The sequence below is a fragment of the Chelmon rostratus genome, chromosome 18 (genome assembly GCF_017976325.1).
Source record: "Chelmon rostratus isolate fCheRos1 chromosome 18, fCheRos1.pri, whole genome shotgun sequence".
Classification (NCBI taxonomy): Eukaryota; Metazoa; Chordata; class Actinopteri; order Chaetodontiformes; family Chaetodontidae; genus Chelmon; species Chelmon rostratus.
The window spans coordinates 21,937,441-22,078,382 of NC_055675.1; the positions used below are offsets into that span (position 1 = coordinate 21,937,441).

Consider the following 140,942-nt stretch of genomic DNA (forward strand, 5'->3'; position numbering starts at 1 on the left):
TTACCACCTACTTCTGACATTTACCTCAACTTAACTGTCTTAACGGCACAGTTAGCTTAAGAGTTAGATTTCCACTTCCTGTGGCTAAATGACCTCATGTGTGAAAACGCTTTCAGAAAGTCTCGGTTGAATAAATAGGACCATCTGTTTTTCGGAGTTTTTAAATTTGGCAGACAAACACAGGAGTTTGGTGGGCGTGACGTGGGTGTGGATAGAGCTCGGTATGAAGCCCTTCAAGTATAAAAATAGAGAATGTGATATTTAACCGGCGGGTTCTGATCATATGGTATTAATAGTCAGCATGGTCAGCAGTGACTTCATGTCGCAGCATCAATCTGGATAACCACACTGACCTCTTAAACTTTTCAACACCCGTCTGCCTGCTGAGTGTGTGTGTGTGTGTGTTTGTGCATTTCAACCTACAGTATTTTCTTGGCCGTCTGTGGCTCCAAAAATAAAAAAACAACTGCACACACACGTCAGCTCTAATTAAGTTGCACAAACACCACCTTTTAAAAGGAGCGTGATGAGCGTCATCACAGGTAGCCATCACCTGAGGAGCTGCTCAATGGAGGCGCTACGATCAGCCGCCTGGAGCTGTCGTGTTGAGTTAAACTTGATTTGATGAATCTGGAAACAAGTGGCGCTGCTGACCGAAACAGACGACATTAACCTTCATTTTATCTGTTCGAGCCACTTGGATGAGTCTGAAAAAGGAATCTGAAGGGATACATCTGGTTTCTCTGGCAGGCTGGCGCAAATCCATGATAACTAACGGTTAATTTTGGCTGTTTTTCCTTTATTTTCAGTCTTATTCTGGTATTGTTTATGTTCTTAGCATTGTGTTATCTGTTGCTGTCTTCGTTGTTTTGTCTGAAACATTTCGCGCCAAGAGATTTCCAGCCAAGTGTTGGAAGGCAGCCTGCAGGCTTCCTCAGGTCTGTTCGTTGGATGGTCGGATAGCGTCAGACTGTGATTGGTCAGCTGTGCGGTGGTGAGAAGGAGCAGTATGTTTGTGAATCACCTGACAGAGGGACTGTTTGAACACACGTTTTGGGTGTAAATTAATTTCAATGGGCCATTTCCTTGTCAGACTGGACGCCAAGTGGGCTCACCTGGTTGACTGATTTACAGTGTTGTGCAAGCTCACGCGTCACAAGAGCTAGCTCAAAGTTCAGTTCACGCAGATTAGAATTAACTAGTTCATGTTCAGCTTGCAATTCAGATTTTAAAACTAAATTCATGGTCCCAAAATAATTAACTATATGTTCATTTCTCATGTTTTGTTGTGAAAGGGCTGCAGAGGCTGCAGATCTCCTCCAGTGCAGTCTGGTGCAACATCAAATTCATGGTACTTGCACTTTTTATGCATCTTTACGCTTTGCACTGCACCACATCTCAGACGGAAATGTACTTTTTACTCCACCACATTTGTCTGACAGCTTTAGTTTAGTTACTCTTCAGATTGTGATTTTTCATACCCTTCCTGTCCAGTGAAAACCATGCATCTTATTATTATTATTGCATATTTTCAGATTGAGGATTCAGCATTTCCCCACCTGAGTTTTATTCCCAGCAGTGTGGAAATCAGAATTTGTCACCACGTTATGTAACTTAAAGCTGCTATTGGTGTCGTCCACAGGACAGTATCACTGTGCATCTGTCTGCACGTTGTTCCTCATCTTCGTCTTACCGTCACTGCTGACACTTGTTCTAAAAAAACCACTGACACAGCGAGGATATACTACATTACAAAATATATTACAAAACACACACGTTTGACAACTCTGGTCACTGCAGTGTGCTTTCACATGACTCAAAACCAAAAGAAACCAGAACTAAAAACATGAACCGGCTCTCCGAACTATGACACACTGCACATATGTAGTCAATGCATTTTGCAAAGTGACACAGAAATTATGGGAAGTTCTGCAGGAAGTGAAGGCCATGAATGTATTTTTATATATGTTCAATACCAACTGCTTTGACTGAGGCTCAGACACACAAAACATGTAAAAAATCCATTCATGGCATCTAGTTTTTAATATATTTGCACACCTAAAATTGTAACTTCATTGCATGAGGCCTACGCCCTCACTGTCCCAGATTTCATCTTATCTCTAAACCTTTGACCTCAAGCTGACTTTGCTCAATCTGCAACAGGCGAACTTGAGTGTTTTCGGCTTCCACTGCACCACCTGTTGTAATTCTCAGCGGGGAAACGCCGTTTGGCTGATTATTAACTGTGGCTTTCCCAAGACACCCCAGTTATACGACCAGCACGCTAACACACTCAGGACATCAAGGATCTCCTGAATGGAAACTCAGCACTGAGGTGTTTTCAGCACCCTGTCAAGGCTTCCCTGGAAACAATGCATGAGCCAGGCTGAATGAAGACACACACACACTTGTCACACACTGACCGGACTGTCAAGGCAGTCATACTGCAAAGTCACATTTCCTGTTGTACGATTCATTCCGGGTAAAGTCATGAACGCTCAGGTACCAACATGCAGTGCTGATTGGCTAAGTTTGACATTTTACTGCGATATTTCTAAACTCCCTGAGCAACCGTCTGTTCTGAGAAAGACTTCATGAAAGTAAAAGTGAAAATTTTTAACCGTGGTCAGAAGAAACTAGAAGTTTCTAGATTACAACACTCGAAGGCTCTGAGCTTGAAATGACAGGAAATGAGTGATGAGGAAGGAAAAGAAAGAAAGAAGAGAGGGTAGAAGAGGAAAGAGCTCTGCTCGAAATTACTGCAGCCAATGAGAAAATACATCTCTAGACTCACAGCTCCTAATAAATGTATTATTACTAACAATACAGCCAGTGGTTTTAAGATCATGTCGACTTTGCTGTATTTGTATTGCATTTATATAGTGCACTGACCAATCTAAGCACTTTACAACACATGCCTCATTCACCTTCTGATTGGTGGACGACCTCCTGAACCACAGGAGCTCCACTAAATGAATTTCTTTTCCCCTGTGTCAGAACACATGGAATTCATTTTGGATGTGGGGATGGAGGAGAAATGGTCTGGCATGGATCAAAACCAGGGATGTTGCGGTTTTATTGAACAAATCTCAAACCGCGAGGCCAAACCAGGTTTCCCCAGACTTTCACATTTTTCAGCCTTTATGGCCACACGTCAACAACGTTTCCAGACGCAGCTGAAGCGCTCAGAGAAAACAAGGAAAACCGGAACAGAAAGGAAGGAAAAACGAAGAAACCTCAGGAGAAGAAATAGTACTACAGTGCTTCTCCCGCTACCATTAAATCTACGACTAGTGAAGGTTATTAAAATATTATTAAAGTGATCATACCTTAAGACGACTGCTAGTGAAGCAACACCTACAACTAGTACTACTAATATTAGCATTAATGCCACGACAAATCTACTGCTAACACTTGTATTACTAACACGAGAAAAACACTACTTCCATTTACACAAGTTGTAAAGGCTACTAGTAGTAGTAGTCCTTGTGTATCTGTGTGTGCCTGGACTGGGCGGGTCCTCCTCAATCATGGCTCACCTACACCTGATTCTGGTACCAATCAGCCGCCACAGCTGCAGCCAATCCAGGAATCAGCAGCCACAAGATAAAAACCGGGTTCTCCTCAGCAGCCTGATAACAGGTCTTGGTCACGCAGCTCTCATAGCGCTTTGTTCTTTGCTCTAGTTTTTGCCTTGCCAGCCGAGCTCCAGTCCACCACCTGGAATCCTGCTGACTCACCTCACCTCACCTGCCCGCCCGCTCCTTCCTGGATCTGATCTCAAAACATCTGAATCTGTGCCCTGCATTTGGACTCCAGATATTTACTCAGCCCCTGAACAAGAATAAGTTCAGTACATTGAAAAGCTGATACCTCTGTAGAAGACTTCTACTAATGCCACTTACTATAGTAAATGTAATACTTGTACTTGTACAGCTGCTAACGGCTTTAGCGTTCCCCTTACAGCTGCTGCGACCACCTTAATCCTGTATTTTTAAGGTCGAAAACTTCTCATTGCTCCTGTGAGGAAATCCCTGTCTGTCTCAGCAGGTGAGCAAACAAGATCAACCGATTAAGACCAATTAAGACACAGAGCAGTAGTAGATCACAGTGAAGCTGCTTGACTGCTCTAAAACTACAGTCACTTTCATTTAGGAAGAAAACATGCAAAAGCAACTTTTCTTTACCTACCAATCAGCTGATCTTCACCTCTTCATTTCATTACCAACAAATCATAAACTCGCCTAATAAATCAAGTTAAAATATGACCAGAAAATAAAAATCAGCTCAATATCAGGTAGAAAAACTAATAGAGCAGATCACAGTTCATCCATGTGTCTGTCTCTGTCCAACCTCACAGTTTTATACCCGGCTGATGAGATGCAACCACGGAATAAATAACCGTGTGTCATTCAGCCTGAACGGCATTATTCACTCGTTAGTGTGGAATGCCTGGAATGGAAATCCATGTCAGTGTCAAAACAGGGAGAGGGGATGGAGAGGAAGGGAGAGAGGGAGAGAGGAAAGACTGGAGAAAAGGAGAAAGAATAGGAGCTATGGGGAAGAACAGAAAAGGAAAGAAGACAGAGGAGAGAAGAAATAGAAGAGTGGTGATAGGAAACAAAAGAGAAAGTGACATGAAGGATGAAAAGTTAAAAGAAAACAATGGAAGGATGAAAAGGGTGTATGGGGAGGAGGAAAGAGACAGGAGAAAAGGAAAGAGGGATAGATGGAAAGGAGGAAGACTTGAAGAAGAAAAAATAGGAAAACAGAGAAAAAGTGGCAAAACAGTGATGAAGGAAAAACGATGGAGAGGAGGAGACGAGTGTGTAAGTAAGAGAAAAGGGGGAGGAAAGAAAAGAAAAGAGGAAAAATAAGGAGGATTGAATGATAGATGGATCTGGATGGAAGAGAGTGGGAAGAACAGGGAAAAGAAGAATAGAAAGAACAATAACAAGGGAAACAGATGAGACAGAAAAAAGAAAGACAAGAGGAAATGAAGAGAGAGAGAAGTAGAAATAAAACAGAAAAAGGGCCAAAATAACGATGGAGGCATTTAAACGGGAGAGAAAAAGAAAAGAAGGTAAAGAATTAAAGGAGTGAGGAAGAGGAAAAGTCTGGGAGTAGATGGAGGAAGGAGCAAAAGGGGAGGAGGGGAGGAGGGGGGAAGCCTGTCCTGTTATGGCAGAGCAGCTCGGGGTTGCATCATCGCAGGATAAGCCTTCTATAAATAGGATGACGTCACCCCCCCGGCTCTTCCTCCACCCTCACCTCCTCCCTCTCTAGTAACATTCCTGGTTGCGTCACGACGCCACGCCTCCGCCAAGTCAGTATAAGAGCCGGTGATGCAACGCAGCGGCCACAAGCGCAACTTTACGCACCAGCGGGAGGAGACGCGGAAGAGTAGTGAAGCGGCTCAGCTGTAAGAGGAAGGTTTAGTTTTCCCCGCGTCCAGTTCGTCTGATCCGGACTCTCAGAGCTTTAACAGGTAGGTCGGACTTTTGTCTCCGGGAATGAGGTTTGTTGAGGCGGTGTTGGGGCGGTGTTGTCCCGGTTAGTGAAGCGCCGGCGCTCCTCCGCGCTCCGCTGTCCCGGGACACTTTCCTGAAACTTCTAAACTGCTTCTAACAGCGAATGAAAACAGGAAAGAGACTGAGAATAAAGAAGAGAAAATGGCTCAAATGAAACAATGACTGAAACAAATCTGTTATTTAACACTTAAACTCAGTAACGGTTAACTGATGACAGTATATCTGGTCGGCTCGCTTTCTGTGTTGCATTTTACTAACTTTAATTCCAAAAAACAGAAACCTGCGAGTTCCCAATTAAGGTTTTTCTTAATTTATAGTTAGTTCAATCACTTTATTTTGTTTTTGTTTTTTAAAACTTTGGAGATCATGACGAAGATTTTGAGTTTCAGCTAAATGCTGGAAAACAGCTGAATTCATTCACACACATTTTAAATTATAAGTAGCAACACCTGAAGGATGTTATGGAAATAAAATGAATTATTAAGTATTTTTTAAAAAATGACTAGAACTAGAAATATTGTATTCAGAATAACTTTTGAGCATCTATTCATTTCTAAAAGTGATTCTGTGTAACTTTACATGCGTGCGTTAAATGAATGTGTTTGTTTTGATCTCACAGAGCTGATGTGAACATCTTATCAAGCTGTCACTCATATGAGTCACTCCTCTGTTTACATAACAAACATCCACACCTGTAATAATTCTCTTTAACTGTTTATGGCATTTTTCCAAAAGGCCAATATTTGTTGAAGTTCAGGTGGTGGCAAAGTAAAGCGTGTTTTTACTCTATAATTACTCCCCCCTGCCTCCTCATGCTGCCTTAGATAACCCTCAACCTCAACACTTAAACACAAAACTCATCCTGCAACTTTTGTTCTGTATGTTATCATTGTTGTGCAATGTTTGAGCTCTGTGTCATTATTACCAAGCAAAAAACTGTAACCCTAATATCTCCAAAAGTCAATTTAAATTAGTTTATAGTGACTTTAAAATGCCTTTAAGTATTTTTAATCTCCCATAACATTACTACAATAACTCTTTATGTGTTTGTGCTACTTAATATCTGGATAAACTGACTGTTTTAATCCTTTGTGTTGTAATAACGTGTTCCCGTATAACATCCTTGTAAGTTGGATTATTTGTAGCTGCAGTTTTTAATGTCTCCCTTGAGCAAACAGACCCTCATTAAGATCTCAGAGACTCTGACTGACATGCTAATAATCAGTGGACTCTTGTGTTTGCAGAATGATGCTGCAGCACTCGGGTCCCTCGCTGGCTGACATCAGCTGCTCCGCCCTGGTGCCCTGCCTCTCTCCGCCGGGCACGCTCACCCTGGACGACTTCACCAATTTCACACCCATCGTGAAAGAGGAGCTGCGGCTGGCCATCCAGTCCAAGCGGCTGTCCAACGGGCTCAGCGCCGACATCAGCTCCGACGGCGCCAGCTCCACCTCGGACCGAGCCTCGGAGCACCTCGCCAGTGGGTCCGGAGTCAAGAGAGAGGTGAGGATGAGGAAAATGTGCCACCTGTGTTTTCTGATACCGACTGTGAAGTTTTTTAGGGACGACGTATTGATGGTTTATGTGTCTCTCTGGTTTTCAGGCGACTCCTCAGGAGCATGATAGGAGGAAGAGGAGGAGGGAGAGGAACAAAATCGCTGCTGCAAAGTGCCGCAACAAGAAGAAGGAGAAGACAGAGTCTCTGCAGAAGGTACTTTTAAACTTCTGTCACGAAAATAAATTACAGATGTCTGTCTCAAGGAAAAAATATGTTTAAAGTCTTAAAATGCATCAAGAAGTTTTGAACGAGTAAATCTACAGATTCAGGAACGTCCTGATGAAGTAAAGGTGTAAATAAAGTTTTATAGCTTAGTTGCTCCTGTTCAGAGAAGCTTCTGTATTTTGTGTATTTTTCCATATGATCTTTGGTGATTTTCAACATTTTTAGATCGACCAAAGTACAACAAAGCTTAAACATGCACATGAACATTCACCCTCTCTGTCCTCTGCAGGAGTCCGAGAAGCTGGAAAGCGTCAACGCCGACCTGAAGGCTCAGATCGAGGAGCTGAAGCAGCAGAAGCAGCAGCTGGTCTACATGCTCAACCTGCACCGGCCGACCTGCATCGTCCGAGCCCAGAACGGCCAGACGCCCGAGGACGAGAGGAACCTCTTCATCCAGCACATCAAAGACAGCACCTTACAACTCCACAACCTCACCTCCTCCTCCACCACCACCACCTCCTCCTTGTCCACATCCATCTCCACAGTAGCAGCTCTAGACGCAGGATTTCTGACCCTCGATCACATTGAGCATCCCAGTCTCCTATAAGCGACCGGGTGTTTTTGCCGCTTTTCTAAGACTTGCGATGCTTCCACCTGCTGCCATCGATGTAGCGCAGAGTGTTCGAGAGGCAGGTGGAGCCGCTACATAGACTTATGACCTGAGAATGACAGTGACGTATAACAAACGCCACCTTGGGATGACCGGTTTCACTCACACAGCTGCTAGAGAGAGAAAGAGTGGCATAAAGAGACCTCAGCACCTCCCCTGAAACCATAGCTGCTGATTGGACAGGAAGTGACACGTCATGGACATCACCTTGACATGTATTATGTTTTTGTTTTGTTTTTTTAACATTAAAAACGGTCAGGGCCAAGGACAGATGCTAATGCACTAAAAGACAAAACAAAGACACCAGTTGCTTTTTTTAATTTACTAGTATTCTGGATAGATGAGAGTCTGATTTAGTGTCTGATTTTTGTACCAAAGCGGGATTTCAAGGTGATCAAGGCACATAATTTAACTGTTCACTGACAATGAACGTAGACGCAGATTGACCGTGTGAGTGTGTACAGGAATTTAAGTGTGTTTGAGCTGCAAGTCACTGACTTTAAAAAAGATGTTGTTTGTGCTTAGTGTATGAAACATGGTATATTTATTAAGTAACTGCTGTATGACATGTCATTGCCGTATCGACCCTGTTTGCTTGTCATTTATCCAACGTGAACGACTAAATTTGCTGCTACTACTAACCACTCAGGACCTACGTTCGCTTTAGAAGTCGATTCAATGTTGTTTTTATTGCCCCATTTAGGAGCTGATCTCTCTAAAAGTGTGAGTACAAGTCAGGTTGTTTGCTGTCAGTCAGGGTAGCAGTAGCAGTCACAAAAGGGAAATGTACTTTGCAGGCAGGGTTTCCAATATCTGCACTTAATGAGAAAAGCATAGTAAAAATTACAGTATAATTATGTATGCAGACGATACCTTACTTCTTCTTAACAATTTGAAATTCAGTGGCAAGCAAAATTGCCCAAAAAAAAGAATACTGTATATAATTTCACGAATCCACTTTATTTATCACTGCGTTCCCTCTTAAACAGAATTAGTGTTGCTTTTTACATCCTCTGTGACGATGAAGCTTCACATGTACGAGTGTTATTTTTCAGACATGTTGTTTTCTACCTAAAATCTTGTATATTGTATTGACTGTGCATTAACTCTGTGCTACTGTATGTAAACACCGGATGCCTCCTTTGGTCTTGACAGAGCAAAACAAAAGAGATTGTTATTTTTTAAAGTGTATTTTATCAATAACAGTTGGTTTGGAAGTTGTATTCACTAGATATCATTAGCTAGGTATCAGAAGTGTTGCATCAGCTTTCGGCTGGTCCTTTAACACGCTTGACTCTGAAGTTATGGAAGATGATGTGATATTACACTGTGTGTTAACTGTGTGAACTCTATCAGTGTCCAGGCTTCAACTCACTGCTACATATTTGTCCCTCCTTCCACTCCTGTTTCCCCTCTGTGGCCTGTTTGCTATATGGTGAAATCAACCCTCAACAGAAATGTGGCTTATTGCGCAAACAGAAACTGAGTAACGACAAAAATTAAGAAACTTTTTTCTTGTCAAATAGTGATCATAGAATCAATCCTTGATTAGTATTTGTCCATCAATAGACACTGAAACCCTCCATCATTCAAATTCACCCTACAGCAAACACATCAAAAGACTCTGGTTGACAGGATTTGAATTATTGCCAGTAAATCACAACCCTTCACCAAGCAGTCTGAATGCTGAACATCACGTTAGCATCATCTTGTCGTCTGTACGCAGCACACGTTTGCATGGTTTATATTGTTCGTCGTACAATGGAAGCAAAAACCTGGAGAGTCGCATGGTTAAAGGGACGCAGGCGTCTGTGTGTTCATAGTGTGTATGTTGTTTTTCGGTGGTTGAAGTTGTTCATTGTCCCTTTGCTAGATAGCTAATAGGCACTCAGTTCGATGTGTATGTAGTCTATCGTGCCTTCTTCTACTGGAGGCTGTTTTCTTTCTGTAGCTGCTCAACTGTTGGAGCATCATAGCCTGAATGGCTGAACTGTAGGCTGTCAGGTACGACTGCACTGCTACTACCAATGTGTACTTCCATCTTTGTGATCTGTCAACTTTTGTTTTTGATACTTTGTTAATTAAAATATGTATTGCAAAAGATATGCCGGCACTGTGACGGTCAGGCTGTAGTGTAATACTGAAGCGTTGCTAATGTTATAGCCACTTCTCATTCACCCACAACACATATTCTTCATCTGATAATATTTTTATTAAACAAAGTACGTTTGGAGTTGAGATAACAGGCGTAAATATTTTATTAGCACCCTCAGCAGCTGTTGGCTTCTGTTTTACTTAAAGAACTACAAATACACCGAATTTTCACTCGGTTACATCAGAAACAACCCTGCTACTGCTTATTAAAAGAAAAAAGGAAAATATATGAACATATATTTATTTAGATTTATGAGGAAAACACTGTTTTCTTGGAATGTGCTGTATATTAATTAGAAAAGGCATGCATTCCCAGGCAAACACAGGGAGGCAGCTATCAGAGGAAGTGCATTTTTAATTTAGTGAGTCATCCCTTCAGGCAATTCCTGCTTTTTCACACATAGAGATCTTCATAACATAAACATGAGTTCACCCACAAACTTCCTAGATCAGCTCAGAGCAGCTGTGTCTGTGCCGAAGAGAGGGACAAGACTGGACATGTCAGCTGCTCAGAGACAGAGACAGAGACGTGTCCTGTACCAGCTCAGCAGACAGGGCTGAATGTTTGTTATCTGTGGAGATGAGCTGTGAAATACTGCTCCAGTAACTGCAAACCCACGCAGACTAATGTTCCCACGGAAATGTGCGCAACACGCCCTGAACGAATGGAAATACTCAACCAAAATGGCGTCGAGCATTTAAAAACATCAACTCTTCGACGACTTGTCCAAACATCATTGACCAAATCTGGTGAAAACTCACTGAAATTCACAAACTGCTGGAAATAAAAAATGGTGGAAAATCTGTTCAAGCAAATTTCCTGTTTATCTTCCGTTTCTCTCAGAAAGACGCTTCATCTGTTCATGTGCGACCGCCGTATGTGCATGTTAGCCATTCATCTGAATTCCACTGCAAAGGGTGGAAAGTCTTTGAAGTGGTTTTGCCACTAGTCAAAAACTGCTTCTGTTTAGAAACGTGAAACTAACAGGTAGTAAAACGTGTCACTTCCTGTGTGAGAACTTTTAAACAGACTCTACTGACAGAGAAATGTGAATAGCAGCACATGAGCGGCGAGGACAACCACAGGCGAGGTTTGAGTCTCGACACCAACCGAAACCAAATCGGATGACAAAAAACCCACAAATTAAATATTTCAGATAGAAGTCACACTGGATGCGAGATGGGTGTGGGCCACCATCGTAGGACAATGCACAAAGCTCCAGACAGTTGAACAACAGACTTCTCTCTGATTTCCAGCAAATTACCTGCCGACATAACAAGCTAATTGCAGTGAACCCCACCCTCCCGGCTCGCCATCGCGCCACATGAAACAAACGCTGAGGATAACGTGATCCAGGTTTGCCGGTTTCTCCTGGAAAGCTGACATCTCATGGCTTGACCCCACCCATCTGGTACCCTAAGGTGACGAAAGCAAACACTAAAAGGCGTCACAGCCGTTCTATATAGTTTGCGTATTGATGTTGTCTAACTGTTGTTGAGTTTCCATGGTAATTCTGATAGATCTGTTGCCGGGTTTGGGAAGATAACCGACCCTGGAGAGCACATCATGTTTACGTTCTCCGTCTTCTGAAGTCATTTTGTTTAATATTGAAATCCAAAATCTCTTTTTGGTAAATTAAAACATGGATAAAAGGACAGGAGAGCTTGAACGAGTTCAGTGGAAATAAGAGCAGATTTCATAAGACTGCACCTCAACCAGGCTGTTCAGCACTGTGAGAAAGTGGGTTGTATTCTGTTCGCTTGAGGGAAATGTTTCAACCTGCTTCAGTATTGTTTGATACACAGCTGGTATGTTAATTACATCTTATAACATATCCAGGAACCACATCCCTCCTCTGCTCTCCTCTGTTTTTTTTTTTTTTCTTCTACCTGCTCTGTCCAGAAGACTGTTGCCTTCACACAGGTGACATTAGTCGCAGGGCTTTCTCATCCATTTAAACATAATTGTGGTTTTCGCTTTAACAACAAAGAAAACATTTCGGGTTTTAGTTCTGTCTTTAGAAAACATATTTTCAAGGCCTTGTCATAGATATTGTTTGTTATAGTGCTACATTTTCACTTGTCAAAGCAGGAAAAACACAGGAAAAAGTGACTAATAACATTAGTGAGAGCAAAGATGTAACCAATAACATGAATTATAACACATGCATAACTACTACAATTAATATTAACACACGTTTATCGAGCGGCTTTGATAATAGTAACGTAATTCTCCACTTACTGCCCCGGTAGGCTGTGTGTTAGTGGGCCAGCATGCACAAAGCTGGGGCTCTGGAAATAGTACAGCTAAATGGAATGCAGCCATTGGTGTTTTCTTCCATTACAATATTTTTACTGTTATTAGCTGCATCTGTGTTTAGCAATTCAAAATGTTTAACTGAACAGAAATGTAGAAAATACAGACAGATGTGCGTTTCCTTTTGTGTTGTAAATGGATGATTTGAATCGGCTCGGCTCACCTTTCTCTGCACCGTAGAAGGAGAGCGTGAAAAAGTATTTATATTTCATGTGGTTATGGCGTGTTTTCAGAGGTGAGCCAAGGTTCAGCTGTCAGGCTTTAATTAAATGGGACTGCAGGGAGCAGAAACATCGGTGGCACGAACAGGACCCGACACGAAGGTGTTTGTAGCGTAAACGAGATCTGCTTTTTGGTTTTTGATTAGAGGAAAATCTGCGGAAACGCCGCTCCGTCTGTCTCTTTCTGGTGTCGTGTATCAGGAATGAAGTTTTTCATCAATGCGTTGCTTCAGGGTCTCAACAGCCTGCAGAACCCAAGCTGTCATCATTGCCAGTAATGTTATTATATTACTTTTTAATTCATATTATAACTATTACTAGTGGTAGAATTATTACACAATTACACACACAAAAACACGCAAATATAAAATATCTGTTTGTAGTTCTCACACTAAAACAACTAAAAATCTCCAAATTCAAGTCATTTGGATATTCTGTCTAAATTGCCACCTTTTACTACTGTTGCACTGCATATTTATATGATAACGTAGTTGTAATTCTTAATAATGTGACTGTATTCTGGGTTTAATCAAATGTACTCATCTCATTTCATACATGCAGTAGTCCCTTATAAAACTGGTTTGAATCCACTGTTTCTCTTTGCTGACGAGTACAGCTGGTTCTCACTTGAACAGGAAGCAGAAGTGGGAAGTTAAAGTTTCAACACACTCTGAGACTCGCTGAAATCAGAGTACAGTACAGCTTATTCTCCGGTCAGCTCGGGGTCGCAACTGAGGTCATCGCGAGTTGAGCTGCTCTCGGATCAGACCTCGCTCCAGGAAGTGATCAAAGTTTTTGCCGCTAACTTTGATCACATTGATCGTACCGGGATGTTTCTAGATCGCTTTGTCTTAGCTGTGGAGTGAAAACTGAAATCTTGTAGCCTGTGCTCCAGAGCAATGGCTGCTTGTCCCACATTGGATATTGGTCAATATGGAGCCAAAGAGCACACACACACACCCACACACACACACACAGAGGGGAGGAGGGTGAAAAGGAAAGGGAAGATGCTTTGTCATTCTCTCGATTTAGGGAGAAACTGATGCAACTCAGTCACAAGCGGACGCAAGGTGACTGATGCAACGGCTGTGTCATCATGTTTGAACAGCGACATCCTGCTGAAGTCAAAGGTCACAGCTAAACACACAAGCACAGAGATTTGGAAATCAAACATGTGAGTGAAACAGCTCTCTGTGATAGTTTACATACATATTTTATTTAGCTATGGGGACCAAAACTTTCCTGTCAGGCAATAAAATCATGGAGAAGTGCTGAGAAGAAACATGAGAAGGAAAGGAAGATGTATTTAATCAAGCAAAGGCAACGACAGTCTGCAAACTGTTGGACAAAAGATAAGTGTAAGCAAGGAGCAAAATAGGAACAACCAAAAAGGTCAAGGAAGCAAACCTGTTGTGTATTAACAATTAACTTAAGTGAGGTTTTCAGAGAGTGTGTTCATCAGAGGGAAAAGGTTCTGTGTGGACTTGTATTTGTACTTCTAAAACTTTGTCCCCATCCACAGTATGATGCAACATTGCTTGTCTTGTATTGCTCCTTCACTTTAAAAGCATGTCTCCGGCAAAGCACTGGCAAACCTTTATTGTGAAGGAACAACAGGAAATACAGCCTGAGGATGACGATTGACGAAGTATTTTTGAATGCACATGCCTGTTTTTGTTGTATGTGGTCTACTTCTGGAGGGACAGTTTCTTCTGGGGTCTTAAAGAGAATGGAAGCTGTATATTACATCTGTTTGGTGCCACTCTGTTGTCTAGTTGTTCCAACAGTATTTAGCTCTGAAACCTGCTGACAAACAAAAATTTCTGACCTTGATAAATGACTGAAAGTTTAGCAAGAAGGGCAGTTTCGGTATACAACAGATGCTTTGATACGAAGCGAGCAGCATGTTTCAACATCGAAATATTTCTGATAAATGTGTGGGCCGACAGCACCGTTGACCTTTTCGAGGAATTCAGTTGTATGTCCAAGGAGGGTGATTTCCCATATGTGTTTGAGAAGGAGGGAAACAATAAACTCAAATGAGCTGCTTTAAGAGGAAGAAAAGTAGATCAAATACGGTGGCGGGAAACGTGACGTCCAGGCTTCTGGATTTCTCAATCAGTGACGTTTGTTATAATGGAATAAAAATGGAATGACATGAATGAATTAAGATTAGAAAATGCGAAAGTTTCATGTCAGAACGTACAATAAATATGTGGTTTATTCTCTCACACCTTAACATGTGAATCAGTCTGAACATTTGCTGACTGTGCAATCCTTTTCAGTTTGTCATTAAATCTGCTAAAATCACTTAGATTTGAACTAAACGCAGAGTTTAGTTTTGACTCACGGGTGAAACAAGAGCTCCATGAAAAGCTGTCGCTCTCTTTGCCTCGTCAGCACATCTAGCTGTTTATTCATTAAGAAGGTGTGACAGGTTGAAAACACGACTTTGCTGCAAAACAGAACTTGTTGTTCATGTGTTAGATCACATGAAGATGGTTTCATGAGAGGAGCAATATGCAGATTATTAGAGGGTGATATTACCAGGGGATCTTAAATTAATGTGATATAAGATCAGCAGCAAACGATGGCCAGAGGATTGGAAGAGGAACTAAGAGGTAAAGGCATAACATACCAAATTAAAGAGCACATCTGCTTCTTTTTCTTTTCCATTAACAATGGAGTAACCTCCATGAGTGTCACAATGGCTGCAAAATTAGAAGATCTTAAGGAAGATATTCCTCCATCAACCAGGGCTGAGCATCACAGCGTCCTCCATGCACCATCTCCTCCTGCTGTCCGCAACAATGAATGCGTTCAAACTACCACAAGTCGCGCTTTGTGCAGGCATGAGTTTCTGTGGCTGTCTGACAGTGTGGAGGAATCTACAGCAAGCATACCGGAGGGCTGCTAATGCAGAAGAAAGGAAAAGCCGAGCGTGACGGGTTCTCTCATGAAAATTTGACTGTGGTTGTTCTCTCCGTTGTGTGTGTGTGTGTGTGTGTGTGTGTGTTTTCATACTTGTGTTTCGGACAGAGGTGGAAGAGGAAGTGGCCGAGTTGAAAAGAAGCAATCATCAGCAAGCTACTGTACGTTCAGTCGGTGCAGCCGCAGACCGTGAAGCGCCGGGTCTGCGTCGCTTCATCGTGCAGGCTACAGTAACGAGGTCAAGCCCAGAGTTATTGTGGAGACAAATTGTCTATATATTGTATTAATCTTGCACAAACCTGCAAAAAAATTTAATTCCACCTAATCTTTTAGATCTGATATTAGTTCATATTCATATTAGTTCATCTCGATATTTGGCATGAAGACGACCTGCTCAGATCCATCAAAAGCACAATAAGGACTTTCTTGGCAACGTTTCGTATAAATGCCTGAGGATTTGAATTTTAGTTGCACATGGAGATAATCTTTGATATTTGGTTATGGTAACATAATTTTTAGTCATTTTGTGAACCCCATCACAAAGCCTTCCACGCCCCATTGAAACTCACCAAGCCATTAACTTTGAATGAAACAGCCCTTTATGAAAAGCTGGGTCCAGTGATGACATACCTTGGCACGGCTCTGTTTACTCTTCCAGGGAAATTACACAATACTTCACTCCGCAATTCAGTAGAAATGCGCGTGTGTGCATGAAGGGTGGGAGGTGTGTATATGCTGGTTTATAGTCTTGCCTGTAATTGTCTGTTCATTGGAGGGTTTCAATAACAACAACGGCCATTAAGTCCATCCGCTTTTTTTTTTTTAGAGCATTCTCTTTTATCCTGAGTGGCCCAACAACCAACCACTGCTTGTTATATCAGTGTGTTGACACAGAGGCTCCACCTCAGCAAATAGAGGTTCGTCTGGGTTTAACCTGGCCAATTAAATCAATGCAAGCCAATCCTGTCCACTGTGAACTACCACAGACGTTCCACAAACAAGACAGCACACTCGAGTCATTTCCTGTGTATGTGTCACATGGGTGTCACCCCTTTAAGAGACGAGCAGCACTCCGGCGCTTCTGACACTTAAACTTTTCTGGAGACCTGGAGCCAGCATTAAGCTGGCAGATGAGAATGAGCAGCAAAATAAGGCGCAAACATTAAATTTGTACCACATCCAGTGCTGAACTGGACACCTGAAATGACAAAATGTGATCGCCCTCTGCCTTGAACATGACCTGAAGAATTGGCCTTGGATAGCAGTAACAAACGCTAAAGCTAAAAATGTAGCCTAGCATTAGCGAAAAGTTCAGGGACCACCCATGCACCCATATGAATAATGTGTGAGTGCACATTCCAGCTACCACTGAGCAAAGTTTCAATTCCCTGATTAAAAACATGGTTGTACAAACTGATTCCTGCATGTTTAAACGTGACTACTTTTAGGCCAAGATAATAATCAATAACTGTATCAGCGTTTCTCCTCCAGAATATGTTTTCTGGCGGTGTAGTGCAGCAGGCTTTGAGACATTGGTTTCAGTGATGGAGGGTGGTGTAGGATGACTCTGGACCATGTTCTCACCTCCTGAAGCAACTCACCCACAGCACAGAGCTCTGTCTGAACACAGCCCCTGAAACATCTGGCTGCACTCGCCGTAAATGATGTCATGTCCTCACTGTATGAGTTTTGATATCATATTTTAATATCCTGCAGGAGAAATTACCAAGAACTGAATCAGGATTTCACCCGAAGTGTGTGTGTGTGTGTGTGTGCAGCAGTAGTAGAGTGCATGTGTTTATGTACACCTTCTATTGTGTTCCTCAGAACTGCTTAAAGTGATGGGTCACTTCCTGGACCAGCGGTAGTTGCTGGGTTGCCAGGTGACCAGTGTTGTCATGACGGTGGTGTTGTATTTTTAAACTGGTCTGAGCTCAGCTTCACAGTGTCTGCACCATCCGTTTCCTGCACGTGTCCGGGGTGCTGGATGGTGCTTCGAGTTCAGCTTGACACCTTGACTTCATTGAGCAATAGTTGTACATTTTTATGTTCATATTGATGCCTGAGCAGTTCGTCGTCCAGCTGTGGTTGTTTTAAATTTCCCATGCAAATAAACTTTGACTTGTCTTGACTTGAAATAAGCGAACAAGTCATGAAACGCAGTTGAAAACGTTTTGTCCAGGAAGATCAAGTGCAAGCAGAAATGTTTAGTCTTTAAATTCAGCAGTTGGTTCTGGCTTTCTGTTTTAGCCTGCACCAGTCACTTCATTTAATAATGTGATATATACAAAATGGCCAAAAGTCTTTGGACAGCTGAACATTTTCACTAATTAACCTAATTAAAATCTGCAGAGCAGTCAGGACTGTTAATTCTCACCAACCCAGCTCTATCAGTAATTAAATTGTTTTTTAATCAACATTTTCTTTGTATTCGGTTTTTGCTTCTGGTTTGCTGTCAGCCCAAAAGATTTATTTAAACTTGTTGCACTAATTTAAGCATAAACTGATCCATTAAACTGCAAAAAAACTGAGCTGTTGTGTGACTGAGCTATTTTAACTTTGTATGCATCATATCAAACAGCTGTTAGGTGTTATTTTTATTTTTTATTAATTGCTGTCATTTATTCATGACCTATTTGATGTTAAAAGACTTTTTTTTTCCATGCAGCAGCCTGTTGTGTCTCCATCCAAACACCAGCTGGTCAGTCTACACTGCAGCATTGAACACATCGCTCTTCCCAGCATCCCTTCTTTAAAATTTCTTCCAAGAATTCAGAAAAAAGCTTTGGATGAATTACCATCAGTCCAATTTCCCAGAAGTCTGCAGCGGTGAAACACTTCAGTTCGCCACAGTGGGTCTGCGTCAACATCCTGTTCATCAAGATTAACTTTTCATTCACCTCAGCGTGGAAGAGGAAGGAGAAATGAAGAAGAAACCCCCGAGCACATTAAGTGTGAAGTGATTGTGGTGAAATCAGGGAACCATTACTTTTAGCGAGTGTCCTCCAGCGTAACCAAACCACAGGTTTCTGCTCTGATGCAGGTGTGACAGAGTTTAATGATCCATGCTGACATGTCTGCGGCTTCAAATGATCAGAGATGTTGGTGAACATGTCCAAATTTCACAGGAAACTCATGACACACTTAAGGGTTTTTGCAGTTTCACACATCAGTTGCCACAATGCTGACCAAGCATCAGAAGAAAGATCCTGTTTGTGCTAGTTTCTCTAACATGTTCAGAATAAACTATGAGATCCTGTTGATTACACATGAGGCTGCATGATCTCGCCCTCGGTTACATTCCTGATCTCCTCATCCTGTATTCCACCTCTGGACCACTCCGATCCTCTAATCTCGGCCTTTCATCCATCCCCCGCTCCAACTGCTGAACAAAAGGCTGTTTTAGCCCCAACCCTCTGGAATCATCTTCCCCATCTATCACATTTGCTGAATCTTTGGACTCTTTCAAGCGGCCTGTAAAAACACATTTTTATTCAGGAGCTTTTTCATAGATCTCCACTCTGGCCCTTGTGTTTTGTTGTTTGTCTCTCATTTTGCTGTGTTTCATATTGTATTTATTCCTTATTCGTTAATTCATTTTTATCTTTTGTGTGTGTGTGTGTGTGTGTGGTTGTGAACCTCTTTACAACTGTGTGTTTTCAAAATTGCTTTTTTACGTACTTTCATATACTAATGTTTGTTCGTAAAATATCTCAATAATATAAACAAGCACATAATTAATACTAAAAATGAGTATAAAGGGATTGAATGATTGCATTATTTTAATTGGGTTTAATTGACCACACTGAAAGATTAACACGTCACACATATTGCATGATTTTCTTTTTGTCTTTTGGAAAATACTGCACACGTTTGGTTTTTTATCACACTGGAGTCATGCAAAAACTTAGAACAAATTGAAGAATAGAAGAATTAATTTTTCAAAGCAAGAATTCCAGAATGGAAGAGGAGTCAAAACATCTGTTTATTAGTGTATTTACATTATGGAAACGAGCTGCTGTTCAAGGGATTAACCAGCAGAGGGAACTCTTCACTGTGATTAGAGGAGTTCAGCGCGCCGGTTGAGTTTGTGTCTGTGATCATGGTCGACACCGCCCTCCAGGGGTTGACTGGTGTATTACACTGCAGGTATCTCCACTGCACACTGTGGTCAGGAACATTATTCCCTGCCTCAGACTGAGCGCGCTGTTCTGCTGTCAGGCTGCAGAGTGGACGAGGCGGAGGAGGCAGCGGCAAAGCAGCAGTGCATGATGGGACAGAAGGGCTCATGGGCCCTGAGAGCCTCCGTCAGCTGACGCAGCTCCTCGGACAGGGAATCCACCTGAAGACAAACCAACAAGCAGAGATTTTAAGGAGGTCAGGATTGTTCACAGATGAAATAAATGTTTGCTTGTGCATATTTACTTTATAAATAAGGTCCACACTTGTGCAGTAGTAATATTAGGAGTAATATTGTATTGAAGGTACTTTACCTCTCTTTTCAGCTTTCTGTTCCTCTGCTCCAATAGCTCACAGGCCTGGAAGAAGGAGAGGAGGAGGGAGGACAAGGAAGGAGCGAAGAAGAGGAGGGAGGAAAAGGAAGGAGCAAAGAGGAGGAGGGAGGAAAAGGAGGGCAGGAAGAGGCAGAACTGATGAATGAATGAATGAAGGAGGAGTTTTACATTTAGTGCAGCTGTACTCGTCATGCTGGCATAGTGCATTTGGAGTACACTTTTACCGTAAACTGATTTTAATTTTTATCCTCAAACAGCCCTTTGAAGCAGTAAAAAAAACCTGGAAAAAAATGTCCTGACTTTTAAGCAGTTGTGGAAGAAGTACTTATATTTTTTACTCAAGTTAAAGTACACTGGAAAAATACTGCAAGATGTAAACATTTAACATTAAGAAAATGTACAAATGTATTCGCAAAATGTAGTTAAAGTATTTAATTTTACTTGTACTTGTTGGGCAGAATGATCCCTTTCGGAGTATTATATTATCATAAACTGTATTATATAATTGGAATATTATAACTGAGCCTTTAACACACAAACATCATTTTAATGCTACAGCAGGTGAAGGTGGAGCACATTTTAAATACTTCATATACTTTAAGATGATTTCATCTACAGCACAGTGTCATACTGTGCTTTATAAAGTGATCGCATGTTTTGTTTGTAAAATCTAAATGTGTAAAGTAACTAAATGTAGTGGAGTAAAAGTATAAAGTAGCATAAAATCAAAGTAATCAAGTAAAGGAGAAATCAGAATTGTACTTCAGTGCGATACCTGAGTAAATGTATCCAGTTACTTTCCGACACTGCTCTTAAGTTTGACAGTTGGTCCTCACACACACACACACACACACACCTCATGAAGAACATCAGCTCTCTGTGTTTGTCTTTTCCGGCTCTTCTGGGCTGCAACTCTGTTCTTCTCCCTCCTCATCAGCTTCCTGCCTCCATTGTCTGAACCCTGAGACAGACAGGCAGACAGACAGACAGGCAGGCAGACAGACAGACAGGCAAACACAAACATTAAAAAACAAACATTTGTTTTTACTGTTAACAAGTGTTCACATCAGACATCGGGAGAGTCTCTGGAGCTGACTTTATGGGGACATCATCATCTGACAGCTTTACGGGGACCCCCACACCCTGAACAGACACAACACAGTACAGTACATATGATTAACTGTTAAATTCTCTATCTTCCGCTCATTTAATTGGAACGCCTCATTTTTGTAGTTGTGCTTTATTCCGATATATTTCTGAATGTTTTGGAAGCTTCATCGCAGATTTCCAGCTCTCAGCAGAAAATCTGAGCTCAGCATCCTCCCCTTTCTCACACATAACACAAGCTTGACACTGAGCACAAGTTTAACTAGAGATTAAACTAGATACTGGTCTGAACCTGGTGTGACCTTGACCTTTGACCTCCCTATGGGATAGGGAGCAGGATGCATCAGATAAAAGCGAAGTTCCCTATCGTGATGATAAAGACATAAAAACAGCGGGCTCGACTGATCTTACCTCACTTCCTTCACAGACGTGCTCATTCTTGCTCTTCTTCTGATGAGTTTGGCAGGAAGAGTCACAGTCTGACATCACAGATTTTTATTAAAATGAGAAAAACAGGAGAGTATCCTGCACACTGGCTCTGTCAGGAAACAGAAGTGTAATTAATGGACTGGGCATCGGGTCCAGGGACACGACAACCAGGCAGAAAACCGGCTGCAGTTTCACTTCAGCTTTCTCTTCATTTTTCAATTTCGCTGCCGTTTTAGAAGAAGCAGCGAGGGCAGTTCACGTAAGTCATATGAGTCAAGGGCCATAGCTGAGCAAATCACTTAGAGGCTGACACAAATACATCAGTTCACTGGGTGACTTCATGTCTCACACACACCAACCTGCTGCTGTAAATGCCCCAAATGTGTGTTAATCCACAGCAGAAAATAGTCCCCAACAAATGCATTATTTCCTCCTCTCCAGCAGCTACAAATGGTCTTCATGCTTCATGCTGAGAGCTGCAGACAGGTCGGAAAGTACTGACAGATAAAACTAACACACTGCTGGTTATTTTATAGCATTTGTTTCCAATCAGTGCCAACTTCCTTTAAAAAGAGTACAGCACAGACAGAGTGCACGTTATAAACAAATAAAAACAAAAAAAAAACCCTTTATATTACCAGCAAATAAAATCAGAAACTTTACAGGTTTGGGAAAGTGACGATAAAATGATAAATATGAAGCAAAAGGTTTTTTAAACGTTTAAAATAGTTCATTTCAAGCTGAGTGAAAGTACAAAGTCTCTGGGAATGTATTTTTATAGAATGTGAGCAGGACAAGCTTCAGTTTAGTCCTTAAAAAAATAACTGAACAAAACTAACAGGGTTTGTGAATGTTAATATGTTAATGACTTTGAGATTAAATGAGATACACTGGTGTACGGGCCAAGATGTCCTCTGATATGTCCTCTGGAGAGCAGAATAATTCAGTCCGGCGGTGGTCAAGCACAGACAATGAAAAGAATCAAACAGTAACAATCAACATGTCTGAGGGATTTTGTTCTTGTGGTTTTGTGTCATAAAACAATTGTTGGAACAGTGGAAGGGAACAACAGCTCTCTTTGGCATTAATGTCTCACCATTAATCTTATTAATATTTGTTTGTCCAAGTGTGAGACCTGGAACCTTTATTTCACATGCTGGAGAAAATCTTTCACTGTGTTTAAAGTGGAAAAAAAAATTAACCACTGCTTTCTATTCTTGAAAAAAAAAAAAAAAAACTGTGCAGAAATAAAAAAACGTATTGGTCGATTACATCACACCGTCTTGATGTTCTGTGGTAAACGGATGCAGGAAGTGTCACTCTGGCTCGCCCTCTCCCACAGGTTTCTTACTGAGAGGCACATAGCAGCCTCTGGCTTCCGCTTCCTCTGCGGCTCTCTTGATTGGCTGCCTGTTCGTAGGCGCTCCATTCACAGGAGGGAGGGCAGCGTCCGATTGGCCGTTGGAACCGAACACTTCTCTGTGGATCTCCAGAGTGGTGTGACTTGATTTCATGTTGAGGATCTCACAGAGGCCTTCAGCTTGTTTCTGCAGAGTGCTGATTGACTGCACAAAAAAAGTGCAAATAAAGCCTCTACTTAATTAATGAAATGGAGCTTGACACAGGTGTGGCGTGTTCAAGTGTGTGCGTTACCTTTATGACCTGGATGGCCTGTTTAAACATCCCAGGAGCTGCTGCTGACAAATCATTCATGATGCATTCTGGTGAAACACACAGGTGAGGAAAAATAACAAAGTCAAAATGATGACATTTTCAACATTGCTTTTACTACCTGAAAATGGGAAATGTCGCAGAATGACACAAACTCCATTAAGAAACTGCAGATTTTTTGGGACAGCTGTGTGGGTTTTTTTCTTCAAACATCAACTGGAGAGTGGTCAAGGACTAACGTGTTTATTGCAGTGAATAAAAAATGTGTGTGTGTGTGTGTGTGTGTGTGAGTGATTAGAAGCAACAACCTTGATCAGGATCTTTGACCACCTCTTGAGGTTTGACTGTTTGCTCATACAGCCCCTGAAAAACAAACAGAAGGTGTCAGAAAAGTGGACACATCAGCTCTGCTTGCTGGTGCCTGTTTCAATTATTTTCTCTTTGTGCATTTTCATGTTTTTCACCTTTGACCAAATGTATTTCCTGTCACGGAAAATTACGATAAACCTTTATTAATCAAATACCTTTAAACATTTATGAACATTAACTTAAACATATTCATAAAGTTGATCTTAACAGACTGAACATCAATCTGTGAAATGATGGATTTACTGTCAGTGAAGTGCTGTTTTCCTCCCACTCAGCTGTGTTTATGCTATGAAACTGAGCTCTCGACACATCCACACACACTTCACTGCACATTTATCAGGCCTGAATACAGACAAAGCGTAAAAAACTGTGACACCCACCATGAGTTTCCGCTCAGCTTTGAGGGAGTGGACCACATGGGGCAGGATCTTTCTTGGGAAGGCACGGCGCCTCCTGGTGGTCTCAACAATGGTGTCATCCAGCAGGCTGTCCAGATCAACATCCTCTGCTGGGTGGAGGAACAGAAACTCTACTTTATTAAATAAACAACATGAATTTATGACAACACGTTTTACTGATTAAGACTTTACTGCAACACATTTTTGAGTGTCACCTTCGACGTCAGCTGCCTCCTCCCAGGGCTGTCCGTTCACCAAGACGTTGTCCTGAACAGCCGCCTCAAAGTTCTGCAGATACAAAACACCCTTCACTTCTGAGCAGTTTCACATCAAAGTGTTCATTTTCAGAGCTTCTAAACACGAGCTGTACTCAGTGTAGGTGCTTTTATTTGCAATGAGTTGAATGAATGTACGGGAAGTTCAGCATCAAACAGGAACAGATAACGTTAAAACTTTAACGCTTATTCGAGCTGCTGTGTGTTAACGAGCTGAGCAGTAAATCGTTTTAGCAGGTTGAGTTTTATTTATACAAAGCGCTGCCTTTAACATCTGCGGGTGTTGTTGAACGTTGACAGCAACAGCAACATTCACGTTAAATCTAAGATTTTTCGAATGGGATTTGGTGAGGAATTCTCTAAGCCCTCGTGGTAACACGTCTTAACAACGCTCAGCGGCCTGCTAATACTTGACAGGAACAGTTTGCTATTGAATTATGACTGAAATATCTACATTTACAGCTAATAACAGTCAGTCCGACCCACCGCCAGCAGCTCCTGCAGTAAAACTCGTTTCGTCTCCTCCGCAACGTCCGACTGTCCGTCGAGAGCCGTCTTCAGAATTTCTTTATATTTATTCATCTGCTCGATTATTTGTTTCTTCGACGTTATTTGCACTCTGTATTCCTGGTTTGTCTCATCCTTAGGTAAGGTTTCACTCTGTATGGACTCCATTTTTACCGCCAACTCTGTTTATATTTTTTTTTTTACACAAACCGGAACTTAATTTGCAACTTCCTGGTCCGATTCGCATGGCTTCCCCCCTGAAACAACACTTCTAGCATCGCAGAAGTGTTCCGGCCAACTGTTATCGCTATGTTTCGAAAGACAATATTGGCATTTTTTCATCGCTGTCCACGCTCTTAGCTCTGATTGTTTTGATTTTTAATGGAGTCTGGCTTCGTTGACTGTCACTGTCATATATCGGCCCGTGAGTTTGAACAGGTAGGAGGGTTAACTGAAGAATCCCAAAACGTAGTGTTACATTTAAAAGTATGCGGCCCTCATAGCTGTTTGCTACATCCGTTTTAAACTTCTTCATAGTAAATATACTGTGTGTTAATATCACAGATATCAATATTTATTAAAAGCAACACTGCATTTTAAATTACACTCACTGTTGTCATTTACAGTCTCATTACAGCTGTTAGCCACAGTTTATAGTAGTTCTCAGTTGGTTCTTGTTTACTTCACTTCTGTGTCTTACCACAGGACCTGGAGGATGTGATCCAGAGAACCACAGAGGTCAGTTATTAGTTCGTCTGTTCAAGACAATGGCCACTAACTTCATTACAGCAGTCTGAAAGGGACAGACACAGGCAGCTGCTGCTAAATCTTATATATTCATACAGACTGCAGAAAGGCTGACCTGACTGATCTCTGAAGGAAAATGGGAAAATAGCAATTCATGGATTTCTCTCTCTCTCTCTCTCTCTCTCTCTCTCTGTGTGTGTGTGTGTGTGTGTGTGTGTGTGTGTGTGTGTGTGTGTAGGCCGGGGTAAAGACTCTGGTTGCCGTTACAGAAGAAGTCAGAGAGTTTGCCAGAGTTCTCCAGCTGCAGGAGCGGTCTGTATGTCTTCAGTGTTGTATAATCAGGACACACATGCTGTCAGTCTCATAAACTTATACGATGTTGTGCGCTGTGTCGAGACTGCAGGAAGGACCGATGCAGTTAATGCATAAAACACAAGAAAAAAACAATGGCAGTAATTTTGTTTCTTTCATGACAGGAAGTTATAAGACTATAAAGAAATAAAATCAGTGGAAAGATTTGTGCAAATTAAAGAATTTAAACACAACACATTATTAAAGTGATGAATGAATAAAAACAAATGCAGTTTTTCTTCTGCAGAATATGTGTTTAATGTTAATTTGAAAAAAATATTCAGGTATAATGCATACAATCCTTTCTTCTCTGTGTGTTGATTTTATTGTAGGAACTAATCATATGTGTTGCATATTGACTGCAGGGTAACTGCACCCGACAGATCAGTGTAGTTAAAATTATTTAGTCTCAATCAAATAAAATGCTGAAGTGAAATGCCAGAACCTCCGTGCTTCACCGACAGTGCGTGCAACACTTGTGTAAATGTACTTTCTCACTGAAGTCAGAGTTACATGATATGAAGAATGAGAACATTAACATTGTCCCGTACAGCTGCTCTCAGCTGGGCAGCTCTGTGTTTATTATTCAGAGTGTTATTTTAAATTCTTTTCTCACAGATATCCAGATCTGGTGGCTCCATGTTTTGGCATCCATCCGCTGCAGGGCGTCGGGGGCCCCGAGAAATGCAGCGTGAAGCCTCAGGTAGTAAAACAGCCTGCACCTCCCCCATCTTTTGATGATTTGACTTTAGTGACTCTGAGAAAATGGGAGAGAAACTGTATCCAGTCTGCTCAGTGGTGTCTCTCACTGAGGGTGTCTTTCTGAGGCCTCTGGACGAGATGAAGGTCTGTTTATTCTTTTCATTAAGCTCTTATTCAGAGTACAAAAATATATACACACACACATATATATAAAGGAACTGTTGCCCGTAAAGACTTTTAAATCTTTCAAAAAATAAACATACATGTTAATTTGAACGACGCCTCACAGGTAACAGACAATGATGGAAATCTGAGGCCAAGTGGAAAGTTGATCAGCTGGTTTGAAGTTAACAATCTGTTCTAAAGAAAGTCAATTCAGTTCAACTTGCCATGATAATAGTACTCAGGTGTACAGTGTAATGAAAAGCTTAAACTCTGCTCTCTCTGTTGTGCTACAACATCAATGACACACACATTCAACAGTGCAACATAACAGTGCAGTGGAGCTGTGATGTATAAATAAATAATGTAATACAGTATAATATAATACAATTAAACAAAAATAGCCATAAAATAACGCAATAATAGTAAGAATGATAACGTAATACAATATGCAACATAATAAATAATGTGCAACTGCAGTGCATAATAAGTAAAGCAATAAAGTAATACAATATAACACAACAATCCAATCCAAAGTATGATAACAACAATAACAATACTGATATGTGCAGTAATGCAGTATAATAAATAACAGTAAGAGTGGAGCTGGATCAGGGAGGACAGGATGCTTCTGCAGAGGCAGGTGGCTCGATGTCCAGTGTTGAGCTCTATGGAGGTCAGCAGTTTGACAGCTCTGGGACAGAAGCTGGATCAGTGTGTCCCTATAGTCTGGACCACAGATCACAGATCAGGTGGTGACTCAGGTGTGTGTGGGCTCCCTGGCGATGCCTCTGGACGTCCGTCATGGCTGGTAGAGAAGCCGATGTCTCGACGGCCCACTGCGTAGCCTCAGATGCTGTGGAGCCAGCAGACCAAGGCGAGATGCAGTCAGTCAGTTTTCTCTCTGCTGTTCAGCAGAAGGTGGCGAGAGTCCGGGAGTGAAGGCTGAGTTCATCCTCTTTGGAGTTTCAAGTCTCATCTTGTCTGTTGAATAATCCTCTGGGCCAAAATGTGGCAGCAGACTCTAATTTAATCATTTCCAGTTGCTTTATACCTTGACCTTGAAACAGGTCGGCTGAGCCGGGATTAACTCTGGTGTTAAAACTTCTGACTGATTGAGCTACCAGCAGAATACTGTTACACAGTCCATAAAAGTTTGTGGGCGTCAGAAGAAAACTGCACTGGATGGCCAGCAGTCAGTCTTCTTATCAATTCTCATCAAAAAGCACTTGCTATCACATGCTGCTGTAATGCCCAGATTTCCCTGGGGATGAATAAAGTTTTATCTTATCTTATCTTATCTTATCTTATCTTATCTTATCTTATCTTATCTTATCTTATCTTATCTTATCTTATCTTATCTTATCTTATCCTCTGATGGTAAAATGCAGAATGAAGTGAAAAAAATCCAAACAAGCAGCTGATTCATCACTTCATTCAACTTTTCACATTAGTTTTCTTTAAGAAAATGACTGAACGTTTTCCACGTACGACGCCCTTCCAGGTGTGAACGGTCAAACAGCTGCCGGTGAATTAAGTCACAACAAAAGGAAAAGTGCTGTTTGAACTAGAGCGAATCTGTCTTGCTGCTTTGAATAAAGAGATCTTTTCCACAGGACCTGGATGCTGCCCTGCCACAGTTCTACCAACACAGAGAACGCCTCGTCGCTGTTGGAGAGGTGGGCTGTTCACACACACACACACACACACACACACACACACACACACACACACACACCAGAAAACACAAAAAACACACTTTTCTATACTCTTTCCATTTCACAACAGGAACATACTGATACACACTCGACATAATACGTCCCTCAGCCCCTTACTGTCACCTTCGTCTAATCTTAACCATAAAACCAAGAGGAGTGAGGACAGGACAACATGTCCTCACTCTAACGGGTCCTCACAAGGCCATGTGCACACACAAATATAACAACACACTGCCTTTCACCCCCCCCCCCTTGTGTTCCACCTTTGTCTCCCTCCATACAGAATCTAAATGACACATACTTCATATGGCTGAAGGATGATCACAGATTTTATAAAACACACACACATACACACACACGCACACACACGTGGCTAACCCCCCAGTTAACAAATCCTAACTTTAATGTGACTTCTGGTAAAGCAGATTAAACGAGTTGAAACTCCCAACTGGCCTCCTAATCTGCCTGGGTCGGAAAAGTTAATGCACTTTCACAATCACACACACACACACACACACACGTACACACCCCCTTCATTCTGTGGTTGTCTGCAATGCTGCAGAGGCTGTTGAGGAATGTGTGTGTTTGTCAGATCAGGTTTCAGGCGTCACAGGACCAAGTCAACAGTCTCACACACTGTTTCCATGGCTGTTGACTTTATGTATCAGGCTGGAAGAACAACTCCGTCTCCCTGTCGCCTCCAGGCCTCTGAACTGACAGTTGACAGTTATCTCCGCTGCCGCCCCTGACAAACGATGTTAACTGCCTACGTTCACAGAAGGGAAGCTGCTATAGATCAACTGATCATTTCACTCAATAACACAACAAACCCCCCAACAAACCAGTCTGCTCTTAGCGCTGTAACGTCTTTTTGTTGTGACTCTCATCAACCTTTTCTTCTTCATCACTTCCTGTTGAAGCCCTTCGCTAAGACTCGTGGTCACTGAGGGGTCACAGAAGGTCTCGGTTACGTCTGTTATCAGGACACGAGCGCTCTCAGCCCTTAACTGCCTCCAGGCCTCTGAACTGACAGTTGACAGTTATCTCCGCTGCCGCCCCTGACAAACGATGTTAACTGCCTACGTTCACAGAAGGGAAGCTGCTATAGATCAACTGATCATTTCACTCAATAACACAACAAACCCCCCAACAAACCAGTCTGCTCTTAGCGCTGTAACGTCTTTTTGTTGTGACTCTCATCAACCTTTTCTTCTTCATCACTTCCTGTTGAAGCCCTTCGCTAAGACTCGTGGTCACTGAGGGGTCACAGAAGGTCTCGGTTACGTCTGTTATCAGGACACGAGCGCTCTCAGCCCTTAACTGCCTCCTGAAATCTAGAAATAAATCAGCTTCTTCTGAACTGCTCCTGCGTCAGAGTGGAGGTGCTTCAGCGACATGATAGAAACGTGAAAGCTCTGCAGCGGCTCCTCGCCGAAACAACAGGTGGAGACTCGGGTCAGGGTGGCCGAGGAGGCCAGATGGATTTTGCGATGCTTGGGGGGTGAGGTAGGGGATCAGATGCGGATCTGGTAGCCGTCGTTGAGGTTTCCTCTCCACCGAGGCCGGCCTGGCAGACAGAGAGCTGGTAAACCGTCAGATCGTCAGCGTCTATTAAAAGACTTTTCTTCCTAAACGTTACACAGGAGAACTAACCCCCCCCCCCCCCCCCCCCCCGCTGCACTGAACTCACTTGCGCGTCTACGAGCACTTTCCTCCAGGGCATTTTACCTGTGCATGATTTCACATTTAGATTCTCTGCACCAGCAGGTGGGAGGAGGAAAAATAAAGATTTATGTTGAAATGTCACCCACCTGGGTTTTACTTATTCATTTATTCACCTGTAATCTATTCAGAGTTTTGTCTATATATTTATTTTACTTTAATAGTTTCTTTCTCTTCCTCTGTGGACTTGTGGGAGGCAGCCTGTTCACTCGGGTCTGAGGAGAAATTTTCGACTTGAAAGAGGACTTAGCGTCAGTCTGACCCTCTCTCTCATAACGTCAAATCCTTGTCCACTCCCCTCGCTGCCCCCTCAGCCGCTGGAGGTCAGAGGTCTGACTTAACTGGGACTTAACTGGGAGCAGCGACTCACTGGAGACTTGACACCCATAAAGACTTGATTTCAAGCAAAAACACTGAAGTTTGAGTTAAAATTGTTTAAATTTTTTGGATTGACGCAAATGATCCTTGAAGGTTTGTAAAAAATTTTAATGATTTAAATGTTATATAATTTAAACACTGACCATTAAGAGGCCTTCAAAGACCCAAAATTGATGAACATGTTATAGATTTTCCAGAAGTATTGTTTTCTCCTTCTGTGTCCAGATTGGTTTGGACTTCACGCCGTGGTGTGCGCCCACTCAGCAGGACAGAGACGACCAGATGAACGTCTTCGTTACACAGCTCAACGTGGCCAAAGAGCTGGATCTGCCCGTGTGAGCGCGACCAAAGAGGATAAAACACAACCGGCTGCCGCGTCCTCAATGGCGATATGACACACGAGACTAGAAAATACTATTTCAGTGTCTCATTCTTAGTGCTTTTTTTCTAACCTGGACCCTTTTCAGTTGCTAAAGGAGCAGCTTGTAGGTTCTTTGTCTAATGGAGTTCTTTCATTTATCAGCACTGAAGTGTTGCTCCCTTTCATTTACTACAACTTTACATATTTTCTGTCTCCAGTTTCACATCGTTTTGCACACAGAGGTTCAGTTTAGTTCGCTTATTGTAGCCACGTGAACGTTATACAAATGAAATTGTCCCTCTGAACAGGATCAGTCATCAAGTTAAAGCTTTTACCTTTATTTCATTGATTGATTCCTGCTGCTGAACCAGTTAATTTGATTTCATTTGAATCTAATTTGCATAGAAGCTTGTGATTAGAAAATGTGCTGCCAACACCCAGCAGCCTTCTTTTCAATGTAATAAGTGCTGATACGGGTACTTATTGTTCACAAGGCACGACTGATCAATCAATCAAATTATACTCCCCAAAAATCCCAAATTGCATGTGACAATCCACCCATTTTCTACTGCTGATGACTCATCTTACTTCCTGTTTCCTGCACAGAAACGTCCACTCACGATCAGCAGCTAAGATCACCATAGCAACCATGAGAGAACAAGGTGGGTGTCCTGCTCTGTTTTGTCATATCCGTTTATATGAAACATTTGGACATTAACTTCCTTCTTCTCCGTCAGGTATCAGTCGAGCTCTGCTTCATAACTTTGCAGGGAAGCCGTCTGTAGCTCTGGAAGGCGTGAAGGCCGGTTACCTGTTCTCCTTTCCACCTGCTGTCTGCAGGAACCAACAGGTAGGTGTGAATTCTACCCTTTCATGAGTACAATTTACCATTTTTAAAAGAAAACACGTGCAGATGATATGTTTTACAAGCCATAGAGTCGGCATTTTGAGCCTCGTGGTCCGTCGTTAAGCACAACTCCTTCCATCGTCAGCACTTCCACACATTTTATGCTTCTGTGAAAGTTCTAACATTTGTGATTATATTGGTAGGATGTGCTCAAATAAGTGCACACATCATCATAAAAATGGTCTTTGATCCCATGTGAATGATCATCTGTTGCATTTGTCTGCTTTTTTTGCTAAATTCATAAAACTTAGGCTGAACTTTGGCCTGGGCTTTGACAAGTGATGCACTATGGGTAGAAAATCACCCCATTTATAGAAATCACACTATCTACGACAGGAATGGCAGGAAAGCAGTAGTAACATCGTAAGTTATAGTCTTAGCAGTAATACCACTTTTACTACTCGAATGTAGAGTGGAAGTAGAAGAGCTAATAGTGCTAGTTGTAGTAGTAGCAGTAGTACTTTAGCAGTACTTTATATTGTACCTATGGTAGCAGGAGCAATATTAGCAGTGATAGTAATTGCAGTAGCTGCATTTACTAAGTTATTAATTGCTTAAATGTTTCATGTCAGCACAAGTTTTAGCAGTGTTTCTGCCGTCCTGACTGTAGTTGCATCAGTCTGTTATAATTCACGGAGTTCATTTTAATCCTTCACACAGAGAGACAAACTGATCCAGCAGATCCCACTGGAACACATCTGTCTCGAAACTGACTCTCCTGCACTGGGGCTCGACCAGCATGTAAGTTTCAAATGATCAGAATTCATCGTGTTCAGACGCTCTAACACAGCTGCACCTCCTCTGCAGATGTTTTTTTAATCTCTTCCTGTCTCCTCCTGTCTCCCAGGTGAGAAATGAGCCCTGTAACATCGTCCTGTCCTGCCGTCACATTGCTAACGTCAAAGGTCTGTCGCCGCAAACTGTTCAGCTCGTCACTGCACAAAATGCTTACAGACTTTTCCCCAAGGCTAACAGGCGCTAACACCGACAAGCTGCACAAGTTTCTGAAATGCAAGGTTTGGCCTGAGAGGGCGCCAAAGGACACTTAAACCTGCTTTACAGGCTGTGCTTTGTTAGCCTCAGCTGTGTTCTAGGCTTAATACCAACTTTAGCATGCTAACAAGAATTTAGCCCATCATGTACAATGTTGGTAGACGGCGTGTTAGCATGCTATGATAGCATCAATGTACAGCTAGAGCTGGCAGGAATTTAGTCCATCATTTTAGAGGTATTTTGATGAAATGTTTATTGCACAAGTGAAACGTTCCACCTGCGAGTGGCTCGAGATGAAAAGTCATGAATTAATAAGTCATAAGTTAATAAGGTGGAAACAAACACAAGCAAATCTTCCAGGCGCAGAACAACACCTGATGTGAGGATCAGTGAATGATCGAGTGAGATTATGATCCCAGATGAATGAGATCATTTGTATTATGGTCTGTTCTGTTCTATGATTATGGAAATCCAATCCTGACAGCTGCGGTGTGTTCAGGTTCCATGTGTATGTCTTGTATGAGCTTTTGGGGTCCTGTCAGGCTGCAGGTGTCTACACCAGGTGTGATTTATCTGAAAGAGAAGAAAAGCGGTTCAGACAAAACATGGAGATTTTCAAGCTTAAACCCATTAATTACAGCACACGTCACATGTATGATTGTATCCTACTTTATTAGTGGCCATTTTTTTAGGAAAAGGGAACATACTGTTGGAGATTCACAAAGATTGGGAAGTCTTTTTTTTTTTTGCTTTAATGCTGTGAGGCATTCAGTTGCATACATAAATTCATGCGCTGCTTTAAATTGTTGTATTTGTTGCTGCATTCAAAGAAGCACCGACATCTGAGAATTGGCAGCTGACAGATAGTCATCTGTCAAGGTTCTGGGTGTTAGTTTTGATATTTCCTGTGTTATGATTTTATGATTCTATTGCTGTTTTTTTTATTTGCCCTTTGCCTATCTGAACCATCCTGTTTATTGCCTATTTTGTTAATCAATCATTTGAACTGCTTCCTTGTTGTTCCTTGTTACTCTGCATGCAAGAAACAGCTAAATTCTCAATGTCCTTTCAAGATTCTTCAGGATAAGACGTGCTGTAGTCGCTAGTGTTGTAATATGTTTTAGTAAGTTTTTAGGGACGTTGGCTCTAGTTGGGAGCAGAATTTCTGTGTTTATGCTCACATTGTTTGAACAAATATGCAAAACAACTATAAGGGTTCATTTGCAGGGTTGAGTGCTTATTTTGCCCCATAACCGTCTATATCATGAATAATAATCACACAACAGTAATATTTATTTATTAAGTCATTTATTATTAATAAAAGATAAGAAGATACTTGTACTTGGCTGCAAATGAGTCCAACAAGTCCACAGTTCCCATGTGTTTGTTGTAGGTACCAACAATGTAAGGCCTCTCAACCTCAGAGTAGGTTTTGGTGGTTTTGTCACAGCGTTGAATCTCCTGCATCGTCTTGTAGTTCTGACCTTCTGGAAGCGTGGAGGCAAGCTTCATCACCACACCACCAAGTTCAGATTTGGCTCCTATCCGTGAACGCTGCCTTGGTACACATCCAGGTCACAGCGCATGCCAGAGATTCCAGTTCTTACCCACACTTTGAAACCCAATGGGCGTCGTCGTTTTATGCTGCTGAATTTCCCCTCAAAAGGAATCATCTCATCCACAGAGTTGTGCTCCTCTGGTACCACCTGCAGGCATTTCTCTCTGAATGAGTCAAGCCATGGTCTGAGTTTCCAGAGTTTGTCTTTCTTTTGTGTTGTGACACAAACTTCTGGAAGTACTCCAGTGGTGTGTGGAGGGAAACAGCATCATTGGTGATATCCGGACCAGAAATATCAGTATTGGTGAAATCCTTTTTCAGCCAACGTTACCTGTCATGGGGCATGGTGTGTTTGTTAGTTTGGGGCTCAATGTCCACATAATCATCAGCTGGGCAGTCAGTGGGCTGTACATTTTCTTTGTCCACTTCACCAGCATCTTCATCTGCCTCTTCATCACTCGTATCAGTGTCTGATCCATCTCAAAATCATTGTCATCAGTCACATCCTGCACACTAATGAACACTTCTGTTTGCTGGTGGCATTCTGGAATGGAAAAAGTAAAACAAACAAATAAATACGTATGTAAAACATTATTAAAATCCCATTTAATTAATGTATTCCACGATAGCTAAATATCTACATGTTATAGACATCATAATCATCATAAAAAAATGTAAGGCATTTTACTTACTGAAATCTTGAGAAATCCAGTCCAATAAAACAAACTGATGAGTCTGAAGAAAAGTTTGCAGGTTGTGTGAGTTCATGGCCTGATGGCCGGACTTATAAACACATTTACCATCCAATAGCAAGAGCAATAGCAATAGCAGTGTTAAACAATCGGACCCACTGACTATGTAAATGTGGTCTTTTTGCCCTCTTTTTTTTTTTTTTTTAGGATAGCTAAAACTGATGTCGTAATTTTGCAGCAGTGGACCATAACAGGTTCAAAGAAACAGTCTTATCTTTTCTGTAAAGGCATCAAACAAATCTCACAGCTTCTTTGAGTTCTGACACTAATAATGCATGAAATAATGACATTATATAAATGATGACTTTTATGATAAACTCATATGGAATACATGTGTGGAGCCGCTGTGGGATTGTTGCAGTGTTAGATACTGAGCACCACGTCTCTCCAGTCACACACTTTAACTTCAGATGGAGGCATTAGGTCGAGAGGAATATTCCAGTAAAATCTCCTAACAAGCCTTCTTACAGCTCTCTTGGAAGTGCCTTCTCTGTGGAAGCTCGGCGGGGGGCGGCGGCGGCCGCTCGCTGCAGGCCGCCCTGCGCTGCGGTCCGGCGGTCAGAGCGCTGAGGAGCACCGGGCTGGCCCGCAGGTGACTCCGGTAATGTCTCCTCTCGGTCCTCTCCCAGGACTGCCGGGGGCTCCTCTCCACCTGACACCACGTCTCCCTCCGCAGGTTCAGCTCCAGGAGAGCTCGCTCCTCGCATCCGGACATTGTGTTTTTATCTTTATATGCTGTAGTTTTCCGACAATAAATTATCAGGTGTTCGTTAGTCCAGTGTCAGTTTGTGATGCTGCCGTTTCCATGGCCACGGGAAACCCGAGGAAGCGAGCCAAAGATCTTTTGCTTCAAAAGATGAATCACTCTACTGAGTACTTTAAAACCCATCTTTTGAACTTTTATTTTCCACTTTTTTGTCAGCTTTGTCAGTTAATTTTGGCTTCATTTGCACTTGACTCAGACAAAAGTAATGAGCCTACTTTTTAAAATGGGCCTTTAGACTTTAGACCAGATTATCACATCACAGAATCACAGGATGGATCATGTCATACTATGTCATGAGATATTGTGTGAGACCAGCCTGCGCTCTCATAATAAATCTCCTCACACAGTATTTAATACTGAAACTTTTGGTGCCAGAAAACAGGGACAGAGTGAGACCTCTGTTCTCTCACTCTTCTCAACGGACGGCAACGCTGAGGTCAAAGGTTATCTGATCTTCCTGACACAGACCTACATGCATCAGAGGGATTTCACGTGCAAACAGTTGCACATGCATAAAATGACTGGACTACTAATTATTGTTGTTTCTACTTATCTATTAAATTAAAGTGGATTTTATTGCAACCTCGGTCACACAGGGCTGTATGTTCTGTTATTACAGGCTGAGTAATTACTCCTCACTAACAAACGTCTGCCAGCACCATGTTTAAGACCACATGGTCTTTATATTTTTTTTTTATGTTTTTTTTTCCACACATAGCAATGAAACAATAAAAAATGTGTATAATACATATGAATCGCCTGTGGGATCAGACTTCTACCTGCAGCTTGTACCTGCAGCAGCTGAGTCCCACTGGGTCAAAAGATGATTAGGATTAGAACAGATAACAGCCCGAGCATATGGAAGGGCTAATTATCTGGACAGAGCCGCAACATTACGCACCTGAAACTGACCTGATAGGTAATGCACGGGTTTATGTCTATATAACATCATTTTCATTGATTTACTCATTATTTATCTGATTGTTTTACATTTATATTTAGCATTTAGCAATCATGTCTTCAAGAACAAGTGATGAGTGTTATGAGCTTATGTGGACTGACATTTCAACAGGAGCTTAATGTGTAATATTGTTAATTAAAATGTAATAATAATAATAATAATAATAATAATAATAATAATTTAGCAGTGCAAGATATTTGGCCTCACATGAACCAAACAGAAGGCAGCTTCTAATCAAACTGATATTAACCTCTTATAATATGTGATGGGTCATGCTGAGAGTCTACTAATGCTTCTATTTCACTTTACAAGCTGTTGCATCATGGGATCCAAGCTTCCACATGGTCACCGATTACGCGCACATTAAAACCACAAGATACTACAAGCTGTAGCTGCTCTTCTATTGGCTCCCCAGCATCGGAAGGCCGCGTGTCAGCGTCGGCTGAACAAAAGATAGAGGGACCCAGAGAGGCAACGAGAGAGAGAGAGAGACTCACCAGCCTGGCAGACAGGCGGTAAGCTGGTGGAGAGAAGAGGCGGAAGACGGAAGATACCGGGGGTTGAAATGAGCAGGACGCGTTAGAGTCGGTCAGTTTAATACCCGAGAGGTCTCAGTCTGGTTCCCACCACAGTCATTCATGTTCTTTAAAGCATCGGAGCGACATCCACAAGTCACCGAATGAGGAAACCGCTTTGTTTTGCGTTCCCTCGCTTCCTGCCTCGCCCCTAGCTGTCATCTCTGGACTCAGCCGCGCGGAAAAACAAGAAAAACTATCAAACAGGCATCATGGTCGCAGGCGAGCTCGTGCAGGAGCATCTGCGCGCGGATGCTGGCGCACCTGACGACATCACGGTGGACAGGAAGACCCTCGAGCTGCAGGGAGCCGCCGAGCGATGCGCGGGTCCGACGTACGGAGCGGCGCCGACGTGCGGCGCTGGGGAGACGGACAGCGAGCGGGCGCTGGAGCAGGAGAAGGAGGTGCCGGCGGATGAAAGAGAGGCGATGCTGCCCAACGGCGGAGGAGGGGAGGCGGAGGAGGAGAAGCTGGAGACGAGGCTGTACCGGCGCCGGTTCGCCGTGCTGACCGTTTTCAGCCTGTACTCTTTGGTGAACGCCTTCCAGTGGATCCAGTACAGCATCATCACCAACGTGTTCACCCAGTACTACGGGGTGACCAACGAGGAGGTGAACTGGCTCTCCATCGTCTACATGGTCGCCTACGTGCCGCTCATCTTCCCGGCCACCTGGCTGCTGGACCGGAAGGGTCTGCGGCTCACGGCCCTGCTGGGTGCCGGCCTCAACTGCGCCGGCGCCTGGCTCAAGTGCGCCAGCGTGAGCCCCGAGCTGTTCGGAGTCACCGTCACCGCGCAGGTCATCTGCTCCGTGGCGCAGGTGTTCATCCTCGGCCTGCCGTCCCGCATCGCCTCGGTGTGGTTCGGACCGCGCGAGGTTTCAACCGCGTGCGCCACGGCCGTGCTCGGGAACCAGGTCAGTGTGTGCGCGAGCGCGCGTGCGCGTGCCACAGCGAACGTGGAATAAAACAGTGCAGAGTAGAAGAAAGATGTAGCTGATGGAATATAATGTGATAAATAAATGAGGATAAATTATAATAAAACAGACTACAAGACAAAGCTCTGATTCCACATAAGTACAACAGACCTGCAGCAGATTATGACTGAACAGAGTTTAATAAAATATGAAACATTTCAAATGTAGAAATGTGTGTTAATATAAATATAAAAGCAAATGTGAGAGAAAAGTGCACAATTAAGCTATAAACAAGGATGTTATCTCCAAACACTCCATTTCAATATTTTCTAAAATAAAATATGTTCTAACAACAAGAGTAGAGTTTGTAAACCACATGTCTCTCTCTCTCATTCTCTCTCTCTCTCTCTCTCTCTGTTTGTGTGTGTGTCTCTATGTCTCTCGGCCCTAGTTGGGAACAGCCATTGGTTTCCTGTTGCCTCCAGTTTTGGTTCCCAACACGCCTGACGACCTTAAACTGACTGGTCACAACATCAGCATCATGTTCTACGGCACCGCCGCTGTCTCCACAGGCCTCTTCATCCTCACTGTTATAGGTACGAACACACACTCGCACACACACACACACACACACATGCTGCCTGGCCTCGAGGGAGGTAGCACGCTACGCGCCCTCGCCATCTGTTCCAGTTCCAGATTCGTGGTTCTCCTGAAAGTCGTGTGAGGTGAGCACAGGCGCAGCTCTGCACCTTAGAACAGAGGTGTGTGTTTGTGTGAACCTTCTTCTGAGGACCAGGTGTCCTCGTGAGGGTGAAATTGTCCAGAAACCTTCCACAGTGCTGCTACATCTGTAAATGCCTGGCTCAGGATTAGGATTTGAGTTTAGGATTAAAGTTAGAGTAGGATTAGGTCTAGGTTAAGGAAAGACCTGTGGTTCAGGGTGAGGGTCTTAAACACATGACACTGTTCTGTGTTTTGGAGCGGGGAGGGGTTGGTGGTACCTGGAGTCGCCTCATTCTCATTTTAGACTAAACTCACATTTTAGATCACTGTTGTTTTATATTGCACATGAGTGAACATCATCGTGTATTTATCTCTGTTTTTGTGAAATGAGGAAGCTAACACATGCCTGACTTGTCCCCATCAGTCATAAAGGACCGCCCGTCCCTCCCTCCCAGTCAAGCCCAGGCCATCCTACCGGACTCTCCTCCTGAAGATTACTCCTACAAGCAGTCCATCTTCAACCTGCTGAAGAACAAAGCCTTTGTCCTCCTGCTCATCAGCTACGGTGAGTGTGAAGCCATGAGATCAAAGCATTTCGTGGACTCTCGGATCGGGAGAGTTCAGCGAGTGCATGAAGGCTCAGCTTCTGGATCCCAATCAGAACATGAACAGTCTGACTGGAGGTCCAGGATCAGCAGTTAATGAGCTCTGATGTACCTCAGGTCAATCTTCATCTTTATCACAACAGAAATCTGTGATCAGAGATCAGTTAGAAACCAAAAGCTTCAACATCACTGCTCGACTGAATACTACTGTAGTACTGTCACTACTGCTGCTGCTACCACTACTACTACAGAATTAATACTTCTATTATCACCACTTACTACCATCACTGCTACCATTACAAATATGTTCAAAACTAATGCTTTTATTATTCCAACTACTGATAATACTTCTACTAAGATTATATTTACTATTACTACTTCTACCACTTAATTTACCACTAATTCTACAGTAGTACTACTACTGCTACCATGACTTCTATTACTTCTACCATTACCCACATGTTCACTAGTAATAATTTTATTATTGCTACAACTACTATCACTGCTTTTACTACTACTACTACTTATGCCTCTACTTGTTGTATTCCTGCCACCACTAATACTACTGCATCTGCTACTACCACTACAACTAATATGACCTCAACTGTACCACTAAATCTTTTAGTATTTGTACTGTTTCCATTAGTACAACTACCACCAAAAAGGCCTGCCAGTGTATTGGCTTTGTTTTATGTTGCATTCTTGGAACCCAGGTCAAAAAGCAGTATAATTTAGTGTATTAGACAAATAATTTAAGTATAGAAAAGTCATTACAAGTACACTTTTACTTTGTGTGCTTAATTTAAAGTATGTTTCACACACACTTCTAAAAAATGTACTTCTAAATAAATTAAGTTCGACTTAAATGCATTAAAATGAATATACTAATTCGGCAATACTTAAAGCGGTATTTCAAAGTACTTAATGTGTACTTTATTGTAAGTGTATTGTAAATTGTACTTAAGAGTACTTTTAAAAGTGTACTAAATTAGAAATACTTCTGATAGTAATAAAGTGTAGTTATGAAACGTATACTTATTTTCAAGTCTTTTGTAATCGACCGTTAGCAGCTTAATTAAAGTGTACTTTAATTTTACTTCACTTGAAGTATATTGAAGTATTTACAACACAGCAGTGATATAATACAAATGTTTTGAATGCTCATTTCTCTGAAATCTCTGATTTTCACTGAAAGTTTGTGAAAAGTTGAGCTAATTTAGCAGCTATTTACACTTCAGGTATTACTCAAGTGGGCCTCAAGGACTACATGAGTACTCTTAAGTTTACCTGAAGGGGACAATTCTTCACTTTCTTCTGTTGTTTCTTCTGTGTTGCATTTTTTCACCCGGGAAGCCATCACTCACACAGCACATACAGGCACTTTTCCCTGAGCGTTTCCCTGGAGAGACGCCACGAAGGCCTCTTTAAGGCTGCAGCTGAACGAGGCTGCTCATGTTTCCAGCGTGACCATCTGACCACACGCGTTGTCGACACATGACTCCTCCGTGCGTGACGACACAACACGCACACACGTCACAACTGTAAATGATGATGATGATGAACACTTTCCTCTTCCTCGCTCAGCCAGACACGTTTGTTTTCTTCTACACTTCAGGCCGACTCAGAGAAGAGGATGAGGCCATATTTAATGTCAGACACATTACCTGCACACCTGATTCTCTGTAGCTTGGCAACAGCCAATCAGAGATGCACACACACTCACAGCAAGTCAAGACAGGTAGACACACAGTGGGATAGGCAGAGCTTGATTTATTTGCCAATAAATTTACTCTCTAATAACATTAATCCATGTGTCTCTGTTGGTAGAAAACAATAACCGACATACAAACATTATTCCTTATTGGATTTGAAAACATACATTAACTCTAAGCTGAGCGTACTCATTTTGTGTAGAAGACAGAAATGCTGAAACTCTTTGTACTCCTCTGTCTGCAGGCATAATGACTGGTTCCTTCTACTCTGTCTCAACACTGCTCAACCAGATGATCATGGACTGCTATGAGGTAAAAAACCCAAACGGCTCAGAGTTAATGAGGGAATGCAAACACACTGTTGAAGCTCACGGTCTTATTTATATCTGTGATGGGATGGGATGCCTCTTGTTGCCAGTCGTTCCAATTTAGATTATTTCAGATATTTGACAAAAGAACCTTAATTGAAGGTCCACTTTCTCGCTGCTGATGGAGTATTTAGGAGTGACTCTAGGGATGATGATGATGATGCTTCTGCTGCTTGATCTTATTGTTGCTTTGTCAGTCCTGAGAGAATATTTTGGCTACGACTCGACAGATTAGAATGAAATTTGCTCCAGATGTTCTTGATCCGCAGATGATGAATCCCAAAGACTCTGCTGGTCGCCTGACCTGCCCTCCAGCGCCACCAGCAGCCTAATTTTTCCACTTGTACATCAAGTTAACGACAGGATGGTTTAACATCTGATGCAACAGCTGCAGCTTTGGAGATTAATGGTTACATAGCATGCCGCATAGCTAATATTAGCATCCTAACATGCTAAATGACAAACATTAATGCACTTAATATTAACATGTTAGCCTGCTTGCTGTTCATACTGTATGTTCACATGTTAGCATGCACATTACAAACTAAATGCTATCATGTAACATGCTAACTGTGCACATGTTGAGTTAGCTTTTTTGACGTTTAGCTTTTGTGTCTTGTCACAAATACATCACTTATTGTCACGTTTTAATGGCTAAAAGAACGAGACACGAAGCAGGTCAAACAACATCATGATGGAACAATCTACGCCACTTTCAGATCATCTGGTTTCCACCTCAGACATGCTTAAAACAGCTTTGCACCGTTTATGTTTTCCCTCTAAGTTTGTGATTAAAATGCACATAAAAGGAGGTGGAGGAGAAGTGGGTGGAGAGAGGGGAGGAGAGGAAGAGGCACTGAGAGAGAAAAGAACAAAGAAACGTCTGATGGCTTTGATGAGACGTGAACTTATTGTCTGAGTTCATTAGCTGTTTTCACGCATGCCTGCTGCCCACCATAACACTGTCAGAGCACGCACACATGCACACACACACGCACACTCACACACACACGCACACACACACACACACACACGAAGCAAAATGATGGAGAGAAAGACTGATTTGTTCACTTTAAAGCTCTTCACTGCTGCTCATTCAGCCTCTCACACTCTGTCCCCGTCACACACAGAGATGTTCACCCTCACATGAACTTATAAACCTCCTCCAGCTGAACTGTCAGATGACTTAACAGCTCTGTCCCACCACTGTAAACCCCCCCATGTACATGGGACATGTGACTGGCCGGTAGTCCACCTGTAAGGGGAACGCTTGTGTTTCTGCTCAGATTTGATGAGTTTAAAGGTGTGTTGACGTGTGTTATCTCCTCTCCACAGAACCAGGAGCTGAATGCTGGGAGAATTGGTTTGACTCTGGTTGTCGCTGGGATGGTCGGCTCCATCCTCTGTGGCCTGTGGCTGGACCACACAAAGACATACAAGTAGGCAACACACAAACACACATTTCTCGCCTGTACATTACAGTATGTACTATTATCATTGCAAGTGTACAGTCTTCTATCAGCAGTGATGGAAAAGGACCCAAAAATTTGGCTCAGTTATTACATGACCAAAAGTATGTGGACACTTTAAGGTTACATCCCTGGCTGGAGGCTGCTGGTGTTGGACGATGAGGTCTGGCTCAGGGGGCTCTGCACAGACCAGTTCCTGTTTATAGACCTGACTTTGTGCACGATGGTTTTGCCATGTTAAAACAGGAACACGTCCTCCTCAAACTGTTGGAGGACGGTGTTGTGTGACGCTGAGCCACACAGGTGTGTCCACATACTTCTGGAATGGTCTGTATTATGTTATAGTAATAATGTCCGAGTTGCTTCATTTGTCTGACACAGAACAAAACAAATGCTCCTGCTGGGAGGGTTGATGCTGTGAAATGAAACCTGAGACGATCAAGTTGCAGGGAGTTGAGAGAACGTGAATCCTGGCCTCACCCAAACCGGTCAGGTTGGGCCAGATCAGATTGTAGATCTGCCGTCAGCACTCTCGGTTTAATGTGTCTCCATAGTTTCATGGGGGGGCAGGGAAATCAATCAGTATGGGGAGAATCAAAGCTTGACATGCAGAGGATGATCAGTGTCTGTGTTTCACAGGATGACGACTCTGATCGTGTACATCCTGTCGTTTCTCGGCATGCTGGTCTTCACCTTCACTCTGGACCTCAACAACATCTACCTGGTCTTCTTCACTGCTGGAGTCCTGGGGTACGACTGGCCTCATTCACTAAGTTATTATTCCCTAATCACATTTACATAGTGTACTGTATTTGTTCCATAACGTACATGATATATATTATATTAGATGTATTTATATCTATATAAAAGTTTGAATTGACAAATGCAGGTCTGTACTGGCACAGAAAAGCCAAATGAGACACAATCAAATGTAATGCAGCCTGAGGCGTTCAGGAACAGGATCTAACACGTGACGCTGCGGCGGGCTCATGTTGTGTGCATGTGAAACAGCGACTTAACTCCTCCAGGCCGCACAGCGTCATATCATCCCAGGGTTTGAGCTGGAAAGTGGCGGGTGTAGATTGGAGGAGGGGCGGGGGCTTCTTTTGCTCAGATATGTTAGACGTCACCTCGTAAACCATCTGCAGTTACATCAGAGGGCTCATAAAGACAAATGACTGCACAGTCCACACTGCTTCCTCCTTCCATTAGCAGCACTGACCTTCACCTGCACATTCCTGCAGTGGCATATTCTGATGGTAAAAGCCTCACACGCTTATGCAGGGTGATTATATATGAAGTGTGTCAGCAGAAAATAAACCAAATGATGAAGATGAGAACATGAGTTGCAGGCTGGAAACACGTCCAGGTGTATCTAGGAGGCACTAATCTACTACCCATCAATCAGCTGCACTGAAAAACACAGACAGTGCTGAATAATAGCTGCAGGGGTCATCTCCTAAAATATGGATTTTCTTTTTGTGCTGTGTTTTGTTACAGATGCAACAATGAGATGCATCAACATGCAAATAGAAATGCAAAAGATAAGCAAAAGAGTGAAAAGGACGTTCAGTTCAGTCAAAGATCTGAACCTATGAGTGATCACTGAGCTGCTGAAACACACTAAAGACAGAATATCTGGGCTTGTTTCCCCACCTTTGGGCTGCATCGCTGTGCTGTTTTGGAGTTTCACTCTCACAACTACACAACGCTGCTGTCAAAACAAGTCATTGAGCAGGGTGTGAGCTCTGCCTCTTTCTCTGCTGTTGTAGGTGTAAACATACCTGCTGCAGGTGTGAAGCGGGCACTGTGGAGATGTTTACATACAAATACGAATTCAGGTTTACAAAATTATTCCAATTCCTTTTAAATACTGAGGCTGATGTGCGACAGCTGCAGTTTTTCACCTTTCAAACCTGAACATCATCATTTATGATATATAACAAAACGCAACCTCTCAGTTATTAGATTATTTTATACCATGGTCTGGGTGAATACTCAATTCTGATTGGCTGCAGGGTGTCTGTTAAAAAGTGTTATAGGGCACCTATAAAATAAGTTCCGGTCAAATAGCCTGATTGTTCTAAATTATTGCGCTGGCTCAACCGCTAGTTGGTAACCGTGCGTCCTCCGCTTCGCGTCGGATGGTTCACGCCTCCGCGTCGTCCATTTATTTCTGATAATGGACACCTCGTCAGGCATTATCCCTTACATATTTTATTGCCACGTGATATTATAATGGGGATATTACCTAAAAGCTTAAGGTGGATCAGGTGTTCTGTGGACTGCTAAAGCAAAAGCCTTTTTTTATTTTTCTCCAGTTTAGATCTGTGAGAGTTTTTTTTTTTTTTTTTGTACCTCTTCAGTGGCTGTTATCACACATTCAAACAGGTGATTTAACTGGATTTAGTCTCTAAACTAAAGCGACGTCTGTGTCTCAGGTTCTTCATGACGGGTTACCTTCCTCTGGGCTTTGAGTTTGGAGTGGAGATCACCTACCCAGAGTCTGAGGGAACCTCGTCAGGACTCCTCAATGCTTTTGCTCAGGTATCACAAAGTGCCACTAAAGCAGGCATGTCAAACTGATTCCACAAAGGGCCGTGTGGCTGCAGGTTTTCTTTCCACCAAGGAGGAGCACACCAGGCTGGAATCAAATAATCAGATGATCTCAGTCGTCAGCTGATAACTAAGTGATCCCTTGGTGTTGATTGGTTGTGCTCCTCGTTGGTTGGAGCCACACGGCCCTTTGTGGAATCAGTTTGACATATAACATATTAACTTTTGTTGTATCCATTCTTTGGTGCTGATTTGTAACTGTAATGTGTGCTCTGTGTGTGTGTGTGTGTGTGTGTGTGCAGATATTTGGGATTATTTTCACTCTGATTCAGGGTAAACTGACCACAGACTACAATCCACTGATTGGAAATATCTTCCTCTGCGCCTGGATCTTCCTGGGAATACTGCTCACTGGTAGGCAGTGTGTGTGTGTGTGTGTGTGTGCGTGGGTGTGTGGGTGTGTGTGTGTGTTCGTTCATTTGTGCATGCAAATATTAGATATATGAAATATTAGAAATGTTTTTGTCTTTGTTTGTGTTTCAGCCTTAATTAAGTCAGAACTGAAAAGACACAACGTCAACATGGGAGCAGCCGGCGACCACCTGCGAGCTGTAAGTGCACACACACACACACGCACAGACACGCACACTGGGAGTGATGTCTGCCCTCTCGCAGCTTTTCAGTAGATCTGTGGCTGCTTTGCATAAGTAGACTATAGCTGAAGATAAGTTGGTATTTTTGTGTATTTGTTGACTTTCTGGATGATGGATTCCATGGACAGAGAGGACAGCGTCCAGTCTGAGTGTCTCTTTGTGCACTGTTTTTCCTCATACTGGCGTCCCACGGTGTGACCTTACAAGAGACAGATTCTTGAACCTGTCTCTGCTTTCCCTGAACAGAGGCCCTTGTCACGTTGGACATTAAGTGTCCTCTGTGTTTCTGCTCTGGAATACAAACTGCCCTCAGAACAGATGAAGCCAGAAGATTGTTTCTCTTCTTGATTGTACCCTCGCCACAGGCTGATTATCTGTAATGATTTCTGAAGGCGCCCTGCAAATCGCCCTTCAGACAAGCCAGGCCATTAAATCTGCTTGTGTGAACTCTTCAGTCTTTATTCCACCATTTGTTCCCACCATCCTGCTGAGTCACTGCAGTGTCCTTCAGAGAAGGTAAATCATCGAGCCCATCCTCTCCCTCCTCTTCCTCTTTAGCCCAGAGGTTTCCAGCTTAAGCTTTGGCTACATGGAATGTGATATTTTCAATTACCACTTTCATATGTGGTCTTCAATCAGATACAGGCCTGATTTTTTGCAGTGTGGCCTCAGTCTGAACAGTCACATCAGAGTTCATATGACTTCCTGTGGTTTTGGATAAAATCACTCGTGGCTCCGATTCTCCATACAGCATTAGCATTGTTCCACAAAAAGCCATAATTATAAACCTCATCCTCGTTTCATCGGCTCACAGATTGCAGTGTGAACATCACACTGCAGTGTGTGGTTTGTTAAATGAGTTAGTAAATATATAAATTATAGAAACCTACAGAACTCTCTATGCTCTCTTTTGTCACTGATGCACTGTGACGGGTCACAAGCGCTGCCTCATGTCACGAGCTCACCACTGAAAACCACAGTGCAGGATTTCAATTGTTTTCATTTGGCGCCATCTGGTGGTGGTATAGAGAAAGACATGGATGAATGGACTGAATGGCATGCAACACTGCAACAACTGCCACAGGAATTGATTCATGAGTCTTCAGAACATTTAAAAAAATGCTAGAATCATATAAAATACCTTCAAACCAGCAATTAATGGTGCTTTGGTTACTTCGGTGCAGCAGAAACAAACCTAACACAACATTGAGACATGATCACCTTTTCAGATGATATGGTGAACTTTGAAGTATTCTCTGATTTTAGCTGTGTTTCAGCTAAAGCTGAAGCTGCTAAATGCCTCATCCGTCTGCAGGACAGGTGGTGTGCAGGTAGCTTTTAACTGGAAACGGCTGCCTGCTGCAGCTAAAAATGCCACAGAGAGCAGTGAGAGTTTCTTTGGATTCTTCGTCAGTGCAATCATCATGGGTGACAAAAGGTGTTACTGACTGGTGGGGGATTAGTTTTTCTCCCATGCCTTGTTGATAACTGACACCTTTAGACAGAATAATGATTCTGCAGCTACATGGCCTAGCTAGCAGCCCAGAGATGGCTGCGCTTGTCTAATCGGGTTCATATTTCATGAATTAGCACCCTGTTAGCTTCATCAAAGCCGAAGCTCCTCCTGTTTTGCTGACTGCCATCTAAATTTCTTTCTCCTAGCTTCCTGCCGACTGTCCCGGGGACCTCCCTTCAGAGAAGAAAGCCAACGGTGTCAAGATGGAACCCTCGATCAGCTTCTCCCGTGAAACCTCGCTGTGACCCTGCCAAGTCACTGGATCGTAGGACAAATAAGGTCTCCCTGCTGCCCTGGCAAACATGTGGGCACCGTAGTCCACATGAAGTAGCTAAAGGTGCACTTGATATTCATTGCCAAGCATAATCTTCTCGATAATTGGAATTTGAATTGAGCCAAGTCTAATCAAGCACAGCCACAATCTACGGTGGATTCACGCTGGGCCGGCGACCAAAAAGGCGAGGAGGGAGTTGGTCAGCGCTCCTCCCACGCTGTTTGACTCCTCTGCAGTTGGATCCAGGTCCCTCCTGCTCCCAAAACACTTGCACAGAAGAAGCATTACCTCCAACTGACAGAACTGTGGGTTTTATCCCGGAATGGTGAAAAGAAAAATATGCTAGCAACGACATGCAGAAGAGGCTCGGCTGCACTTTAATAGCACTGGAGGTGAAGCATGGCGCTCCTGCTTTGGTTACTGTATGTGAATGTGGTTTAAGAGGAAAACAAGCGACCGGTTTCTAGATCAGCATCACAAGGCTTGTTGTGGTTGAAACAAAATACACCTGGGATTCTTGATCGACCACAACAGCAGGTGAAGCGTTTGGAGGCTTCAGGTGTTTGGGGGGGTGGAGCTACAGAGCCATGCACAGGGCCAGCGTTTCCTGAGTTTACTTGAATTATGCTTTCACGCTCCGGACTGGGGCTGTCGCGGTGGAGGAGTTTCGTTGCTTTAGGGCGGCTCAACATGCGGTAGTAGCACTTTTGTTAGTATGTTTCCTGAGTCTGCTGCAGCTGAGGTGAACTGGAATAATTAGCAGAGCGAGTGAGGCGGTGGCTTTGTGACTTTCTCCTGTGTGGCAGTTAATCAAAATATTATGAAATATCCGGATCACAGCCACTTAAATGCATCATGACATACCTTTAGAAATGAAGCATTGTGCTGCTGCAGAGACGGAAGGGAACGTGCATGTTTGGTGCATTTTTTTCAGTCAAAATGAAATGAAAAATCTTTGTTCCCACTAAAATCGTCACTCATAAAAATCGTAATATTTGCCAAATAATCTCAACATAATTGAAAATGTTTTTTTGCATATTGTTCAGCCGTGCCGCGTGCACTTTAATGTGTGGCGTCAGGTGCGGTTGCGGTGGTCGGATGCCATCTCCTGTGGCTGGCTTGTCATTGGTTACCGCGACAGCCCTGTTTGTGACCTGTGTGTTAATGTTAATGTTGCTTCAGCTGATTCCTTCTTTACATATAAAACTGGTTATGTCAGTTATCAAACAGGAACCTCATCTGAAATCTGTTTTGAAGCTGATCATTCATGTTTTTTTCTTCTACAATGCTGCAGACCGATCAGATGGGCCGAAGAGCAGCTGCAAATAAATGTGCATGGTTTGCTTTAGTCTGTGTAATAATGGCCGGTTGTTATCACACATGATATGACTGTACTGTAAGTCCGAGGAGGTCTAGACAAATACAGAAGTACATAAACTGACGCTGTCTAAGACCCTCACAGGTTTTTATCAGCAGCTTCTTTTTTTCACAGATGTTTACATACGAATGTGCTTTTTATTTCCTGGGATCTGTAAATAGTTAAATTATGGCTGATTGTGCATACCAGGTGAAGTCAGCCCCTCAGCAAACCCGGAGGTCACAAATGATTGAGAAAACGTGAAGAACACTTCCATCCCTGAGCTTTTTCCATCTTTTGCTTCCCTGAAGTCTCCGCCGCAAAGAGGCAAAGAGGATGGAGGTGAAGGGAGGGAATGCAGAGGCCATTTAGAACAGATTATCTGCTCTGAAGGGACAAACCTGACACTTTATCTTTATCAACGGGCTTATTTACTGACTCCTTTCTTTCATCCATCGTTGGATGTCCAAAGTCCAAAAGCTGCAGACTTGTTTTATACACGACACTGTAATTTCTCTCCGGTAATATGTACTGTAGAATATGAGGCATGCTCATCCAACAGAACTGTGCTGCAGTGTTTTCCTCCACAAACCACAGCGGACCAAACAGAATGTGAACACGTTCTGAGCTCAGTGCACAAAACCAAACACATGCACAACGTCAAGTTTTCTACCCCAATGCACGACTTCAGGTGTGTTTTTAATGTCACGCATGTCGGCCAACAGCGCCATCTTGTGGGTTCCTCCAGTAGCACAGAGCAACGAGGCGAGCAGGGTGGACAGGAGAAGCACAAAAGTGTTCAATTCTTTCTGTAACAGAAAAAGAAGAAAAAGCAGTTTATTTTCATTTGTTCATTTTATTTCTGTCGTGTAAAAGTTCGACTTGTAGAAGGAATTCTGCTTTTTGTAGCTTTCATTACTCATTTCTAACTCAAAGTGCTTTTTTTTTACTTAAGTGTGAATGAATGTTGCCAACTTTCACTGTTTCTAAATAGATGCTAAAGTGCTTTTAGCTGTTTAGTTTACTTCCATGTTTGTGTGCAAAGTCTTACGCCCTGTCAGCTCTGGATGAGGTTTTAAGTCTGAGATTCATCTGACTGAACAGAACAGCAGTGTTTTAGTCTGAAAGTCAACATTTGACTTGTTTTCATGATAGTTTGAAGTTAAATGATTCTAAAAGATAAACCCTATAAACAAGCAGGATTTTCAGTGGTAAAAATATATTTAGGGATATTTTGGCTTTTTAAAATGAGACTTTATCATCTTCACTCTCACAAGCTTCATGCCAGCTATTTGTTTCCATGGAAACAGCATCGAACAGCACTTTGACGACCAGTCAGTTCAGCAGCATCATGTTCGTTACTGTCGAGACTAAAACTTTTCAAAATGAGTCCTCAAACAAAACCGCTTGTTGATGACGGCTTATTTTAGGAATAAGTTGTCACACAAGTGTGAGAATATTAATCAGTGTTGACTGTTCAACATCAGAACAGACCTTTATTAACCCAGTAGCATGTTTCTACAAAGCACTGCTGAACCTTCTGTTTCACTTGTCTTTGGTTGAAAATATTTATTTGCTTCTTTTTTATGTTTTGGCTCTTAAGAATTGAAGATCTCATCTCTCTAACATGTGGTCATATAATTTATTTGTCTTGTCAAGTTAGGCTATTTATTAATCACTGTGAATAAATTGTTAGAAATGGCAGAGTAAGATTATAGAAAAGGATTAAAAAAGCATGTTCTCTGGACTGACAAACGCTGACAATTCAATGTGTGACATCTCATTTCATGCTTTCATATTTTTAAAATGTGCATTTATAAAAGTTTCTCTTCCATCTCATGCTTGTTGAACCATATTTTGTGTTGTCTCCATCCTGTTTTCAACATTTCTCTCTGTGACAGAAATAGATTTTAAAACAGAAATCAGGAAGTGATATTATGTTCTAGGTACTCTGACTAGCGCTGACACAATTTCTGTATTAAATTGGCTCTGCTGTTGCAAAATATATCAAGAACAGCTTTAAGTTCACAGTGTTGCTGTTTTCTGACACATAACAACTTGATGGCAGTGGTCAAACTGACCTCCAAGCTGTCATGGTGGCACTTTCTGAAGGTCTTTGTTTTTCTAATTGTCAACAGATCTCATGAATAGACCCAATCCAGCAGTGTGTTAGTCTGTGTATCAATACTTCCCAATTTACCTTCCCAGTTTGTGGCACTCAGCCCCAAACCAACCGTTTAGGTCGCACATTTAAAGACAAACTCAAAATTTTCTCTGAAGTAAGTTGAAATTGACAAAAGTATTTGGTCTCCACATTTCGTATTTCACTGGTAATACTGTGGTACAATAACATCATTTTTTGATTCAGAACTTGAAATCCCTTGAGGCCTGCTCTTCTCCTGCAAACTGCTCCAGTTATCTCAGATCTGAAGGATCTTCCAGCTGCTGTTTTTTTTAAGATCTCCCCACAGCTGTTCAGCTGGATTTAGATCCAGACTCACTGCTGGCCACCTTCATCCAGCATTTCCTTTTCAGCCGTTCCCGGGTGCTTCCTGGTGTGTGTTTTGGCTCATTGTCCTGCTGGAGGACTTGTGACCTCTGATGGCGTTGCAGCTTTGTGACACTGGTTGATCATTGCACTCTGAGATACCATGGTAATCTCCTGATTTCATGATGTCACACACAGATTCAAGGCACCCAGTACCAGACTATAGTACCAAAGTTTATACCATGTACCAAAAAGCTTCAACTTGGTCGCATTTGTCCACAGGATATTCTCCCAGAAGGATTTTGGCTTGTTCAGGTGTGTTTCGGCAAACTCCAGCCTGACTTTCTTGTGTCTCCCTCTCAGCAGTGGATTCCTCCTTTCTCTCCCACCAGTTCCCCCCCTCATTGCATTGTGTTCTTTGTCTCTGAAGGTCAGCCTCAATCTGTTTTGCCCTTGTCCAAAGTCTGTTCTACACCATTCAAACAATCCTTTGCTGCCATCTTTGGTCAACCTTTCTCTTGCCTCCTCTTCAGGGGAGTCTGGGTTTAATACCATCAGCCTTAAACTTCTCGATAACATTAAGCATGGTGGACGCAGGAACATCAAGGTCTCTGGAGATGGACGTGTAGCTTTGAGATTGTTCATGCTGGGCTATGATCTTCAGATCTTCTCAGGCAATTCTCTGATTTTATCTATACTCCATCAGGTTCACACAATAACACAAAACAGCACTTTGTTCTGTTTAAACTGGCTGAATGAGTGATATTCGATAGCAGGCAGCTCTAACTCACCACAGGTGAGTTCATGGCGAATCCAAATATTTCTGGCAACTTCTAAAAAGGTGTTAATTTAAACACAAGATACTTGTGCTCAAAAAGAGGATTCATTCTCAGTGAAGAACCTTGGAGCCCTAATCTGCCTCTATACATGCCAAAGAGCAGTGATCCCTAACACGTCTCTGGGGGTCATCAGGTGGATACCTCCCTTCAACAGTGTTTCGCCTACTTAGTCCCACTACACCTCCAGGAGGCTAGGCGGTGAACTCTGGCATCCCAGAGTCACCCCCCCGAGTGCCAGTTCACACTGCTCCTACACAATCCAAACAGCACTGCCACGTTCAACTGACCCAGGCCTGTTTAGGAAATGCTCCAGGTAGTGGCCAGTACCGATGCTACCATTTAGCTAATGCTAAATGCTAACCGCTAACTGCTAAGAAGTACAGAAGAAGACAATCCAGTATCGACGCTACCATTTAGCTAATGCTAAATGCTAACTGCTAACTGCTAAGAAGAAGAGAAGAAGACAATACAGCTAGATTCACCTATACTGTTAATGCTAACTGCTAGGTGCCAATGCTAACTGCTAGGTGCCAATGCTAACTGCTAAGATACTATCATACTACCACTGCTTTAGCTATTGTTAACTGCTACAATGCTACCACAGGCCTAGATGCCACATGTAACTGCCGAGTGCTTCTCTACCATCTTCTACCCCTGTCTCTTGCCAACTGCACCAATAAAAGCAGGGTGTGGGGATGCAAACCCTGGTTCGGGTAGGGGATAGAAATATAATAATAATGTCCAAGCAATTTTTGTGTGGAATTTAGTATTCTTGCTTTGTTTTGTTTTGAATGAAACACATATGTTTTGATTGATTGACGATCTTTTCATGGGATTTATTGACAAGATGAAAAACATAAAATAGCATCAGTCTTATCCTTTAATCCTGGATGTATGTACAGTGACTCAAACCGCAGTAGAGGTGCATATATTTGGCTGAATGTACTCCACTATTTAAAAATGTAAATGTTTCGTTGTATTTATCTGTGAAGCTGCTGCTGGACTAAGTCACTGCAAGTCACTGAGTCAAGCAATTCATGTGTTGAACAATGTTCTCTGCTAAATGCTGGAAACACATTATATGCAGATGACATTACTCTGTACATTTCATTTAAAAGATGCTGAGTAAATTCACAACAATAAAAACATTTTACGCCAATCTCTCCAGTGTTTTCATATTGTTTTCTCATGCAATGCAAACAGAAATTTATATATAAAATGTACCAAGAAATCCTTTGTTTTACCACTTAATAAAACATAAAGGCATCTTTAAATCTTGAAAATTGCCCAAAAAAATTCACTGTTTTGACAAGCCAAAGCAACAATATTCTTATATATAATATTCTCATATATTCTTTTAACAATATTCAATTAATTAATTAATCAAGTTTTTGTTTGGCTGATTCTAAAGGTTCACCAACCTTACCTAATGGTCATAATCCAGTGGTTTTCAAGATGAGGGGCTCGCCCCTGGGGGTGTTTTATTTTGAAAATGTATTAGCTTCTCTACAACGTTCCTGTTAATGACTTCCTGTGAATGTCCATCTCCATCTGCTCTGTGCAGATTGAGGCATCGTCCACTAAAAATAGTGCCAGCTCGTATTCTCAGTGGAACAGGAAGGACAGGAAGTCCGACGGTGTAGAGAATCTGGTACATTTTCAAAATAAAACACCCTGTCTAGACACCTAATAGTACATCAACAATGAACACAATTAAAACACACAAGAAACCATTTAACTTCTAAGCCTGCTTACCCATGGCAGAAGTAAACAAATCAAGGGAAAATTAACAAATAAACACAATCTGAGTGAGTCAACAAAAGTGGAAATCCAGTTGAATAGAGGTTTTTCACAGCAGACATTTCAAGTTGTCACACACAGGTGTAGCCAATAACATTATTAATCGCTGCATTGTAATAAACACTGGAACTGAGCTAATAATAAAGACGTAGTTCAAAATTTGGTGAAATACGCTTATTCTGCCAGAGTGAGATGAGACATAAGAATGTTAACAATTACCATCCTTATGTCTTTGCAGTAGCCTAAACATGGCGCTCGAAACAGAGGGAAACAGTTTCTCCGTAACACAATATGCCGACATGTTAAATCATCAAATTACAGTTTTATGGGAGACTCTGTGCCACACTTTGCTCGGAACTTAAATGATACGTGGACTTTGTTAGGGTTTATCAGAGCCACGCTAGCTGGTTTGCACCTGTTTTCACTCTTTGTGCCAAGCTAAGCTAACTGTACCCTGCGTATGTGTTAGGACTAATCTTGGTTACCAAAATTTTTATCTATTACTTTACTGTTATTGGCTTTACGTGTGCTTTTCCTGCTGTGGAGTGTAAGTCTGTTTCTGTTGCTAATGAAAAACAAACAAATCCACTGATGCTAGCAAGGATCACAAGAGTTAGCAAGATTTTAGAGATGCAGGATGAAGGTGCTTGTTTCTTTCATGTCAGCTGTTTTGATAGCTAACCATTTACTGTCTAAAAACCCATGCATCTCCACTGCATTTTCTGTATATTTTTTGACATGCTGGGTGACGAGTGATGCTGCTTTATAAATAGCTTTTACTCAGAAATTCAGTCGCATAAAGGAAATTTCATCATCACCTTCAGTTGTGTACGAGAGATAAAAAGCCTTGCAGAATGTCACTGTTTTCAGAGAGCAGATGATGGCTTCGCTGGAATTAATCCTCATTTTTCTGCTTCTGGTTGAAGGTAACTGCTCAGATTTTCATTTGTAAACTTTCATTCTTAGCATTATAGATTAGAAAAAAAATCCGAAAATCAAATTGGTTCTTTCTATCAATAACATAAAGAAAAAGAGCTTTGAAATCAGGTAATATGTTGGAATGCTTGGCACACATATTTGTGTGAAACTACAATGCTCATTTTACATCTCCTGGTCAGCCTCAACACTGTGAGGCTGTACCCCAAGATACAGTCGACTTTATGCCATCAGTGCTGATAAAGGACAACATTTCCCCACCTGGCCACATGCTGTTGGGTAACGGACCACAACTTGAGTTAGCCAGATTTAGCCGCAATGTTGATAAGACAGAGCAATTTTTATGGCCTGTGTAAAAGACACAATGACTGTGTCAGGTAACTTAAATGAAGAAAGAACTTGAAACCAGTAAAGAAATAAAATTAGATCATTTTTTTTATAAATACTTTGAAGTGTATGAAGTGCCAATGTAGCAGCACAATGCAGGTGGTCTCAAGGGAGGAAAAACTGACAAAAGGAAATAGTCCTCTAATCGTGTGTGTTATCTGCATGCACTTAACTCATACTTTGCACACGGTAACAAATGCGTACATATAAAAAAGATGGCATCAACTGCAATGGCCAGAAACTCATTTCAAACAAACCTCTTCATGTTCACTCCCAACCAGGAGGGAGCAATCCACCATTTTTCAGCAGGGAATCTTATCTTGTTTGTTTAATCTGTACAAAAAGTGTGAAAACGGTACACTACAGTTATGTTCTGGACTGTTTCTTGTTACAGTTTTTAGAGCCCATGCAGATAATTTTATATGTAATGTGTAATTTCTTTTCTTTACAGCAGGCATCACTAGAAGAAACATCTTCATCAACCACAGAGCTGGACATGATGCCACTCTGACCTGCAACGATCCCTCGGACACAAAATGCTCCACCATCACGTGGCTTTACAACAGAAATCCATATCAGACTTTCACTGAGGTTCAAAAAGGAAAATTTAAGAAGGGCTCAGGCCGAGCTGCCAGGATGAGTCTGGACACATCCTGCTCTTTGGTCCTCAACAACATCACTGCTGAGGATGTTGGTGTGTACACCTGTCGGCAGGGGAGTAACGCTTATGAGGATGTATCTACAAATCTAAGTGTTCTGACAAGTGAGTCTCATTTCCATTAAAGCTCAGGACAGCACGCTGTCTGTCAGCTTGATCAGTCAGTGTCCTGATTAAGGTGGACAGTGATGAGTTTACATGTTTATTTTCGATCCTTCGTCTTATTAAAGGAGGCCACACTGAACCAGTTTACAGTGACTGACATGCTGATATTATTCTTCTGCTTTGCTTTTTTCATCGTATTTGCCTTGTTGAAGCGTCACTGAAGGCCTTGATTCCATTTGGTTTAGTCCACCTTCATATTTTATCTCAGTAGAACAATGATGACAGAGATGAAGAGAAACTTTTCAGGGTCTTATCATTTATCATTTGTTTTCTCTCAGTCTCTCCGTCTCCAGCAGACGCTGATCCAAAGAGGGACGATGAAGTCACATTAGAGTGCTCTCTGTTGAGATACACTGAGTTTGGTCCTTGTAAACTGAACAGCATCCGCTGGGTGGATGAGACAGGAGCTGTGCTGCGTGGTAAAGGTGTCGGGTACGAGTTCCTCGGACAGTTGAACTGTGCTTCTTTTCTCGCGGTGAAGCGTCAGAGTGGCCACAACAGGAGATACACCTGCCAGGTGGTTGATAAGGAGAACAATGTGGAGGTACAGGCTGACTACACACCTGACTTCAAAGGTGGCAGCAGAGATGAAGAGGCAGAAAAATCTAATTCAGGTGAGATAATGTGCAGCCCAATAGATACAAAGCTTTGCCTGCTGGTTCCTCAAAGGCTGACATGTTGGAATATTCTCATAACAGCCATTTCTTGCGTGATGTTCTTTACAGATAAACTACAGTTTTTTTGTTCTGCAACAGATTAAATATTGTTCTTATTTACTAACTGACATGTTTTTTTTTTTTAAATTGTCTTCAACAGATTACATCACGTTGGTTCTGCAAATTGCAGGACTGATCCCGATGATTATAATCACTGTTCTTGTCGTCAGCAACAGAGGTGAGGAAATCTAGACCATAATTTGACACAGCTTTTTAATAAAATAAATAATGAGAATAAATAAAATAAAATTCTAAGTTTAGAATTTGAATGTTTTTTAATCCTTCAGGGAACACAAAACCTCTTCATAATGACAACAATGTGAGTTAAAACATCTAATTTTTTTTTTTTGAAAATTAAAGATGTGACTTCTTCCTTTGAGTCTGTTGTTTCCCTTGAAACACTTTTTCAGGATCTCATTTTTTTGTGTTGTACCTCACAGGTGCATCGGGATGACGACAAAGTCAGTTATGAAAATGTAGAAGCGTGTTCTGCTGCCACTGGACTGCACTGATCAACAACATCCACACCAACGGCAACTCGGCGGAAAGTCAAATACAATCGCAGCCGCGACTCATCAACGCTTTGAGTTAAAACGATTACTTTATGTTCACGCTTTCTCTTTGTTCTGTCAAAGAATTGGACTGTTTCCTGTGCCAACAAACAGGTGCCGTGTAGCGTCAGCTGGATTAACAACACAAGAGAGAAATATAATAAACTTTGCAGATCTTTTCATCCTCATTGAGCTAATTTTTTTCATTTTGAGGCATATTTAGCATGTCGTTCAGTTTCCAGCAGTAGCAGAAAGCTTTGCTTGATGTGTTTCTCAGGAGTTGGTGGAGACCAAAACAGAGCTAAAAGAAGCGTGAATGTTGGCCTTGCATTCATCAGGTGGACAAAGGCACAGCCCAGATGGGATGCTGGTCTGCTGGATGTGTAAACACAATATGCAACTATTTGCTGTGCTGTATAAGCTGTTTGTAAGTCACAGGCATTTGCAGCAAATAAATTAATCAATTGAGCTTGAAATGATTTTGAATGATTGTATAGCTGCCGTTTTCCATTTTGACTTTTCAGTTGAGCTCAACATTTTCTTTTATAATTAGTTACTGTTTATTTTTTATCAACATCAGTTCTGTTAACCATCAAGATTCAAGACTCCTTTTTTGTCATTGAGCATGACATGTCAGTGAAATTTGCATTGCAACCCCATGTTAGAAACAAGATGATAGGAAAGATAAGAAAGATTATAAAATAAAAGATACTAGAATAAAATAAACCAACATGCAGTAAAAATATTCGGAAATGCAAAAAAAAAATATACCAGAAATGAAAATTGACTAAGACAATATGCTATGTCTCGTCGGGTCTGTTGAGGTGTTGTTCACTAGTGTCTGGTCTTTGTCTTCCACTTCCTGTCTTATTGTGAAAACTAATTCTCTCATTTCAGGTCCTTGACTTCCTGGTGTTTCCCGCATGTCTGATTGTCTGCCCCGGCCTGATTGGCTCCACCTGTTCCTTGTTACCTCGTGTTTATAATGTCTGTGTTTCCCTTGTCCTGTGCCAGATTGTCTCGTGCCAACCCTGTGTTACACATCAGTCCAGCGTTTCATCCTCGTGATTATCCATTATAGTAAAAGAGTCTTGTTTTTGTTTTTTGTCTCCTGAGAATATCCTTAGTGCTTTTCGTTGTGCTTTAGTATTTCTTTTGTACTTTGCATTTTTGACACCTTTTGTTCTATTTTGTAATATCACCTTGACTTTTGTAATAAATCGGTGTGAAGCCTTTTGTTTTTTGAAAGAAGTGTCTGAGTCGTGCAAGTCCAGTACTTTGAGCCTTGCCAGCATCACACAATAAAAATATACTAAACAATAAACAATAAAATATACCAATTAAATGTACCAATAGCAGCTGAAATATACTGAAATGTGTATGCTGAGTGCAATGGCTGACCATTTAGTTGCGCGTGTGTGTACTTAAATGTTAAGTACACAGAAGGTGAAAGGGGGAGGTGAAGGTGTAAAGTGCAGTGTGCAGTGGCTCATAGTTCTGACAGTCTCTCACTCCAGTGAGGGGCTGCTGGGGGTGATAGCTCTGACAGCTCTGGGGAAGAAGCTGTCCCTCAGTCTGGTGGTGGTGGATCTTGTATATATGTTCAATCTGACTGTGCCTAACTATTATCATGCATTTGAATGTATACAGTAGCTGTGTTTTCCCATTCAGTTGCCGCCTCCTTTAAAGAGCAGGTAATAACTCTGGAGACCACGTAAAGTTTAACCAAGAGCAGTTTGATATAAGGTTAGTTAGTGGTGGAAATGTGGAGTGATGGAGGGGGACTGGCTCTGCAAACAGCAGAGCAGGGCAGGCACTGGAAACAATCTTCAGGGAGAACACTGGAGACCGACCAGGATCAGGACATAGCAGGTAGGTAGGTTCAAAGACAAAAGAAGGACACTGCAGAGACCTGGGAGAGTCAGGCAGAGCGAAGGACCGGGGTTTCTCTCCTGCAGGCTACAGGTGTAGCTGATGAGACGATTGGCAGCAGGTGTGCAGGTGAGTTGGTGGGAGGAGGAAACGAGGTCATCATGCCCTGATTGAGACAAACCCGCCCGGATGCACAAGCAAAGACAGACAAACAGGACACGGGGATGAGGGAGGAGTCCTGCTAGCTAGACCCTAACACTTCCACCCCTTCAGGTCAAGGCGGCCATGCAGCCTCCAGGTCTGCATCCAGTGAGTTAAATGATTTATTTGTTAATCTCACATGAGAAGTCAGGGTTAGGATCAATGGCCTCAAACTCACAACCAGGTAAGAGACGGAGACATCCTGGACAGGGCGGACTCATTTAAACACACAGTCATTCAGAGCTTCAGGAAGTTTAGATTTTCATGCAGACCGGAGGAGCCGGGGATCAAACCGCCAGCATTTGGTAAACGACCTGCTTTACCTCCTGAACCACAGCCGCCCCAGTAAAACCAGTTCCATAACAACACAGTCTTACTCTACAGACAATATTTGTTGCTTTTGCCTCGTACATTTTTACTGCAGCTGCACAGTTAATGGATTGGTTCATGTTGTTTCACGTCTATCTTAATACAATATTTACATGCCCACATACACATTGAACCAGTATTTGGCTGCTGTAATCATTCCTGCTCTCCATACTGACCACCTATAGTCCTATTGTGATTCCAGTGTAAGTGATGGGGGACAAAATCCACAGTCCTCGTATTAATGAAACACACATTATGACATCAAACTGGAGCAAACTTCCTCTTTTGATTGCAACACTGAGATGACAGAATGGAACTTTCAACATGTTCATTGCTTTGTGCTGTGAGGAACATACATCACATTAATTACAACCCTGATTCCAGAAAAGTCAGGACTCTGTAAAATGGAAAACACTTGGAAATCCTTTTGGATGATACCAAAATGCACCATTATCCAGCTAATCAAAGCATTGCCTGATTAGTGTGTATGAACACATTCTGAGGAAGTCTAATCACTTCCTGGAGCATCTGTAGAATGTGATCAGGTTAATTTAAGTGACTTTTAATCTATACCTGCCGTCATTCAAAACATCTTATTAATTCAAGCTGAGTCAACTTGTTGAAGATGGATTTCAAAGCAAGAAGTCAAATGCTCTTAAAATGGAATTTCTTCGTAATTGAAATACGGAAACAACTGCAGTTTGTGAAGCAAACAAGTTTCTCTAATTGTGGCCGTCGTGTCCAGTCTGCTCAGAGGGAACACAGAAGTGATGTCAGCCTAACTCTCTGCTACTTCGGACAGGCTGCGTCTAAAGTTATCTTCACTCAGAAAATGAACCACAAAGAGGAAATAACACAATCACCTACAGATCTGGAGTCGAGAAGAAAAGTGTCACAACGTCCGTCTGCTGACAGAGAATGGGCACAAAATGTCTCTGCTGGAGTTAATCCTTATTTTCGTGCTTCAGTTCGAAGGTAAATCTCTGTTTTCTGATTTAAATGTGACGGATTTTACAGAAAGTGACATTTTCATGACTGTGAGATAGAGGAAAAAATTATGAGGAACAAGTGAGTATTTTCCAGATTTAGAAGCTGATGAGCTAAGATGAGACTTGTGGCCTGTAAATGAGCGGTCATATCAGTCAGGGTTATATCTGTAGAGTCTGTATAAATTACAGGAAAGTAATGGTCAAATGTTTGCTCTTCAGTTTCTTTTAACTCCACCAATGTGATAGAAGATGTATTGAAATAACTACACTTGACACAGTTAGTACGTAGATTGGACAGGATAATAGAAGTGAACAAACAAAGACAATTAGATCAGATCTACAGTGTTTATTTGATCTGAGTGGACCTTTCTTTGTTCTGATTGGCTGTGTGATGCCTTGTTGTTGTAGTTTTAACAGTGGAGGTAATCTTTAGTCCAAAGAGCCCACGATTCATTCACTGAGACATCAATGATGTGGCTGCAAATGTAAAAAAACTATTCAGAACTGGACAATCATTATGTTTCATTTTTGAAATAAAATCCTCATGTTAAATATTTAGAGTCCATGCAGATGATTTTATGTGGTTTCCTTCTCTTTACAGCAGGCATCAGTGGAAAAACCATCTTCATCAACAACAGAGCTGGACATGATGCCACTCTGACCTGCAACGATCCCTCTGACACAACATGCTCCACCATCACGTGGCTTTATAACAGATATCCAGCTCACACTTTCACTGAGGTTCAACAAGGAAATTTTGAGGTGGGCTCAGGCCGAGCTGCCAGGATGAGTCTGGACACATCCTGCTCTTTGGTCATCAACAACATCACTGCTGAGGATGTTGGTCTGTACACCTGTCGGCAGTGGGGCTACACTGATCTGGATGTATCTACATATCTAAGTGTTCTGACAAGTGAGTCTCATTTCCATTAAAGCTCAGGACAGCACGCTGTCTGTCAGCTTGATCAGTCAGTGTCCTGATTAAGGTGGACAGTGATGAGTTTACATGTTTATTTTCGATCCTTCGTCTTATTAAAGGAGGCCACACTGAGGCTTTTTCAACCAGTTTACAGTGACTGACATGCTGATATTATTCTTCTGCTTTGCTTTTTTCATCGTATTTGCCTTGTTGAAGCGTCACTGAAGGCCTTGATTCCATTTGGTTTAGTCCACCTTCATATTTTATCTCAGTAGAACAATGATGACAGAGATGAAGAGAAACTTTTCAGGGTCTTATCATTTATCATTTGTTTTCTCTCAGTCTCTCCGTCTCCAGCAGACGCTGATCCAAAGAGGGACGATGAAGTCACATTAGAGTGCTCTCTGTTGAGATACACTGAGTTTGGTACTTGTAAACTGAACAGCATCCGCTGGGTGGATGAGACAGGAGCTGTGCTGCGTGGTAAAGGTGTCGGGTACGAGTTCCTCGAACAGTTGAACTGTGCTTCTTATCTCTTGGTGAAGCGTCAGAGTGGCCATAACAGGAGATACACCTGCCAGGTGGTTGATAAGGAGAACAATGTGGAGGTACAGGCTGACTACACACCTGACTTCAAAGGTGGCAGCAGAGATGAAGAGGCAGAAAAATCTAATTCAGGTGAGATAATGTGCAGCCCAACAGATACAAAGCTTTGCCTGCTGGTTCCTCAAAGGTTGACATGTTGGAGATAAAGTATTCTTATTAACATTTCTAACATGATGTTCTACTCACCTGCCAGTTTGTTGATCAGAACACTGTAGAGATAAAGCGTGACAACACACCTTTTTTCTCAGGTGGGATAAGAGACAATTAGCCAGAAAAGATGAGATGAAAATCAAAATATGACCAAAACTGTATCTGGTCACTTGCATGTAAATCCTGAAGACATCATTCGATGCATTTCAAGAGGTCACGCATTTTCCATCGAGTGCATTGCATATTTTGTTCTGAATTCCACCTCTCTGGCTTCCCGGTTTCACAGATCCCTTTCTTGGGATCATCTTGGGTGCAGTGTTCGGGATGGCGGTTGTGCTGGTTGTCATCACTGCTGTTCTCATCAGATACAGGAAGCGAGCCAAAGTGACAGAAGGTCAGTCAAAGCGAGCCAGTACAGTATTTGTTAAACATAATGTCATACACATGGTGTACAATATGAGATATGCTATGCTATGCTATGATAAATGAGCAACATATGAGCCTGTTATGATAGCTGCAAGGACAAGTATTCATTTTTAAATATCCGTTTTTCTTTTCGGACTTTTTGACTAAAATGTGAGTTGATTGGCTCGTTTGATGTGAATACTTTTCGCTCCACTTAATTAAAATTGTATTTACTGGAAATAAATATGTGAATAGTCCACGTTGTCCATTCCTTGCTATGTCAGGACAAAAAATTGTTATGTTAATATTGAATTAATAATTTTGAGAGAATTAACTTTGCATGAAGTGAAAAATACTGTTGCTATGGTTACCTGTGGTATAATATATCTTGCATTTCATATATAGCAAACTAGAGGCAGCATTGTGTTTGAGGTGATTTAGTTTCACAGGACCTTTGCCAGCCAATTAACAACAAGTATATTCCATGGCCTCAGTATAAATGTTAACATGTATATTATGTAGAGAGTGTCTGATGACTAATCTATGAATTTTTAACTTTTGTTCCAGATGTTCAAAAACCAAGCCAACACCCTGTGAGTATTGTGACACCATAACAAGAAAAATACCAACTGAGATACTTCCCAAAAATATTCATGTGATCTGGTCTCTGGCTTGTCTCATGATGCAAGAATACCAACCTATCCGGATGTATCAATAAACCTGGTCTATCTAGAAAAATCCTTCTTTCATTCATTTGAGGGATATATATATATATATACGAATATATATATTCGTTCTGTTTTTGTAAGGTGAATCCACATTTTTGGAGTTTTGTTTTTACAGCTGTGCTCACTGCTATATTACCACAATGCTAATGTAGACAGTCTACTTGTCTCCACTGCAAAAGCAAAGTTAAGTTGTACTTGTGTCCATTTTCACATGAGCTTGAGAAACTCTACCACACGTGTTAAGTACAGGCAGTGTGCATTTTCTGTTTGTGCTTCATTACCACTGTTGTTTGCACTCAGGATGACGCAGAGAACAGCCTGACCTACGTCACCGTTAGCCATGCTAATCAGCTAGCCTGCCCTCAGAAAAAGGTGAGTGACTCGACGCGCCTGGTTTTATTGGCTTAATCTTAAATTTGGTTTGGAGCGCAGTCACATAGTTTCTTATTAATGTGCTCATGTTTACACCAACACATGGCCAAAAGTATGATTATATTTCAGACTGTGTGTGCCAGCGTTTGTGGCATCTTTTTCAGCATGACAGTCGCCCCCGCGCACAGCCAGCTTCATAAAGAAATGGTTTACACAGTTAGGTGTGGAAGAAGAACCAGATAGCGTATTAGTAGGCTGTATAATTTGGGTGTCCATATACTTTTGGCAGTGAGGGGTACCTTGTCATTCCCAAGTTCATGAAAAATTAATGACTTACCAGAAACCAGACAGCTAATCACAAGGTCACTGTAAATAACAAGTTTGCATGTGAATCATGTAAAACATCCAGTTTGTGTCATGCAGGTCAAAGAGGAGGAGGTCACTTATTCCATAGTCAAGACAGCAGCGAAGACAGAAGCAGACAATGATCCCAGCAGCCTCTACATCTACGTCAGCTAACCAAAAATAAATCAAAGGAAATGAAACTTCCCATCATGTCATATTCAGAAAACCTGCTGCCAGTGTGTTTTCTGTCTGATAGGAAGTGGATATTTGGATCCGGGACTCAGGGATGAAAAGATGAGTATTTCTTTCTAGTAGTGTTGCTTTGCTTTGCTGTTCTCTGAAACTCACGCTGATGGTAGAAGCACTTTGTGAACTCTTATTCAGCCACTTTCTGATTTTCAGAAAGACTTGGATTGTGTTGTGATTCTTTTGCAATGAATGGCGTCTTTGTAGGTCAGCAAAGACAAATGATGTGTGTCAGTATCATAATGTGACTTACTTATTTGACTAACAAAAAATAAAGGTTCGTAAATGTTGAATGTGACTGACCACATATGAGAAGACATCTGAGAAAAAAGGAAATGACAAGGTCAATAGTATTTATATATCCCAAAATCAATACTTTGACTGATAGGGCTTTGCAACCTGCTCAGCATACTGCAGCCTCTCGCCTTGGACCTGCCATTCAGATATATGCCACAATACATTTTGCCGCTGTAAGGCGCCAGCCACTGGTGTCCAGTATATCGGGTAAGGGAGACCAATACAAAAAGCTACTGCAGGATGTAAATAATAGAAAACGGGCATATAAGCTGCCGTTTGTCTCCGAAAGTGTTGCTAATCACTGCAAAATCATAGTTATCACATAGAACCTGCTAGAGTTTACTACAGTCATTTACACTTTGCCTGCTATTTAATGTAATAAACCTGGAACTGTCTTTACAATTTAAGGATGAACGAATGCAGCGTTTACTGTTGGTGTTGTTATCTACTGTGTTGTCAGTAAGGGTGGTGACTGCTTGTATTTCTCATAATACTTCTTATTTTGTAAGAATATCCTGTTACCGCACTCTCTCAGACCAAAGTGTAACGTGAGGAATAAACATGCAAATCCTTGCATGGCAACATCTCATCATGTGTCCTGTGTTGTGGTTTTGAAAAATTAAGGAACTGGCAGTTCTATGGTCCTCCCTGCTGTGTCAGAGCTCTTACAACATATTTCCTGTCGCTCTTAGTCTATTCGCCCCAGTATAACCAGTCCTCTTAGCCTCTCTGTCCCAGTATAACCAGTGCTCAAATAGTCAGAAACAACAGAAAGTTCACACACTTCACTGCAGGAAGAAATTTATCAGTAATGCAGCAAATGTAGAAGCCGCCGCTAGGAGATCCATCGCGAGCATTTTAGCATTTAGCATTTATCCAACCCCAGGTCAAGCATTAAATAAGTCACTGATGAAGGTATAATAGCACTTATTCATATTAGAACTGAGTACTTATATATATATATATATATATATATATATATATATATAAACACACACATACAGTATATACATATATATACATATATATATAACATGTAAAATTATGCTATAATCTAAGTGATAAATGCACAGTCATACCAATCATAGGTCAGAAATCTGCTGAATTTGGCTGCTACATGAAGGGCCATTTGGTAGCTGAAAGAGTCGTCTCTTATTTCTGAGCGGAACCAAATGATCTGACTCACCAAAAACATCTGGAATTCTCCAGGATAAAAGCTGTGTGGCTTCTCCCACTCACTCTCATCATTCAGGACAGATGCCAGGAGAGGATACACTGCGGTCCCCTGTGGAAAATACACATATGAAACTTTTTAGGATATAGAAATAAATTAAAATCCAAATTACTGGGTAAATAAAATCATCAATCAAGTCATGCCTATTGGGAAATCACATTTCTTCAGACGAGAAAATGAATCCTGATGAAGACAAATAAATCATCAGATGGAACAGAGAAATTAAGTGTCACATTTGCTGGTTTCATTTAAGGGTCCAGTGTGTAAGATTTAGCCAAATCTGTTGGCACAAATGGAATACAATATTCATTAGTCTGTTTTCACTACTATATAATCACATGAGTGACTGGCAAGACTACGTATGTATGACCCCGACCAGTCACAGCACATCTTATTTCACAGTCGTGCTTCTGTGCCGTGTTTGTTGAGGTTTTGTTCACTGGCATCATGTTGTTGTCTAGCACTTCCTGTTTTATTATGAAACCTAACTTCCCTCTCTTTTCAGGCCCTTGACTTCCTGGTGTGTTTCCTGCCTGTCTGATTGTCTGCCCCGCCCTGTCCCCACCTTACCTCGTGTATATATAGTCTGCGTTTCCCTTGTCCTGTGCCAGATTGTCTTGTATGATCCATGGTTCATGTCAGTCCAGTCTTGTTACCTTGCCTGTTTACCTCGTCCTTGTGACTTAGAGTATTTTGATCCGGCTCTTATCTGACAGTTCATATCAGTTGAGTTGTCTTTGTAATTTGATATTTATTGAGCTTAACTAGAAAAACTTTATATGCTGTGTCACCTCCATTCTAGGGGTCATACAGGCTTTATGGCACCATGTGAATTTTATCTTTTGGGAAAGTGGCCAAAATGGCTCTTTTGATGTTGAAGGTTGCAAACCCCTGGTGTAAACCATTATCCTCTAAAGCTTGTTGTGATTATCATGTGACAAACTTGAGTCCATGCCACTGCTGACTAATTCAAGATACATAAATGTTTAGTGTTTAACAAATTCACTATTGTTGCACACGGAGTATAACACTGTCTGAATTACAGTCCACTCTTTTGCATCAAACTGGGATGAATCTGTAATGGACCAAGCAGCATTTACTCCTCACAGTACTTTGATATACCACATCACAGAATTTCAGAATTAGGATATTAATTTTTAATACATTTAAATGGAACTTAATGGCATTTATTTAGAAGTACAATCTTTCAAAGTGTATGTCAAACATACTTTAAATTAAGCACAAAAAGTAAACGTGTACTTGTAGTGACTTTTCTATACTTAAATTAAATTTCTTAAAGGTCAGCTTGTCAGATCGATCTGAGAAATTTGAGGGGTTTCTGCTCCTTGCCATGAGTTGGACTGGACGACTCCACTGGTGAGTAACATTAGCGGTTAGACTGGAGCGAGCCACATTGGAGCAAGTGACACTGGTAAGCCTATGTGCTAGCTTAGCCTACTTAGCTCTAGCTTGGCTGTATAACAGCCCAACACAGGTGACCAGACTACACCTGGGATGTGGATTCTGGATGCAGATTTTGGACTCTGGATTGTCTGCGTACTCCAATGCAAACATTCCACTGGTAAACGTTGATAACAAGTGACAGTATCATGATTCGGTATGAAAGGGCCATTCTCAAAAGGCTCGGTCGTTCATTAAGGATACACTGCCTAGTGTCACAGTTTAAACATTATTATTGATCTGATCTTGATACAAAAGGTACTGAGTTTCACAGAGGTTCCTTTCCACATATGATCAAATTCACTCTCAAACAGACAAACTGCTCATCTATGACAGGACCAGATAATGAATAACAAGTGTAACTCCTATGCAAAAATTACATTTTTGAGTTGAGTCAGTTCTGGGTCAGATATCTTTATTCTGAAACTTCTTCAAAAGTAACTCAACTGAACAAACTCTGCAGCAGAGTCTTTTTCATTTTTTGCATTCTGACATAATCCTAAATGGCTCATGTACTGTCCAATACTGCTAATAAGCTAATAATTGTTCTAGAATTGCGAAAATGAATGTGACTTTTTCGTCTTTCTTCAATGAATGTGTTTACATGATGTAGCTGATTTGCTCCAGGACAGGGTACAAGGCGTAGATGAAACGTTCATGGACTAGCCACTACAGATGGCTGCCTCTGTGTGGTACCTACAGCTCGTTCATCATGGAAGAGTTCATGGGGAACATGAGACACGTGAAGCTAGATGATTCACTTTATGAGTGATGTTGATCTCACTCAGGAGCATTTTCAAGCCTGACTGCTCACATACAGGAAACAGCACACAGTTTATGAGATGAAGGGTTGAGTGTGAAGCCCACGCGTGGACTCAGATCCATTTCATCCTCTGAAACTCCAGGTGGAGGAGTGAAGCGAAAGTGTTGCATGAGGGTGGTGAAGAAGATGAAGAGCTCCATTCTGGCCAGACTCTCTCCGAGACAAACTCTGCGACCTGTGAGAGAAAACAAAGCAAACTGTTCATGACATCTGCAAGTAAGTGAACTACAAGAAGTGATGGCAACATTCACCAACCTGCAGAAAAAGGCATGAAGGCATCTCGCTTGACAAACTTTCCATCTTTGTCCAGGAAGTGGGCAGGATAAAAGCTGTGTGGCTTCTCCCACTCACTCTCATCATACAGAACAGATGTCAAGAGAGAATACACTGCGGTCCCCTGTTGACAATACAGAAAGAGGAAAGTTTTGTTTGTTTCAAATTACAACTGTGGGTTTGACTTCCACACTCTGCAGCTGGATACTGGACTTCCTCACACACAGACCCCAGGCAGTTCGGATTGGTGGGACGGCACCGCCATCATCGGCCGTATTTCAAACAATGATGTCAGGAGGAAATCAACAGTCTTGCAGTGTGGTGCACAGAGAACAACCTGCTGCTCAGTGTCGACAAACCAACCAGCTGATTGTTGATTTTAGAAAGAAAGAAGCAAAGACACACAGCAGTGGAGCTGAGGTGGAGCAGGTGGAGCAATTTTTGGTTCCTGGGAATCAGCATCACAGAGAAGCTGTCATGGACATCACACGTCTCCACCAAGGTAAACAAATGACTGTATTTCTTGAGGAAACTTAATGAATTTAAATCTTTTTGCCAAGTTCTTGTGAATTTTTAAAGAGGAGCAACAGAAAGCATCCTGACTGGAAACATTACAAATTGGGATGGGATCTGCCTACCCAGGACAGGAATTTGTTCAGATGATCAAGACTTATGTTGACCCACATTTGAAGTTGACATGTTCAAGTGTGAAGCCCAAGCAGCGGGAGTGTTAAAAGCTGCAGTTCCACTTAAGGCAGACTCCATAAGCAAGTCAATCCCCATAGACCTCAATATTATTAATCTTTACAGCAGAAATAAATATGCTTACAACCTTGGTCTCTATTGATAATTTCCCCATTCATGACAACTGTACAGAGGTGAATTTTTACATTACTGCCTCAGCTCCATCCACGCTCCATCTCTTTGTCAGGCACAGCCAAGACGGTGATGGCTGGAGACACTAAGACGACATGTTTATACTGTGGTGAAGACATCGATACTTTAATATTTTCTTGGAGAGACCTAATGTTTATCCCTCTAATTGATAAAAAAAAAATGAATGAAGAAACTCAATTACATTTAGATTACAAAAATGTGTACGTTTTAGAAAAATGATTGAAATACATTTTAAAGACGACAAAAAAGAATATTTTTACGCTTACTGTGAAAATTTCAATATGTAATTTCATTTATTGAGTTTGACTGTTGCTGTACTAATTTATTCCTCCAAGTCAGGTCAGGTCTACATATGAGGTGTTTTGTTCTTACCTTCTTAATAAAGTGGCCCTGGAAGGTGACGTCTTGGCTCGTTTTGCGAGCTACAATGGGAACGATGTTGGCCAGTCTCTGTGTCTCATGGATGACAGCGTCAATGAAGGACAGGTTCTTCCTGTCCTCGAGACGAACCTGACGACTTCCTATCACTCTGCTCAGCTCCTCCTGGACCTGGTCTGGGACATGAATAGTTTATTCTAAGATGATTTTGTGTTGATGAAGCACATATTGTTGGACTTTTGGGGGTCTTCAGTTCCTTACCCTGTAATTTTGGATACTTGGCCATAAGCAGAAGTGCCCATCTCAGTGTAGTTGCTGTTGTGTCAGTGCCGGCAGCAAAGAGATGCAAAACTGTCAACATAAGGTTGTCATTGTGGAAGTGACTGTTGATCCCAGATTTCTGCATTAAAAGATGAATCAGTGCAGTTAGTGAAGCAATCTGTATCTGAACTTTGATATGTTGCATAAATCTGAATGCATCACTGAGAAATTTTTAGTAATGGTGCAGATGGAGTGGGTTTCACTTCATGACTTGTCACTGAAACTGTACTGTGGGCCTGGGAAGGCTTGACAGGACAACTTGTTCAACTAGTAGGAGTCAATGTATGAAGGAATGAGAAAATCTGGTCCCAGACCCCCAGCAACAGTGCTGGGCTGTGCAGCCATCTTTGCATACTTGCCCTGAAAATCAAGTGATGAGTTTGGTTCCAAAAAGACTTCTTTTCCCATGCACAATGCTGAAAAAAGGGAAAACTCCACCAACACTCCAAAGCTGCTCTCTGTGCCACACAATTTAAGCCATTATGCTCAGTACAAATGAAGAGTGTTATCAGTACATTATCATGCCGTTTGTGTGTGCATGGAGTCAGCTGGAATGAATGGGCAGCCATCCAGAAACATGATGTTCTCCTAACAGTTCCATGCTTTCCAGCCTGTTAAGTCAACTGAAAAGACCTTTGAGGCCTTTTCTAAAAAGATGCTGAATTACTTAGTAATGCTGTGCACCACACATATATTTTATTTTTTCTTAGATCTTAATAGCAATGAAAACAGCAGCAGGTTTGATAATTGATGATACAATTAACAACCTCCAGATCTTGCATTCGGACCAGAAAGGCATCCACAAGGCCTCTGCACATCTGGGGATTGAGGGTCTCCTTCAAACGACTGAACAGTCGTGAGTTCTGTTGCTTGTTGGCAGAAACCGACTTCAGGATTTCCTTCTTGGTATTGATCCATCCACCGATCCATGGAAACAGGTTATACATCTGTTAAAAAAATAAATTATACAGTATATAAAGATTTAGTAAATTTCTCCAGTGTGAGATTAATAAAGTCTTATCTATCTATATCAGAATGTGGAAAGTTTAATCAGGTACGTGAAAAATGAAATAATTTCTTCTCTTCATTTTTACATTTTTTGCATTCTGTTTATTAACATCACGATGCTGAAAGTCTCAATTTAACAATCATATGAAATCATACCTGTATTGACGGAGAGGCCGCAAGTTGAATATTTCTGTTTGTTCGATCGACAAGGGACGTAAACTCTGGGTCATCATATTCAAATCTGCTCCCATATACAATGGAGCAGATAATATTAGACACTGCACGGTTCATTGGTTGAGTCGTATCAAAAGCTTCTCCTGCAACAAGGAAAGCAGGAAGAAAAATCACCTGGATTTACAATCCTTTTTAAACCGTGCTTCTCTTCTGATTGGTTATAACGAAGCACTTACCTTTAAATTCCTTGAACACTTCAATGAGGTAGTCACATTCCTCAATGATTTTGTCCTCACACACCTTCTTGCCCATCCCAAAATCTCTCAGGTTTGTCATGGCAAAGCGTCTCATCTCTTTCCATGAATCTCCATTGGACCATAAAACCCCTGAGATTGAGCATTTCAACAAATATGTTAAGTAATTAGCTGATTATGAGCAGGAGTTGTAAACATGAGAAGGATCACGACTTGGGAAAAGCTCAGTTTTTTTTTTTTTTTGTTGTTTTTCATTACCATGGCCTTGACTATTGTCTTCCATTATTTGCATTGAATCTCTGTCTCCAAACTCTTCAGCATGATTGACCAGAGCCTCTTTCACTGTCTTGTATCCAGCCAGGACCACCACTTTTTTGGGTCCAAAATAGACGGTGAACACTGATCCATATTTCTTGGAAAGCTATGAACAGGTACATAATGACTTGACATTTTTCACTTATGTTAGACACACACACAAAACAACAAACTACAGGAAAGCAACCTCACCTCCAGTAATGTCTTGTAGGGTCTCGCGAGGTCAAGCTGCAGCAGGTTCCCGAGCAGAGGAAGTGGTTTTGGCCCTGGAGGATCTTTTCTATCCTCCTGGAGGCTAAATCTGAATGAGGAGACAAAGTAGATGAACAGGAGGACCACAAGAGCCGCCAGGAAGGAGACAGAAATGGAGGACTGGAGAAAAAGATCTAAAATCGCCATGACTTAAAAGAAAATGTGTCCTGTTCCCTGTCCTGCTGCCTTTGGCTCTGTGACTGGTTGAATAGGGGGAGGTGCCCTTTATATCTGCAAATGAGGGAAGAGTTCACCACAAATAATAGCAAACTACTTCTGGCTCATTGTAAACTTTCTTAAGTCTTAATGTTGGCATGTGATCTGAAGTGGAGAGTAACTGAAGTCTGTACAGAGGTCAAACGAATAAATTAGGCAATGCTTTGTCTGGATAGTAACTCTGACCCATTTATCTTTGCTTATATAATCCTTCCAGAGCTGTGCAGTTGTGAAAGGTGAGTTTTTAATATGTCTTAATCTGTTGGTGTGGAAGACGCTGTCATCTACTTGCTCCATTGCTCTCTTTCCCACCTAGAGAGTGCTGGTAACACAGTGAGGATCATGTCTTTTGACTTCTCCAGTGCTTTCAACACGATTTAGCTATCACTGCTGAGGGGGAAGCTGGAAGGAGCCGGAGTAGACTGTCTCCTGGCTGCATGGACCATCGACTACCTCACCATCGGCTCCTTAGGGTACTGTGCTCTCTCCTTTCCTCTTCACCCTCTTCACATCAGACTACAGACACAACACAACCAGCTGCCACCTCCGGAAGTTCTCAGACGATACAGCCATTGTTGGATGTGTATCACAGGGGAACAATTTAGAATACAGGGAAGTCATTACCAACTTTGTTGACTAAACCACCTGCACATCAATGCCAGCAAGACCAAGAAGATGGTGATGGACTTCTGCAGGGAAGTACCACAGACTACACCGGTGTGCATCCTGGGATTTGACATTGAGATCGTGGACTCGTGGAGAAGTCCAAATACCTGGGTGTACACCTAAACAATAATCTGGACTGGTCCACTAACAGTGATGCCCTGTACAGGAAGGGCCAAAGTCGTCTCCATCTCCTGAGAAGACTGAGGTCCTTTGGAGTATATAGGACATTACTGAGGACTTTCTATGACTCTGTGGTTGCATCTGCAGTCTTTTATACAGTGGTCTGCTGGGGCTGTGGAAGCTCTGAGAGGGACAGAAAGAGACTTAATAAACTGGTCAGGAGAGCTGGCTCTGTCCTGGACTGCCCTCTGGACACTACTGAGGATGTAGGTGAGAGGAGGATGTTGCCAAGCTGACATCAATCATGGACAACCCCTCCCACCCACTGCATGACACAGTGGGGGCCCTCAGGAGCTCCTTTTGCAACAGACTGCTGCATCCACTCTGCATTTTTTCTTAGCTTATCTTATCTTATCTTAGCATAGCTTAGCTTAATTGTTGTTGAGTTCTAAATGTAGATGTGGCTTGTGTAGTCATGGTAATATTGTGTTAGAGCAAGATTACTACAAAAAAGCAACCCCTATGCTAGCAAAGTGGTTTGGGCCAGAAGGTTACACTATGGCGAGATGAAAAAGGGGGAGAGCTATGTGGTTTTGATCATTTGTTCATTTTTGTTCCTCCATATAATGGTTCCAACACAACAGGTACTTGTTCTGTTTTTACTGTTCTGTCATCTCTGTTTAAGAGATTCATGCAGTCAGTGTAAGTTTTGCTGTTTTAAATCTAAATTTTTTAGCATCTTTAATGGAATTCACCTGCTGAGTGTTGGTATGCCCTTGAGGTTGACATCGGGTCATGGGATTCCCACGTGATTTCGCTAGTTATCCCGCTATCAGAACCGGAAAAGAAATCAACAGGACGAGGCGGGAAGGGAGCCATCCTAATCATGGGTAAAAACAAACAAACACAAAGCGGGAGCAGGGTGGGATGAAACGGCAGTCATCCTTCTGTGACTGGGACATCATGATGGGATTTGGGACAGGACAGGAGTATTTTTGTGGGATGGGACAAGAATGAAATCCCACTGAACCTGACGTGCATTAGATGTAAGATTATTGATTGTAAGATTATTGATGATTATATTGTTTTCACAATCCTTGGAAACCAAAATCAGAACTGAAAATACAATTTGATTAATTGCCCAGACCAAGATATCGGAGCATTGATGTCAACTGTTCAGCTCTGCTTACAAGGACAGTACCCCGTAGGTGCCAAGTATTTAGAAAAATACTTACTGCAAAACCTATTTATCCTTCACTAGAAAATTTCAAGTTGTTTCTCTCTTGTTCCTCATTGTCTGGTTTTTCTCAGCTGTACCCAGAGATTACAGAAAAATCGGTGGCGGTTCACGTTTCCTGAAAGATTTTAATGTCCTGGACTAATGGGAGGAATTCTGGTCAAATATAACCTGTGTTTATGGACTCTATTTTCCCATGTTTTTTTGTGTCCAAGTGACTAATGAAGACAGCAGTTTTTGAAATTGTCGTTGTACTGCTGTGTTTAATCTCTGCAGGCATTTGCTCACTGTCAATGCACGTCCACTAAAAGTTTGTTTTTGCCACTGACTGGCTCAAATTGTTATTCCAAGTGTCTGACAACATTATGGAAAGGATTCCTGCAGATACAATTCTGAAATTATTTTTACCACACAATGTGAATGTGGAGATTTAAATATGTTGGACTTTATTTTCCCTGTAAAAAACAGTTTTACTGGATAATGGAAACCCTGGCTGTACCCACATTTAAGAACCTATAAGTATTTTATATGTGCATAATATCTATGAGTGAATGATAATCAGAACGAAATCATTAACAATGGTTGACACTGCCAACAGCTGCCAAACTAGACCTACTTGTAACTCATTAAACTGCATTCCAGGAGATCTGCAGCCTTTGCACCTCATTAAGAAAAACATAGGAGAATTGACCATGAACTAGTTCATTTTTTTGGACTGTGAACTTTATTTCAAAATTCAAAAAGCACAGTATAAACAATCAGCAAGTTATTTCAGCCCCGAGGCTAACTAGTTGTTTGACCAATTAAGCACTGAAAATACGTGCACCCCCTCATTACACTTCTTCATAACATTTGAAGTCACAACGCCACACTGTAATAAATTTACCTGTTAAAAAAACGGTAAAGAACTGGCAGCTGAGTTGCCATTATGTTACTGTAAAATTAACATCTATTTACTGCCACAAAAATTTACAGTTTTGTACCGTAAATAAAAAAAACAGTGTAAACTGATATTTATTGTAAAATTACTTTCACTGTATTTTATAATTAAATGAATAATTCATTCGTATTATTTATACATTTATACATATCTATTAAAAATATGATTTCACACAGTTAAAAGGGCAATTTTGTAAGAAAAACATGTTACAAGACTGTCACTGACTTTAAGTATCACAAAATCTCTGTTTGAACCTGGCCACAAGCATGGAAGGCAAACTGTAATAAAATTAACCTTTTGCAATCCTGTGAATAAAATGTTTGAGAAAATGCAGCTTCTTATTGCACTTCACTTTTATTTGAATGTTAACATGACATGTTAAAAACCTCACATGCATAACAGTTGCATGTTAAATTAATAATTCGTAAATTGCACTTTACTTTTATTTGAATGTCGATGACATGTAAAATCTTCACATGCAGAACAATTGCATGTTAAACGAATATGCTAAATGGTAAATTGCAGCTTACTTTTACTTGAATGTAAATATGGCATTTAAAACTTCACATGAACAAACTGCATGTTAAAAACAGTATGACATGTAAAAATTACATGTTAAAAACAGTACTATGAACATATAAAGGTAACAGTATTACGAACATACAGTACTGTTTGTGTAGTCCAATGACATGCTACGGCTCACTTGAAGACACCAGGGTTCTCAATCCAGCCTGTAAGTAGCCAACTGATAACTGATTAATTGTGTCATGTGATGAATATGGGAGTATGCTTCTTACTGTGATCACTGGGCAGTGGTGAAAACATCTACTGCATCTGCAATATCAGAGAAATGTCAGAAAATTAAAACAAATACAAATGAATAGGCAACACACAATACAAGTACACAATACAAGATAGAAAAACATTTATTCGCACGGGATAAGGGAAGTCTGTATTTTACTCTTTACTTTACCGCAAAGGTATTCATGTCTGCAGAAACCATGAACGAATCTTGGTCAGTCTTTTAACTAAACAGCCACCCGAATGCTTCATGCAACATGTTAAAATCACAACATGTTTCTTCTGAAGCAGAATGCTCCCAGACTTTCTACAGGGGACTGGTTTACCAACATGTCACATTTTTCTCCTCTTATGAGTTTTCAGGTATGTATTTAGTAATCAAAAAATACCGAGAACCACTAAAGAACAACAAACCCAAAAAAATGTCAACAGCGTTAGTTTTGGACCCTGCACACTGTGTTTCAACTGGGTGTTGAATTAGCCTAACGTTAGACGGTAAAATGTTTACACAAACTATCCATTAATTCACTGACAAAATGCAGGTGTTAACAAACGTTAACTTTGTAGAAATTAAAATGTGTTCCTTATGTTGTCTGACTATCATTTCTTAAAAATTTAGCAACATTATGCTAACCAAAATCATTCTAGCATGTGCATATGCTGTAAGTTAGGCTACTCACCATCAGTGCTAACAAAACTAATCAAATCAAATCCAACAATAATACAATATGTAATATAAAACAATCAAAGACAGTTTCTACTTACCAAATAAGTAGTAAGATGGAGATGGATTGAACAAGCTGTAGCAAGGTAACAAGCTGTGCACATGTCCAGCTCATGCAATTTTTCTCAGAATGCCAAAAATATTGCATGATACTGTTATCTAAGACACTTTAACGGTAAAGTGCTGTATAATAGGAATACATTTGAGTTCAGTTAAAAAAAACAGTAAATGAGCTGTAATTTCACAGATCTTCTGTAATATTAACAGTAAAGCACTGTTTATTGAAAAAACACCTTAATACTGTTGAAATTCTGCCGTAAATTTACAGAAATTATTTACAGTGCAGGATGTTCATACAGCAGATGAATTGATGTGAATTTGATGCACTTGTGCTGCGCTTCTACTGCAGACATATACATCATAAGTTGGTAAAGTTTCACAGCTTCCAGTGGTATTTACCAACCGAGTCAGCACCCCTGAGCTACTAAACCTACTTCGCTGAAAATCTAGTGGATTCACACACTATACAGACTCTGTTAGGCCTTGTTTGTTTGAGGTCATTGTCTTGTGGGAAGCTGCATCTTCTCTCAGAGTTGTATTGTAGACTGCAGTTTTGATACTGATACTGTATAATCTTCCAAATGTTTGTGATATGAAGCAGATCAGAGAACAGTACATGCATGTGGAGCAAAGGTTAAACCTGAACGACTCAAGTCACATTGATAAGAAAACAGTGCCATGGTTTATTGGTTGTTCCTCTCACCCTGTTGCAGTGTTTCAGGTTGATACTGGATTCTTGGACTTTCTTTGAAGAATGTGCATGTTCCCTCTCTGTCTGTCGGTTCCTCAGGGTGCTGCACTTTCCTCAGCCCCCGCCAACTTCATGGATTTATGCATGCGCTGCCCTTATCTTCTGCACAATAACACCTTTCACATTGTGCACCTATTGGCCTGTGGGATACTACATCAATGTCGCAATAGGTAATAAAATGATTTCATGGGGGAAAAGTACTCACCTTACCCTCATTGGTTTGAATTTGGTTTGAACACACACACACACATAAAGCAACATACATATACAAATCTTAGATGTATCCTTTACCTACATTTTATGAACTTGGGTTAATAATTATTTTATTTGGCTTCACACAAAAAACCCTCTTACTACGTCAACCATGTTGTTTAATAGGGGGCAAAGATTGTCACATTAATGGTTTTATATCTATACAGTCCTTCAACTTTGTTCTCGTCACCTTTCACCCAGTGTTATATTTGATTAGTCCTTTGTAATACACGATTAGAACGTACTTTAATTTCACTTCATTTTAAGTATAGTTATGTATATTTCCAACACATTGGTGATATAATACAATTATACTGCAAGTGTTTTGAATGTTCATGAATCCTGATTTTTATTGGTGGACTGGTGCTACTCAAAGCACTACTCAAGTGCACTTAAGTATACTTGAAGGCCAGAAAAATATTCCAAAGTGTACTTAGCACATTCTTTAAAAAGTATAATTTAGGTATAATATTTTTTCACCTGGGCTACTTGCATCATGCGCTTGTGGCCGAGCCGCAGCCGTTCAGACCAGTCAGCGTTTAATGAGGAACTCCTGGCAGCTACGGGCGGGCGTGGTTTAGGTGTGGTGTTGTGAAAGAAGCAGCTGTTTGTTCCAAAACAACAATGGCGACTCCTAAAGAGTTTTTCGTAGCTGCCTACATGTCGAAGTATCCTTGGGTAAGATACTGAACCCTAAATTGCTCCCAATGCTGTACACTAGTGTGTGAGTGTGTTAATGCTTGTAATGAGCAGGTGGCCATTGTGTGAATTGGTGAATGCAGGCTTGTGCTGTACAAGCGTAAAGAGTGGATGTCAGACTAGAAAAGCACTATAGTATATAAATATATCCATTTACCATTTTCAGTCAGAAAGGTTGTCACCTTTTGGGTTTAGTTTGCACTCTTTCTTTCTTTCTTTCAGTTGTTTGGACTGTAAATGTGCATGTATGTGTTGATGGTGGTGTTATAATAATGCCTGAAGGCCGCGTGATTTGTGGAGGCTGAGAAAAGCAGGGTCATACTGACGTCACTCTTGGGGAGTGGTGGCTCAGACTTCATTAGATGCCTTTGGTGGAGAAAGTTTTTTGACATGAGGATGCCAAAGGCAAGACATTTTGGAGACAAGAAAGTTAGCCTGGCTATGCTAAGTGTGCAGCTCTTACGATAGTTGTAGGTTTTTCGGCATTTTTTTGTGTCTTATGTTGCCTGTAGTGCTTTGTGGGATTAAGTCAAACCTAGTCTATGTTTAGGACATTGTGTACTTGTATCTGGCTGGTTACATTGTTGATTTTGGCTTTGTGTGATAAGGGTTTGATAATTAGCTTGCAGGTGCTAGGGCATGGTGGTTGGACTAACTAACTGTGGAACATGTAATCTCATCTCATGTAGCATAGATGGCACTGCACAAGTGGCAGGTGCTACAGTACCTCCAACATCGGGATATCCATTCAGCCATGGCTCCATTGTTTACACATGGGAAGAGCCGTTTGTGCTAAGCAACATGAGCGTACTCCCAGCGGAGATATGGAAATGGAGACGGGAATGCAGAGCTGCAGCAAAGTGGCGGGACAAGAGAAGATGGTATAAACCATCCAGATCATCTCTTATTATGGGGACCCCTCCCAAATTAGATGGAAGAGCTAATGGTGCTATACAGACTGCCGCAGGAGTACCAGGAGTGTAGTATCATGTACTTCACGGAGACGTGGCTGAACGAACTCATGCTGGACACGCATGTCGCTTTGGACAGTTTTCAACCTCTGAGAGTGGACAGGCGAGTGATGGAGAGCGGTAAGAGGGAGGGTGGGGGCATAGAATTATCTATAAATAACAGATGGTGTAACCCAGGACACACCAGTGCAAAGGAGCAGCACTGCACGAGAAAGATAGAGCTGCTAGCTGTTAGCATTTGGCCACGTTACCTACTGAGGTAACATGGCCACGCTTCCCTGTCTTCAACTCTCCCCACCTTTACCCAGTATGTCAAATGTCACAGCAAAGACAATAAGACACTGGACTTAATGTGTGCAAGCACAAAGGATGCTTACAGGTCTTCACCCCTCCCCACATTGGGCCGATCTGACCACGACCTGGTTTATCTGCTACCTGCCTTCATACCTTTGGTGATTAAACAACAGCCAACCATTGGGCATGAAGACATGGTCAGAGGAGTCCAGTATGGCACTGAGGGACTGTTTTGACACCACCAACTGGGAGGTGTTGTGCAGTCTACACAGGGAGCACATCAACAGTCTGACAACATTCATTACAGACTACATCAACTTCTGTGTGGACAGCACTGTGCCTACCAGGAAGTTGCCATGTTTCCCAAACCCTGGGTGTCCCCTCAACTAAGAGCCCTTTTGAATAAGAAGAAGAGGGTTTTTATGTCTGGGGACAGAACTGAGCTGAAAAGGGTGCCAAGGGAGCTGAAGAGGAAGATTAGGAGAGGCAAGGGCTGCGACAGGAGGAAGCTGGAGAAACGCCTGCAGAAGAACAACATCAGAGAGGTTTGGAGGGGCCTGAAAACCATCTTATGCCACAACAATAACAGCAGGGGGCCCTAAATCTGGAGATTGGGAATGGGCAAATGAGCTGAATCTGTTTTTCAACAGAGTTGATTCGACCCTCGTTCCCTCCCCCACCCACCACAGCCAAGACCAGACGACATTAAACCGCTGCACCCTACACCCCTCCAGCAGGGAGCTGGACCCCCTACAGTTCACATATCAACCAGGCATTGGTGTGGAAGATGCCATCATCAACCTGCTCCCTCGATCTCTTTCTCACCTGTTTTTTTTAGCTCTCCTTTGCTTTCAACACAACCCAATTATCGCTGCTGAGGGGGAGGTTGGAAGGAGCTGAGTAGACTGCCTCCTGGCTGCATGGCCCATCGACGTCCTCATCAGCAGACCACAGTATGTGAGGCTTTGCGACTGTGTGTCGAATGTGGCAGTTTGCAGCAGGGGGCTCCACAGGGTACTGTACTCTCTCCTTTTCTTTTCAGCCGCTACACATTGGACTTCAGACACAATCCAGACAGCTGCCATCTCCAGAAGTTCTCCGATGATACAGGCGTTGTTGGATATGTATCACAGAAGTGATCACCAACTTTGTCGACTGGTGTGGACTGAACCACCTGCACATGAACACCAGCAAGACCAAAGAGATAGTGATAGACTTCCGCAGAAAGGTGCCACAGGTTGCATTGGTAAACATCCAGTGTTTGGCATTGAGATCGGGGAGGAGTACAAATAACTGGGTTTGCACCTCAACAACTAACTGGACTGGACAACCAACATAGATGCCCTGTACAGGAAAGGCCAAAGTCTTCTCCATCTGCTGAGAAGACTGAGGTCTGTTGGAGTATGTAGGGCAATGTTAAAAACCTTTTAGGACTTTGTGGTTGCATCTGCAGTCTTTTACGCAGTGGTCTGCTGGGGCTGTGGAATCTCTACGAGGGACAGAAAGAGACTGAACAAACCAGTCAGGAGAACTGGCTCTGTCCTGGACTGCCCTCTGGACACCACTGAGGATGTAGGTGAGAGGAGGATGTTAGCCAAGCTGACATCTATCATTGACAACCCTTCTCACCCCCTGCATTACACAGTGGGGGCCCTCAGCAGCTCCTTGAGCGACAGACTGCTGTATCCACTCTGCAAGAAGGAACAGTCTTGTATCCTGCCAGGACCACCACTTTCTTTGGTCCCAAATACATAGTGAACACTGATGCATATTTTATTTAATGAAACAAACACATGAAGACAGAAAATGTGATAAAAGTATTATTCTAACAGTGTTGGTGACCAGAGAGCCGACAACATAAAACAGAAGAATTTAAATTCCAGTCAGTTCCAGTGTGGTAGGGTCTCTTTAGGTGCTATTTTTGTCGCCTTCAAAGATACTTAAGTGTACTCAAGTAGTCCTTGAATAATACCTGAGTATACTTGAAGTGTAAATTGTTGCAAAATTGGCACAACCTATTTACAAAATGCAGTTTTTCCACCAGTGAAAATCAGGAATAATGAAAATTCAAAGCACACTTGCAGTACAATTGTATTATATCAGCAGCATGTTGGAAACTTATAAACACTTAAAATTAAGGGAAATTAAAGTACACTTTAATTTAGCTTGCTAGTAGTGTATCACAACAGACTTGAAAATAAGTTTACTTTTCATAGGTACACTTGATAAGTACTTTGATATACCACTTTCAGAAATTCAAAATTAGTATATTCATTTTAAATACATTTAAATGGAACTTGATGACATGTATTTAGAAAAACACTTTGTAAAAGTAAATGTCAAATATACACTTAAGTGTAAAGTATCTGGAACAATACTTATGGATGAACGAACTAACTGTCAGAGGCTTGGTGACCAGATCTCGATCTTACACAGGGTACAGTGTGGTGACCACTGGACAGCAATGAGCTAGGTCATCTTCTCCCCTAAAAAAACAAGCATGAGAAACATGCAGGGAAAATGCTGAAGGGAACCAAAGTGTATGTCAACAATCACCCGATGAAGAAAAATGTCGATATTGCCTGACAGGCACATGGTATGATCCAATTGACATGACAAACAAATAAGGTGTTTGTACAACTGAATGGTTCACCAGGGGAGGCAAAAGTTCAGTTCATCTTGGAAATTACAGAGCTGGACTGTAAGTGAGGACATCCTCTGGATGAATGAAACTGTCACTTCAATTTGAACTCAAGACGGCTCATAGAGCATAAAGTGTGACTGACATTTACAACATTTCATGACAATGATTGACAGGTGTCAACTACTTCCTAAACAAACTCAATCATTAGTCAGAAAAAATGGTCTTTGTCTTATTGTTTAATGCAGTTATTGTTTGATTTGATATCCAAATAATGAAACTACATCTTTGCGATCAAGTATGCCAAGAAAGGGTTTCGTTCAGGCTCACTTATATATGTGTAGCCTCGGGAAGAAGGTTCATGTTTTTGGTCTTAAGTGATCAGTGGTCATAGTTTGCTCACATACAGGAAACAGCACACAGTTTATGAGATGAAGGGTTGAGTGTGAAGCCCACGCGTGGACTCAGATCCATTTCATCCTCCGAAACTCCAGGTGGAGGAGTGAAGCGAAAGTGTTGCATGAGGGTGGTGAAGAAGATGAAGAGCTCCATCCTGGCCAGACTCTCTCCGAGACAAACCCTGCGACCTGTAACAGAAAACAAAGCAAACTTCATGACATCTGCAAGTAAGTGAACTACAAGAAGTGATGGCACAATTCAACCAACCTGCAGAAAAAGGCATGAAGGCATCTCGCTTGACAAACTTTCCATCTTTGTCCAGGAAGTGGGCAGGATAAAAGCTGTGCGGCTTCTCCCACTCACTCTCATCATACAGAACAGATGCCAAGAGAGGACACACTGCAGTCCCCTGTTGACATTAAATTCTTGAGGAAAATTAATGAGTTAAAATTGCTGTGCCAAGTTCTTGTTAACTTTTAAAGAGGAGCAACAGAAAGCATCCTGACAAATTGAAATGGGATCTGCCGACCCAGGACAGGAGGGCTCTGCAGCAGGCTAGCAAAACCTTCCAGAACATCACTGATCTGCAAAGCATCATTGATATCTGTGAGGTGAGGTGTCTGCACAGATATCCAAGGAAACTTCATCATTATTTCAATATGTAATTTCATTTATTGAGTTTGACCAATTTATTCTTCCTAGTCAGGTCAGGTCTACATATGAGGTGTTTTGTTCAGCCTTACCTTCTTAATAAAGTGACCCTGGAAGGTGATGTCTTTGCTTGTTTTGTGAGGAAGTGACATGGGAACGATGCTGGCCAGTCTCTGTGTCTCATGGATGACAGCGTCAATGAAGGACAGGTTCTTCCTGTCCTCGAGACGAACCTGACGACTTCCTATCACCCTGCTCAGCTCCTCCTGGACCTGGTCTGGGACATGAATAGTTTTTTCTTTTCGTGAAGATGATTTTGTGTTGATGAAGCACATATTGTTGGACTTTTTGGGGGGTCTTCAGCACCTTACCCTGTATTTTTGGATACTTGACCATAAGCAGAAGTGCCCATCTCAGTGTAGTTGCTGTTGTGTCAGTGCCGGCAGCAAAGAGATTCAAAACTGTCAACATTAGGTTGTCAATGTGGAAGTGACTGTTGATCCCAGATTTCTGCATTAAAAGATGAATCAGTGCAGTTAGTCAAACAATCTGATTCTGAACTTTGATATGTTACATAAATTTGAATGACTCACTAAGAAATTTTTTAAGGTAGTAATGGTGCAGATGGAGTGGGTTTCACTTCATGACTTGTCACTGAAACTGTACTGTGGGCCTGGGAAGGCTTGACAGGACAACTTGTTCAACTAGTAGGAGTCAATGTATGAAGGAATGAGAAAATCTGGTCCCAGACCCCCAGCAACAGTGCTGGGCTGTGCAGCCATCTTTGCATACTTGCCCTGAAAATCAGGTGATGAGCTTGGTTTCAAAAAGCCTTCTTTTCCCATGCGCAATGCTGAAAAAAGGGAAAGCTCCACCAACACTCCAAAGCTGCTCTCTGTGCCACACAATTTAAGCCATTATGCTCAGTACAAATGAAGAGTGTTATCAGTACATTATCATGCCGTTTGTGTGTGCAGGGACATGATGTTCTCCTAACAGTTCCATGCTTTCCAGCCTGTTAATTTAAACACATGATATTTGTGCTCAAAAAGAGGATTCATTCTCAGTAAAGAACCTTGGACCCCTAATCTGCCTCTATACATGCCAAAGAGCAGTGATTCCTAACACGTCTCTGGGGGTCATCAGGTGGATACCTCCCTTCCACAGTGTTTTGCCTACTTAGTCCCCGGACCCCTCCAGGAGGCTAGGCGGTGAACTCCGGCGTCCCAGAGTCACCCCCCCTAGTGCCAGCTCACAATGCTCCTACACAATCCAAACAGCACTGCCACGTTCAACTGACCCAGGCCTGTTTAGGAGATGCTCCAGGTCGTGGCCAGTACCGATGCTACCATTTAGCTAATGCAAATGCTAATGCTAAATGCGAACTGCTACCTGCTAAGAAAAACAGAAGACAATACAGCTAGATTCACCTATACTGTTAATTTTAACTGCTAGATGCCAATACTAACTGCTAAGACACTATCATACTACCACCGATTTAGCTATTGTTAGCTGCTACAATGCTACCACAGGCCTAGATGCCACATGTAACTGCCAAATGCCATACTACCATCATCTACCGCTGCTTCTCACCAACTCCACCGATAAAAGCGGGGCGTGGGATGCAAACCCTGGTTCGGGTAGTGGGGTAGAAAGTTTAAGTCAACTGTAAAGACATGAGGCCTTTTCTGAAAAAATGCTGAATTTACTTTTTCTTAGATCATAATAGCAATGAGAACAGCAGCAGGTTTGATAGTTGATGATACAATTAACAACCTCCAGATCTTGCATTCGGACCAGAAAGGCATCCACAAGGCCTCTGCACATCTGGGGATTGAGGGTCTCCTTCAAACGATTGAACAGTCGTGAGTTCTGTTGCTTGTTGGCAGAAAATGACTTCAGGATTTCCTTCTTGGTCTTTATCCATCCACCGATCCATGGAAACAGGTTATACATCTGTTAAAAATAAATGAATTGTAAAGCATATAAAGATTTAGTAAATTTCTTCAGTGTGAGATTAATAATAATAATAATTAAGTCTTATCTATCTATATCAGCATGTGGAAAGTTTTATCAGGTACGTGAAAAATGAAATAATTTCTTCGATTCAGTTCCACATTTTTTGCATTCTGTTTATTAACATCACAATGCTTAAAGTCTCAATTTAACAATCATATGAAATCATACCTGTATTGACGGAGAGGCCGCAAGTTGAATATTTCTGTTTGTGCGATAGACAAGGGACATAAACTCTGGGTCATCATATTCAAATCTGCTCCCATATACAATGGAGCAGATAATATTAGACACTGCACGGTTCATTGGTTGAGTCGTATCAAAAGCTTCTCCTGCAACAAGGAAAGCAGGAAGAAAAATTGCCTGGATTTACAATCCTTTTTAAACAGTGCTTCTCTTCTGATTGGTTATAACGAAGCACTTACCTTTAAATTCCTTGAACACTTCAATGAGGTAGTCACATTCCTCAATGATCTTGTCCTCACACACCTTCTTGCCCATCCCAAAATCTCTCAGGTTTGCCAAGGCAAAGCGTCTCATCTCTTTCCATGAATCTCCATTGGACCATAAAACCCCTGAAATTGAGGATTTCAACAAAATATGTTAAGTAATTAGCTGATTATGAGCAGGAGTTGTAAACATGAGAAGGATCACGACTTGGGAAAAGCTCAGTTTTTGTTTTGTTGTTGTTGTTTTTCATTACCATGGCCTTGACTACTGTCATCCATTATTTGTACTGAATCTCTGTCTCCAAACTCTTCAGCATGATTGACAAGAGCCTCTTTCACTGTCTTGTATCCAGCCAGGACCACCACTTGTTTGGGTCCAAAATAGACGGTGAACACTGATCCATATTTCTTGGAAAGCTATGAACAGGTACATAATGACATGACATTTTTCACTTATGTAAGACACACACACATAAACAAAAACAACAAACTACAGGAAAGCAACCTCACCTCCAGTAATGTCTTGTAGGGTCTTGCGAGGTCAAGCTGCAGCAGGTTCCCGAGCAGAGGAAGTGGTTTTGGCCCTGGAGGATCTTTTCTATCCTCCTGGAGGCTAAATCTGAATGAGGAGACAAGGTAGATGAGCAGGAGGACCACAAGTCCCCCCAGGAAGGAGACAGAAATGGAGGACTGGAGAAAAAGGTCTAAAATCACCATGACTTTAAAAGAAAATGTGGTCTGTTCCCTGTCCTGCTGCCTTTGGCTCTGTGACTGGTTGAATCGGGCGAGGTGCCCTTTATACCTGCAAATGAGGGAAAAGTTCACTACAAGCAATAAAAAAAAACACTTTTGGCAAATTGTAAACTTTCCTCAGTCTCAATGTTAAATGCATGTGATCTGAAGTGGAGAGTAACTGAAGTCTGTAGAGAGGTAAAACAAATAAATTAGACAACGGTCTTTCTGGAAAAGTAACTCTGACCCATTTATCTTATATAATCCTTCCAGAGCTGTGCAGTTGAGAAGGTGAGTTTTTTTTACTTCAGTCTGCTCACTACAAGCTGTTGCAGTGCAGGACAAACATGTCTGCTACGAGAAGATTCTCATATGTATTGATTTATAATTAATAATGAGCTCTGAATGCATCTGTGGCTTGTGTAGTCATGGTAATTTTGTGTTAAAGCAAGATTCCTACAAAAAAGCAACCCCTATGCGAGCAAAGTGGTTTGGGCCAGAAGGTTACACTACGGCGAGATGAAAGGGGTGAGAGATATATGGTGTTGATCATTTGATTATTTTTGTTCCTCCATATAATGGTTCCAACACAACAGGTACTTGTTCTGTTTTTACTGTTTTGTAATCTCTGTTTAAGAGATTCATGCAGTCAGTGTAAGATTTGCTGTTTTAAATCTAAATTGTTAAGCATCTTTAATGGCATTCACCTGCTGAATGTTGGTATGCCCTGGAGGGTGACATCGGATCATTGGATTCCCACATGATTTCGCTGATAGTTATCCCGCTGCCGGAACCGGAAAAGAAATCAGCGGGACGAGGTGGGAAGGGAGCCATCCTAATCACGGGTAAAAACAAACAAACAAGCAAGCAAACAAACAAACACAAAGCGGGATCAGGGTGGGATGAAACAGCAGTCATTCTTCTGTGACTGGGACATCATGATGGGACAGGACAGGAGTATTTTTGTGAGATGGGACAAGAATGAAATCCCACTGAACCTGACATGGATGAAATGTAAGATAGCAGCTCTGTGTAAACCGTGAGTCTGTTTAGCCTAAAAATAGCCTTTAAAATGTGACCACTCTGGTGCTGTGAAACATTTTGTTTTTGTGAAAAAAATGGAAACTATAGTATTTTCATCTATGCCAGGTAGACTTTTTCAGAGAGTTTATGTTCGTATATGAGACCGTGTTGAATGTACAGATGTTCCTGCACTTAACTTTAACCTACAATGTGAAAGAGGATTGTGGAAAGAGCCTTATTGGATTTCATTTTATCCATTTTCAGAGAGGAACCTGTTCATGTGACAATGAATTGATGTTCATCAGCCTTGTCCTGTGATTGCAGGTATGTTGATTCTGACCAAATGACTGTAACTGAGTTATTCAATTATTTCTATGTTTTGTTATTTAGCGTAACATGACTGTGGATACTGTTGCCAGCCATTGGTGGCAATACTTGCCTGCTAATTATCACAACTTCCATCAGAAAAGGTTAAAAGCATTTTTTTATTACATTACATTTTGGTAGCACATATTTTGCGACTGTGAAATACTTTATTCCATTGATAGAGGTGACAATGAAGGCAACTAAGGAGAGCAAAAGTTGTGCAGTAGAGGATAAGAAGCTTCAAGTTTGCCCATGTGGCTGCCATCAATCCGAGGCCTTAGAACTCATCAGGGAAAGAGGAAGTGTTTAGCGGTGGAAGGGCAGAGTGGCCGCATCGACCAGTATTTCTTGAGAAGTCAGGAGAATCAGTCGGATGAAGTCCAGTGATAGGTAGAAAACCACAGTTCGCAGGATATCAGTAACACTATCCCTGGGGAGGAGGAGGTACGGAGAGGGGATGCAGTTGGTGTTGAAGTCAACAGGCCAGCCAAGGAGAGAAGCATGGAGCAGAAAGCTAGAGTTAAGTGGCCGAGGGCAAGTGATAGCAAAGAGTGGGAGGCAGTTAATAGAGATTTATCAGTCATATTAAGCAGGCTTAGAGGAGATGTAATGGAGAAATTGGATGCAATTGGAGAGATCTACTCCTATGGTCTAGAGCAGGGGTTGGCAACCTTTACCACTCAAAGAGCCATTTGGACCCGTTTCCCACAGTAAAGAAAACACTGGGAGCCACAAAACCCTTTTGGCGTGTCAAATAAAATAACGCTGCATATAATGTTTTTTGCCTTTATACTATGTACAAACGACGATAATGTGCTGCACTTATGAAATAACTGAACGACTGCAGAGAAAACAAAAGGACATTTCTGCATGCAACAACAACATTTTGAAGTGCGACAAAAAGACATTAGGTTGAAGGTACTTTCAAGTAAAATTCTCAGTGTCTATTGGAGTGCCTCTTGCATTTATGAAAAAAACACCAAACTTAAGTTCTCCACTGGCAGCAAGGTAAAAATACCGTCCACTTTCTGCATGCCGTCAGTCTTTCACTGGCGCGTGCAGTCAGCTGTCAACCTGAATAATAAAATGACAATTTCACTGAACAATGAAAAAATATGAATATATGCTAAATAATAGGCAATTAAAATATTAATCAAACGTGGTTAATGTGATTTCTGCTCCTGAACCTCGGCGTAGAGCGTCTGCTGCATCTTTACGCAGGATCGTAAACTGTCATCTGTGAGCGCGAGCGATTTGTTTCAAAATGATCGAACTAAAATAAAATACTTTTTAGTTAAATGCTCATTAATTATTTTCAGGAGCCGCATCAGAGGGATGAAAGAGCCGCATCTGGCTCTGGAGCCGCCAGTTGCCGACCCCTGGTCTAGAGAGATTTGGAGTCCTTGTCAAAAGGAAAGAGGGTGCAGGTTGGCAAGTCTAGGCGGCAAAGAGAAATAGAGAAGATAGGAAAGGAAAGGAGGCAGTTAAGAAAGCAGTGGAGGAAGGCGTCAGAAGAAGAAAGGGAGGGAATTAATGTGTTGCAGGAGGAACTGAGAAGCAGGTTAGCAGTACTCAGAAGGGCAGAACACCTTAGGGAGAAGAGAAAGAAGAAGGAACGTGTAAGGTCAGCATTTTTTAGGAACCCCTTTAATTTTGTGAAAGGCTTGTTTAATCAAGAAAAAGGAGGGCAACTTAAGGCAACGAAATCAGAGATTGAACAGTATTTGAAGTCGACGTATTCAGGTTCAAAGGAGAATAGGAACATAGGTCTTCCACCTGACATGCCACCATTAGGGGAAGTGGAGCAGGAGATGGATGTGAGCCCACCTAGGTGGAGAGAAGTTGTGGAGGTGGTTAGGCGTGCAAAGGCTTCTTCGGCCCCAGGGCCTAATGGAGTCCCCTACCGTGTCTATAAGAGTGCAACTGGCATCTTAAGGACACTATAGAGATACCTGAGAATAGTTTGGGAGAAACAAAGTATTCCAAGAGCATGGCGCAGGGCAGGAGGTGTCTTCATCCCTAAGGAGAAGGAGTCATCGGACCTCAGCCAATTTCGGAGGATTTCTCTCCTAAATATTGAGGGAAAGATTTTCTTTAGTATCGTAGCACAGAGGTTGGCTAATTACTTAGAAAGGAATGGTCTGATAGATTCTACAGTGCAAAAAGCAGGGATACCAGGATTTGCGGGATGCTTAGAGTATAGTAGCATGATTTGGCATCAGATTCAGACAGCTAAGAGAGAGAAAAGAGACTTGAATGTTGTATTTTTAGATCTGGCTAATGTGTTTGGGTCAGTGCCACATAGCCTTATTTGGAGTTCCTTTCACTACTTTAAAGTGCCGGAGATAGTTGTTAACTTGGTGAAAGCATAGTTCCAAGACATCAGACTGTGTGCAAGTATCGCAGAGCTTACAACAGGCTGGCAAAGATTGGCAGGATGTACAGTTTCCCCACTAGCTTTCACAATGGCTATGGAGGTAATTATTAGGGCTTCCAGGTGGGTCGTAGGTGGGGAGAGACGGCAGAATGGAATGCGTCTTCCACCAATTCGGGCTTATATGGATGATATGACACTGCTCACCTCAACAGTGCAATGTACAAGGAGGTTGTTAGATATAGTCAATCAGAATCTCAAGTGGGCTAGTATGAATATTAAGCCGAGTAAGTCAAGGAGTATTTCAATATACAGAGGGAAAGTAAGGGATAGGAAGTTTGCTATAGATGGTGAGGAAATCCTAACAATTAGGGAGAAATCAGTCAAGAGTCTAGGACGGTGGTATAATGTGGACCTGAATGATGTTGAACAGGTTGTGCACTTTAGAAAGGATGTTGCAGAAGGGCTGGATAGAATAGATAAATCAGGGCTCCCAGGAAAACTGAGGTTGTGGTGTTGTGCAGTTTGGCTTGTATCCTAGGTTAATGTGGCCAATGTCAGTATATGAAGTCCCATTATCTGTAGCAGAGAGAATGGAAGGCTAGTTAGCTCTTATATTTGAAAATGGTTGGGTGCACCCAGGTGCTTAAGCAATGTAGCTTTGTATGGGAAAGGAATGCTTCAGCTGCCAGTATCCAGTCTAACAGAGGAGTTTAAATGCACTAAGGTTAGGACAGAACTTTTGTTATTTGGGAGTAAGGACATGTTAGTTAGCAATGTGGTTCCGAATCCTACTGGGTGGAGGAAATTGAACCCAAGGGCAGCAGTGCAGGAGGCAGAGGCAGCTCTTAGACATGCAGAAATAGTAGGAAATGTTCAATTTGGCCAGGGAGGCTTGGGGCTTGGCCCAGGCAAACCAGTGTGGAACAAAGAAGGTCTAAAGGAGAAACGAAAGCTTGTAGAGAAACAGGTGTGTAGGCAGGAGGAGTTCTTAAGGGGGGCAAAAGCTGTTGGTCAGGCCAAACAAGGACAATGGTTGAATTGGGAAGGTGTTGAGAAGAGGAAACTTAGTTGGAGAGAACTGTGGAATATGGAGGAAGGCCGTATTAAATTTCTGATAGGGGCAACATGCAATGTCTTGCCAACCCCGCAGAACCTAAGTCTCTGGGTACAGGGCGATCAATCGTGCCCACTCTGCTCAGGTACAGCAAGTTTAAAGCACATTTTGTCAGGTTGTAGAATTAGCTTATCACAAGGCCGGTATACATGGCGGCATAATCAGGTGCTGAGAAGCTGAAGAGAGAGAAAGCAGGTGAATTCTGAATGCTCTAGAAAGGAGAGGTTAGTTGTGCAGTTTGTTCGAGAGGGGGAGAAAAATAGAGCTGCTCAGTCAGGGAGAAGGCAGGTAGGTGGCTGCCTGGTCGGGGCTGATGATTGGCAAATGCAGGTCGACTTGGGAGGAAAGCTAGTTGTGCCCCAGGAAATAGTTTATATTAATCTGAGGCCGGACATTGTTTTATGGTCCATGAGTAAAAAGACTGTCTATTTTATTGAGCTAACAGTCCCTTGGGAAAATTCAGTGGAGGCAGCTTATGAAAGGAAGAAGACTAAGTATGCAGATTTAAAGACAGAATCTGAGCAGAGGGGATGGAAGACCAGGGTTTGTCCGGTTGAAGTGGGGTGTAGAGGTTTTGTTGCAGGGTCAGCTGTTTCACTGTTGAGGGAGCTGGGAGTGCAGGGGCAGAATTTGAGGAAGACAGTGAGGGAGATGTCAGATGAGGCTGCTAGGTCTAGTCAGTGGATATGGATTAGGAGAATTAATAGTAGTTGGAGGGCGAAATAAAGGCACTGAGGGAGTAGAGGGAGGCAGAGGACATGCATGCCTAATCCGAGTCTGAATCTGAGTCTCTCCTCTGCTCTGCTTTCCCCACCCCATCTTCCCTCTCCCAATAGGAAGAGATCCAGGAAGAGGAAGTGTAGATAAGGTGGGGGTGTGGCCAGCTAGAGTCTCTCTTTGGGGCCATGCGGCCTGCTCAGGTGAGTTTGTGTTGTAAGATACAGAGTTGGCTTGTTTTGGGGTTTTTTTTTGTTCTTTTTTTGGTTGTTTTCCTGTTTTGTTTGCTTCTTGAAGGAAATGTTAGAAGAGGCTGTTAAATCAATTCTGTGGGTTAGGCCTCCACCTTCAGCACCCTCTAAACTTTCTACCCCCTACCCGAACCAGGGTCTGCATCCCCACACGCTGCGTTTCTTGGTGCAGTTGGTTAGAGGCAGGGGTAGATGATGGTAGTGCCGCACTTGGCAGTTGCATGTGGCATCTAGTCATCTTGACTCTGGGACGCCGGAATTCACCGCCTAGCCTCCTGGAGGTGTAGTGGGACTAAGTAAGCGAAACACTGTTGAAGGCAGGTATCCACCTGATGACCCCCAGAGACGTGTTAGGAATCACTGCTCTTTGGCATGTATAGAGACAGTTTAGGGGTCCAAGGTTCTTCACTGAGAATGAATCCTCTTTTTGAGCACAAGTATCGTGTGTTTAAATTAACTAAAGAAACCACTAGGCTGCTCGAGTATGCCAAAAATCATAATCACCGTTATTTTGTTCAACATTTGGAACTGTCAATTCAACTAAACTCAAAATAGAAGTTACATGTCTTATAGTAAAAATAATATAATAACGATTTATTTATTATGTAGTATAATATAAAGTGTTATTTCCTATATGATGTACATTATAATGTCATGGTTAATTTAGTTAAGCAATTAGAAATAATTGCTGAAAGGCGACTCTCAGCCTTTTTGGCTCCTCTAAGCACCAAGACTGTAGCAGCACAGACAGACAGTGAGCTTAACTGAACAGGACACAATCGGAGTGAGTGCAGTGCACACCTCTGTAAAGGAAAATAGAATGTGGCACGATAATACTTTATTTTGATTATTTGTTGTCACAATCGTTGGAAACCAAAATCAGAACTTAAGATACATTTCAATTAATTGCCCAGACCGAGATATTGCAGCATTGTTGTCAAGGACTGTACAAGGACTGTACCCCGTAGGTACCAAGTATTTAGAAAAATACAGCATAATTTATTTATCCTTCCCTCGAAATTTCAAAGTTTTTACTCTCTCTGTTCCTCATTGTCTGTTTTTTCTCCGCTGTACCCAGAGATTGCAGAATAATTTCACGTGCCCTGAAAGATTTTAATGTCCTGGACTAATGGGAGGAATTCTGGTCAAATATTACCTGTGTTTATTACCTATTATGGACAAAATAAAATTCACCAAAACTTTCTTGGTTCATCTTTTGGCTGTTCGAACGATCATCACTAACTCTGGTTTGGTCATAATAAACTCTTTATTCACCAGGTTAAATGTGAAAACAGCATGTGGAGCCAGAATAATTTCACAACTCTGGAATTATTTTCACCGGACAATGTGAATGTGGAGATTTAAATATGTTGGACTTTATTTTCACTTTAAAAAATGGTTTTACTGGATAATGGAAACCCTGACTGTACCCACATATAAGTTGCAATAAGAACCTGTAAGTATTTTATGTGTGTTGATTCTTTTTAGGAAAAATTACACCGTGAATTGTTGTTACATCAGAAATTGTGGGCTTTATAATAAAGAGTTAACAAAAGTTAAAATAAATGTGTCTTTGCTGCTCCAGAACATTAAGTGGCTGTTTAAAAGTCCAAGTGGTTGTCCAGCATGCCAGCATGGCTTCTGCAGCTGTTCATTCAGACACAGCTATAAGTATTGGAAAGAGATTCATGAACAAATCAGTGCAGATTCCAACAGAAGAAATCTAATGTAGCAACGTCTCACATGCAAATCGTCTGAAAAAAACGAGTCCAAACATCAGGAAGGAGTGGAGCAATGGTGGCAAGCAAGCTCACCTGGGTCTCAGGTATGTCTGCATCTCTTCTTATGTTAACCACCAAGACATTTAGATAATGTGATGGCTATTAGTAGCTGTTACAGCCGCTTTTGGTAACTAAGTGATTTAAGGGCAACTTTGGCTCAGGAGCTCAGTAGTGGCTGTCCACTCGAAGATACTGAACTGTAAATTGCTCCCAATGCTGTACACTGGTGTGGTGAGTGTGTTAATGCTTGTAATGAACAGGTGACCATTGTGAGAATTGGTGAATGCGGGCTTGTGATCGCTAAGAGTGGTCGTCACACTAGAAAAGCGCTAAATATAAATAAATCCATTCACCATTTTCGGCCAGAAAGTTGCCTTTTGGGTTCAGTTTGCACTCTTTCTTTCTCTTGTGTTGACAGGTGTTGGGACTGTAAATGTGCATGTTTGTGTTGATGGCAGTGTTATAATAATGTCTGAAGCTGGTGTGATTTGTGGAGGCTGAGGGAAGCAGGGTCATACTGACATCACTCTTGGGGAAAAACACTTGGAGAGTGATGGCTCAGACTTCATTAGATGCTTTTCACCTGTGGCAGAGAAAGATTTTATATTTATAAAACATCCAGACCATCTCTTGTTATGGGGAACCTAAGATCCCTCCCAAATTAGATGGAAGAGCTAAAGAGCTAATGGCGCTATCCAGACTGAAGGAGTACCGGGAGTGTAGCATCATGTGCTTCACAGAGATGTGTGTCGGACACGCATGTTGCTTTGGACAATTTTCAAATTGTGTGTAGAGTGGACAGGTGAGCGATGGAGAGCGGTAAGAGGGAGGGTGGGGGCATAGCGTTATCTGTAACCAACAGATGATGTAACTCAGGACACACCAGTGTAAAGAAGCAGCACTGCACAAGATACACAGAGGTGCTAGCTGTTAGAATTCGGCCATATTACCTCCAGAGGGAGTTCTCGCAAGTCATTGTGATGACAGTGTGATCGTGGAAGAGTACAAATACCTGCGTTTGCTCCTCAATAACAAACTGGACTGGACCACAGACATAGATGCCCTGTACAGGAAAGGCCAAAGTCGTCTTCATCTGCTGAGAAGACTCAGGTCTGTTGGAGTATGTAGGTCAATGTTAAAAACTTTTTAGAACTGGCTGTGGAATCTCTGCGAGGGACAGAAAGAGACTGAACAAACCAGTCAGGAGAGTTGGCTCTGTCCTGGACTGCCCTCTGCACACCATTGAGGATGTAGGTGAGAGGAGGATGTTAGCCAAGCTGACATCTATCATTGACAACCCCTCTCACCCCCTGCATTACACAGTGGGGGCCCTCAGCAGCTCCTTGAGCGACAGACTGCTGCATCCACTCTGCAAGAAGGAACGCCGTCTTGTATCCTGCCAGGACTACCACTTTCTTTGGTTCCCAATACATAGTGAACACTGATGCATATTTCCTATTTTTAATGAAACAAACACATGAAGACAGAAAATGTGATACCAGTATTACTCTAACAGTGTTGGTGACCAGAGAGCCGACAACATAAAACAGAAGAATTCCAGTCACTTCTTCACCTCCAGTAATGTGTTGTAGGGTCTCTTGAGGTACAATTTTTGTCGCCTTCAAATATACTTAAGTGTACTCCAGTAGTCCTTGAGTAATACCTGAGTATACTTAAAGTATAAATAGTTGCTAAATTGGCACGACGTTTTTACAAAATGTATTGAAGTCCACCAGTGAAAATCAAGAATCATGAACAGTCAAAACACACTTGCAATTGTATTATATCACCAGTGTGTTGGAAGTATACTTAAATACAATTTAATTGAAGTGAAATTAAAGTACACTTTAATTAAGCTTGCTAATCGTGTCTTACAATAGACTTGAAAATCAGTATACTTTTCATAGGTACACTTGATAAGTCCTTTGATATACCACTTTCAGAATTTCAGAATTAGTATATTCATTTTTAATACATTTAAATAGGAAATACACTTTTTAAAAGTAAATGTTAAATTTACATTAAAGTGTCATGCAACATTGAGAGAAGACCAGTGCATAGTATTCTCCAAACTTGCATTAACTTTACATGGTCACAAAAACACAGAACAACAGTTGGTTGTCTCAAAAAATGGCACTGCTGTTATAGATGTCATCTGTCAGTTGGCCTTTAGTTGATCCTCACCTAATGATCAAACCACTGTGATGCAGAGAATCTTCTGAAAGTCTAAAAGGCATTAATTTCCCACAATGCCAACAAAGAGGCCCAGTATACCTTCAGAGGAGGAAGTCAGGGAAATAAAGGAATCACTCAACTTTGTGTCAGGAGAGATTACAAATATCTCTAAACAACAGAAACCGACAGTGGACTTCATGGGACAAATCAAGAATCAAATGTAACAGTCAGCGTTCATTTTTGGACTTTAGATGGAAATGTCCCAGTTTATGGTGTAGGAAGAATGGCACGGCCACACAGGATTTACTCTTGCTCTGCCTTTATTCTGGAGCTGGTAAAGAAAATGAACAGCACACAGTGGTCATCAACAGTGCAGTTGCAAACTTTGAGAGCTCCAGCCTGGAGATTTTTTTTTTTGTTTAAAAGACTAATATAAACACATATTTACACCACAGTGCTATTACAGTCTTTCTCTATACACTCTACTACAAACCAAACATATGATCGTATAGTGGTAATATTATATATGATCTTATACAGAGCACCCAAGAGCTATTTTGTTTTATATTCTAAATAAGCATTTTGTGTACCTTATAATGCAAAAAAAAAGCCTTGATTTACACAAAACACAATAAATCACAAACTGGAACAAAACAACAATATGTGAAACCCAAATAAACAAAGCCTACCTGATAAAGAAAATGAACAGCGCACAGTGGTCATCAACAGTGCAGTTGCAAACTTTGAGAGCTCCAGCCTGGATATTTTTCCTTTTTTTTTTGTTTAAAAGACTAATATAAACACATATTTACACCACAGTGCTATTACAGTCTTTCTCTATACACTCTACTACAAACCAAACATATGATCGTATAGTGGTAATATTATATATGATCTTATACAGAGCACCCAAGAGCTATTTTGTTTTATATTCTAAATAAGCATTTTGTGTACCTTATAATGCAAAAAAAAAAAGCCTTGATTTACACAAAACACAATAAATCACAAACTGGAACAAAACAACAATATGTGAAACCCAAATAAACAAAGCCTACCTGATAAAGAAAATGAACAGCGCACAGTGGTCATCAACAGTGCAGCTGCAAACTTTGAGAGCTGTGTAACAAAAATGACAAAAATGACGAAATAGTGCGAACATTACGGCCAGGAAAAAGCCAGCTGGTGCCTGGCTAGCTAATTAGCATTAACTACATTCACCACAAATGATACTCATGAATAAAATTACAATGTTTACACATAAGTGCCTCTAACTTTCAGACTACATGCTAGTATTGCTTACAGTCATGGTGTATGTCACAGACAGTTGCAAAAACAATTTTAAAACATTAAACATGGAATTAACAATCGCAACACATTCGCTCACATTCACTCACCCACCAACATATACAGGGCAAGCAAATAAATTTTGTAGAAACTCATGATGAAGGTTATTTTTAACTCTGTTACACAAAGACAAATTATGTAAAAGGATAAAATGAAATCCTTACTGGAGGGCCAAGTGGCAGATCTGGAACAATATTCCTGCATAAACGAACTAACTGTCAGAGGCTTGGTGACCAGACCTCGATCTTACACAGGGGACAGGGTGGTGCGTGGCAGCCTGATCTGAACTTCCTTGCGCAACAGTTGACCACTTCTTTGAAAGGAAAAGTCTAACTTTGGACAGCAACGACACTTAGCTAGGTCATCCTCTCCCCTAAAAAAACAAGCATGACAAACATGCAGGGGAAAAGCTGAAGGGAACCAAAGTGCATATCAACAATCACCCTGTAGCAGTAGGGCTGTAGCTGTGTGCTGCATTTTATTGATGAATTGTGTTAAACTTATAATATATTGTTAAATAAAAGAATGTATTATTTATACTGGACCCAGTCTCAAGCCTTCATCAGTAAAACGAACTTGTGTGCTATATCTACTGTGGAAAGGGTTAGCATAATTCTCCAGGTGAAATTCCTGGGGTGGCGTTGTCGGTTACTATTGTCAATTTGACTCTCCAACTGTTTGGGTGTGATTGGCCTAATCAAAATTTGCGTAACACTCACTAGATTAGATCATCCTTCACCCCGACCCCTCTGCTGCCACAATTTTGGCGTTGTCGGCAGGATCTACTGTTGGAAGGCAGAGATTTGTGGTCCAGTTATTGTTTTGTTTTTTTTTTTGTTTTTTTTCAAGAGTGTACTTTTTAGTGGCCCCCCAGGGTAAATATTTGATGTAGGGTGTGTTGTGAATATTGTTCAGAGGCAAAACAGCAGCTTGACCTTTCGCGGTCTGCAGCGTCCCAGGGAGAACCCAGTTTGTTTTTGGTTTCTTTTGTCTCCTGTACCGTCTAGTGCATTGCCCTAGTCTGACTGCAGTATTATGGAGGGAGAGCTGCAGGAGTTGAGGGAGTTGGTGGCGCAGTTACAGGCAGACAATGAGAGGCTGCAGCAGGAACAGGCTGCGGCCGTGCCTGGCCCTAGTACCGCACCCTCCACTTCTACTGTGCCACCTGTGGCTCCCCTTACTGCTAGTAATCCCATAGCAGACCGGCTGGTTTTTGTTCCAAGGGATAGGAAATGTCCTATGTTCAGGGGGAAATCGGGTATAGGGTTGACTGAGTGGCTCGAGGAGGTTCAAGCCTGCATGAGGGCGCGTCACTTGTCTGCATGTGATGAGGCGTTTTTCTTGTTCGATCATCTTGAGGGTGAGGCTCGCGAGGAGATAAAATATCGGCCTACTGTGGAGAGGGAGGACCCAGCTAAAATCATCTTAGTGTTACAGGAACTGTATGGGTGTTCCCAGTCTTATGTAGCCTTACAGGAAGCATTCTTTTCCCGACGGCAACAAGAAGGGGAGACATTGCATGAGTTCTCCCTTGCGTTAATGGGTTTGATGGCGTCGGTAAAAGAACGTGCACCTAGTGGGATGACAAATGCGGATAATTTGCTGCGTGACCAATTTGTTGAACATGTTTTGGACGGCGCTTTGCGTCGTGAGCTGAAACAGTTGGTGAGGAGGCAGCCTACTGCTACTTTGCTCGACGTCCGGGGTGAAGCGATCAGGTGGGAACGTGAGGGTTTGCCCGGGGGCGTGAGAGGTCGAAGTCATTCAGTCCCCTCAGTTTTTGGTCTCCAGTACGGGGTGCAGAGTGGCTCCCAGGGAGCAGCCACCCCACCTCAGGTGCCAGAACTGGCAGAGATGAGGGAGATGCTGAGATTGCAGCAAGAACAGCTGCACCAACTTACCCAGAGCATTTCTGCCTTGCAGAACTCTCATCTGCGCCGCCCTCCATCTCGTCGTGGTCCCGTCATATGCCGGCGCTGTCAACAGCCGGGTCACTATGCAAGTGAATGTGATGGCGTACGGGTTCCTCCTCGCACACAGTCTTCTCTGCCTGCTCATCAACATTCCAACAGGCAGTCTCGCCAGGCCCAGGAGTCGGAAAACTAGCACCCGCCGGACTGCAGAGCCACAGTTCGGGGGGGGTAGCTATTGGCTCGGAGGAAGTTCCTGAGTTGATGTCGTCATGTACCCATGTCAATGTGAGCATGAGTGAAGCTCAGGTCCCTTGCTTGGTAGACACTGGTTCTATGGTGTCTACAGTTACAGAGAGCTTCTTTCTTCAGCACTTCCAGTCATGGGGGCCTGAGAGGCTCCGATCTTGTAACTGGCTGGAGCTCCAAGCAGCCAATGGGTTAGCCATCCCCTATGTTGGCTATTTGGAGCTAGATGTTGAGCTCTGTGGTACTTCATTGCCACGGTGTGGTGTCTTGGTTGTCAAAGATCCTCCTGGGGATGTGTCTTCTCAGGTTCCTGGTATCTTGGGGATGAACATTATTCGCAGATGTTATCGGGTGCTCTTCGGACAACATGGGCAGGCTTTGTTTAATTTGCCCACTATATCGGCGGCACCCCAGTCAGTCACACAGGCACTGCAGACGTGCCATCAGGCCAGCGAGTCAATCTCGCAGTGTGCAGCAGGTCGAGTCAAAGTTCGGGGTAGGAAGACGTGCCGTGTCCCTGGTGGTACGGTGAAAATCGTTGCAGCAACCTGCTCAGAGCAGTACTCAGGTACAAGTGTGTTGTTCGAGCCCTCCGAGTCTGGCCTACCTGCTGGATTGCTCGCTTCGCCTGCGTTGGTTCGGGTAGTACGAGGTACTGCGTACATCCCGATAGTAAATGTTGGTTCCACTAGTGTTTTGCTGTACCCTCGCACCATTGTGGGCACCTTGGATGAGGTCCGGGTTGTCAGCATGCCTGCAGGTGTCAAGGGGATGCCAACTAGTGTCGCTACGATGGCTTCCCAGGCCATGTCTGAAGTCTTGCCAGATCAGATTGGGGATGTGGACTTGTCCGGTTTGTCGGCCAAGGATCAAAGTAAGGTGCAATCTCTCCTTACACAGTATGCCTCTGTCTTCTCCTCTCATGAGGGAGACTTGGGGTGCACCAACCTGATCAGCCATGACATTCCCCTTCTAGACGACGAGCCTGTCAAGCAACGCTATCGGCGCATCCCTCCGTCTGAGTACGAGCTGGTTAAGGAGCATATCAACCAGCTGCTTGAAGCTCAGGTCATCAGAGAGAGTAGCAGCCCTTATGGTTCCCCGATTGTCCTTGTGAAAAAGAAGGACGGCAGTCTACGCATGTGCGTGGACTACCGGCAACTTAACAGCAAAACGAGGAAGGATGCTTTTCCCCTTCCACGCATCGAGGAATCTCTGGACGCCCTGACAGGTGCCCGCTGGTTCTCTACTCTCGATCTGGCCAGCGGGTACAACCAGGTCCCGGTCACAGAAGCCGATAGGCCCAAGACCGCCTTTTGTACTCCATTCGGCCTCTTTGAATGGAACCGCATGCCCTTTGGTCTCTGCAATGCTCCCAGCACTTTCCAGAGGCTGATGCAGCGACTGTTCGGTGACCAACAATGTCAGTCGTTGCTCCTTTACCTGGACGACATCGTGGTTTTCTCATCCACGGTGGAACAACATCTGGAGAGGTTAGAGGTGGTGCTGGGGCGGTTGCAGGAGCAAAGTCTAAAGGTCAAGCTGGACAAATGTGCATTCTTCCAGCGGGAGGTGCGGTACTTGGGCCATGTTGTGTCTGACCAGGGGGTCTCCACGGACCCAAGCAAGGTAGCGGTGGTTGCCAACTGGCAGCCCCCCACCACCATCTCCGAACTGCGCTCATTTCTTGGGTTCGCCAGTTATTACCGCCGCTTTGTGGAGGGTTTTGCCAAGTTGGCAGCCCCTCTACACAAGCTGGTGGCAGAACTGGCTGGGCGGAAGTCTAAGGGGGCAGAGAGAGCAGTAGTAGAGAATTGGTCAGAGGTGTGCCATCATAATTTCGAAGCCCTAAAGACCAAACTTACTACTGCACCTGTGCTTGCCTACGCTGACTTTTCCTTACCTTTTATCTTGGAGGTTGATGCCAGCCATGGTGGCCTTGGGGCTGTGCTCTCGCAGGAGCAGAATGGGAAGGTCAGGCCCATAGCTTACGCTAGCAGGGGGTTGAGGCCCACAGAGTGCAACATGTCAAATTACAGCTCCATGAAATTGGAGTTCTTGGCTCTCAAGTGGGCTATGTCAGAAAAGTTTCGAGAGTATCTGCTGGGTCACAAATGCATTGTCTACACCGACAATAACCCGCTCAGTCACTTGTCTTCTGCCAAGCTCGGTGCCACCGAACAGCGTTGGGCAGCTCAACTGGCGGCCTTTGACTTCGAGATAAAATACCGCTCTGGCAGAAGCAATAAAAATGCTGATGCGTTGTCTCGGAAGCACCCCCCTGGGCCACAGGACCTGGAAGCGATGGTTCCTGGCACCTCGCTCCCCGAGCCCTTACGGCACGCTCTGCGGCATGAAGGCACCTCAGCTGGTCAAGCTGCCATTGCTGCTTTGCCCCACCACGCACCTTTGGATCTCCGGGCACTTCAGCGAGCTGATCCGGTCCTCCACGAAGTTTTGGTGTTCTGGGGGCGGAGGCAGCGTCCCAGCCACCAGGAGCGGAAGAATATGTCTCACCCAGCACTTACCATCGTAAACCAGTGGAACCGGTTGGTTGAGCAGGATGGGGTGCTCTTTCGGCGGGTCTTCCGTCCTGACGGCGCTGAAGCGGTGTTTCAGCTGCTGTTGCCTGCCACGTTAAAACAAGAGGTTCTGGCTCAGGTTCATCAAGGGCACGGACATCAGGGTGTGGAGAGGACATTGGAGCTGCTGCGACAAAGGTGCTACTGGCCAGCTATGTTCACAGATGTGGCACAGTGGTGCAGAGAGTGTGAGAGGTGTCAAGTTGCTAAGGACACGCACCTCACTGCTCCTAGTTTCATGGGGCACTTGTCGGCTTCGTGTCCCAATGAAATCTTGGCCATCGATTTCACTTTATTGGAGCCGAGCCACAATGGGCTGGAAAATGTCCTCGTTATGACTGATGTGTTCAGCAAGTACACCTTGGCTGTTCCTACCCGGGATCAACGGGCTCCCACGGTGGCTCAGGTATTGGTTTCTGAGTGGTTCTATAAGTTCGGTGTCCCGGCTCGCATCCACTCCGATCAGGGCCGTAACTTTGAGAGTTCCCTCATTCAGCAGCTCTGTGTCCTCTATGGTATCAACAAATCTCGTACCACTCCCTACCATCCCGCCGGTAACGGCCAGTGCGAACGTTTTAACCGCACTCTCCACAATCTGTTGCGTGCCTTGCCTATATCGAGGAAAAGAGACTGGCATTCCTGTCTGCCACAGGTGCTCTACTCCTACAACACAACTCCCCACCAGTCGACTGGCGAGTCTCCATTCTACCTGATGTTCGGGCAAGAACCCAGGTTGCCGGTTGATTTCCTGTTGGGTAGAGTCGTAGACCCTGTTGGTGGTGAGGTCCACGAATGGATACAGGAGCACCAAGCCCGGCTCCAGCTTGCCTTTGAAGGAGCCCGGGAAAGGTTGAAGGTGGCAGCAGAGCGCCGGAAGAAGAACCACGATCGCCATGTTCGGGATGCACCACTCAAGGTGGGGCAGTTGGTGTGGTTGCGCTATCATGGGGCGAGGGGGCGCCATAAGATCCAGGATCTGTGGGGCCCTGTGGTATACCAAGTTATAAGGGCACCCCAAGAGGGAGGTTCTGTATATACCATCGCACCAAGGGACGACCAGACAAAAATCCGGCAGGTCCATCGCACATTGTTGAAAGCCGTGGCAGGAGCAGCTCCTCAGGGTGGTGCACTTGCCCTACATTCACCTCCTGACCGTCCTCTGTCAGAGGATGAGTTGTCATGCGACGGGGACTTGTTTGTTTTGGGGCCTGAGACCCCTGTTGCAGCCCCTGCTCGCACAGTCGCAGTGACTCAGACCACCCCTCAGTTACTGCTTCCACCACCTGACTCTGCTGAGTCAGTGCTTCCAAGCGCTCCTTCGACTGGGGTGGCAGAGTTACCCTCTGTGTCCCTGACTGTTCCACCAACGAGCTATTCTGGTGGCAGTGGAGTACGACGGTCGACAAGGTCGACTGCTGGCCAGCACCCCAACATCCATCACCTCCCGAGGCCTGTAGGGGCTGCAGCGTCTGGGGTTGAAAATCCCCCTGGTTCGGTGTCCAACGCGGTTACCGCACTCTTTAGGCCCTGGAGTTAGTTGGGTGATCCTTTGGATTCGTTGTTTCATCGTCGGGGCGACGATGCAATTGCTGGGGGTAGAATGTAGCAGTAGGGCTGTAGCTGTGTGCTGCCTTAATTGGTGCTGCGGTCTCAGCTTGACTCTGCTTGGGGCGCAGTCTATAAAGGTGGGTGGTTGTGCCCTGGGAGCTCTCTTGCCTGAAGCTTCCGGTTGCCCCGCCTCCACCAGTTGCTCACCTGGTCGCCTCATGCCGGATCCTAATGAGTGCCATCCTTGGCCGGATGGCACTCATTAGGGTGGTTGCCGTTCTTACCCTGGGCTATGCACACCTTGACTGATTTTTATTAATAATTTCTCCTTTAATTGAGTCGCATGTGTATTGGGGTCTAGTTAGTTATTATCTTAGTCCTTTGCCTTGCGTTTGGATTGCTTTGCATGTTTGTTTGCTTTACTTCTTCTTTATTATCATCTTTCTTTGGTTGCTTTGCATGTTTATTGGAGTTTATTATTTTTGATAAATTCAAGATTATTTCTGATTATCTTTGCTTATTTGCTGTGGGCTATTTGACCAGTTTTCTTTTGTTTGCATGGGTTTGGTTCTGTTAATTTGTGTGGTCCAATTAATTTAACCCAATTTAATTATTTGTCCTTTGTTGTGTATTTTGTGGGGTTTTGTTAATTTGTGTGGTTTATTAGTTTAACTATGAGTTAAACCCAATTTAGTTATTTGCCAATCTAGTTATTTGCCTTTGTGTTTATTTTGTTGGGTTGGTCTCGGGGGAGTGCTTGAATGTGTGTGTGTGCGTAATAATTTTATTGATGAATTGTGTTAAACTTATAATATATTGTTAAATAAAAGAACGTATTATTTATACTGGACCCAGTCTCAAGCCTTCATCAGTAAAACGAACTTGTGTGCTATATCTACTGTGGAAAGGGTTAGCATAATTCTCCAGGTGAAATTCCTGGGGTGGCGTTGTCGGTTACTATTGTCAATTTGACTCTCCAACTGTTTGGGTGTGATTGGCCTAATCAAAATTTGCGTAACACTCACTAGATTAGATCATCCTTCACCCCGACCCCTCTGCTGCCACAACCCGATGAAGAAAAATGGCGATATTGCCTGACAGGCACACGACATGACAGACAAACAAGGTGTTTGTACAACTGAATGGTTCACCAGGTGAGGCAAAAGGTCAGTTCATCTTTAAAATTACAGAGCTGAAGTGTATGTGAGGACATCCTCTGGGTGAATGAAACTGTCACTAGAACTTGAACTCAGGAAGGCTCATAGACCATAAAGTGTGACTGACATTTACATTTCATGACAATGATTGACAGATGCCAATTACCCCCTCAACAAACTCAATCATCGATCAGAAAAAATGGTCTTTGTCTTATTCTTTAATGCAGTAATTGTTTGATTTAATGTCCAAATAACGGAACTACATCTTTGCAATCAAGTGTGCTAAGAAAGGGTTAGCTTCATCATAATGTTTGGCAGTTGGATCATCCATATTGACTGAACAGATTGCAGTTTTGATGGACTTTAGGCCTCTGTCATTGGGGATGCCATGTAGACAGAACACATGACTAATTAATGTGCTCTCTCTCTCTGGCCAGCAACATGTTTCAAACAAGTTGGGACAGGAGCAACAAAAGAGTGAGAAAGTTGCAGAAAGCTCCAAAAACAACTGTTTGGATCATTCCACAGGTAAACATTGGTAACAAGTGACAGTATCATGATTCAGTATGAAAGGGGCATTCTCGAAAAGTTCAGTTATTTACTGAGGATACACTGCATAGTGTCACAGTTTAAACATTATTATTGATCTGTTGTCTGTAGCAGGACCAGATAATGAATAACAAGTGTAACTCCCATGCTAAAATTAAATGTTTGAGTTGAGTCTGTTCTGGGGCAGATATCTTGATTCTGAAACCTCTTTAAAAGTAACTCAACAATCTCCGCTCTTGCATTCTGACATAATCCTAAATGGCTCATCTACAGTCCAATACTGCTAAATGTATGAGCTAATAATTGTTCTAGAATTACCAAAATGAATGTGTTAACATGATTTAGCTGACAGGGTACAAGGCGTAGATGAAACGTTCATGGACTAGCCACTACAGATGGCTGCCTCTGTGTGGTACCTACAGCTCCTTCATCATGGAAGAGTTTATGAGGAACATGAGAAACATGAAGATAGATGATTCACTTTATGAGTGATGTTGATCTCCTATTTACATCTCTAAAGGCAGGATATTCAGAGCGAACAGTGGATGGAGAGAATACCATGTGACTGGTCGTATCTGCATTTAAGACAAGACAATGATAAGGAAAAGATAGCTGTTAAGGGAAAGTTTATAAGATCATTGATGCTGAACATTCAGTGCTGTTATACTACACTGGGATATGACACTGTAGAAATTAGAATCTACTCTCTAATATATGCCGTAGTCTCTAGTATAGTCTATTTAGTCAAATTTCATTTTATTTGTATAATATGTACATACATATAGTCTACTTTTGATTTTGTCTTGTTTTTGTTGTTGCTATTTTTCTTCCCGCTGCTATCACATGCTGCTGTAATGGCCAAATTTCACTGGATGGGGATGTATAAAGTCTTATCTTATCTTATCTTATCTTCTCTTGTATACAGCTGAGTGGGCCAAGGAGCATTTCCAAGCCTGACTGCTCACATACAGGAAACAGCACACAGTTTATGAGATGAAGGGTTGAGTGTGAGGCCCACACGTGGACTCAGATCCATTTCATCCTCTGAAACTCCAGGTGGAGGAGTGAAGCGAAAGTGTTGCATGAGGGTGGTGAAGAAGATGAAGAGCTCCATCCTGGCCAGACTCTCTCCGAGACAAACTCTGCGACCTGTGAGAGAAAACAAAGCAAACTGTTCATGACATCTGCAAGTAAGTGAACTACAAGAAGTGATGGCAACATTCACCAACCTGCAGAAAAAGGCATGAAGGCATCTCGCTTGACAAACTTTCCATCTTTGTCCAGGAAGTGGGCAGGATAAAAGCTGTGTGGCTTCTCCCACTCACTCTCATCATACAGAACAGATGTCAAGAGAGGATACACTGCGGTCCCCTGTTGACAATACAGAAAGAGGAAAGTTTTGTTTGTTTCAAACTACAACTGTGGGTTTGACTTCCACACTCTGCAGCTGGATACTGGACTTCCTCACAAACAGACCCCAGGCAGTTCGGATTGGTGGTCACACTCCCTCCACTCTAGTGCTCAACACGAGGGACTCAACCTGTTCATGCTGCACACCCATGACTGCAACCCCCAACCTGGAGAGAACTCTGCTCTGAAGTCTGTTGACAACACCATCGGACGGATTTCAAACAACGATGAGAATTCATATCAGGAGGAAATCAACAGTCTTGCAGTGTGGTGCACAGAGAACAACCAACTGCTCAATCTCAACAAACCAACCAGCTGATTGTTGATTTCAGAAAAAAAGAGGCAAAGACACACAGCCCTGTCTACAGCAGTGGAGCTGAGGTAGAGCAGGTGGAGCAATTTTAGGCTGCTGGGAATCAGCATCACAGAGAAGCTGTCATGGACATCACACATCTCCACCACAGAAATGACTGTAAATTCTTGAGGAAAATTAATGAGTTAAAATCGCTGTGCCAAGTTCTTGTTGACTTTTAAAGAGGAGCAACAGAAAGCATCCTGACAAATTGAAATGGGATCTGCCGACCCAGGACAGGGGGGCTCTGCAGCAGGCTAGCAAAACCTTCCAGAACATCACTGATCTGCAAAGCGTCATATCTGTGAGGTGAGGTGTCTGCACAGATATCCAAGGAAACTCCATCATAATTTCAATATGTAATTTCATTTATTGAGTTTGACCAATTTATTCTTCCTAGTCAGGTCAGGTCTACATATGAGGTGTTTTGTTCAGCCTTACCTTCTTAATAAAGTGGCCCTGGAAGGTGATGTCTTTGCTTGTTTTGTGAGGAAGTGCCATGGGAACGATGCTGGCCAGTCTCTGTGTCTCATGGATGACAGCGTCAATGAAGGACATGTTCTTCCTGTCCTCGAGACGAACCTGACGACTTCCTATCACCCTGCTCAGCTCCTCCTGGACCTGGTCTGGGACACGAATAGTTTTTCCTTTTCGTGAAGATGATTTTATGTTGATGAAGCACATATTGTTGGACTTTTGGGGGTCTTCAGCTCCTTACCCTGTATTTTTGGATACTTGGCCATAAGCAGAAGTGCCCATCTCAGTGTAGTTGCTGTTGTGTCAGTGCCGGCAGCAAAGAGATTCAAAACTGTCATCATAAGGTTGTCATTGTGGAAGTGACTGTTGATCCCAGATTTCTGCATTAAAAGATGAATCAGAATCTGAACTTTGATATGTTGCATTGTTCAACGAGTAGGAGTACTGGCAAGCACATCTCCGAGCTCCCCAGCAACCACGCTAGCACACAAGCTAGCAGATAAAAGTGCTTGTGTTTCCTTCCTCCAGACACCCCCCCCCCCCCCCAACAGTGCTGAAGAGAGATGAAGAGTGTTATCAGTACATTATCATGCTGTTTGTGTGTGCAGGGAGTAAGCTGGAATGAATGGGCAGCCATCCAGAAACATGATGTTCTCCTAACAGTTCCATGCTTTCCAGCCTGTTAAGTCAACTGTAAAGACATGAGGCCTTTTCTGAAAAGATGCTGAATTACTTAATAATGCTGTGCACCACACATATATTTTATTTTTTCAACCTCCAGATCTTGCATTCGGACCAAAAAGGCATCCACAAGGCCTCTGCACATCTGGGGATTGAGGGTCTCCTTCAAATGGCTGAAAAGTCGTGAGTTCTGTTTCTTGCTTGTAGAAACCGCTGTCATGATTTCCTTCTTGGTATTAATCCATCCACCGGTCCATGGGAACACGTTATAGATCTGTTACAAAAAGAAATTATACAGCATATAAATATATCAGCATGTGGAATGACAAAGTTTTATCAGGTACGTGAAAAATGAAAATTTCTTCTAGTCAGTTCCACATTTTTTGCATTCTGTTTATTAACTTCGCAATGCTGAAAGTCTCAACTTAACAAACATATGAGATGATACCTGTATTGATGGAGAGGCCAAAAGTTGAATATTTCTGTTTGTTAGATCAACAAGGGACGTAAACTCTGGGTCATCATATTCAAATCTGCTCCCATATACAATGGAGCAGATAATATTAGAGACTGCACGGTTCATTGGTTGAGTCGTATCAAAAGCTTCTCCTGCAACAAGGAAAGCAGGAAGAAAAATCACCTGGATTTACAATCCTTTTTAAACCGTACTTCTCATGTGATTGGTTATAACGAAGCACTTACCTTTAAATTTCTTGAACACTTCAATGAGGTAGTCACATTCCTCAATGATTTTGTCTTCACACACCTTCTTGCCCATCCCAAAATCTCTCAGGTTTGTCAAGGCAAAGCGTCTCATCTCCTTCCATGAATCTCCATTGGACCATAAAACCCCTGAGATTGAGCATTTCAACAAAATATTTTAAGTAATTAGCTGATTATGAGCAGGAGTTGTAAACATGAGAAGGATCACGACTTGAGAAAAGCTCAGTTTTTTTGTTTTTCATTACCATGGCCTTGACTATTGTCTTCCATTATTTGTGTTGGATCTCTGTCTCCAAACTCTTCAGCATGATTGACCAGAGCCTCTTTCACTGTCTTGTGTCCAGCCAGGACCACCACTTTTTTGGGTCCAAAATAGACGGTGAACACTGATCCATATTTCTTGGAAAGCTATGAACAGGTACATAATGACTTGACATTTTTCACTTATATAAGACACACACACAAAACAACAAACTACAGGAAAGCAACCTCACCTCCAGTAATGTCTTGTAGGGTCTCGCAAGGTCAAGCTGCAGCAGGTTCCCGAGCAGAGGAAGTGGTTTTGGCCCTGGAGGATCTTTTCTATCCTCCTGGAGGCTGAAGCTGAATGAGGAGACAAGGTAGATGAGCAGGAGGACCACAAGAGCCCCCAGGAAGGAGACAGAGATGGAGGACTGGAGAAAAAGATCTAATATCGCCATGACTTTAAAAGAAAATGTGGTCTGTTCCCTGTCCTGCTCCCTTTGGCTCTGTGACTGGTTGAATAGGGCGAGGTGCCCTTTATACCTGCAAATGAGGGAAGAGTTCACCACAAATAATAGCAAACCACTTCTGGCACATTGTAAACATTCCTAAGTCTTAATGTTAAATGCATGTGATCTGAAGTGGAGAGTAACTGAAGTCTGTACAGAGGTAAAACAAATAAATTAGACAACGGTCTTTCTGGAAAAGTAACTCTGACCCATTTATCTTATATAATCCTTCCAGAGCTGTGCAGTTGAGAAGGTGAGTTTTTTACTTCAGTCTGCTCACTACAAGCTGTTGCAGTACAGGACAAACATGTCTGCTACGAGAAGATTTTCATATGTATTGATTTATAATTAATAATGAGCTCTGAATGTATCTGTGGCTTGTGTAGTCATGGTAATATTGTGTTAAAGCAAGATTCCTACAAAAAAGCAGCCCCTATGCTAGCAAAGTGGTTTGGGCCAGAAGGTTACACTATGGCGAGATGAAAGGGGTGAGAGATATATGGTGTTGATCATTTGTTCATTTTTGTTCCTCCATATGATGGTTCCAACACAACAGGTACTTGTTCTGTTTTTACTGTTCTGTAATCTCTGTTTAAGAGATTCATGCTGTCAGTGTAAGTTTTGCCTTTTTTAAATCTAAATTGTTAAGCATCTTTAATGGAATTCACCTGCTGAATGTTGGTATGTGTCATGACCCGTGCCTTGCACGCCGGTTTTTGTTTAGCGTTCTCTTGTTGATCTTTTGCCTCATTCAGTTTCTAAGTGTTCATTGTAGTGTTTTCTTAGTTCATGTTCGTTTCTCTGTTCAAGTCTGTGTTATCCCTAATGTCTTCATAGTAATGCCACGTTTTATGTAAAAGTTTTTGTATTGTCTTAGTCTCAACCCTTGCCCCATCGTGTTTGTGTTTTTGTTAAGTTTCCCATTGTGTGTTGTCTTTGCCTGGTTTTTGTTACTTCCTGTTTTATTTTGAAGGTTCATGTTATGTGTCTTTGTGTTGCTTTACTTCCTGTGTTTTCCCTCCCGTGTGATTGTCTGATGTGTTTCACCTGTGTGTCATTAGTGTTTCCTCCTTGTGTATTTAAGTCCGTGTCTTCCCCCCTGTCCTTGTCGGGTCGTTGTCTGTGTAACCTTGCTGTCTATGCTCCTCGCCATAGTCATAGTCATTGTCATAGTCATAGTCTGTGTCATTGTCATAGTTCTAGCCATAGTCCCTTAGTGAGTGTCATGTGATTTCTTTGTCATGTCCGTGTCGCTTTCCATGTAAGTTTGCTTCTAGTTTTGTCATTGTCTCTTGTCATTGTAACAGTCTATGTAAGTGTGTTTTGTTCACGTCCACACCGTGATTTATGTAATTATATCCTTAGTTCGTTTGTCTTTTATTTGCCACGGTTCTAGTTAACTTATCGTCCTGTTCTTGTCTGAGTTCATTTTCATGTCGTGTTATATGTAGTATTCCCCGTCCTTAGTATTGTCTGCTATTCCCTAGCTGTTTTTTGAGTTTCTCATGCCATAGTTCTGTCGTGCATGTTATTTGTTTGTGCGTTCATAAATTCTTTCTGTTTTCTTTTTCTAGTTCATAGCTTTGCCGAATTGTTTTCCTCTTTTAAGAGTGATTTTCTTTTTGATTACATTTGTTATTTAGATTCTGGTTCCTCCGTTTTTAGGAGTGTATTTTGAGTTGCTAGTTTTTCTTATCTAGTTCTTTCAGTTGGTCAGTTCCGTTTCATAGCCCTTTGTGTTTTCCTCCTTCGGCAGCGTTTTTGGTTTTCTAGTTTTGTAGCTGTAGTGTTTTAGTTTTGCCATGTTTCATGTATGTGTGTTTCTTGCATTGTCTTAGTCCTGCCATGTTTTATGTTAACACCAGTTGCTAGTCTCGTCTGTGTCTTAAGTTGTCTCGTTCTAAGTTAGTTAGTTCTTGTGCTGTCTCATCCATGCCCCGTTGTGTTTTGTGTTATTGTGATCCTATTGCTCAGTATTCCCTGTGTTGCCTTGTTGTATGTATAGCCCTTGTCCCTAGTGTGTGTGTTAATTATAGTTTCCAGTTTCGTTGTGTTTCAATAAATTAATTTGAATCTAGTGCGTCCCTTGGTTTGTCTGTGTTCATGTCCGTGCCATGTCCTGAGTGAGTTTTCCTTTTATTGTATTGTCCATAGTCTTGCCATGTTGTGTGTTAGTGAGTTTCTTGTGTTGCCTTAGTCTTGTCTCTAGCTCCGTTGTGTTGCGTGTTAGTGTTACTCCCCCGTTGTGTCTGCATCTGGGTTCTATCCCTCACAGTTCTCTGTAAATCCCCCCTTCCTGACAGTATGCCCTGGAGGGTGACATCGGGTCATGGGATTCCCACATGATTTCGCTAGTTATCCCGCTACCGGAACCGGAAAAGAAATCAATGGGACAAGGCAGGAAGGGAGCCATCCTAATAATGGGTAAAAACAAACAAACAAACACAAAGCGGGAGCAGGGTGGGATGAAACAGCAGTCATTCTTCTGTGACTGGGACATCATCATGGGATTTGGGACAGTATTTTTGTGAGATGGGACAAGAATGAAATCCCACTGAACCTGACTTGGATGAAATGTAAGATAGCAGCTCTGTGTAAACCGTGAGTCTGTTTAGCCTAAAAAAAGCCTTTAAAATGTGACCACTCTGGTGCTGTAAAACATTTTGTTTTTGTGAAAAAATGAAAACTAGTATTTTCATCTGTGCCAGGTAGACTTTTTCAGACAGTTCATGTTGGTATATGAGACAGTGTTGAATGTACAGATGTTCCTGCACTTAACTTTAACCTACAATGTGAAAGAGGATTGTGGAAAGAGCCTTATTGGATTTCATTTTATCCATTTTCAGAGAGGAACCTGTTCAATGAATTGATGTTCGTCACCCTTGTCCTGTTGTGTTCTGTGATTGCAGGTATGTTGATTCTGACCAAATGACTGTAACTGAGTTACTCAATTATCTCTATTCAAGATTTCTTTATTATCATTGTGCATGGACACGAAATTTGCATTGCAACCCCCGTATTAGAAACAAGATAATAAGAAAGATAAAGATAATAAAATAAAACTAGACAATTCCGGCGCCGGCGAAATTTTGACAGTTGAACGAGGGGGCTGCTGGTGTTATCTATACCACTGTTTCTCAAGCCTGGTCCTGGAGTACCACTGCCCTGCATGTTTTAGATGTATCCCTGCTCCAGCACACCTGATTCAAATGAATGGCTCGTTATCATGCCTCAGTAGAGACCAGTACCGAGCTGAGCATTTGAATCAGGTGTGTTGGAGCACAGAAATGAACATGGCATGAGCCAGCTATTTACGATAGCTGGCTCATGCATTGCCTCGTGCCACTATTGTAAGGTGAATATACTAAATTGTATATACTGAAATGCAGCTTACATTAGGTAGGCGTGTGTGTACTTAAATGTTAAGTACACAGGAGGTGCAGGTGAAGGTGTAAAAGTGCAGTGTGCAGTGGCTCATAGTCCTCACTCCAGGGAGGGGCTGCAGGGGACTCTGACAGCTCTGGGGAAGAAGCTGTCCCTCATGCTGTTGGTGGTGGTGTGGATGTTCCTAATCCGCTTTCCTGATGGAAGCGGTTCAGACAGTCTGTGGTCCGGATGGCTGGGGTCCGTGGCGATGGATCTCGCCCTCTTCCTGACCCGGCCTTCATATATAGAGTCTTGGTCAGGAAGGGGGCAGCCCACGATGCAGTGTGCAGTTTTAACCACCTGTGCCAGTTGTTTCCTCTCCTGTGCCGTGCAGCTGCCATACCACACTGTCACACTAAGGCAGAGGATGCTTTCAATTGTGGCCCTGTAGAAATTGACAAGCAACCGAGAGGAGAGTCCAGCCCGTTTCAGTTTTCTGAGGAAGAAGAGCCTTTGTTGTGCCTTCTTCACCAGGCGGGAGGTGTTCATGGACCAGGAGAGATCAGATGTGATGTGGAGGCCCAGGAACATGATGTTGTCCACACGCTTCACCACTTCTCCGTCCATGAGGAGGGGGGCGTGATCCGTCTTCCTGGACCTCCTGAAGTCAATAATGACCTCCTTGGTCTTCCCCGTGTTCAACACCAGGTTGTTGGCTGAACACCATTCGGTGAGCTGGTGTATCTCCTCTCTGTAGTGGGTCTCGTTGTGATCTGAGAGGAGATGAGACCCACTACTGTAGTGTCGTTCGCGAAACAAGTTGTTCTCTCTTGTTCCTCATTATCTGTTTTTGCTCCACTGTATCCAGAGATTACAGAAAAATTGGTGCAGATTCGTTTCCTGAAAGATTTCAATGTCCTGGACTAATGGGAGGAAATCTGGTCAAATATTACCTGTGTTTATTACCTATTATGGACAAAATAAAACTCACCAAAACTTTCTTGGTTCATCTTTCAGCTGTTCCAACAATCATCACTAACTCTGGTTTGGTCATAATAAACTCTTTATTCACCGGTTAAATGTGAAAATTGTGATTTGTAGGAAGTTGCCTCAGAACTTGTGGGCTTTATAATGAAGTATTAACAAAAGTTAAAATAAATGTGTCTTTGCTGCAGAACATTAAGTGGTTGTTTAAAAGTCCAAGTGGTTGTCCAGCGTGCCAGCACGGCTACTGCAGCTGGTAATTCAGACAGCTATGAGTATTGGAAAGAGATTCATTAACATATCAGTGCAGATTCCAACAGAAGAAATCTAACATAGCAACGTCTCACATGCAAATCATCCATGTCGGGTCTGAAAAAACAAGTCCAAACATCAAACACTTAGACACGTTGAGCATCCAACCAGTCTTGGAAAATATCTGTGAGTGAATGATAATCAAAAAGAAATCATTAACAAAGGTTGGCACTGCCAACAGCTGCCAAACTTCCTCCAACCCAGTCAAACTCACAGAATTTTGTAAAGGACCTTTGTTTCCAACAAGTAGACCTACTTGTAACTCATTAAACTACATTCCAGGAGATCTGCAGCCTTTGGACCTCATTAAGAAAAAAATTGGAGAATTGACCATGAACTAGTTCATTTTTTCTGTGAACTTTATTTCAAAATTCAAAAAGCACAGTAAAAACGATCAGCAAGTTATTTTAGCCCCGTGGCTAGCTAGTTGTTTGACCAATTAAGCACCGAAAATACGTGCACCCCCTCATTACACTTCTTCATAACATTTGAAGTCACAACGCAGGATGTTCATACAGCAGACGAATTCATATGAATTTGATGCACTTGTGCCGAGCTTCTACTGCAGACATATACATCATAAGTTGGTAAAGTTTCACAGCTTCCAGTGGTATTTACCAACCGAGTCAGCACCCCTGAGCTACTAAACCTACATCACTGAAAGTCTAGTGGATTCACACACTATACAGACTCTGTTAGGCCTTGTTTTTGAGGTCATTGTCTTGTGGGAAAATGCATCTTCTCTCACAGTTGTATTGTAGACTGCAGTTTTTTATTTTATTTGTGATATAAAGCAGATCAGAGAACAGTACATGCATGTGGAGCAAAGGTTAAACCTGAATGACTCAAGTCACATTGATAAGAAAACAGTGCCATGGTTTATTGGTTGTTCCTCTCACCTGTTTCAGTGTTTCAGGTTGATACTGGATTCTTGGACTTTCTATGAAGACTTTGTGTTCTCTCTCTGTCTGTCGGCTCCTCAGGGTGCTGCACTTTCCTCAACCCCCCCCCCAACTTCATGGATTCATGCATGCTCTGCCCTGATCTTCTGCACAGTAACACCTTTCACATTACTGCACCTAATGGCCTGTGGGATACTACATCAATGTAGCAATAGGTAATAAAATGATTTCATGGGGAAAAGTCACCTTCCAAGTATTTTTTGAAAGTGCTAGCCTTTTTCCAAACAGTGTCCATGAACAACTTACAAACCATCTGTCATCAGGGAAGCTCTGTCTTATGTTTTTTATCTGAATTCCCTATCTATGTAAGAGAGCAGCTGGTTCAGAATCAGATTTGTATCCAAGAGACTGCAGGTTTGAATTCTCTGACTAAAATCATAAAATGATGAGAATATTCAGAGACCAATCACCTCTACTGATGTTCATTTCATCCTTTAGCAAATAGTTTTATCACATCGCCCTCTAGTGTTTATGATTACCTGAGTGTTGATATTCAAATCATGGCACAGTGATTACAACCAATTGTGAATTGCACAGCCGAAAACAAGTACATAAATAGAAGTACATACTTCCAGAGACGAGAAAGACTTCCCTTCCAGACCAGAAAGTCTTTCTAACACGTGGTTAATGTTGTGAAACAGTCAGTTATAGTCATACACTCTAAAGCAGGCATCTCAAACCGGTTCCATAAAGGGCCGCGTGGCTGCAGGTTTTCATTCCAACCCAGGAGGAGCACATCAGGCCAACCAATCAACATCAAGGGATCACTTAGTTATCAGCTGAAGACTGAGATCAGCTGATTAATTGATTCCAGCCTGGTGTGTTCCTCCTTGGTTGGAATGACCTACTGCAGTTTCTGCAGCCCTGCAGACAGCTCTGTCTCCCAGGTACTGTGCACCATCCTCACCCTGCCACAGGAGGGGGGGCTGTGCAATATTGTTGTTTACAGACTACACCTTCAATATCATAATCCTCACCAGACTGGCTTCTAAACTGATGGACCTGGGACCACAGCCCTGCCTCTGTGTCTGGATCCTGAACTTCCCGTTTCTTTTTGGGTTGTCAAGCCATTATATAACTATTTAATATATACTTTGTTTAATGTGTGAAGTCGGCTTCCAGTTCTATTGTAAAATCCCTCCATTTTATTCAGCGGAGACTAAACGGAGTGAGTTTATCATTCATTGAAATTGGCACTGCCAGCAGGATCCCAACACAGCTCGGCACGGGCAAGTACCAGATGCAGTTCTCTGCCTTCTGTCTTGTCATGATGGTGTCAGAACAAAACAAAATAAAAAAAACAACTATTTGAGAATTTGTCATAGAGTTGAAGACAAGGAGATGAGAAAGAAAGATCAGGAACTACTGCTAGTTTGTCACTACATCAGAATCCAGGTCCCTGACCTAAAAGAAAATGCACCTGCTCCATTGAATACTGTTTTAGTCGGCCATCAGGTGTTCATCAATTTGCGATGTTGGAATGTCTTTGTCAATAAACTTCAAAAAGAGAGAGCAACCTTTTGAGTTTACTTTGTAATGAATGAGAGTCACCAGACACTAGTTTCACCGGCTGAGCAGGAGCTCTACCAGGAAGGTATTACAGCCAATCTACACAGCATCCAGCTGGTTCATTTTCAGGCTCCCAGTTGCCGGAACATGTATTTGTTGTATTACGGCTTACAAATGTGTCCAACGGTGGGGAAGGAGTGGAGCAACGGTGGCAAGCAAGCTCAACAGGGTCTCAGGTAGGTCTGCATCTTTTCTTATGTTCACCACCAAGACATTTACATAATATGATGGATATTAGTAGCTGTAACAGCCATTAGACATATAGCCAGAGAACAGGCGTTTGGTAACTAAGTGATTTAAGGGCAACTGTGGCTCAGGAGCTCAGGAGGTAGAGCGGTTGTCCACTCCGGCCTGGGCAGCCCACATGTTATAGTATCCTCGGGCAACATACTGAACCCTAAATTGCTCCCGATGCTGTACACTGGTGTGTGAGTGTGTTAATGCTTGTAATGAGCCGGTGGCCATTGTGTGAATGGGTGAATGCAGGCTTGTGTTGTAAAATCGCTAAGAGTGGTCATCACACTAGAAAAGCACTATATATGAAAAAAAATTCATTTACCATTTTCAGTCAGAAAGGTTGTCGCCTTTTGGGTTTAGTTTGCACTCTTTCCTTCTCTTGTGTTGACAGTTGTTGGGACTGTAAATGTGCATATATGTGTTGTCATACTGACGTCACTCTTGGGGAGTGGTGGCTCAGACTTCATTAGATGCCTTTCACCTGTGGAAGAGAAAGAGTTTTGACATGCCACAAAGAGGATGCCAAAGGCAAGACATTTGGGAGACAAGAGAGTTAGCCTGGCTATGCTAAGTGTGCAGCTCTTATGATAGTTATAGGTCTTTCGGCAGGTTTTTTGTGTCTTGTGTTGCCTGTGGTGCTTTGTGGGATTAAGTCCAACCTAGTCTATATTTAGGATATTGTGTACTTGTATCTGCAAGAAGGAACGCCGTCTTGTATCCTGCCAGGACCACCACTTTCTTTGGTCCCAAATACATAGTGAACACTGATGCATATTTCCTATTTTTAATGAAACAAACACATGAAGACAGAAAATGTGATACAAGTATTATTCTAACAGTGTTTGTGACCGGAGAGCCGACAACATAACACAGAAGAATTTAAATTCCAGTCACTTCCTCACCTCCAGTAATGTGTTGTAGGGTCTCTTAAGCTGCCATTTTTGTCGCCTTCAAATATACTTAAGTGTACTTAAGTACCTCAGTATACTTGAAGTGTAAATCGTTGCAAAATTGGCACAATCTAGTTACAAAATGTATTGAAGTCCACCAGTGAAAATCAGGAATAATCAGCAGTGTGTTGGAAATATACTTAAATACACTTAAAATTAAGGGAAATTAAAGTACACTTTAATTAAGCTTGCTAATAGTGTATCACAACATACCTGAAAATAATTATACTTTTCATAGGTACACCTGAAAAGTCCTTTGATATACCACTTTCAGAATTTCAGAATTAGTATATTCATTTTTAATACATTTAAATGGAACTTAAAGACATCTACTAAGACATACACTTTTTAAAAGTAAATGTTAAATATACATTAAAGTGTCATGCAACATTGAAAGAAGACCAGTGCATAGTATTCTCTGCCAAACTTGCATTAACTTTACATGGTCACAAAAACACAGAACAACAGTTGGTTGTCTCAACAAATGGCACTGCTGTTATAGATGTCATCTGTCAGTTGGCCTTTAGTTGATCCTCACCTAATGATCAAACCACTGTGATACAGAGAATCTTAAGAAAGTCTAAAAGGTGCTAGTTTCCCACAATACCAACAAAGAGGCCCAGTATACCTTCAGAAGAGGAAGTCAGGGAAATAAAGGAATCACTCGACTTTGTGTCAGGAGAGATTACAAATATCTCTAAACAACAGAAACCGACACTGGACTTCATTGGATCTACAAAGACAAATTATGGAAAAGGATAAAATGATATTGGAGGGCAGAGTGGCAGATCTGGAACAATATTTCTGCATGAACTGTCAGAGGCTTGGTGACCAGACTTGATCTTACACAGGGGACAGGGTGGTGCGTGGCACACAAACAAGGTGTTTGTACAACTGAATGGTTCACCAGGGAAGGCAAAAGTTCAGTTCATCTTGGAAATTACAGAGCTGGACTGTAAGTGAGGACATCCTCTGGGTGAATGACACTGTCACTTGAATTTGAACTCAAGATGGCTCATGGAGCATAAAGTTTGACTGACATTTACAACATTTCATGACAATGATTGACAGGTGTCAATTACTTCTTCAACAAACTCAATCATTAGTCAGAAAAAATGGTCTTTGTCTTATTATTTAATGCAGTTATTGTTTGATTTAATGTCCAGATAATGAAACTACATCTTTGCGATCAAGTATGCCAAGAAAGGGTTTGGTTCAGGCTCACTTATATATGTGTAGCCTCGGGAAGAAGGTTCATGTTTTTGGTCTTAAGTGATCAGTGGTCATAGTTTGCTCACATACAGGAAACAGCACACAGTTTATGAGATGAAGGGTTGAGTGTGAGGCCCACACGTGGACTCAGATCCATTTCATCCTCTGAAACTCCAGGTGGAGGAGTGAAGCGAAAGTGTTGCATGAGGGTGGTGAAGAAGATGAAGAGCTCCATCCTGGCCAGACTCTCTCCAAGACAAACCCTGCGACCTGTGAGAGAAAACAAAGCAAACTGTTCATGACATCTGCAAGTAAGTGAACTACAAGAAGTGATGGCAACATTCACCAACCTGCAGAAAAAGGCATGAAGGCATCTCGCTTGACAAACTTTCCATCTTTGTCCAGGAAGTGGGCAGGATAAAAGCTGTGTGGCTTCTCCCACTCACTCTCATCATACAGAACAGATGTCAAGAGAGGATACACTGCGGTCCCCTGTTGACAATACAGAAAGAGGAAAGTTTTGTTTGTTTCAAACTACAACTGTGGGTTTGACTTCCACACTCTGCAGCTGGATACTGGACTTCCTCACAAACAGACCCCAGGCAGTTCGGATTGGTGGTCACACTCCCTCCACTCTAGTGCTCAACACGAGGGACTCAACCTGTTCATGCTGCACACCCATGACTGCAACCCCCAACCTGGAGAGAACTCTGCTCTGAAGTCTGTGGATGACACCGCCATCATCGGCCGGATTTCAAACAACGATGAGAATTCATATCAGGAGGAAATCAACAGTCTTGCAGTGTGGTGCACAGAGAACAACCAACTGCTCAATCTCAACAAACCAACCAGCTGATTGTTGATTTCAGAAAAAAAGAGGCAAAGACACACAGCCCTGTCTACAGCAGTGGAGCTGAGGTGGAGCAGGTGGAGCAACTTTTGGTTCCTGGGAATCAGCATCACAGAGAAGCTGTCATGGACATCACACATCTCCACCACAGAAATGACTGTAATTTCTTGAGGAAAATTAATGAATTAAAATCGCTGTGCCAGGTTCTTGTTGACTTTTAAAGAGGAGCAACAGAAAGCATCCTGACAAATTGAAATGGGATCTGCCAACCCAGGACAGGGGGGCTCTGCAGCAGGCTAGCAAAACCTTCCAGAACATCACTGATCTGCAAAGCGTTATTGATATCTGTGAGGTGAGGTGTCTGCACAGATATCCAAGGAAACTCCATCATAATTTCAATATGTAATTTCATTTATTGAGTTTGACCAATTTATTCTTCCAAATCAGGTCGGGTCTACATATGAACAAAACACTATATATGTGTTTTGTTCAGCCTTACCTTCTTAATAAAGTGACCCTGGAAGGTGATGTCTTTGCTTGTTTTGTGAGGAAGTGCCATGGGAACGATGCTGGCCAGTCTCTGTGTCTCATGGATGACAGCGTCAATGAAGGACAGGTTCTTCCTGTCCTCGAGACGAACCTGACGACTTCCTATCACCCTGCTCAGCTCCTCCTGGACCTGGTCTGGGACACAAATAGTTTTTCCTTTTCGTGAAGATGATTTTATGTTGATGAAGCACATATTGTTGGACTTTTGGGGGTCTTCAGCTCCTTACCCTGTATTTTTGGATACTTGGCCATAAGCAGAAGTGCCCATCTCAGTGTAGTTGCTGTTGTGTCAGTGCCGGCAGCAAAGAGATGCAAAACTGTGAACATAAGGTTGTCATTGTGGAAGTGACTGTTGATCCCAGATTTCTGCATTAAAAGATGAATCAGTGCAGTTAGTCAAACAATCTGATTCTGAACTTTGATATGTTACATAAATCTGAATGAGTCACTCAGGATTTTTTAAGGTAGTAATGGTGCAGATGGAGTGGGTTTCACTTCATGACTTGTCACTGAAACTGTACTGTGGGCCTGGGAAGGCTTGACAGGACAACTTGTTCAATTAGATAGATAGATACTTTATTCATCTCCAAAGAGAAATTTGCAGTTCCAGCAGCTCAAAAGGTGGACACACAAGGAAGGGCATGCAAAATAAAAACAAGAACTACTTTAAAGTAATGACAATAACTACTTTCAACTAGTAGGAGTCAATGTATGACGGAATGAGAAAATCTGGTCCCAGACCCCCAGCAACAGTGCTGTGCAGCCATCTTTGCATACTAGCCCTGAAAATCAAGTGATGAGTTTGGTCCCAAAAAGACTTCTTTTCCCATGCACAATGCTGAAAAAAGGGAAAACTCCACCAACACTCCAAAGCTGGTCTCTGTGCCACACAATTTAAGCCATTATGCTCAGTACAAATGAAGAGTGTTATCAGTACATTATCATGCCATTTGTGTGTGCATGGAGTCAGTTGGAATGAATGGGCAGCCATCCAGAAACATGATGTTCTCCAACAGTTCCATGCTGTTAATTTAACCACCATCTCAGTGAAGAACCTTGGACCCCTAATCTGCCTCTATACATGCCAAAGAGCAATGATTCCTAACACGTCTCTGGGGGTCATCAGGTGGATACCTCCCTTCAACAGTGTTTCGCCTACTTAGTCCCACCTCACCTCCAGGAGGCTAGGCGGTGAACTCCGGCGTCCCAGAGTCACCCCCCCTAGTGCCAGTTCACACTGCTCCTACACAATCCAAACAGCACTGCCACGTTCAACTGACCCAGGCCTGTTTAGGAGATGCTCCAGGTCGTGCTACCATGCTACCATTTAGCTAATGCTAATGCTAACCGCTAAGAAGAACAGAAGAAGACAATACAGTTCCGATGCTACCATTTAGCTAATGCCAATGCTAATGCTAAATGCTAACCGCTACCTGCTAAGAGGAACAGAAGAAGACAATACAGCTAGATTCACCTATACTGTTAATGTTAACTGCTAGCTGCCAATACTAACTGCTAAGACACTATCATACTACCACCGCTTCAGCTATTGTTAGCTGCTACAATGCTACCACAGGCCTAGATGCCACATGTAACTGCCAAATGCCGCACTACCATCACCTACCCCTGCCTCTCACCAACTGCACCAATAAAAGTGGGGCGTGGGATGCAAACCCTGGTTCGGGTAGTGGGGTAGAAAGTTTAAGTCAACTGTAAAGACATGAGGCCTTTTCTGAAAAGATGCTGAATTACTTAATAATGCTGTGCACCACACATATATTTATTTATTTTTTCTTAGATCATAATAGCAATGAGAACAGCAGCAGGTTTGATAGTTGATGATACAATTAACAACCTCCAGATCTTGCATTCGGACCAGAAAGGCATCCACAAGGCCTCTGCACATCTGGGGATTGAGGGTCTCCTTCAAACGACTGAACAGTCGTGAGTTCTGTTGCTTGTTGGCAGAAACCGACTTCAGGATTTCCTTCTTGGTATTGATCCATCCACCGATCCATGGAAACAGGTTATACATCTGTTAAAAAAATAAATTATACAGTATATAAAGATTTAGTAAATTTCTCCAGTGTGAGATTAATAAAGTCTTATCTATCTATATCAGAATGTGGAAAGTTTAATCAGGTACGTGAAAAATGAAATAATTTCTTCTCTTCATTTTTACATTTTTTGCATTCTGTTTATTAACATCACGATGCTGAAAGTCTCAATTTAACAATCATATGAAATCATACCTGTATTGACGGAGAGGCCACAAGTTGAATATTTCTGTTTGTTCGATCGACAAGGGACGTAAACTCTGGGTCATCATATTCAAATCTGCTCCCATATACAATGGAGCAGATAATATTAGAGACTGCACGGTTCATTGGTTGAGTCGTATCAAAAGCTTCTCCTGCAACAAGGAAAGCAGGAAGAAAAATCACCTGGATTTACAATCCTTTTTAAACCGTGCTTCTCTTCTGATTGGTTATAACGAAGCACTTACCTTTAAATTCCTTGAACACTTCAATGAGGTAGTCACATTCCTCAATGATCTTGTCCTCACACACCTTCTTGCCCATCCCAAAATCTCTCAGGTTTGTCAAGGCAAAGCGTCTCATCTCCTTCCATGAATCTCCATTGGACCATAAAACCCCTGAGATTGAGGATTTCAACAAAATATTTTAAGTAATTAGCTGATTATGAGCAGGAGTTGTAAATATGAGAAGGATCACGACTTGGGAAAAGCTCAGTTTTTTTTTGTTTTTCATTACCATGGCCTTGACTGCTGTCTTCCATTATTTGTATTGAATCTCTGTCTCCAAACTCTTCAGCATGATTGACCAGAGCCTCTTTCACTGTCTTGTGTCCAGCCAGGACCACCACTTTTTTGGGTCCAAAATAGACGGTGAACACTGATCCATATTTCTTGGAAAGCTATGAACAGGTACATAATGACTTGACATTTTTCACTTATATAAGACACACACACAAAACAACAAACTACAGGAAAGCAACCTCACCTCCAGTAATGTCTTGTAGGGTCTCGCAAGGTCAAGCTGCAGCAGGTTCCCGAGCAGAGGAAGTGGTTTTGGCCCTGGAGGATCTTTTCTATCCTCCTGGAGGCTGAAGCTGAATGAGGAGACAAGGTAGATGAGCAGGAGGACCACAAGAGCCCCCAGGAAGGAGACAGAAATGGACGACTGGAGAAAAACATCTAAAATCGCCATGACTTTAAAAGAAAATGTGTCCTGTTCCCTGTCCTGCTGCCTTTAGCTCTGTGATTGGTTGAATAGGGAGAGGCTCCCTTTATACCTGCAAATGAGGGAAGAGTTCACCACAAAAAATAGCAAACCACTTCTGGCACATTGTAAACATTCCAAAGTCTTAATGTTAAATGCATGTGATCTGAAGTGGAGAGTAACTGAAGTCTGTACAGAGGTAAAACAAATAAATTAGGCAATGCTTTGTCTGGAAAAGTAACTCTGACCCATTTATCTTATATAATCCTTCCAGAGCTGTGCAGTTGAGAAGGTGAGTTTTTTTACTTCAGTCTGCTCACTACAAGCTGTTGCAGTGCAGGACAAACATGTCTGCTACGAGAAGATTCTCATATGTATTGATTTATAATTAATAATGAGCTCTGAATGCATCTGTGGCTTGTGTAGTCATGGTAATATTGTGTTAAAGCAAGATTCCTACAAAAAAGCAGCCCCTATGCTAGCAAAGTGGTTTGGGCCAGAAGGTTACACTATGGCGAGATGAAAGGGGTGAGAGATATATGGTGTTGATCATTTGTTCATTTTTGTTCCTCCATATGATGGTTCCAACACAACAGGTACTTGTTCTGTTTTTACTGTTCTGTAATCTCTGTTTAAGAGATTCATGCAGTCAGTGTAAGTTTTGCCTTTTTTAAATCTAAATTGTTAAGCATCTTTAATGGCATTCACCTGCTGAATGTTGGTATGCCCTGGAGGGTGACATCGGGTCATGGGATTCCCACGTGATTTCGTTTGTCCTCCCGTGACCGAAACCGGAAAAGAAACCAACGGGACGAGGCGGGAAGGGAGCCATCCTAATCACAGGTAAAAACAAACAAACAAACAAACAAACAAACACAAAGCGGGATCAGGGTGGGATGAAACAGCAGTCATTCTTCTGTGACTGGGACATCATGATGGGACAGGACAGGAGTTTTTATGTGAGATGGGACAAGAATGAAATCCCACTGAACCTGACATGGATGAAATGTAAGATAGCAGCTCTGTGTAAACCGTGAGTCTGTTTAGCCTAAAAATAGCCTTTAAATGTGACCACTCTGGTGCTGTGAAACATTTTGTTTTTGTGAAAAAATGCAAATTATAGTATTTTCATCTGTGCCGGGCAGACTATTAGACAGTTCATGTTGGTATATGAGATCGTGTTGAATGTACAGATGTTCCTGCACTTTAACCCACAATGTGAAAGAGGATTGTGGAAAGAGCCTTGTTGGAATTCATTTTATCCATCAGAGAGGAACCTGTTCATGTGACAATGAATTGATGTTCATCAGCCTTGTCCTGTTGTGTACTATGATTGCAGGTATGTTGATTCTGACCAAATGACTGTAACTGAGTTATTCAATTATTTCTATGTATTCTTATTTAGCGAAACATGACTGTGGATACTGTTGCTGCTCATTGGCAACACTGCTAATTATCACACCTGCCATCAGAAAAGGTCAAAAGCATTTGTTTCATCACATAACATTTTGGTAGCACATATTTCGCTACTGTGAAATACGTTATTCCATAGATCAGGCATGGGCAAACTGCGGCCCGTTACAAAATTTAATCCGGCCCGCCGAACTTGAACAAATTATATCAATAAACCTTGTTAATGTTTTATTTTCCCTGCAATTCTGGCTTTTTCCCAATAGATGGCGCACTCTAGATACATTGAGCTTTGTTGAGGTGAAGCGTATTACTCCACGTTTGCGCTTTACTCTTCGACCCTCAGCCCTTCTGTAAAGATGAGCGGAGCTAAGAATGTCCAGTTTTAATAAGGAGTGGACAACTAAATATTTTTGACTGAACACCGATCAGGCGGTGTTTAAAGACCATGATACAGCAAGAAAACTGACTCCAGACTTTGATGCGCTGGATAAAAAGGGAGACCAACAACACTGTTCCCACTGAAATTAAAAGTACGTTTCTCCGTTGTGTTATGTAAAAAATGCATTTGAAACTAATTTGTTCTGTCTGTTAAGGGATGCACATATGTGGTGCTCAGGTGCACGTACGTTCTCAAAACCAAGTGCGCAAATGCAGCGCGATCAAATATAACGCGCTCCACATACTGGCGCGCTGTCACTGTTCCGTCCTCGCGCTGCTCGTTGTTGAGTTTTGGCATTAGGGATGATTGAATAGAAGGAGAGGACAAGTAGACCTGCATCTCCTACCGTTTTTTAAATGAAGACAGTCAGGAGGAGACTGATGATGATAATATCCTTAAGGATAACACAACTTTCAGTGCTTTAAAATAATAAAAAGAGTCATTTCAATAAATAGCTCAGTTCTGTGGGACTTCAAAGACAGATATTTAGTTGTAATGCTTTTGTTCATTTTCAATTGAAATTAAAGCACATGTGTTCTACATATCTCATGATATTTTATTTTCTCTTATGAGGTGGATTACCAAAACACTCCATCCATCTGCTCCTGGTCCGGCCCCCCAGTCAAATTTTAGAACCCTTTGTGGCCCACAAGTGAAAAAGTTTGCCCACCCCTGCCATAGATACTTAAAAGAAACCGCTAGGCTGCTCGAGTATGCCAAAAATCATAATCACCGTTATTTTGTCAACATTTGGAACTGTCAATTCAACTCAACTCAAAATAGAAGTTGTCTTTTTAACAGTGGGGTTTTTTTTGAGCCTATTGAGCAAATAATAAGTTACATGTCTTGTAGTAATAGTAATTTATTTATTATGTAATATCATATAAAGTCTTATTTAATATGTGATGTGCATTATATTGTCATGATAATTTGGTTATAAAATATGAGAAATAATTGCTGAGAGGTGACTCTCAGCCTTTTTGGCTACTCTAAGCACCAGTACTGTAGCAGCGCAGACAGTGAGCTTAACTGAACAGAACACAATCGGAGTGAGTGCAGTGCACACCTCTGTAAAGGTAGATAGAATGTGGCACGATAATCGCTTTATTTTGATGATCTTGTTGTCACAATCGTTGGAAACCAAAATCAGAACTGAAAATACAAGTTGATCAATTGTCCAGCCTGATATATCACAGCATTGATGTCAAGGACTGTACAAGGACTGTACCCCGTAGGTGCCAAGTATTTAGAAAAATACTTACTGCATAACGTATTTATCCTTCCCCAGAAAGTTTTTTCTCTCTTGTTCCTCATTGTCTGGTTTTTCTCCGCTGTACCCAGAGATTACAGAAGAATTGGTGCTGGTTCACGTTTCCTGAAAGATTTCAATGTCCTGGACTAATGGGAGGAATTCTGGTCAAATATAACCTGTGTTTACTCAGTCAAATATTAACAAAATAAAACTCACCAAAACCTTCTTGGTTCATCGTTCCACTGTTCCAACGATCATCACTAACTCTGGTTTGGTCATAATAAACTCTTTATTCACCAGGTTAAATGTGAAAACAGCATGTGGAGCCAGAATAATTTCACAATTCTGGAATTATTTTCAACGGACAATGTGAATGTAGAGATTTAAATATGTTGGACTCTATTTTCCCTGTAAAAAACGGTTTTACTGGATAATGGAAACCCTGGCTGTACCCACATTTAAGTGGCAATAAGAACCTGTAAGTATTTTATATGTGCGTAATATCTGTGAGTGAATGATAATCAGAAAGAAATCATTAACAAAGGTTGGCACTGCCAACAGCTGCCAAACTTCCTCCAACCCAGTCAAACTCACAGCATTCTGTAAAGGACCTTTGTTTCCAACAAGTAGACCTACTTGTAACTCATTAAACTACATTCCAGGAGATCTGCAGCCTTTGGACCTCATAAAGAAAAAAATGGGAGAGTTGACCATGAACTAGTTCATTTTTTTTAGACTGTGAACTTTATTTCAAAATTCAAAAAGCACAGTATAAACGATCAGCAAGTTATTTTAGCCCCGTGGCTAACTAGTTGTTTGACCAATTAAGCACTGAAAATACATGCACCCCCTCATTACACTTCTTCATAACATTTGAAGTCACAACGCAGGATGTTCATACAGCAGACGAAATTGTGAATTTGATGCACTTGTGCTGAGCTTCTACTGCAGACATATACATCATAACCTGGTAAAGTTTCACAGCTTCCAGTGGTATTTACCAACTGAGTCAGCACCCCTGAGCTACTAAACCTACATCACTGAAAGTCTAGTGCAGGCATCTCAAACCGGTACCATAAAGGGCCGCCTGGCTGCAGGTTTTCATTCCAACCCAGGAGGAGCACATCAGGCCAACCAATCAACATCAAGGGATCACTTAGTTATCAGCTGAAGACTGAGATCAGCTGATTAATTGATTCCAGCCTGGTGTGTTCCTCCTTGGTTGGAATGAAAACTTGCAGCCACGCGGCCCTTTATGGAACCGGTTTGAGATGCCTGGTCTAGTGGATTCACACACTATACAGACTCTTAGGCCTTGTTTCTGAGGTCATTGTCTTGTGGGAAAATGCATCTTCTCTCACAGTTGTATTGTAGACTGCAGTTTTGATACTGATACTGTATAATCTTCCAAATGTTTGTGATATAAAGCAGATCAGAGAACAGTACATGCATGTGGAGCAAAGGTTAAACCTGAACGACTCAAGTCACATTGATAAGAAAACAGTGCCATGGTTTATTGGTTGTTCCTCTCACCTGTTTCAGTGTTTCAGGTTGATGCTGGATTCTTGGACTTTCTATAAAGATTGCATGTTTTTTCTCTGTCTGTCGGCTCCTCAGGGTGCTGCACTTTCCTCACCCCACCCCCCCCCCGCCACCCCACCCCCGCCTTCATGGATTCATGCATGCTCTGCCCTGATCTTCTGCACAGTAACACCTTTCACATTACTGCACCTAATGGCCTGTGGGATACTACATCAATGTAGCAATAGGTAGTAAAATGATTTCATTGGGGGAAAAGTACTCACCTTACCCTCATTGATATGAATGGGGTGGACTACTCCCAGTATGATGCAATACAATTTAATAGCTCTGCAACGAAAGCCTCCAAAATGTTGAATGAACATGTTGTTTAATATGAGGCAAAGATTGTCACATTAATGGTTTTATATCAAACAGTCCTTCAACTTTGTTCTCGTCACCTTTCACCCAGTGTTATATTTGATTAGTCCTTTGTAATACACTATTAGCAGACCTAATTAAAGTGTACTTTAATTTCACTTTATTTTAAGTACAGTTAAGTATATTTCCAACACATTGGTCATTTAGTGCAATTGTACTGCAACTCTGATTTCAATGCTCATGAATCCTGATTTTCACTGGTGGACTGGTGCTACTCAAAGCACTACTCAAGTGCACTTAAGTATTCTTGAAGGCCACAAAAATAGTCCAAAGTGTACTTAGCACATTCTTTAAAAAGTATAATTTCGGTATAATATTTTTTCACCTGGGAGATTTCACATCATGCGCTTGTGGCCGAGCTGCAGCCGTTCAGACCAGTTAGCGTTTTATGAGGAACTCCTGGCAGCTACGGGCGGGCGTGGTTTAGGTGTGACGTAGTGAAAGAAGCAGCTGTTTGTTCCAAAACAACAATGGCGACTCCTAAAAAATTTCGTGTAGCTGCTGCTGTAGCATCATTTCAATCAGAACGGCAGAGTATTTCCTCAGTCGGTGAAGACCAAAGAAAAAAAAGACTGAAGGCTTTTCTTCATGGAAAAGAGGTTTTCACTTTGCCAAGAGTTTCTTGTGATCTTATGAGTTGTTGATGTAAGTTGGTTGAAGTTATACTGTGATGGACAATAATAGACAGGTAGTTCAGCCAATCACCTGCCAAGCATCTTTTGAAAGTGCTTTTTCCAAACAGTGTCCATGAACAACTTCCCAGATGGTTCTGTGTAACAAACCATCTGTCAGATCAGGTAAGATCAGTCTTATATTTTTATCTGAATTCCCTTTTTACGTAAGCGAGCAGCTGGTTCAGAATCAGATTTGTATCCAAGAGACTGCAGGTTGGGATTCTCTGACTAAAATCATACAATGATGAGAATCTTCAGAGACCAATCACCTCTACTGATGTTCATTTCATCCTTTAGCAAATAGTTTTATCACATCGCCCTCTAGTGTTTATTATTACATTAGTGTTGCATGTGTTATGGATTGATTTTGGTAGAAAACTGATGATTGACATAAATTACATAGATATTGAAAACAGTTACATGGTTTGAAAACAGGGAATTCATGTAGAAATAGTTCATCATTTTAAATGTAAATGTCCTGTAGAAACAGTCCTGTGAAGAAGATCAAAACATTTATCTCCAGGAAAAGGGTTAAAATGCTGAAAAAGTGTTAGAATGCTGAAAAAGGTTAACATGGTTAAAAACTTTGTAGAAAGTCTGAACATACTTGCCTGCCGGAAGAGTTGATCTATGATCTACCTGTTGAGCCTTTTTGAGAGATGATGCTTGTGATCGATTAGCTATGCCTGCAGAGGTCGGAAGGGGGAGCTCTCGGCCTCATTCTCAATGGAGCTGCCGGGGAGGAAGTGTTGTGTCCGAGCATCATCATTGATATCTCCCCTTTTCAGGTGGGAAATGAGTATTTATCTTCATTTTAAGCATGTTTAGCTCAGTAAGAGACGTGTATGGTTAACTTTCACTGTTAATGTGTGAGAATAATAATTCCTATTGCATTTGTGTGTTCATTGCTAAAGTAATTGTGTATGATAAGAAACAGCAAATAGAAGAGAGACACGGCAATTAATGTTTTACATCTTTTTGTTTATTTTGATACATTTCAAGTTTGATCATTTGAGTTTGTTTATTGATTAATTGTCCATTTTCTTAAATGCTTACCTGTGTACTTACCTGTATTAGAACAAAGGAAAAGTAGATTTAAGTTCATCTTGAAATAGAGAAAAATGCATGTTTGTGTTGAAATATTACAAAGTGAGAGGAGGGATATGACATTCCTTATTTGGAGTGAATAACTGATGTCAGCCTGGAGTGTTAAAGAGTTTATCACTTGTGATATGTTAACCAGTTGTTTTACAGTAGTGTCTCACACACCAGCTCTCTGTTCTGCTTTTCATAGTGAACCTCTGTTACAACTGCAGATGCTAAAGTTGTGGCCACAGGATGAACCACGGACCTACTGCAGTTTCTGCAGCCCTGCAGACAGCTCTGTCTCCCAGGTACTGTGCACCATCCTCACCCTGCCACAGGAGGGGGGACTATGCAAGATTGTTGTTTACAGACTACACCTGCAATATCGTCCTCACCAGACTGGCTTCTAAACTGATGGTCCTGGGACCACAACCCTGCCTCTGTCTCTGGATCCTGAACTTTCTGATTCTTTTTGGGTTGTCAAGCTTTTATATAGCTATTTAATATATACCTTGTTTAATGTGTGATGTCGGCCTCCAGTTCTGTCGTAGAATCCCTCCAGAGTTTATCATTCATTGAAATTGGCACTGCCAGCAGGTCACAGAGTAGAAGAAAAGGACATGAAAAAGAAAGATCAGGAACTACTGCTAGTTTGTCTGTACATCAGAATCCAGGTCCCTGACCTGAATGAAAACTCTACAGAGTTTTCCAACTGTCTGCACACCAGTAAGTCGGCCATCAGGTGTTCATCAATTTGTGATGTTGCAATGCCTTTGCCAATGAATTTCAAAAAGAGAGAGCAACGTTTTGAGTTTACTCAGTAATAAATGAGAACATGGGAATTGAACACAGGAAATGCCAGGAAGGCATTAAAGCCAATGTACACAGCATCCAGCTGGTTCATTTTCAGGCTCCCAGTTGCCGGAACGTGTATTTTTTGTGTCACGGCTTACAAATATGTCCAATGGTGGGGAAGGAGTGGAGCAATGGTGGCAAGCAAGCTTACCTGGGTCTCAGGTAGGTCTGCATGTTTTCTTATGTTCACCACCAAGACATTCGATAATGTGATGGCTATTAGTAGCTGTAACAGCCATTAGACATATAGCCAGAAAGCAGGCTTTTGGTAACTAAGTGATTTAAGGGCAACTGTGGCTCAGGAGCTCAGGAGGTAGAGCGGTTGTGCACTCCGGCCTGGGCAGCCTACATGTCAAAGTATCCTTGGGTAAGATACTGAACCCTAAATTGCTCCCGATGCTGTACACTGGTGTGTGAGTGTGTTAATGCTTGTAATGAGCAGGTGGCCATTGTTTGGATGGGTGAATGCAGGTGCGTGTTGTAAAAGTGCAATGATTGGTCTTCAGCTATATATATACTGTATATATATATATATATATGTATAAATCCATTTCTCATTTTCAGTCAGAAAGGCTGGGTTTGGGTTTGGTTTGCAGTGAATTATCTCTTTGTTTCTCTTGTGTTGACAGTTGTTGGGACTGTAAATGTGCATGTGTGTGTTGATGATGGTGTTATAGTAATGATGAGTGATGTATGGAAGCTGAGAGAAGCAGGGTCCGACTGACATCACTCTGGCCCCAAAAGGTCTGAGTGACCCTCATACAGGTTTCCCAACAGGGAAGATCCAAGGAGCTTCTGTTGCTCTTGACCAGCGTTCAGTTTTTGCACTCACCTCTGCGCTGGCTGGAACTCTCTTTGCTGAGCCGTCTGATGTCAGATGGTAGTGATGATGATGATGGTTTTGCAGGGTTCGGTCAGTCAGTCCTGAACAGAACCAAACCATTGCAAAAGTCAGTTTTGCTTACTCCAAGGTAAGTCGTAGCATAAATAGAAGCATAAATGTATATGTATGATTGTTAGCTCTTTTATGTGTATACATGTAAATGTGGCTGCTTAAAAACAACGCAGACGGATGCTGTGTGCAACCCTGATTCCAGGAAGTTAAAACACAAATAAAACAATGTGATAATCCTTTTTCACATACACTAAACTGAAAACAATACAAATACATTCCACGGGTAAAAAGGTTCATTGGTGACAGGTGAGTCATGATGAAAGGCTCAGTGGTTCACAGCGAGGATGGAGCGAGGTTCAACACTTTGTGATGATTGTGTAAAAGAGATAACTACATGGGCTCAGGAACACTGTTGTCAGTAAACGGTTTCCTTGGAAAGGGTTGCATTCTGTTTTTATTTCTGTTACACACCTTTTTTAAAATCAGGGTTGTTCACACCCAGATCTATAAACACCAGAACATACACACCAAGATGTTGCACAGATGTTCTTCAAAAATATTCACGACTTACAAAAGAAGGGAAAATGTAGACAGTCACAATGAGGAAGTGACACGTTAGTTCTTACAGGAAGTTAATTCTTCACTTGTCTTTAGCCCGTTCAGAGATTTTAACAGTTGCTAGCTGAGAAGGGAAAGAAAAAAAGAGACAGAGAAGCACGATGGCTGAATTCAGATGGATTAACGTGTCATTGTTTCTGATACTGGTGCTTCACTTTACAGGTAATGATGCATATAACATAAACAAAGTGACATTACAAAACATGAGTAATATTACTAATGTTGCATTAGTACGTCCAGTAACTTTTGTTTAGCTGAGACAGTCAAGTCTGTGGTTTGTTTTAACATTCGACATATTTGCAAACTTAAACTTGGTGTAGAACTTTCCTCACATTAACTGTCAGAGTAAAAGTCATATTCACACTTCTTCTTATTGTTCATTTCCCTCATCTTTTCAGCAGCAGCTGGACAATATTCCCCCCACTTTGTTGTCAGAGATGGAGATGAAGTCACTTTGCCTTGTGGACATATGATAGATGATCAGAGCAGATGTGGCAGTATTGATTGGCTCCTCAGTGGTCCAGGAAGGTCAACAGTACAGCTGGTTAAAAATGGGCAGATTGGTGAAAACATTAAACCGGACAGACTGAGCGTGACAGAGAATTGTTCTCTGGTTATAAAGAAGGTCACAGGCGAGGATGTTGGTTTTTACACCTGCAGACGGATCATACCAAGACATCAATATGAAGATGCTAATGTTCATCTGCTTGTTATTACCAGTGAGTATTTACACCAAACTGTCTTAACATATTATACTGAAACCTAATGTTCATATTATAAATGTGATTACAGTGATTCAGTTAATTTGACTCTTTTTCTCTCTCCAGTGACTGAACGTACAGACTCTGAGGAGGTGACGTTGTTCATCACTGTGTTAACTCACAGACAGTGTGAATACAGAGTGAAGTGGCTGCATGAGGATCAAAATGTGGAGAAAGATAAAGACATGGAGACATATCCCAGTTGCTCAGCTACTGTGAAATTTCCTACAACTTATCTGAAGCAGGATTTAAGATATCCCGACCTGTTCAAGTTTGAAGTGACCAATCATTACACTGGACAAGTGCAGCAGTTTGACTTCAGTCCTCAGCCCTCAGGTGGGAAAGCAGGTGAGATGAGCTGTTTATAATCATAGAGTACATTTGTGTATTTGATATACTTTTTATGATATCATTCCATTTTGTTACTGCAGATTGTAAAGCATGCAGTATTTTCTCACCGTAGTTTTTTGGTGTTTTCTTATTAATTCTTCCAGGAGAGGATGCAACAACCGCAACGACAACATCAGCGATAATAACACCTAAGAACAGGAACGAAGGAAGGACCGACTCATCAGGACCTGCAATCACTACAACACCAGAAAGTAGAGACTCATATTTTTGTAAATTACTCATTCAAGAATTTTTATCTTTCAGTCTTTCTCTCAGCCTTTGAAGCCAAAAGTATGAATGTCAGACCAGCACTCGGCCATGGGCGGAGATATTCTCTAAGAGTCAGTTCTCCTCTCTTTTGGCCAAAGGATTGAACTGAACAGAAAGTTGCATCTGAATTGTTTTTAATGGCTTCATTTGCGTTCCAGGTTGGTGGTTGTACATCGTTGTGCCGACAGGTGTAGCTGCACTCCTAGTAGTCATTGTGACTGTGATCATTTGGAAGAGAACTAAAGGTGAGAACTTTCACTGATGGAACTTTGATCAAGAAGAAGTCTTGAAAAAGCTTGACTTTCGTTGTGGAAGCTAAAGCGGACACTTTTTGTCTTTTCAGGCAAGACAACACAGATGGATGAAAGCACAGTGAGTTCAGACTGAACAGTCAGATGTTGGTACAGTGTTGATTCACAGAGTGTAAGAGGTTGTTGTTCATAACAACATAGTATGGAGCTGTGCCTGGGGGTGACTAGCTTAGCTTAGCTTAGCATAAACACTGGATGCAGGGGGAAACAGCTAGCTCAGCTCTGTCCAAGGTTAAAAAATATGCCTATCAGCACCATATATTCCCTTCTATAAAAGCACAAACTGTGTTTTTATTTATGAACATGTGGCCTTTGTTTGTCCAGGGACTGAGCTCAAACCCGGCGGTGACTGAGTCTGGTCCAGAAACCAATCAGGACAGGGTGAGATCACACACTGTTCCCAGAACAGTTGCACTCACTCACTCTGTTTGCTCTTTGAAATGTTACTGGTGTAAGACACACAGTGACTCTTGAGTTTAACTTTCTTCTGCATGAGAGGAGAAAGGGGAAGGAAGTCAATGCAGCTGAATTTCAACAGACTAGAAAAACATGAGGCAGGAAGTCCTGAGCGTGAGGTGGCGCTCGTGGAGGAGAAAGTATTCACTGCTCAAATCACTAGCCAATACAAAAAAAAAGAAAAATATCAAGTCCTTCCTAACGAGTCTGTATCCTCTAAGTCCACGTGTTTCTGAGCAGCCATGCTGTCTTCTCTGTGCAGGCTGATCCTGAAGATGGTGTTTCCTACGCCTCCGTCAGCTACACCAAGAGGACCAGCAGTAAAGGCCAGGTAAGCTGTGTGACTGGTTGTGCTGAGGCCTGGTTAGCATTTCCTCATGATGTTATTGTGGAAATAAGACAGAAGCCGTGTGCAGACGACTCTCCGCAGAACAGGAATGGGAGCTTGAAGATTGGACGGAAATGGTTTTGTTCTGATTTGTCGTGGTTGAGCTTTTTGACACACAAGACGTGTCATAATCTTATAGGGCTGTACTGGATCTCATTCTTTTACATTCAAAGCTTCTACTGAGGTTTTCGAAAGAAGCTTTGAATGTCTCTCGTCATATTTTATGATAGAGGGCTCTCTTCTCCCCCCCCCCACCCTCGGTACGTTCATAAAGTAACGTGCATTTCCCCTCCAGCAAGCAGTCAGCGAAGAGAAGCTGATCTCAGCACAGGTCAGCGCCTCCTGCTGCAGACCAGCTGAAGTGAAGATAAATCCACTGCCATGTGGTTCGTGTTGCTCTCAGTGGTTCCAGACGAGTGTGTGCTGTCAACCTGTTGGTTTCAAGCAGGACAGACAGCAGCAATGATGGAGAGACAGTTTTTCTGTTAATTTAGAGGGAAGGGGGCTGCTCCCGTAACGTAGAATACATTTACAGCAGTGGTGGAAAGTAACTAATCAAGAACTGTACTAAAGTACAGTTTCGAGGTACTTGTACTTACTTGAGTGTTTCCACTTTCTGTTACTTTCTACCTCTACTTGTACTTTTTACTCCACTACATTTAAATCTTAAGTTACTTTGCAGATTCAGAATAATATAAAACATACTCAACTGATAAATGATGATGTGATATTATAGATAGGTGAAAATTCACAAGCTACACAGCAGTATATACAGTAAAAAATAGCTCTGTCTTTACTAGCTGCAGCATTTGTGTATGTATTAATACAATTATAATTATAAGTCAGTAATATCATATACATTATTCTGAAAAGGGTTATTGTGTCTGTGCCTCCACTCTTACCTTTCCTACATAACACTCTGCAAAGCCCTGTGGTACACATTCAAATCACCTTTCATACAGGAATTGGAGCTCAAAGTGCTTCAAAAGAAAGAAATCACATGCACCAAGTGAGCGCTTCACATAGAAAAGACAGAAGGGACATAAAAACAGATTTAAGAAAATGAATGTAAAATAAGATGGAGAATAAACCCACTAGACAATGCATAAAACCATGCAATGAAATATTAAAATGTGGGTAAAAATAGAGTACAATGAGGATGAAAATAATAATAAGGATAAAACATCAAATCACAGCATAGAATAATAAAAATAAAGGTAAATTAGATTACAAAATCAAGTAAAATACATCATTTTAAAAGAAGTGCAGCAGTGCGTGACAAAGCAGACCGGCATCAGGAAGTCAGAGCGAGTTGGTTAAAGGCAGAAGTGAAGAGATCAGTTTATAGCTTTCCTGTGAAAATATTCAGTGAGCTGCTTCCTGATATCTGCAGGTTTGTTCCAGAGCTTTGAGGTGTGATGAACAAAGGCTGCATCCCTGATTTTCTTTATGAATGAAGCTTCAAACTATCCCATACAGCCTTTTAATCTAATCAGCTGATTAAATCTGCTCAATGTGAATATTTTGTGGCTTGTTACGTGTTGAGTTTATTTATGTTGTGGAGCTGTTTCCCTCTTGCTTCTCATGTACAGGTTAAAGATGATGAAGGTGATGCAGTGACGTACAGCACCGTGAAAGCGTCCTCATCTTGCGCAGGAGCCTCTGATGATCCCTGCACCCTCTACGCCACCGTCAACAAACCAAACAAATAAGAGACCACAGAACGTGAGAACCATTCTGCCAGATCTGTTAAGATCTCTTAAGGCCTGCGTGAAGTCATCAGGAGGGAGGTGGTGGCGACTGACATCCAGGAACAAACATGGCGTCTGAAGTGCTGTGTGTGACACTGGCTGTCTGTGTCCCTGTTTACAGATGAAGAGCTCTGCTGAGTAATCACATTACATTTGACTGTTACACAGTAATGTGACTGATTTTTGTTTCTAAATTCGGCCATCACATGACTATCAATCAATGAGTTATGTCGATACTTGTGTTATATAAGTTCTTCTGTTATCTGTATAATGAGCTGATCATCAAACCTCTTTTTCCCTTTTTTCTGTCAAGTCATTAGGAAGCCCATCTCCTCTTTTATTTATTGATGAACTGTATTATTTCAGCCAAATAATATTTGTTCTTGCTGGTGTTAGGAAAGCTTTTATATTGTTTCATATATTAATGTAGTTTGATTTTAGCCTATAACTGCCTGACATAGTGCTCTGGAGCCCTGTTCTCGCCACAATATTACCCTACCCTAACCCTAACCTTGAAGGAAATGTTAGGGTTTGTTGCTTCTTGAAGGAAATGTTAGAAGAGGCTGTTAAATCTAGTCTGTGGATTAGGCCTCCACCTTCAGCACCCTCTAAACTTTTTACTCCCTACCCGAACAAGGGTTTGTATCCAATCCCTACTTTCATCTTTGACTCTACCTCTTTACTTTCTACCCCCGACCCGAACCAGGGTTGGTATTCCCACCCCGCTCTTATTGGTGCAGTTGGTGAGAGGCAGGTGCAGATGATGGTAGTGTGGCAATCGGCAGTTACATGTGGCATCTAGGCCTGTGGTAGCATTGTAGCAGCTAACAATAGCTAAAGCGGCGGTAGTATGATAGTATCTTAGCAGTTAGTACTGGTAGCTAGCAATTAACATTAACAGTATAGGTGAATCTAGCTTTATTGTCTTCTTCTGTTCCTCTTAGCAGGTAGCGGTTAGCACTTAACATTAGCTAAATGGTAGCATCGGAACTGTATTGTCTTCTGTTCTTCTTAGCGGTTAGCATTAACATTAGCTAAATGGTAGCATCGGTACTGGCCACTACCTGGAGCATCTCTGGGTCAGTTGAACGTGGCAGTGCTGTTGGGATTGTGTAGGAGCAGTGTGAACTGGCACTAGGGGGGGTGACTCTGGGATGCCGGAGTTCACCGCCTAGCCTCCTGGAGGTGAGGTGGGACTAAGTAGGCGAAACACTGTGGAAGGGAGGTTTCCACCTGATGACCCCCAGAGGCATGTTAGGAATCACTGCTCTTTGGCAGGTATAGAGGCAGATTAGAGCTCCAAGGTTCTTCACTGAGAATGAATCCTCTTTTTGAGCACAAGTATCTTGTGTTTAAATTAACTCTGTGAAATGCTCTTTGGAGCAATAAAGAAAGTTCTCGTGTGTGACTTCCCAAAGTTTTAACGTTATATTGTTAACTGGAAATTGTATGACTACATCTCCTGCAATCGTGTGGAGTAACACAAAAGTATTGTTTTGAGTAGTGAGACAGATTACTTTCTACAGGGAGTACAGTACAGTACAGTTTAAAGTAAAGTAATGTATTAATTGTTTAAAGTAACGAGTAATGTGTAATATTTACATGTCATTTTGTTGCCCTTGCTGAAATCCCAGATGCTGTTGTTGTTTTTTGGAGGGCATTGTGATAATAGGTTAACTCGTATGTAAATAGTGAAAGTAATAACCCAGCATTCATATGTCTGGCCGCTGTGCTGGATTAAAACATAAATAAGAATAATACATGCCACATTTTGCTTGATGAACTTGCTGTGAGGCACTTAATCGTGCTCAGTGATGAATGCATTACTGTTGTACTGTTGTATTTATATATGTAGTAATTATCAAGCGTGTCAGCTGTAATTTATTGACATTTATTTAAGTTTTCTTTGCATTTCCTGTTGCTCAAAAGCAAACTGAGATGAGCTAAGACACGATATCCCTTTATTGGATCTGAATAAATTATATGAC

The 140,942-nt window shown here is 42.1% G+C and overlaps 11 protein-coding genes across 20 annotated transcripts; 5 read left to right on the top strand and 6 right to left on the bottom strand.

The window, feature by feature from the left end:
• Positions 1-5,370: 5,370 nt before the first annotated feature.
• Positions 5,371-10,027, top strand: atf3 (activating transcription factor 3). Its single transcript, XM_041958743.1, has 4 exons — positions 5,371-5,488; positions 6,776-7,034; positions 7,135-7,242; positions 7,544-10,027. The coding sequence occupies exons 2-4, from the start codon at positions 6,777-6,779 to the stop codon at positions 7,859-7,861; spliced, it is 684 nt and encodes a 227-aa protein (XP_041814677.1). The 5' UTR covers positions 5,371-5,488; position 6,776; the 3' UTR covers positions 7,862-10,027.
• A 9,323-nt stretch (positions 10,028-19,350) lies between these two features.
• Positions 19,351-21,800, bottom strand: batf3 (basic leucine zipper transcription factor, ATF-like 3). The gene is made up of 4 exons (XM_041958946.1): positions 21,580-21,800; positions 20,918-21,022; positions 20,041-20,085; positions 19,351-19,889 (listed from the first exon to the last, which is right to left on the bottom strand). Exons 1-4 carry the CDS (start codon positions 21,652-21,654, stop codon positions 19,740-19,742), a joined length of 375 nt encoding a protein of 124 aa, XP_041814880.1. The 5' UTR covers positions 21,655-21,800; the 3' UTR covers positions 19,351-19,739.
• A 1,005-nt stretch (positions 21,801-22,805) lies between these two features.
• nsl1 (NSL1 component of MIS12 kinetochore complex) lies at positions 22,806-24,987 on the bottom strand. 2 transcript variants are annotated; one of them, XM_041958945.1, is made up of 6 exons: positions 24,797-24,987; positions 24,251-24,323; positions 24,018-24,142; positions 23,577-23,631; positions 23,251-23,318; positions 22,806-23,162 (listed from the first exon to the last, which is right to left on the bottom strand). In XM_041958945.1, the coding sequence occupies exons 1-6, from the start codon at positions 24,983-24,985 to the stop codon at positions 22,914-22,916; spliced, it is 759 nt and encodes a 252-aa protein (XP_041814879.1). In that variant the 5' UTR covers positions 24,986-24,987; the 3' UTR covers positions 22,806-22,913. The 2 variants fall into 2 exon arrangements, with proteins under 2 accessions (XP_041814879.1, XP_041814878.1); XM_041958944.1 differs by having other exon boundaries at positions 24,018-24,145.
• A 132-nt stretch (positions 24,988-25,119) lies between these two features.
• Positions 25,120-35,208, top strand: tatdn3 (TatD DNase domain containing 3). 2 transcript variants are annotated; one of them, XM_041958344.1, is made up of 11 exons: positions 25,120-25,255; positions 25,523-25,555; positions 25,803-25,876; positions 26,534-26,618; positions 28,396-28,458; positions 30,823-30,932; positions 31,565-31,620; positions 31,696-31,808; positions 32,526-32,606; positions 32,713-32,770; positions 34,336-35,208. In XM_041958344.1, the coding sequence occupies exons 1-11, from the start codon at positions 25,199-25,201 to the stop codon at positions 34,407-34,409; spliced, it is 804 nt and encodes a 267-aa protein (XP_041814278.1). In that variant the 5' UTR covers positions 25,120-25,198; the 3' UTR covers positions 34,410-35,208. The 2 variants fall into 2 exon arrangements, with proteins under 2 accessions (XP_041814278.1, XP_041814277.1); XM_041958343.1 differs by lacking the exon at positions 34,336-35,208 and having other exon boundaries at positions 32,713-34,199.
• Positions 35,209-37,387: 2,179 nt separating this feature from the next.
• flvcr1 (FLVCR heme transporter 1) lies at positions 37,388-51,597 on the top strand. The gene is made up of 10 exons (XM_041958342.1): positions 37,388-38,384; positions 38,836-38,980; positions 39,532-39,672; positions 41,669-41,736; positions 43,128-43,231; positions 43,901-44,011; positions 45,703-45,808; positions 46,120-46,231; positions 46,361-46,428; positions 48,133-51,597. Exons 1-10 carry the CDS (start codon positions 37,683-37,685, stop codon positions 48,229-48,231), a joined length of 1,656 nt encoding a protein of 551 aa, XP_041814276.1. The 5' UTR covers positions 37,388-37,682; the 3' UTR covers positions 48,232-51,597.
• Positions 51,598-61,455: 9,858 nt separating this feature from the next.
• On the top strand, positions 61,456-66,239 carry LOC121622196. The gene is made up of 7 exons (XM_041959088.1): positions 61,456-61,574; positions 62,190-62,501; positions 62,850-63,185; positions 63,550-63,657; positions 64,236-64,261; positions 64,697-64,768; positions 65,192-66,239. Exons 1-7 carry the CDS (start codon positions 61,529-61,531, stop codon positions 65,285-65,287), a joined length of 996 nt encoding a protein of 331 aa, XP_041815022.1. The 5' UTR covers positions 61,456-61,528; the 3' UTR covers positions 65,288-66,239.
• A 2,922-nt stretch (positions 66,240-69,161) lies between these two features.
• LOC121621671 (cytochrome P450 2K1-like) lies at positions 69,162-73,193 on the bottom strand. The gene is made up of 9 exons (XM_041958220.1): positions 72,987-73,193; positions 72,738-72,900; positions 72,462-72,611; positions 72,208-72,368; positions 71,811-71,990; positions 70,984-71,122; positions 70,717-70,898; positions 69,430-69,571; positions 69,162-69,349 (listed from the first exon to the last, which is right to left on the bottom strand). The coding sequence occupies exons 1-9, from the start codon at positions 73,191-73,193 to the stop codon at positions 69,162-69,164; spliced, it is 1,512 nt and encodes a 503-aa protein (XP_041814154.1).
• Positions 73,194-83,817: 10,624 nt separating this feature from the next.
• LOC121621672 (cytochrome P450 2K1-like) lies at positions 83,818-87,650 on the bottom strand. 2 transcript variants are annotated; one of them, XM_041958221.1, is made up of 9 exons: positions 87,444-87,650; positions 87,188-87,350; positions 86,910-87,059; positions 86,656-86,816; positions 86,245-86,424; positions 84,840-84,978; positions 84,561-84,745; positions 84,085-84,226; positions 83,818-84,005 (listed from the first exon to the last, which is right to left on the bottom strand). In XM_041958221.1, the coding sequence occupies exons 1-9, from the start codon at positions 87,648-87,650 to the stop codon at positions 83,818-83,820; spliced, it is 1,515 nt and encodes a 504-aa protein (XP_041814155.1). The 2 variants fall into 2 exon arrangements, with proteins under 2 accessions (XP_041814155.1, XP_041814156.1); XM_041958222.1 differs by having other exon boundaries at positions 84,561-84,740; positions 84,835-84,978.
• Positions 87,651-107,769: 20,119 nt separating this feature from the next.
• On the bottom strand, positions 107,770-111,152 carry LOC121621639 (cytochrome P450 2K1-like). Its single transcript, XM_041958172.1, has 9 exons — positions 110,946-111,152; positions 110,697-110,859; positions 110,431-110,580; positions 110,177-110,337; positions 109,823-110,002; positions 109,289-109,427; positions 109,012-109,196; positions 108,038-108,179; positions 107,770-107,957 (listed from the first exon to the last, which is right to left on the bottom strand). The coding sequence occupies exons 1-9, from the start codon at positions 111,150-111,152 to the stop codon at positions 107,770-107,772; spliced, it is 1,515 nt and encodes a 504-aa protein (XP_041814106.1).
• An 8,705-nt stretch (positions 111,153-119,857) lies between these two features.
• LOC121621638 (cytochrome P450 2K1-like) lies at positions 119,858-125,424 on the bottom strand. Its single transcript, XM_041958171.1, has 9 exons — positions 125,218-125,424; positions 124,969-125,131; positions 124,701-124,850; positions 124,447-124,607; positions 124,050-124,229; positions 122,422-122,560; positions 122,145-122,329; positions 121,146-121,287; positions 119,858-121,065 (listed from the first exon to the last, which is right to left on the bottom strand). Exons 1-9 carry the CDS (start codon positions 125,422-125,424, stop codon positions 120,878-120,880), a joined length of 1,515 nt encoding a protein of 504 aa, XP_041814105.1. The 3' UTR covers positions 119,858-120,877.
• Positions 125,425-131,342: 5,918 nt separating this feature from the next.
• LOC121622339 lies at positions 131,343-139,802 on the top strand. Of its 7 annotated transcripts, none has more exons than XM_041959292.1 (10): positions 131,343-131,961; positions 132,490-134,789; positions 135,026-135,346; positions 135,455-135,724; positions 135,883-135,990; positions 136,207-136,293; positions 136,392-136,420; positions 136,684-136,740; positions 137,078-137,146; positions 138,796-139,802. In XM_041959292.1, exons 2-10 carry the CDS (start codon positions 134,729-134,731, stop codon positions 138,913-138,915), a joined length of 1,122 nt encoding a protein of 373 aa, XP_041815226.1. In that variant the 5' UTR covers positions 131,343-131,961; positions 132,490-134,728; the 3' UTR covers positions 138,916-139,802. The 7 variants fall into 7 exon arrangements, with proteins under 7 accessions (XP_041815226.1, XP_041815225.1, XP_041815224.1 ...); XM_041959291.1 differs by having other exon boundaries at positions 131,349-131,961; positions 132,468-134,789; positions 135,455-135,736; XM_041959290.1 differs by having other exon boundaries at positions 131,349-131,961; positions 135,455-135,736.
• The last annotated feature ends 1,140 nt before the right edge of the window (positions 139,803-140,942 follow it).

Coding starts and splice junctions, on each gene's coding strand:
- flvcr1 (XM_041958342.1), top strand. CDS start 37,683: ATGGTCGCAGGCGAGCTCGTGCAGGAGCATCTGCGCGCGGATGCTGGC. Junction 38,981..39,531: donor CTTCATCCTCACTGTTATAG/GTACGAACACAC, acceptor TGTCCCCATCAG/TCATAAAGGACCGCCCGTCC. Junction 43,232..43,900: donor GACCACACAAAGACATACAA/GTAGGCAACACA, acceptor TGTGTTTCACAG/GATGACGACTCTGATCGTGT.
- LOC121622339 (XM_041959291.1), top strand. CDS start 134,729: ATGGCTGAATTCAGATGGATTAACGTGTCATTGTTTCTGATACTGGTG. Junction 134,790..135,025: donor ACTGGTGCTTCACTTTACAG/GTAATGATGCAT, acceptor TCATCTTTTCAG/CAGCAGCTGGACAATATTCC. Junction 135,991..136,206: donor AATCACTACAACACCAGAAA/GTAGAGACTCAT, acceptor TTTGCGTTCCAG/GTTGGTGGTTGTACATCGTT.
- atf3 (XM_041958743.1), top strand. CDS start 6,777: ATGATGCTGCAGCACTCGGGTCCCTCGCTGGCTGACATCAGCTGCTCC. Junction 7,035..7,134: donor GGTCCGGAGTCAAGAGAGAG/GTGAGGATGAGG, acceptor TCTGGTTTTCAG/GCGACTCCTCAGGAGCATGA. Junction 7,243..7,543: donor AGACAGAGTCTCTGCAGAAG/GTACTTTTAAAC, acceptor TGTCCTCTGCAG/GAGTCCGAGAAGCTGGAAAG.
- LOC121622196 (XM_041959088.1), top strand. CDS start 61,529: ATGTCTCTGCTGGAGTTAATCCTTATTTTCGTGCTTCAGTTCGAAG. Junction 62,502..62,849: donor ATATCTAAGTGTTCTGACAA/GTGAGTCTCATT, acceptor GTTTTCTCTCAG/TCTCTCCGTCTCCAGCAGAC. Junction 64,769..65,191: donor TAGCCTGCCCTCAGAAAAAG/GTGAGTGACTCG, acceptor TGTGTCATGCAG/GTCAAAGAGGAGGAGGTCAC.
- LOC121621671 (XM_041958220.1), bottom strand. CDS start 73,193: ATGGCGATTTTAGATCTTTTTCTCCAGTCCTCCATTTCTGTCTCCTTC. Junction 72,612..72,737: donor AGACAATAGTCAAGGCCATG/GTAATGAAAAAC, acceptor GCTCAATCTCAG/GGGTTTTATGGTCCAATGGA. Junction 69,572..70,716: donor AGGGCCACTTTATTAAGAAG/GTAAGAACAAAA, acceptor TATTGTCAACAG/GGGACCGCAGTGTATTCTCT.
- LOC121621639 (XM_041958172.1), bottom strand. CDS start 111,152: ATGGCGATATTAGATCTTTTTCTCCAGTCCTCCATCTCTGTCTCCTTC. Junction 110,338..110,430: donor AGTGTTCAAGAAATTTAAAG/GTAAGTGCTTCG, acceptor TCCTTGTTGCAG/GAGAAGCTTTTGATACGACT. Junction 109,197..109,288: donor CAAGTATCCAAAAATACAGG/GTAAGGAGCTGA, acceptor TTCGTGTCCCAG/ACCAGGTCCAGGAGGAGCTG.
- batf3 (XM_041958946.1), bottom strand. CDS start 21,654: ATGTCAGACTGTGACTCTTCCTGCCAAACTCATCAGAAGAAGAGCAAG. Junction 20,086..20,917: donor GAGCTGATGTTCTTCATGAG/GTGTGTGTGTGT, acceptor TCCTTCTTCCAG/GCCTGTGAGCTATTGGAGCA. Junction 19,890..20,040: donor ACAGAAAGCTGAAAAGAGAG/GTAAAGTACCTT, acceptor GTTTGTCTTCAG/GTGGATTCCCTGTCCGAGGA.
- nsl1 (XM_041958944.1), bottom strand. CDS start 24,985: ATGGAGTCCATACAGAGTGAAACCTTACCTAAGGATGAGACAAACCAG. Junction 23,319..23,576: donor GGTCAAAGATCCTGATCAAG/GTTGTTGCTTCT, acceptor GTGTTTCACCAG/AATGCATCATGAATGATTTG. Junction 23,163..23,250: donor AGGCCATCCAGGTCATAAAG/GTAACGCACACA, acceptor TTTTTTGTGCAG/TCAATCAGCACTCTGCAGAA.
- tatdn3 (XM_041958343.1), top strand. CDS start 25,199: ATGGAGTCTGGCTTCGTTGACTGTCACTGTCATATATCGGCCCGTGAG. Junction 25,556..25,802: donor TGATCCAGAGAACCACAGAG/GTCAGTTATTAG, acceptor GTGTGTGTGTAG/GCCGGGGTAAAGACTCTGGT. Junction 30,933..31,564: donor AAAGAGCTGGATCTGCCCGT/GTGAGCGCGACC, acceptor TTTCCTGCACAG/AAACGTCCACTCACGATCAG.
- LOC121621638 (XM_041958171.1), bottom strand. CDS start 125,424: ATGGCGATTTTAGATGTTTTTCTCCAGTCGTCCATTTCTGTCTCCTTC. Junction 124,608..124,700: donor AGTGTTCAAGGAATTTAAAG/GTAAGTGCTTCG, acceptor TCCTTGTTGCAG/GAGAAGCTTTTGATACGACT. Junction 121,288..122,144: donor AGGGTCACTTTATTAAGAAG/GTAAGGCTGAAC, acceptor TATTGTCAACAG/GGGACCGCAGTGTATCCTCT.
- LOC121621672 (XM_041958221.1), bottom strand. CDS start 87,650: ATGGTGATTTTAGACCTTTTTCTCCAGTCCTCCATTTCTGTCTCCTTC. Junction 86,425..86,655: donor CGGCCTCTCCGTCAATACAG/GTATGATTTCAT, acceptor TATTTTTAACAG/ATGTATAACCTGTTTCCATG. Junction 84,006..84,084: donor CTTCATGCCTTTTTCTGCAG/GTTGGTTGAATT, acceptor TTTCTGTTACAG/GTCGCAGGGTTTGTCTCGGA.